The 144179-nt window shown below is 42.1% G+C and overlaps 2 protein-coding genes and 1 long non-coding RNA gene across 7 annotated transcripts; 1 reads left to right on the forward strand and 2 right to left on the reverse strand.

Moving 5' to 3' along the window:
- Positions 1-7142: 7142 nt before the first annotated feature.
- On the forward strand, positions 7143-78408 carry ENPP1 (ectonucleotide pyrophosphatase/phosphodiesterase 1). Of its 5 annotated transcripts, none has more exons than XM_073337335.2 (25): positions 7146-7630; positions 34505-34577; positions 35814-35930; positions 36740-36865; positions 37275-37335; positions 39860-39957; positions 44704-44783; positions 46493-46612; positions 48403-48530; positions 51388-51453; positions 52807-52879; positions 54942-55050; positions 56809-56940; positions 57843-57874; positions 60178-60305; positions 62134-62203; positions 64878-64965; positions 66829-67001; positions 67538-67589; positions 70374-70528; positions 72229-72364; positions 73879-73956; positions 74800-74932; positions 75767-75923; positions 76894-78408. In XM_073337335.2, the coding sequence occupies exons 1-25, from the start codon at positions 7457-7459 to the stop codon at positions 77059-77061; spliced, it is 2727 nt and encodes a 908-aa protein (XP_073193436.1). In that variant the 5' UTR covers positions 7146-7456; the 3' UTR covers positions 77062-78408. The 5 variants fall into 5 exon arrangements, with proteins under 5 accessions (XP_073193439.1, XP_073193441.1, XP_073193438.1 ...); XM_073337336.2 differs by having other exon boundaries at positions 48403-48512; XM_073337337.2 differs by lacking the exon at positions 46493-46612 and having other exon boundaries at positions 7145-7630.
- On the reverse strand, positions 24201-35256 carry LOC140909019 (uncharacterized). The gene is made up of 2 exons (XR_012158050.2): positions 34693-35256; positions 24201-24335 (listed from the first exon to the last, which is right to left on the reverse strand). It is a non-coding gene; the product is annotated as an uncharacterized LOC140909019 (long non-coding RNA).
- Positions 78409-97088: 18680 nt separating the features above from the next.
- On the reverse strand, positions 97089-100491 carry CCN2 (cellular communication network factor 2). Its single transcript, XM_073337341.2, has 5 exons — positions 100221-100491; positions 99874-100096; positions 99233-99484; positions 98777-98991; positions 97089-98414 (listed from the first exon to the last, which is right to left on the reverse strand). The coding sequence occupies exons 1-5, from the start codon at positions 100269-100271 to the stop codon at positions 98118-98120; spliced, it is 1038 nt and encodes a 345-aa protein (XP_073193442.1). The 5' UTR covers positions 100272-100491; the 3' UTR covers positions 97089-98117.
- Between the last annotated feature and the right edge of the window lie 43688 nt (positions 100492-144179).

Below are 144179 nucleotides of genomic sequence, written 5' to 3' on the forward strand. Positions count from 1 at the left end.
ACAATGTCTCAAATCTCTTAGCTTGGTGGTGTTATACCAATAAAATAAAAACCAGCAGGATCTTATTAAAGGGAAAAAGGCAAAATACCACATTTATTGTGAATACAGAAAGAATCATAGTAAGCAGTTAGTTATAGCTATAACATTCCATTCAATTTCATATTTATTCACACACACACACACACACAGGTTCTGCAAGGTTGTTATCATAGTTACCAGCCTTAGAGTTGCTCATGCCAAGCCACTGGCCAGGGCCTTGTCAGATGCTCAACTGATGCTCCTGGAAGTTGGTTTGCAGAATCAGACCCCAAAGTTCTCAGTTTCTAGAGTTTATTTTTATAGGAATTTCTTCCTATGCCAGTCTATGGGAATTGCTTCATCATGCTGTTGCTGAATCAATCAGCAGATAGCACATTCCTGACGGCTCCGTGCTGCTAGATGTTATCTTGTTCTTTGGTTCTCCCATTCTTGAGGCTGTTGGGTGGATTCCAGTCTGCCCTCCGGGGGGGGGGGGGGTGGTCCTCTGGTTATTACCACTTGACACCTTCTTCAGTTGATCAACACTGGATTCTTAGGCTGGCACCTCCCTGATCATTCATTTATTGTCCACACCAAGCATCCATCCACATACATCCTCTATCTCTATTTTAATCACAATTGTTAATACAACAAAAGGGCGGGGAGTCTCTGGGTGCTGTTTCTGTTGTTAGAGTATTGCTTTGAGTCTCTCTCTCTTGTGAATTGCTTTGAGAACAGACTCTGTCTTAGAATGTACTAACACAATTAGCAGCTTGCAAGTTTCACACATAGAGGGAGAGAAACAGTACCAAAAACCAAGAGACCTCTTAATTAGTAATACCCTGCAATTTAAACTCTGGGGAATCAAACTCATTTGTGATTTTAATACAGAACTTCTTTAATATGATCCAGCATAATCCCCCTTTTGACACTAAGATTTATAATCGTCAATGTCACTTTCTGTGTAGCCTATTCAAGAGAAGGTACTGTGAGGCAATTTGAGTTTGTGATTCCAGTTCATGCCATATACATGATCCTAGCGATGTATCTTTACTACAAGGTTCTGGGGCAACAGGCAAGGTGAGGCACACCCACTTTTGAGGAGTCCATTCGGTATAACCTCTAGTGTCCAATAGCTTCCCTCCCTCCCCAACCCACTGGCTTGAGGTCCAGGGTAGCCAGAAGGATCCCATGTGTAATATGGGGAGTGGGTTAACCTTCAATACCTTTGCCTCCAGGGACATTGGTGTGCAATTTTGACAACAATTTCTCCCATTAACAAGTCTGGTTATACAATACTGGAAATGTATTGCATCCATTCATATTGATAAGTATCAAACAATGATCTCTTTCTTTGTTTTAACAAATGCATCAAACCCTTAATATTTCCCAATATGATCCAGAACATTTTGTCTTCCAAAGTAGCTAGTGCAAGTATCTGCATTTCAGTGCATCCCATAGCTACGGCTGTGTAGTTTCCTATTTCTAAATTTTTTTTTTTCTTATGGATAAGCCATGTGGTAGTATTAAGCCATTACCAAAGATTCCATTGGCCTTTTAGGTTACCCAGACCAATTTGGACGAAGTCTACATTGGCATGTACTTGTTTTTGCATCAGGCTGTCCTGTAGCTGGGACAGAGAGCTTAATTTATTTTTAAGTACCTGCAGGTCTTCAGTATTTTTTTTTTAAACACACAACAGTGCTAGCAACAAGACAAAACACAAGACAAAACACAGAACACAAAACACAATTTCTATTGTGACCGTAGGTTCATGGTATTGGGTTGCTCTTCAGCTGGCATCAGCTTTTCCTGATTTTCTGAAAGACAAAAAGAACATGTTTCTACCCCTTTTGGGGTGGCAGATTATTGCTTAAAATATTTCTTTTACAAATACCCTTTCTGATTGTAGGCAAAACGGAGGAATTGCCCCCACATTTTCCTGTTTTTGTTCTATAGGCAGGCCAGGTTTCAATGGCTTCTATCTTTTAAGGGTTATGAGGAAATTATCCCACTGTTTAGTCATTAAATCCCTGAGGTGGAGTACCTCAGTTTCCCTTCTTATACAGTGGACCAAGTTTATAATGTTTTTCCTGCTGTGTTAAGCTTTAAGTTTATTTACAGGTAATAGCTGAGAAGCATCATTACTATACAACCTTAAAGGGTTTTTCCAAAAATCATACACACTGTACGTTGTTACAGGGGTACTTATCATTAAATTTATTAAAATTATCTTGTTATCCCATGCCTTTTATTTAGACAATTTGTTTGCTGACCAGGTATGTCCTTTATCTGCAGCTCCTTTGTGCTGCTAGTTCTTTCCTTCCTTTATCATTTAGGTAATTTGCATTTTCACAGACGCTTCCTGCTTTTGGATTTAAAGCCATCAGCAGCTCAGAGACTATCTTAAAAGGGACACAATCAACTTTCACCAGAGTTTTGATTACTTTTAACTTCTGCTTCCGAAACACACAGCAATCTGAAAAAGAAAACCCAACCTATTGTAAAAAGAAAAGGAGGACTTGTGGCACCTTAGAGACTAACCAATTTATTTGAGCATTTATTTGACCAACCTATTGTGGCTCCCTTTGAAACCCTAATAGCATTAAGTAGCCATTTTAAGGCTCAGTGTTTCTAACATTGCTTCTTTTTATTTTGTGCACCTCATCCCTGCTGTTGCTTCAGAGGGGCACTGTCTTTTTTTAATTTCTTATTTATTAATTTTTTTACTACAGCTCTCATCTGCTATTTTGTTACAAAAACAAACAAACAAACAAAAACCAACCAACCAAACAAAAAGAATCCAAATTTTTTTTTTCTATTCTCCTGATTTTGACTGCCCTGCTGCGGCCACAACTTAAAAACATTTTAAATTTTGTAAAGCATTGAGTTACCTTTTAAGGGTTAAATGCCAAATCCCAAAGCCAAACAACACTAATTACCTGTGTCTAGCAAAAAGGTCTGTCAGTTTTGCAACTTTGAATTAAAAAGTCAAATGAATTTTTAGTGGCATTATTTAAAACAAAACCAAAACCAATTGGTCCTTAGAACTTTACATATTTACACACACACAGATAGATACATACACATTTTCTTTTCCTTAACATCCCTTCCACACTGTGTGTTTTTTTTTTTTTTTTTTTACATCTTACATTCCCTTTATACATTTGAGGCAGCTAAGTTCCAATAGAACCCCCTTATGTTAGCAAAATTTGACTTTTAGCAAATTTGACTAAATTGTCCAGTCAAATGATTTTAATCAGATAGTTTATTTTTGCCTGGCTAATTTACAGACATTCCTTTGGAAAAGGGCCCATTTTTCCTTCAGAATAGTTGCAAAGAAACCAAGAATGCTCTTTCTCTAATACATTTCCTTTTAAACATTTTCACAAAGTTTAGCTGCTTAATTCCCTTAATTCAGCTGGCTTTGGGTATTTGTAGCCAGCACCTTTCAATTGTCTGCTCCCTTTTCCGTTTGTGCCTTTTCCTCTTTAGATGAGGACAAGCGGAGGTAAGAATCCTTACATGCCTCCCACAACAACCAAATTGCTGCTGCATCTCTTTTGGCAGCACTAGAAGGTTTGTATATGAGGATACACTGAGCCAATCTATCCTCCAGGTCCAAAACAGTGCAGACATCAGCTAGGGCTTGTTTAGTCCAAGGACTGTGCCCAAATTTTTGAAGGATTTGTTTAAAAGGTGTAATTTTTTTTTTTTTTAAACAAAAGGTGAGGTTGGAGTTCCTTCTGACTCCATTCCTCCCTCTGGTACTGGCTTACCCTGTTTTCTTTTAAACATTTTAACATGGATATTTCAATCTCTTTGTCACTCCTGGTATTACTTAGCAAGTGACACAGCCTAGATTCTGAAATCATAGCTTAATCTATGCGTTTTCCCCCTGCTACCTTCCCGGAGGCCAGCAGGTCCCCTGCTACCTTCCCGGAGGCCAGCAGGTCTGGTTAACCTAATAAAAATGCCTACCTCAACAGAGCTGGCGGTGTGCACACCAATATTTACAATAACTGAGTTTTTTTACCAATATTCCCCCTTTCGCAATTCTTCACTGAAATAGGCACAGAATTGAGCCTACAGTGAATAAGACGGGCCTGGGAAGGGGTAAGACCTTGCTAAATTAAGTCAGTACATCTTCCCAAAAAGCTTTGCTGTTCAACAAAGCTGCATAGTGGACAGTGGAACACAGCAAGGACATGGAACAGGCAAACAACTTCTCTCTATAGAACCTTCCATGGATCACAAGTGAGAGACCTCCTTTCTATTGATTCATAGTAGAATCATTAGACTAGTGTTGGATCATATTGAAGTTCTGTATTAAAATCACAAATGAGTTTGATTTTTCCATAGTTTAAATTCCAGGGTATTACTAATTAAGAGGGAAGTCTCTTGGTTTTTGGCTGCTAATTGTGTTAGTACATCATAAGACAGAGTCTGTTCTCAAAGCAATACTTTGTAACAACAGAAACAGCACACAGAGACTCCCCGCCCTTTTGTTGTATTTATCTCACTTTGTTAACAACTGTGATTAAAATAGAGATAGAGGATGTATGTGGATAGATGCTTGGTGTGGACAATAAATGAATGATCAGGGAGGTGCCAGCCTAAGAATCCAGTGTTGATCAGCAGAAAAAGGTGTCAAGTGGAAACAACCAGAGGACCTCCCCCCAAACCCCCCCCACTCCCGGAGGGCAGACTGGAATCCACCCAACAGCCTCAAGGATGGGAAAACCGAAGAACAAGATAACATTTGGCAGCAGGGAGCTGTCAGGAATGTGTCTGTTGATTTAGCAACAGCATGATGAAGCTATTCCCATAGACTGGTATAGGAATAAATTCCAATAAAAATGGACTCTAGAAACTGAGAACTTTGGGGTCTGATTCTGCAAACCAACTTCCAGGAGCATCAGATGAGCATCTGACAAGGCCCTGCTCCCTCCTTCTGTCCAGTCCACCTGGCCAGTGGCTTGGAACAAGCAACTCTAAGCTGGTAACTATGATAACAACCTTGCAGAACCTGTGTGTGTGTGTATGTATGAATGAATGAATGAATGTGTGAATAAATATGAGATTGAATGGAATGTTATAGCTATAACTAACTGCTTACTATGATTCTTTCTCTATTCACAATAAATGTGGCATTTTGCCTTTTCCCCTTTAATAAGATCCTGTTGGTTTTTATTTTATTGGTATAACACTAGGGCTGCCACTAGTCACCCTTAGTATTTTGCCAGGAGGCTGGTGAGGGGTACACGGAATTAGAAAGTGTTCTGGCAGGGATATAAGGATGAGAGTCACTGGCCTGTATTATGCAAGTCAAACACTAGGGGATCTAATGCCCCCTTTGGCCTTGAATCTTTCTATAAGTGGGAACTGTGTACAATGTGGAAAAATGGAGGGGGAAGGAATACAGGCAGAGATGGTGCTAGGAATGGAGAGAGAAGGGAAAAGAAATGGGAATTTTTAGGTAATAATACAGTGAAAGTGTCATTTAAATTATATTAATCTTGCTGAGGTCAGAATTAAGATTGTTCAATACAGTGTGACGGTGGAGAGTTGGATGTGTGTAACATTACTGGGTTTTAAAGGGAGTTTGTTGAGCAAATGATGAACATATGTGAGCGCATCTAGATGTAATGGTGTGTACCTGATAGGGTGTGTGGACTGTGATTGGCTTCGGTCCTAAATCCTATCTGGTGATTGCCATGCTTTTAGCAATCACATTTATGAAATGCGTTACCCTAGTATGCATTCACCATTTTATGTAGTGTGAATGTGTCTGTCTAGCCAAATAACAAAATATGATACAACTAAATACTAAAGTCAAGAGCGGCCTGACTTACGGTAAAGCTGTCCTATGCTATTGTTGAATATCTTCCTGGTTTTAAACACTTAATTAGAAAACTTCACCCAGCATTGCCAAGAAATGGAAAAGAAACTAAACAACAGACAGTGGAAAACGCATGCACTAAAGAAGCAGTTTGCAAACTTCTTGAGCTGAGTCCCCCTCTTTGAGTTACAATTTTTGGTTGTGTGTGCCCCCGCAGATAAAAATATAAACAGACACATACAAAGTATGCGTGATAGCCCATATCTTACCGATACCTGTAAGTTTCATATACACAGATACTCACAAATGGCACACCCAAAGTTTGCAGCACGCTGCTTCTACGTTGACTACCTGTCAAGGATCTCTGGGTTTTCAGGGTGGGGGAAGGTGCATGCAAAGGTCTCTGGGGGTAGAGCCAGTACTGGGCATGCAGATGTCCGGGAGCGGAAATTAGCATGGCCATGGCAGATGTTGACACTGACTCAGTGGTGTTGGAACAATTTGTACGGTGGGGGTGCTGAAAGCCATTGAACAAAACTGTAAACCCTATACATGATGGAAACCACTTCAAGCCAGGGGGTGCTTCTGCACCCCTAGTTCCAGCTCTAGGTTGCCCACTGAGGTGAGTTGGGGGTGGTAGTGGCACTCCTTCCCTACCCCCCCGGGGGCTAGCACAGGCCCTGCCATGCGGGGCTGGCATAAGCCGCCAGTGTTGCTGCTCGCCCCCCCCCCCCATGTTATTCCAGGCTCCCCTTGGAGTGTACACCCTGCAGCTTGAAAACCTCCGCACTAAAGCAGTATCTCGAGCTAGTACGCTCCCTTTGTTGGCACTGTAGGGAACTGTTGTTAGAAAATATCCCAGTAGAGGAGCTCCTGTGGAGGGTGGTGCTGCAGCTGAGAGCAAAGCAAGGCCAGCTTCCAAAGCCAGACCACGAGACAAGACTGGCACTGAAAACCTTCCTGGCCTCCTGCGGGGACTGAACCCAGGGAGTAAAGAGTTAACACTGTGGCAGGGGTCCCTTTACCAGTAAGGCAGGAGGAGCAGTTCCCATCCTCTTCAGCTTGACTGAACCCCCCCCCCCCATGTCTCTGCTTCACTGTGCCCAGAGCTGGGGGGCAGGGGCTGCGGGGGAAGCCTGGGCACGCCAGGGGGAAACGCTTTTCTAGGCGCACAGGAAAGCAGCGTGGATCTCCCTGCCAGCCACCCCCAGCCCCCCTTCCTCTTCCTCCCGCGTCTATTGGGAGCCACGTTATCTCACCCCCAGCCAGCAGGCGCGAGGCGTTTAGCCATTTGGGACGGGGGCTGGGGGCCAGAAGGGCGCGGAGAGAGGCGAGCAGAAAGCGGGGCCGCGTGAAGAGGCGCGGAGGGAAACGCCGCCTCATACCACCCCCCACAGTGCAGGGCAGCCGCGGGCCAGGAAGCGGCACTGGCTTCGCCCCGCGTTCCCGCTCCAGCCCTGAGCCGCGGGGGAAGGCGCCAGGCGTGCGCCTGGCCAGGAGGGAGGCGGGGCCGGCCCGGCCCGGCCCGGGGCTGCTCTGTCACCCTATTAATAGCGGCGGCCGGAGACGGCGCCGCAGGCTAGAGGCGCGGGGACGATGGAGGGAGACGGGAACGTCACGGGGAGCCTGCCCGGGCAGCGCAGCCTCAGCCACGGAGCGGAGCAGGCGGCGGCGCCCATGATCCCAGCCATGGAGCTCGCCCAGGAGCCGGAGAAGGCAGCGCCTAGAGGCAAAAGCAAGAACCCCAACACCTATACAGTGCTCTCCCTGGTAAGAGGCGAGCGAGGTGCTAGGGGCTCAGGGCAGGTGCCTCTAGGGCCGGGTCCAGCTGCTCTGCAGAGGGGGCCATGAATAGCCACCGGTAGGACCTTAGTCCCCAGCAGTGTTCCCTCTAATTTGTGACAGGCCCTGTGTGCGCAAAAAATGTCTTCTGTGCAAAATTTTGACAGGCCGCGTGGGCAAAAAAAAAAAATTCTTCTGTGCAAATTGTTGTGCTTGTGCGCAGGTTTTTGTGCGCGCGGTGTTCCGCCCTGTGCGCGGGGTTTGGGATCTGTGTGCCCGCACACAGGCGCGCAGCTTAGCGGGAACAGTGGTCCCCAGCTCCCTGGGGCTGCCCTGCTCCGCTGGCCGTAAGGAGCCGGGCAGCCCCCTTGATTGGTTCCAAAGGCACCCGGGTGAGTGCTGAAATGCTGCAGAGGAATGAAAAAGCCTGCTGCGGAGCAACCTCCGCTCCTCTGTCTTTGGCTCTGCACTTTTTTTTCCCCTCAAGAGGGAGTGTGAGGAACTAGCAATTGTACCATAACATTAAATAAAGCCTAACGGGGTGGCGCTTTAATGTGCATGGCTGATGTAGCCAGTGTGGGTATGTGAGATATACCCAGGCAGAAATGCCAAGTGCCTCACTTTATCTTGCATGAATTTGACTCTGGATTTAAAAACATCTTGTGCGAAGGGCTTTGCCATGTGCTTCAACAGGGCATTAAAAAAATACCTTCTGCGACGCGTTGAGATCCTTGTAGTCGGAGAACAGGAGAGTGAGCCGTGCACGGGCGTTCCACTCATTACTCTGCTCATTGCCTGGCTGTAGGCGAGCCAGTCACAGCTCTCGGGTCCAACCAGGAAATTGACCCATTTTTTTACCATGACAGGTTTCAGAGTAGCAGCCCTGTTAGTCTGTATTCGCAAAAAGAAAAGGAGGACTTGTGGCACCTTAGAGACTGACCAATTTATTTGCGCATAAGCTTTCATCAGATGAAGTGAGCTGTAGCTCAGGAAAGCTTATGCTCAAATAAATTGGTTAGTCTCTAAGGTGCCACTAGTACTCCATTTTTTACCATGGTTGTCTGCGGTGGGTCATCCTGTTCTGTAAATGGTTTAATTGTTAGGGAGGCACAGAACAGTTTTTAGCACTACCAACTCTTGAAGGGTTCTCTGAGTGGTAGGGCTGAACACACTTTCATCCTGCCTCCATTAGCAGCTCAGAGAGAGTGTTCCACAGTTCTGTCAGAAAGTATTTTATCTTCTACGTTTATAAGTAATATCCTATCTGAAAGAGACTAGAGGAGCGGGGATTCTCTTTTTCACCATCTAGTTTACTTTCTGCATTTAATAGCACTCATTTTCACTGCTTCCTCTCTTTGAAATCAATGGTGGTTTATTCCCTGTTGTGGGTATTTGGCACTGCAACCTCGGAGAAGAAAATAGACAAAAATGTGACTGAAAAATTTGTAGTGAACCAGAAGGACAGGTGCAGGACCAGAAACTACTTTACATTAATTTTTAAAGTTATGTCAATTAGAAGTTTATGGTGTCCCTTGAAACCATTTTCAGTCCTGTTTCAGGGAGACCCATTGCTGACAGTGGTTGTTAGTAATGGGTCAGTTTCCTAGTACAGCTGCATCTCCTCTGTTCTCATTGTTGCCATTTGTACATTGAAGATAATAATGTTCATGTCTCACAGGGATTTATGAGCCTAAAATGATTAATGTATATAAAGAGCTTTGGCATTCTTGGGAAGAAGACACTATAGAAATACAAAATATTGCTTTTGCTTGTGTGTGCATAAGCAGTAATTTTTAAGTACAGTATAGTAAAGCCTACAGCTTTGAGGTACCTTTTCAAATATATATGTGAACTTGCAACCTGCTTGATAATTAGGGCTAACACACAAACTCTGCTTACACTTTCAAATGAACTGTGCACCACCTCACAATTGCCTTTAAAAATCTTTAACTATTAGCTGTAAGTGTGAACTGTACATAATCACTTGTGAGTCTCTTTTAGTCTTGTTGTAGGTAGTGTAATTATATTACATGCTAAATTCACCCCAGAGTTTTTGGCAGATTTTTCTGCTGTAGAACTGACCGGCAGCCCCACTGGTGAAAAGCCTTCTGTGTGTGTGTGTGTGTGTGTGTGTGTGATGGAGGGGGGAAGGAGGTGTGGTGTTGGAAGGTGGTTACAGCCATACTCTGTATGTTATACTTAGCTACAGAACAGGGGTGGGCAAACTTTTTGGCCCAAGGGCCACATCTGAGTATGGAAATTATATGGCGGGCCATGAATGCTCATGAAATTGGGGTTTGGGGTATGGGAGGGGGTGAAGGCTCTGCCTGGGGGTGTGGGCTGTGGGGTGGGGCCATAAATGAGGAGTTCTGGGTGCGGGAGGGGGCTCCGGGCTGGGGCATGGGGTTGGGGTGCAGAGTGAGGGCTCCTGCTGGGGGTGCGGGCTCTGGGGTGGAGCTGAGGATGAGGGGTTGGAGGTGCAGGAGGGTGCTCTGGGCTGGGACTGAGGGGTTTGGCGGGTGGGAGGGGGATCAGGGGTGGGGCAAGGGGTCAGGGTGCAGGCTTTCGGGGGGGCGCTTACCTCAAGTAGCTCCCAGAAACAGCAGCAGCATGTCCCAGCAATGGGAACTGTGGGGGCGGCGCTTGGTGCAGGGGTAGCATGCAGAGCCCACTGACTACCCCTATGCGTAGGAGCTGGAGGGGGGACATGCTGCTGCTTCCAGGAGCCACGCAGCGTGGGGCAAGCCCCCGACTCCACTCCCTGGTGGGAGCTCGAGGACCCGATTAAAACATCTGGAGAGCCGGCTTTGGCCCCCGGGCCGTAGTTTGCCCACCCCTGCTATATAGGGTCAGCACAGCCCCAAAATTGCTTGGTGCTTGCTGGAAAGGGCTGATGGTGAAAACTTGGCTCACTTTTTCAAGGCACCTGATTTGAAGCAGGGACTTGAACCTAGCTCTCCCACATCCAACGTGCACATCCTAACCACCAGCCTGTCACATATGTTGAGGGGTGTGGGTGTCCTCTCACTCTGTCCTGACTCCTGTTCAATCTATTCCACTTTGCATTAATAATTAAATAGTCCCAGAGAACGAGACACTGACTGTGTACTCCAGTGGTTATGACATTCATCTTGGGAGACCAAGACAAAGACCCTGTTGTCAATCAGGTGTCTAACTTGTGTGATACTGGCTATTGTATTATCTATTTTTGTTTTTTTCATAGAAACATTTCATAATGTTTCTGTTCTGTCCTAATGCTGAAGGGAACATTTTTGATCTCTCAAAATTTTTCATGGAATGGGAAAACTTTCCCTCCCAGTTCTATGCTTAAGAGCTTTGCTGAACAAGGATGGACCTAAACATGCTTGAAGGTAACGGGTGTGCTTAAGTGCTCTGCTAAATCAGAGCCCTATTTGCTCAACCAGTGTTCTCCCTCAGACTTGTCACAGTATTCATCCCTCACTGAGGATTACATACACAGAGAGTCTGAAATTTTAAATGAAGCAATTTTTGAGTAATCCAAGCACAAATAAAGGTGGGTTTTTTAAAATCTCTTTAAAAATATGACTTGCCCTTCACTTTTGCTGTTGTTGCTGACACTCCGATAATGCAGAATGGTCACACGGAATTTACAAAACTTTCCAGAAAATTGGGGTGATGGTAGACTGAGAAAAAGTATGAGTATTTGTAGCCAAAGGGCCCTTAAAAGTGGGGTTAGAAATGAAAGTCTCTCCCTTAAACATGGCTATAATGGAGAGATTGTATCTCTCCAGTGCTTCTAGAGAGAATATTTCTAGTTGTAGATGTAACAATATGTGCAATGGTTTCATACCCAGCTGTGCTAGGATTTTTATAAATACTGAACAATGCATTTGATTCAGGGCTGATGATCAGAGAGCACTTGCATTAAGGTTTTCGCTTCTTCAGAAAGCAACAGGGCTCATTTACATTCTCCTCTCTCTAGCTACAGGTTAGTCCCACAGATGTCAATGGAAGTTGTGCATATATAGGGCATCATGTGGCTTGCCCTCAGTCACAAGGGTGCAAGACCCAAATTACAGAAGAACTTCATCGCTTCTGTGTGAAGGGGAACAGAGTATGGGGGCTCTACCTGTGGGGGTGGGGTTAGGGTGGTGGTTTCACAAGCCCTTATAAGCTGCAGAACAGTACTTAGCAAAGGCACTCCGCACAGGAACGTATAGTGGCTGATGGAGGTTTGTGGGCAGAACAAAAAGTGGTGTGGAGTTACACCTCCTTGCACTGGGACTGTATTTGGTTCATTGAGTATAAATGTGGGGAGTTCTGTGCTTTGGATGAAAACTATCTCACATGGACCATCCATATGAACCTGAGTCAGAAATGGTCTTTAGCATAAACAGAGGGCCAAATCCTTGGCTGGTGTGAATTGATATATTATATTGACTTCCATGGATGTATGTCAGTTTTCTCTAGTTGAAGATCTGGCCCAAAGAATGAAAAAGTTGTTGACTGGTAGCCAGATCATTCTCTCCACTAATGGACTCAGAGGACTCGGATCAGGGTGGAGGGGGAAAAAATGGGGAGAGACACACTTCTGTGGCATTGTTCCCCTTCCCACCCATTGGTAGGAATCAAGTCTCCACGCTGATTATTGATCTGTCACCTGCATTTGATACCATTGATCATGAGTTGTTGTTGACTTGCCTGCACACCCTGATAGGGGCTTCTCTTCAGTGGCTTCATTGTTTTCTTTCAGAGAGATCTCCATAGGTAATTGTGGGCAATTGCTCCTCTTCCCAAAAAACTCTCAAGTGTGGTGTGCTACAGGGTACCATTCTGCTGCCCTTCCTCCTGAATCCTGTACAACATGTATATGGGGCCATTAATAAGGTGTGACAGGGTCAGGCCAGATGGCTACAGGAGAGAGTTAGAAGGCAGATATATTAGTCCCAGATTAAGCAGGTCCATTTTCCCTGGATAAGGTAACGGGCAGTTCCAGAACAAGAAGGAACTTGCTGGAACAAATTCAGACAGGCAGGCTAATTAGGACACCTGGAGCTAATTAAGAAGCTGCTAGAATCAATTAGGGCAGGCTGGCTAATCAGGGCACCTGAGTTTAAAAAGGACCTCACTTCAGTTTGTGGTGTGTGTGTGAGGAGCTGGGAGCAAGAGGCACTAGGAGCTGAGAGTGAGAACACGGACTGTTGGAGGACTGAGGTGTACAAGCATTACCAGACACCAGGAGGAAGGTCCTGTAGTGAGGATAAAGAAGGTGTTGGGAGGAGGCCATGGGGAAGTAGCCCAGGGAGTTGTAGCTGTCGCACAGCTGTTCCAGGAGGCACTCTTGACAGCTGCATTTCACAGGGCCCTGGGCTGGAACCTGGAGTAGAGGGCGGGCCCGGGTTCCTCCCAAATCCTCCCAACTCCTGGTCAGACACAGGAGGAGCTGACCTGGACTGTGGGTTCCACCAGAGGGGAAGGTCTCCGGGCTGTTCCCCAACCCTCACGGTGGATCAGCAGAGACTGCGGGGATTGTTCTTCTTCCTTTTTCCCATGCTGGCCAGTGATGAGGTTAGCTGAGTGAACGGCAGGCTTGAGCCACTAGCAAAAGTGGCCAAACTGAGGGCTGCTATGAAGCTCCGAGGCGAGCAAATCCACCAATAAGTGCAGGACCCACCAACGCAGAGGAGGAACTTTGTCATAAAGGTTAATAAGAAGACATGAGGTTTGTGTCTTCAGTTTGCTGATGACACCCAACTGTATGTCTCAGTCTCCACCAACTCAGATGATGTGCCTCAATCAGTGTCCACCAGAGATCGGTGCATGGATGAGCGTGAGCTGGCTGAGGCTCAATCCTGACAAGAATTAAGTGATAATGGTGCTTTGAGGGAAACCGATTGAAGAGATGGCAGAAATAATAACAGCCTCTTTGAAGGAGTTTATCTACCACTAGTGTGCAGGGTTGGAAACTTAGTGTACTCTAGACCACTCGCAACTATTGGATGATCATACTGCAGCAGTAACCCAGCCAGCTTTTTGCTGCCTTTGTCTGGGTAGGCAGCTGCAGGCTTTCTTTCAGGGTGCCGACCTTGCCATTGTTACCTCAGAATTAAACTCTTGCAATAAAATATTGCTTTATGTGGGGCTGCATCTTAAAACCATTTGGCAATTGAAGCTAGTACAGACTCTGGTGGCTTGCTTACTAAGGGCGTCTTGCTGGGAGTACATGGCGTCAACTCTCCAAGATCTTTACTAGCTGCCTGTTGATCTCCGTGTCCTAAAACCTGCCAGCCTAAAGGGTTGCCTCTCTTCCAATACCATACTGCCACAGCTCCAGTCAGCATAGATGATAAAGTTGGATCTCTCTCATTAAAACAGAGTAGGTGGCAGCATGCTCTCTGTGAAGGACCTGGTACTCAGGAACTTGCTCCCTCCCCCTGTGGTCCAAAGTAGCTCAAATCTGGTGACCTTCCGGGCATGCTGCAAAACACAGCTGTTTGCTGGGGAATTTGGAGAGGGCCAAGGGTGTGCTTCCCAGGACGATGAAGGGTGGAAAGGAGGGGTAGGGAGTGTGTGTATTGCTGTTGGAGTTTTGTTGGAATACCAAATGTGTGAGGTTGCTTAGAATCTTGTATAGGCATCTTTTTATTATTATTTAAATCAAATTAAATATCACACAGAAGACCCTCCATGAGAGCCCTATGGGGAAGGGAAGGAGTTGGGGATTGCTAGGTCTTCCTTTAGAAACCCATGAAAAAACATATATAACCCAGTATTAAGATTATGCTGTCAGGTTGATTATTTTCTTTTCCCCCACTGCAATTGGGGATGCTCTGGGAGTCACAACCAATGGAGGTGTACATGGGAAGTTACTGGGACTGTTTGGGCCAGGAAGCAGTGCAGGGGCTCCAAAGAAATGTCCCTGGCCTCCCACAGAGCACCTGAGATTAGGTAGATTTTTGGACTGAGTTCTAGTTCTGTGGGGAAGCAACGCTGACCTTGCCTCTCTAAGGAGGATGATCACATGGAAACCGAAGTCCAAACTATGGATTTTCCAGTCCTGCACCTAAAACCAACCCACAGAATGTGTCTTGGTACTTAAAAATTTAGAAGTAAGAAAAAACACGATTGCAAGGATGTGATGTTCCCCTCTGGTGTTATCTGGACCAGTGATCTGCTAGGTCACTCCAATCCTTGACTCTGGGAGCCAGCTGTACCCTGCTCTGCTGTGAGAACCCCCCACTCCTGGGCTGTTCACACACAGCCTCTGGCGTGTAAGCTCCCAGCTACTTGCAACCGCATGATACTAGCTGGTATCTCCGGTCCCAGACACAACTCTAGGAACCTCCGTCTTGCAGTGTCCAGTTATGCCCAGTGGATGCTGCAAGCATATATGAGTTCATCAATTTAACAAAGAAATTGATATGTACCAGGCTTGTTCTCCCAAGGGGATCCTCTGACATGCTTCAAACCAAACGCATTGCTTCAGGTAGAATAAACAAATGTATTAACTATAAAGATATAATCACTTGGATTCTAAGACAAAGCATAACAAGTCAGATTTGGTCAAATGAAATAAAAGCAAAATGCATTCTAAGCTGATCTTAACACTTTCAATGTCCTTACAAACTTAGATGCTTCTCACCACAGGAAGAAAAGGAGTACTTGTGGCACCTTAGAGACTAACCAATTTATTTGAGCATAAGCTTTCGTGAGCTACAGCTCACTTCATCGGATGCTTATGAAAGCTTATGCTCAAATAAATTGGTTAGTCTCTAAGGTGCCACAAGTCCTCCTTTTCTTTTCACGAACGCGGCTGCTACTCTGAAACCTCTCACCACAGGCTGGCTGCTCCTCAGCCAGGTCTCCCCTTTGATCAGTGCTTCAGTCATGTGGTGGTGGTGTCTGTAGATGTAGGTGGAAGAGAGAGAGAGCATGGCAAATGTCTCTCCCTTTTATCATGTCCTTTCTTCCCTCTTGGCTTTGTTCCCCCTTTTCCCGCCCCCCCTCCCCCTTTCAGAGTCAGGTGAGCATTACTGAGTCTCTCCAAGCAAGGTTGAGCAATTCCCCTAGTGTGGCCTCATACAGGTGAGTCATTGCATTGTAGCTCCTTTGCTGGACAATGGCTGTTGATGGTTGTTTGAGACCCCTCCCCGGCATTGGTTACTTTCTTTGCTGTTGCCTCTGGGGAGCTAATTTCTGGCTGATTCCCCCAATTTACAGAACGTTTTAGTGACAACAATACTACACAATGCTCATAATGTATTAATGATATATACATATATGGATAGAGAAATGACTTTCAGCAGATCATAACCTTTCCCCTGATACCTTACAAAGCATGCTTTATACGTAAGAGCACGATGATATGACAATGAGGAATATGGGGGTTACAGCATGCTCCCCGAAGGTATAGAATGTCACAGAGGAGTCACATTGGGTTTGAGCCAAAAGTCTACTGAAATCATTGGGAATACTGCCATTGATTTCAGTGGGCTTTGAATTATGTCCATGTGGTATAATTATCAATTCTGCTCCAGTAGCTCTGATTAGAAGATTCAACAAAAGCAATCCAGAGGCAGTGTGATACAATGTTTAGAGGACAGGGCTGGGACTCAGGAGACCTGGATTCTATTCTTGGCTCTGCCACTGATGACCTGTGATCCGAGGAATGGAAAACCTACCTTATGAGAGGAGACTCGCATTACTTGGCTTGTTTAGCCTAACAAAAAGAAGACTGAGGGGAGATACGATTGCTCTATAAATATATCAGAGGGATAAATACCAGGGAGGGAGAGGAGTTATTTAAGTTAAACGCCAATATGGACACAAGAATAAATGGATATAAACTGGCCATCAACAAATTTAGGCTCCAGAGTAACAGCAGTGTTAGTCTATATTTGCAAAAAGAAAAGGAGTACTTGTGGCACCTTAGAGACTAACCAATTTATTTGAGCATAAGCTTTCGTGAGCTACAGCTCACTTCATCGGATGCATACTGTGGAAAGTACAGAAGACATTTTTATATACACAAATCATGAAAAAATGGGTGATTATCACTACAAAAGGTTTTCTCTCCCCTCTCCCCTCACCCCACTCTCCTGCTGGTAATAGCTTATGTAAAGTGATCGCTCTCCTTACAATGTGTATGATAATCAAGGTGGGCCATTTCCAGCACAAATCCAGGGTTTAACAAGAACATCTGGGGGGGGGGGGGAGAGGTTACCTTGCATAATGATTTAGCCACTCCCAGTCTCTATTCAAGCCTAAGTTAATTGTATCCAATTTGCAAATGAATTCCAATTCAGCAGTCTCCCGCTGGAGTCTGGATTGGAAGTTTTTCTGATAATATCGCAACTTTCATGTCTGTAATCGCGTGACCAGAGAGATTGAAGTGTTCTCCGACTCGTTTATGAATGTTATAATTCTTGACATTTGACTTGTGTCCATTTATTCTTTTGACAGTTTGACCATGTACATGGCAGAGGGGCATTGCTGGCACATGATGGCATATAACGCATTGGTAGATGTGCAGGTGAAGGAGCCTCTGATAGTGTGGCTGATTTGATTAGGCCCTGTGATGGTGTCCCCTGAATAGATATGTGGGCACAGTTGGCAACGGGCTTTGTTGCAAGGATAGGTTCCTGGGTTAGTGGTTCTGTTGTGTGGTATGTGGTTGCTGGTGAGTATTCGCTTCAGGTTGGGGGGCTGTCTGTAGGCAAGGACTGGCCTGTCTCCCAAGATTTGTGAGAGTGTTGGGTCATCCTTCAGGATAGGTTGTAGATCCTTGATAATGCGCGTTGGAGGGGTTTTAGTTGGGGGCTGAAGGTGACAGCTAGTGGCGTTCTGTTATTTTCTTTGTTAGGCCTGTCCTGTAGTAGGTGACTTCTGGGAACTCTTCTGGCTCTATTAATCTGTTTCTTCACTTCTGCAGGTGGGTATTGTAGTTGTAAGAATGCTTGATAGAGATCTTTTAGGTGTTTGTCTCTGTCTGAGGGGTTGGAGCAAATGCGGTTGTATCGCAGAGCTTGGCTGTAGACAATGGATCGTGTGGTGTGGTCAGGGTGAAAAGCTGGAGGCACGAAATTAGATGAAGGTTTCTAACCATCAGAGGAGTGAAGTTCTGGAACAGACTTCCAAGGGGAGCAGTGTGGGCAAAAAACCTAAAGGGCTTTAAGACTGAGCGTAATAAGTTGATGGAGGTGATGGTACGATAGGACTGCCTATGATGGCATGTGGCCCATCAGCGACTGCCAAGAGCAAAAATTCCCAGTTGCTGGAGACTGGATACTAGATGGGGAGAGCTCTGAGTTACTACAGAGAATTCTTTCCCAGGTATATACCTGATGGGTCTTGCCCACATGCTTAGAGTCTAACTGATTGCCATATTTGGTGTCGAGAAGGAATTTTCCCCCAGGTCAGATTGGCTGAAACCCTGGGGATTTTTCGCCTTCTTCTACAGCAAGCGTCACGGGTCACTTGCAAATTTAAACTAATGTAAATAGTGAATTCTAACTTGAAGTCTTTAAACCATGATTTGAAGACTTCAGTAACTCAGCCAGAGATTAGGTGTCTATTACAGGAGTGGATGAAGTTCTGTGGCCTGCAGTGTACAGGAGGTCACAATGATCCCTTCTGACTTTAAAGTCTATGAATCTTAGGCAAGTTACTTCCCCTCTGAGAATCTGTTTCCACTCCTGTCCTTTGTCTGTCTTGTCTTTTTTTTTTTTTTTTGACTATAAGTTCTTTGGGACAAGGACGCTCATACTATGGGTTTGTACAGTGCTTAGCACAATGGACCCTTGCTTTCCGGTGGGGCTTTCAGCTGCTACCTCAATACAATACATAATAATAATAATTAATAATAGTAATGTGGTTGATCGCCATAAAATTTCTAAAGGATGCCCCTGAAAAGTAATAAGTAGGCAAAACAAAAGATCAGAGTAACTATGCTGGGATACCAAATGGAGGTTTAATGGGTAGTCTGAAATAGCAATTTTAAACTCCATGATATGCTGAATTTTGAAATTCTATGTGCTCTTATTGGGGGATCTCGGTTTAAAAAATATTGCTGGTCTTCCTGAAGTATTCTTTTATTTTGCAATTAAGGTGAATAGCAATATGGGGGAACAAGGACATTATATAATATTTTTTTGTCTTTGTTTTTGCAACATTACAACTTTCCTGCTTCATCAATTTCATGTTTGAGTTTTAAAGGTGTTCATTTTAATTGTTAAATAAAAAGTACTAGTTTCAAATTGAATGGGTCCTCCGATTCCTTTTTTTATTATTATATTCCCCCAACATGTCTACATACAGTGTTACCCACTCTATTTCATAAAAATGAGAAAATCTTAACTTTTAGGAGTTTTAAGAACACAGTCACTTTTGATTTTGTTTTTCTGGTAATCTCATTTTCCAAAGATGGCTTTGAATGTAACACAGCCTATAGAATTTGTTTTAGCTCCTCATTAAGCTTATAGAAATCATGTGTGTGTTGTACAATTTCTATACCTTTGGATAAGAAGGTGTGTGTGTTTGTGTGGTGGATATTGGAGTTGGGTGTTGGAGACACAAGAAGTTAAAAAGGAATAATCTTTCTCCTCCAGAGCAGGGAAAATCTAGGAAAGCTAATTGTTCCTCTAAGTTATGACCCTTTTGTAGCGCTCTGTTTTTCAGTTTTTACTTGCTCAAATGAAATAGCTATCCCGCATATCTGATGATAGAGGGCAAGTGCTGATGCAAAGTTGAAACTTTATTTGAAGGAATACTGCTTGGAGCTGAGGCTTTGTTTATATTCAGAAAGTTCACTGGTTCATTGGATAGGATATTACTCTGGGTTCAGTTTCTTGCTCTGCCACAGCCATCATGTATGACTCTGGGAAAATTATGTCTTCACTGCAATAAAAGATTCATGGCACAGCGATGGCTGGCCCAGGTCAGCTGACCCAGGCTCATAGGGCTTTAAAATTCCAGTGTAGACATTCAGGCTTGGGCTGGTGCCCGGACTCTGACACCCTGTGAGGAAGGAGGGTATCAGACACCAGGCTCCAGCCCAAGCCTGAACGTTTACACTGACAGCTGACCTGGACTCTGAGACTTGGTGCCACTGTTTTTTTTTTTACTCGGTATAGACCTATCCACTGTGTCTCAGTTCCTTATCTGTAAAATGGGGGCAATAGACATTTTCTACCTCAAAGGGGTGTTGTGAGGCTCTCAGATAACCAGAGTAAATGGGTCCATATAACTATTTTGTTTTTGCTATACCTGCATTAGGGGTTATAATTAGATACACTGCTGCAACTTCTCTAATATAGATGAGGTCTGAAAGAGATAAATATCTAGTTCATGCAAGGCTTACTTCTGATTTATTGCTGAGTCCAATTCTTCCTTGGAGTAACTCTACTGACATCCGTGGAAACACACAAGGGGTGAATTGTTCCAGTTTCTTTTACCATGGAAGCTGGATATCTGCTGAATTAGGTAAAAATTACAGAGAATGACAATATAGTTGTGGGAGCAGACTCAAAATTCTTCCAGGTTTTTCAAAACTTTACTGTTGACTGGCTACTAGCCATCAGTATGTGCTCCAAATAAATAATATGGGTGAATTAAATGGGAGTATTAGCATTAACTTCAGTGGGGCTAGGACTTCTCTCCATATTTGTACAGAGGCTTTCCTAGCTAGATATAATGAATTAGGACATGAGGCTAGTTCTAAGTTAGTGTGTTTAACATTTTGAACATATAAAGCACTACATACGCATTATTATTATGGTTCCAAATAGGCTAGGTGAATCTTACAAAGTAACTTTTGTGAACATTAGTTCAAATAAAGAATGCAAAATTCAATGGCATTTCCAGTCTCTCTGTGAACATTCAGATGAGCTGCCAGACAAAATGTCACAAATATTAATGCAAATACATATTTACAATAACTCCTCGCTTAATATTGTAGTTACCTTCCTGAAAAATGCTACTTTAAGTGAAACAATGTTCAGCAAATCCAATTTCCCCACAAGAATTAACATAAATAGGCAGGGGTTAGGTTCCAGGGAAACTTTTTTTTTTCACCAGACAAAAGACTATATTTTATATGTACACAGTATACGTTTTGAACAAACAATACTTTACATAGCAATGATGATTGTGAAGCTTGGTTGAGGTGGTGAATGAAGGGGGTGGGATATTTCCCAGGGAATGCCTTGCTGCTAGATGATGAACTAGCATTCAGCTGAGCCCTCAAGGGTTAACACGTTGTTAATGTAGCCTCACACTCTACAAGGCAGCACAAATGGGGGGAGGGGAGACAGCATGGCAGAGAGAGACACACACACAACCTATGTGTGTGAGAGATGTGCATTGCCCCTTTAAGTACGCTGACCCCACTCTAAGTACATTGCCTTTTTAAGTAGATCAGCAAGTTGAGATAGCAGCTGCTGCCAGCAAACTCCCTCCGTCCTGAGCCCTTTCCTGTCTTCCTCCTCCCCGGCCCCCCACTCTGTGGAGATCGGTTAAAGGAGTGTGGGGGGGGGAAGGGCAGGAGGGGAGGGGGACACCCTGACATTAGTACCATTCTTCCCTCCCCACCCCCCGTACTCTCCCAGCAAGCAGGAGGCTCCCAGGAGCAGCTCCAAGGCAGAGGATAGGAGTAGCACATGGCAGTGACGGGAAGGACACCTGAACTGCCTGGCAATTGATAGCCTGCTGGGTGGCTGCCTCACAGGGAACTTAAGGGAGTGAGGCGCTGATAGGGGGGCTGCCGGCCCACCCTGGTTCCAAACCCACACCAGCTAGCTCCAACGGGCTGCTCTTTCTGCAAGCAGTGGACAAAGCAGGCGGCTGCCAAATGACATTATAAGGGAGCATTACGCAACTTTTAAATGAGCATGTTCCCTAATTGATCAGCAATGTAACAACGTTAACCTGGGTGATGTTAAGTGAGGAGTTACTGTAGATAATTTTATGCTGGAAATTCATGTAGCAATCTTAGAAACTGCTGGTGGATTTGAGTCATCCATTTAAGAAGCATAAGCAATATTTTTAGATGACCAGTCACACAGCATGAAAAGCTAACTATGTGTAGCAAATACTTGAAATAATAGTCACAGTTAGTTGTTGTTGAACAATCCAGAAGTGGAAGTGTGTTCTCATGCACCATTTGTCTAGGTGACAGTGATAAAATCTCCTGTGTGTTGTCCGTATTAAAACTCTTTTAATTCTTACTGACAGTGGAGCTGCACTGGTGTTAGAAATGGTGGGAAATTTTAGGAAAAAATGGCTAATGTAGAGAAGACTGTTTTGCCATAGAACACTGTTTTACCATCTGGGTCATTGGCCTGACTATAAACTCTTTGAGAGAGGCAAAATAGGTGAGGTAAAATTTTTCTTGGACCAGCTTCTGTTGGTGGAAAGTTCAAGCTTTTGAGATACACAGAGCTCTTATTCAGGTCTGGGGAAAGAAGCTGAGTATCTGAGCTAAAAACAAGTTGGGACAGATTCAGGGTGGATTTGATTTAAATCACAAGTCAGGAAAACTCGTTTTAATCATGGATTTCTACATAAAAGTGCATTCTTGTTGGTTGTTATAACCTTAATACATCACAACTCAGAGATAGATGTAGGTTTTGTTTTTAGAAGGTACACACTATACATTTTTTAAAGTGATTTATTTTGAAAACTTTTCAGATTAGTTTTACAGCTATATCAGAAAATGAATGATTGTTTGGTTATTTCATTTACCAAAGGTAAATGAAGCAGACAGTTTGCCTCCCAGTGACTTCATAAATAGCTCCAATTCAACAAGTTAATCATTAATATTTGGAGGATTTTCTTGCCATGCTGCATTAGGAGGAGAACATCACCAGACAGACATTTAAATTGTTTTATTTAACTAAAACAACAACGTTATGTATTCTGGATTTCTTTCTTCAACAGCAAACATATAATATTTTAACAAAACAAGCATATGAATTTTTGAATGTAAACATTCAAGTTTTTTAAAATCAGGTTTGTTTTTGTTAAAACTGCTAAATAGTTAAATGAAATACTAAAAAAATTAAATCTACTGTCAGCCAGGTCAACATGAGAAACTTAAAATATTGGCTTCTGCAGCTAACTGTCATCTTCACCTTCATTTTCCTGTTTTTCTTTTCCAGATTATGAACAAACAAGCTTTCCTGCTTTTTCAGGTCCCAAACAATTTCTTAATTTGGAATGAATTAGTCCAAAAGGAAGAAAATATTCTTTCTACACTGACAGAAGAAGCTCCTGCTGTTAAAAATGAGATTATCACTTCAACAGTCTCTGAGTCCAAGTAATTAAGTGACTTCCATCAGTTCACTGGTGGGACTTTCTTTAAAACATCATCCGCAAACATAAATTTCTTGAATGGTTTACCCTTAGCTCTGAAGTTTATTGTAATTGGCATTATGGAGGGATGACTGCTTGATGTCCATGTCATAGCCAACTCCTCTTCTTCAGCAGTTAAGGTTTGACTCTGGTACCGAGTATTGAGAATATTTGCGAGAAAATAAGCTGGAGATAGTGCTCGTCCCATTTGTTTTTTTTTTAATGCTTGAAATTTAACTCTGTCACTGCATATTTCTCTTTTTAAGATCTCACTCGGTTCCTTCCAGATTTCAACAGTGTCAGCAATAAAACAGTTATTTCCCTGCATTTTGTTCACGGCTACAGAAATAGGCTTCAGGGTACTCCTCATGTATTCAACATTTCTCTTAAGCCCCGTGTTGAGAACTTTGGCTGTGACAGTGCAATCTATTTTTTCACAATTTTGTTCACAAACTCTCATCAGATTAGGCCAGTTCTTGATATAGTGCTCAAAACAGTCCACTATTGAGTTCCATTGCATGTCTTGTGGGAGAGTTAGCTTGGTTCCTCCCACTTTTTTCAGAGCAGCTTCTGCAAAGTGGTTGTTATGGAAGTATTTTGCAATTTCAACAACATTAGCCTTTATTTCTGGAACACTGAAGTCTTTGGCTGCATTGTTTGAGCATTGCAACCGTATGTTATTAGCTTGGGACTCTCTTCACTCTCTTCTAAATTAATTTCTTCTCATCTTGGATACATTTGCAGCATTGTCTGTGACCAAGCTGCATACTAGACATTTGAATTTTTTTTTCACAGTTTATTATAGCTTTTACTGCTACTTCTTGTAAGTATTCTGCTGTGTGTGCATTTCTTGATGTATAAATTGTTTCTGTAAGGAAGACATTCCCATGTTCTGTTGTCACACAAGTGCATACAACAGGATCATTGTGGACATTGCTCCACCCATTGAGACTCAGGTTAACAATTTTACCCTCTAGACCAGGGTTTCCCAAACTTGGTTAGCGGCTTGTTCAGGGTAAATCCCTGGCAGGCCGTGAGATGCTTTGTTTACCTAAGCATCTGCCGGTACTGCCACTCGCAGCTCCCAGTGGCCATGGTTTGCCGTTGCTGGCCAATGGGAGCTGCGGGAAGCGGTGCGGGCGTCTTTTAGTAATCTGCTGGTTCTTATCACAAACTTATCTATGGTTGTTTCTGGATGATTTTTTTTTCTTTTTCTTTTTGCTACATATACTTTGGCTAGGTGACATATGATGTGACTGAAACACTGTCATTGGCAGATAATTCTGAAACTATAGAAAATGATGGTGATCTTGAAGGTGGATAGTCTTCAGAATCCTGTATGTTGACTCCTGTATGGAGTCTCCTAAACGAAATAAGTCAATTCAGTTATTTAATAATTATTATTACCATACTGCTCATTTAGTATTACTCATTGCATTCTCTGACACTCAGTACTACTTTAAAGGTGAAATTGTAAAAGGAAGATCTGCCTATTTTAGCATTTTTTTATCACAACTGCATCTAAAATGATAGTACCACAGAGTAACAGCTATATTTTTTTTGCTCCAACACGAGGATTCAAGAATAGTCCAGAAGGAAGACAGGCAGTCCTTAAAGAGCATGAAATAAAAAAGTTTTTATAATGTACCATAAACTCCTCATTTCTGGCCCCATTCCAGAGCCCACACCCCCAGTTAGAGACCTCACCCCCTCCCACACCCGAACCCCGTGCCCTAGCCCAGTGAAAGTGAGAGGGTGGGGGAGAGCGAGCCACTGAGGGAGGGGGAATGGAGTGAGTTGGGGGCAGAGCCAGGGGGAAGGAGCAGGGCAGGGCCTTGGAGAAAGGGGCAGGGTTAGGGTGCTCGGTTTTGTGTGGTTAGAAAGTTGGCAGCCCTGCTGGGATTAAGAATAGTCTTTGAAAAGGTCTATTGACCTTTTCTAACACACAAAGATCACTTTTCAACTCTGTTTTCGTTGACGTTTCAACAGAACTTCCCTCATGATTAAACATCAGCACCATTTGCTTCCTTTCCTTTTAAAAATTAGACAGGAAGTAAATCCTTTACTTTTCTGAATTTCCTCTCCATTTGCTAACAGTCTATATTTTATATTGGCAAGAAGTGAATGGACAATGTGGAAAAAAACCCAGCAGCTGTAATGGTACTGCAGGATATTATGATCTAGGTGGCAAACATTTTAAATCCTAAGTATTTAATCCTTCATTTTACCTTTTTTGTTTCTTTTTCTGCTGAAATCAGTTTGTCATCTCTCTGGCTGCCAAAGCAGTCTGTGATGTATTTGTGTTTAAGTATTTAGAAAGCTTTGTATGTCAGTGTCTCCCACAGGTAAATGTAAAGAAATGCCCCATCATATGAAAAAAGAAAAGGAGGACTTGTGGCACCTTAGAGACTAACCAATTTATTTGAGCATAAGCTTTTGTATCATATGAAAAAAGAAAAGGAGGACTTGTGCTGCAGCTACAGCTCACGAAATTTTCCACAGTATGCATCCGATGAAGTGAGCTGTAGCTCACGAAAGCTTATGCTCAAATAAATTGGTTAGTCTCTAAGGTGCCACAAGTCCTCCTTTTCTTTTTGTGAATACTGACTAACACAGCTGTTACTCTGAAAACTATCATATGAAAAGTTATCACTCCTTGGTAAACTCCCTACAGGCTGTTCATAATGGCTGACAATGACTTTGGCTACTTTTAAGGGTTCTTTCCCCTTGAATAATCTTAGGTGGAAATAGTGTGCAATAATAGTCTTGGAATGTTCAGTTTAGATGCTGTCATAAATATAAGGAAAGGGTAAACCCCTTTAAAATCCCTCCTGGTCAGAGGAAAAATCCTCTCACTTGTAAAGGGTTAAGAAGCTAGGATAACCTTGCTGGCACCTGACCAAAATGACCAATGGGGAGACAAGATACTTTCAAAAGCTGGGGGGAGGAAAAAAACAAAGGGTCTGTCTGTGTGATGCTTTTGCTGGGGACAGAACAGGAATGGAGTCTTAGAACTTAGTAAGTAATCTAGCTAGAGATGCGTTAGATTATGATTTCTTTAAATGGCTGAGAAATTAAGTTGCGCTGAATAGAATGAATATTCCTGTCTGTGTGTCTTTTTGTAACTTAAGGTTTTGCCTAGAGGGATTCTCTATGTTTTGAATCTAATTACTCTGTAAGGTATTTACCATCCTGATTTTACAGAGGTGATTCTTTTTACTATTTCTTCTATTAAAATGTTTCTTTTCAAGAACTGAATGCTTTTTTCATTGTTCTAAGATCCAAGGGTTTGGGTCTGTGGTCACCACCTATGCAAATTGGTGAGGATTTTTACCAAACCTTCCCCAGGAAGTGGGGTGCAAGGGTTGGGAGCATTTTGGGGGGAAAGATGTTTCCAAACAACGTTTTCCCAATAAACCCAGATAAACGTTTGGTGGTGGCCAAGGGCAAAGGGTAAAATAGTTTGTACCTTGGGGAAGTTTTAACCTAAGCTGGTAAAAGTAAGCTTAGGAGGTTTTCATGCAGGTCCCCACATCTGTACGCTAGAGTTCAGAGTGGGGAAGGAACCGTGACAGATGCTAATAATAGTTTGGAGAGTGTTTAGTTTAGATGCCACAACTAGTCCTTCTCCATGTTTCTTTTTGAAGCAGAACTAACAACTATGTACATCTGTTAAAAATAACCCTCCCTTTTCAGTTCAAAGGAGGTTGCAGACATGCAAACTTCAGCTTGCGCCTGATATTTTTGCATATAGCTGTAAGGATAATCCAGATACCTCAAATGCATTGCTTTAGGGTAACTAAGATCGCCAGATGTGCAGCTCCCACACCTCAGATTTGCAAGCGCTGTCTTGTGGTCAGACAGAATCAATGTGTTGACTTTAACACTTGACCTCCAACCTCACACTCTCTCCGTTCCCGAGATGATAGATTACAAGTAGACATTTAATATGGGCCAAGAGTGTGAAGTCAGGGCATATGTCTGAAGATGCATAAGAAAAATACTTAGAAACCTGAAATAAGTATAAAATATTACATTTACATCTGTTTGATACATTAATCCAGGGTTTCTCAAACTTCATTGTACCGCGACCCCCTTCTGACAACAGAAATTATTACAAGACCCCAGGAAAGGGGACCAAAGCCTGAGCCCCTCCTCCCCTGCGCCTTGGGAAGCGCTGAAGCTTGAGGGCTTCAGCCCTGGGTGGTGGGGCTTGGGCTTTGGCTTCAGCCCTGGGCCCCAGCAAGTTTAACAGCCCTGGCAACCCCATTCAAACGGGGTCATGACCCACTTTGGGGTTCCAATCCACAGTTTATCTAAAGACTGGGTGTTCAGTGAACTACCCAGCTCTGACACAATATGGGACTGCCCCTCCCTACACATCTCTGTGGCCATGTGCCTTTTCACTTAACTTCAGTTCAAGAAATTTGATTGGTATGATACAGATGTTGCCAAAGGAGAATACAGAACTATCAAGTATCTTCCTGTTTGCGATATAAAACTATTGAGCCATACATCACTGTAACTTCCAAAAAGAGATTGAATGGAAGACAGACAGACTTTGCTCTGTGTTAAACAGGTAACTCCCCAGCTTCCTCTATACAACATGATCATTAAAGACTACCTCTCTTCTATGGCAGGTTGCAGAACAGGTTTTCCTCTTTGACATGACTTATTTCTTATTCTTATTTGTTTCTTCTTTACGATTTCTATTGTGCTATGTTTGTATTTACATTTTACTGACAAATAAGACATGCTACGTTCCCCCAAAGATCTTACAATATTAAGTTCCACCTGATTGTGCTACTAGTAGATCTTCCTTTCTCAAGATTTCACAGGTGTTGGGGAATTCTCTAGGTGGTGTAGAGCTGGCATAGGAGAAAGAGTGAGACCCTCAGGACTAGCCCATACATAGAGATGGCATGACATCTGGAGACAGTAAACCATGGAAAACAAGGATTAAATAAATAAAACCATGAGGCTTTAGGGCTTTGTTAACTACACAGGTGCCTTGGTTGGCATTTTTTCCAAAATTTATTTAAGAAGGCTTGGGGTTGAACTGGGGAGAGGTTGAGTTTTGCTGGGGACAAAAACACCGTGAAAGAGGAAAGACTAGGGTAGAGAGTGAGAGAAGGACCACTAGGTGCATGTTAGGTACAGGAAGTAAGGAAAGACAATAGAGGGAGAGTGGGGAATTGGAAGGGGAGGGAAGGAGACATTTATTTCAAAATGATTCTAATTCTAATTAACTATGATTTTATCAGATTTCTTGGGATTGAAATCGGAATGGGGCATACTAGAGAGCTGTCAGTGCAAAAGAAGGGGTAGACAAGAAAAGTGGAGAGAGAGGAGGAAGGATGGAGGGGTAGCGCTAGGACAGGGCAAGAGAGTGAGATTCTGAATGAACAGGGAAGCAAAGGAAGCATGGCAGGGGGCAAGCAGTGGTGAGAAACTTCTCTGTAAATCACCCAGTAGGACACTGTCTGGAATTGGGACTTGCAGCTGAACCTGAGACCAGCTAGCTGACCTACAGCCAAACATCCTGATCAACCAGACTCCCTGAGAGGCATCACCAGGTCTGCTCTTAAGCCCAGCAGCCCAGGCTGGTGGCTGCTCAACATTTATGCCTGTAGCTGCAATCACCTCTGTGCCTGCCTTGTTCCTAGCCATACTCCTGCCCTGCCCCAGTCCACTCTAGCCCTGCTTGTTTCCTGACTTTGGCTCTGACCCTCAGCTCTGACTCCTGGTTCCTGACTCTGGCTTTCATCATTAGGCATGAGCACCCACAGCTTAGCCCATGATAGTGGTTCTCTGGTTCAGTATGGCTTAGCTCCTTGGAATTCCAGGGTGTCATAGCTGCAATATTTACATTATCCCTATCTTAGTCTCTGTTCCTACTTCTTTGGAGTCAATGGTGAAACGCCCATTGACTTCAATTCCACAGGATCAGGTCCTTAGTGAGTGACCTATGCAAACCTGCTGCCTAACCGTGGTGTCACTATGCCATCAGTCAAACTCAAAATAAGGATCTTTCCAAATGTCTTCTGGATTACAGCTTTTGCATCTCTTCAATCATCTGTTGACAACACCCATCATGTTTATAGGCTCAGGCTTTTCCTGTGTCCTCCCACATAGAGGAAGCAGTGAGATGACAGAGATTCATCTTTAGAGGAAATATTGTCTTGTTTTGTTCCGAAAAAAACACACACAAATGTCTTTTTAAGAAAAACAGCATATTTTTCTGTCGTTTTGTTTTGAAAACATTCTCAAATACTGTTTATCATAGCAACTCCCTCTGGCATTTCAGCTAAATTATATCTGGAAATTACAGGACATGACAAGGTCAAGGGGCACTTCTACTGATGCCAAGCTCTGATTTTTTTTAACTTTATTTACCTTCTGCTTTTGGACTAGATTCATATGATGCTTCTCCCCAACAACCAAGCACCCCCAGCTTTTTTTTTTTTTTTTTTTACATTTTCTTTATATTTTTGGCATGTTTACTTCTCATGAAAGGTGCTAATTTGACAACTTCTATACGCTGTTTATCCAGAGACCAGGCACAGGGAGCCATAGTGTCCTGGCAGTGAGCCTCAACTCTTGTCTGGAGGCAGCATCTTGATGAGTAAGATGGCTGTTCAGGGGCCTTGCCTATCGGGTCCTTGGCCTCTCTGCTGAGATTGCCCTAATGATGGCAGTTTTGTGGGTGTTATGAAACCTTTTCCTTAGGCCATGCAGTGGGGACTAAAACTTGGCCATAAGTAGTATACTGAGTAGCAATTGTAAATGTTGTGGAAATGAGGGCCTGATCCAAACCCCACTGAAGGGAAAGGCACCTGTTGACTTCAGTAGGTGCTGGGTCAGACCCTTAATTCAGATCCACATAAATTACTAAATGTTAGGCAGTAACAATTTTCTTTTGCTGTGTTGGAGTTGGTTGGCAGTTTGTGGGTGAAATGTCCCTTTACCAAGCTACTGAGACATCCATCCCTCTTCAGCAAACCTTACTTTTAAGTTACAGAAATAAAATACGATAGCCTTCAGATTCTGCAATAGAAACGATTGCTATACAACATCGCAGGAATGAAAAAGTGCTTTTTTTGTAATGGTGTAACTTAAAAAGATAATGAGACTAATTAAAAAAAGCCCAGTAAATGAATATCCAAGATAATGGGTGAATGCAAGTATGCAGATCCTCAGTTAGTATAAATCAGCATAGTTCACCAGCTGAGGATCTGTCCCAAGTTTTTTTTCCATGCTGTGTATTTACTGTGAGTTTCTGGCTTGTCTTAAACAGAAGACTATTTTTGTAATTTGTTTGTGGTTTGTGGTGCTGTGAAGCTGGCATTCATGAGGACCCCAGAACATGAATCAGTGCAACTCAACAGTAACATTACTATTTGAACCATTAAATCATCTAGTCTGACCTTTTGTATATAGAATATCAGGGTTGGAAGGGACCTCAGGAGGTCATCTAGTCCAACCCCCTGCTCAAAGCAGGGCCAATCCCCAATTTTTGCCCCAGATCCCTAAATGACCCCCTCAAGGATTGAACTTACAACCCTGGGTTTAGCAGGCCAATGCTCAAACCAGACTTCCTGACCACAGTGAAGGATTCATTTACTCTGGTGACCAGGATCATATTGTGGGTACTGCTTGTTAAGATGAGTTATAGTCCTATTATTTGGAGGTACAAGATGGGGTGGTTAGCTGCCAAAATAACACCAATGATTTATGGATGGTGTTGTGGTATTTATGTCTCATCCAGGTTTTATCTAAACATCTTCAGGTTGTTTTTTTACGCATTGTAATATTACCACTTTAGAGCTGGTGGTACTGCATTTACATTTGTTTTGTTGTATGGCTTTGATGCCACAGTTAAATGGATTGTTTCTAAATGTTTCTTTTAATTGAATATGAACTGTTATTGTCTGTTAAGTGTCGTTAGTCAGGGGCTGTGTAATTCTGACGTGTACTGTACCACATCCACGTATTACTTTTTTAATGTTTCTTAATAGATTGGAGATCATAAATCCAGAGTGATCTCTGAATTTTTGTAAAGGGAAATCATGCCTCCCCATTAACCTAGAATTCTTTGAGGGGGGTCAACAAGTATGTGGGCCAAGGGGATCCAGTGGATATAGTGTACTTAGATTTTCAGAAATCCTTTGCAAGGTCCCTCACTAAAGGCTCTTTAAGCAAAGTAAGCTGTCAGGAGATAAAAGGGAAAGTCCTCTCATGGATCAGTAACTCGTTAAAAGATAGGAAACAAAGGGTAGGAATATATGATCAGTTTTCAGAATGGAGAGAGGTAAATAGGGTGTCCCCCCAAGGGTCTATACTGGGACCAGTACTGTTCAATATATCCATAAATGATTTGGAAAAAGGGGTAAACAGTGAGGTGGCAAAATTTGCAGATGATACAAAACTACTTAAGATAGTTAAGTCCAAAGCAGACTGTGAAGAGCTACAAAGGCATCTCAAAAAACTGGGGGACTGGGCAACAAAATGGCAGATGAAATTCAGGGCTGCTAAATGCAAAGTAATGCACATTGGAAAACACAATCCCAACTATACATATAAAATGATGGGGTCTAAATTAGCTGTTACCACTCAAGAAAGAGATCTTGGAGTCATTGTGGATAGTTCTCTTAAAACATCTACTCACTGTGCAGTGGCAGTCAAAAAAGTTAACAGAATGTTGGGAATCATTAGGAAAGGGAATGATAAGACAGAAAATATCATATTGCCTCTATTTAAATCCATGGTACACCCACATCTTGAATAGTGCATGCAGATCTCGTCGCCCCATCTCAAAAAAGATATATTGGAATTGGAAAAGGTACAGAAAACGGCAACAAAAATGATTAGGGGTATGGTACAGCTTCTATATGAGGAGAGATTAATAAGACTGGGACTTTTTAGCTTGGAAAAGAGACGACTAAGGGGGGATATGATAGAGGTCTATAAAATCATGACTGCTGTGGAGAAAATAAAGAAGTGTTATTTACTAGAACACAAACACTAAGGATCACCAACTGAAGTTAATAGGTAGCATGTTTAAAACAAACAAAAGGAAGTGTTTCTTCACAAAATGCACAGTCAGCCTGTGGAACTTTGTCAGAGGATGTTGTGAAGGTGCAGACTATAACAGGGTTCAAAAAAGAACTAGATAAGTTCATGAAGGATAGGTCCATCAATGACTATTAGCCAGGACGGGCAGCAATGGTGTCCCTTGCGTCTGTTTACCAGAAGCTGGGAATGGGCAACAGGATGGACCACTTGATTACTTGTTCTGTTCATTCCCTCTGAAGCACCCGGCATTGACCACTGTTGGAAGACAGGATACTGGGCTAGATGGACCTTTGGTCTGACACAGTATGGCCGTTCTTATGCTACAAATTCAAGGGGTTGCCTTCATACTGTCTGTTACCTGTTTTGTGAACTCGAATATCTGTAGCGAACTATAAATATCTTTTTTCTTTAAAGAGCTCATAGTTAACTGAGCCATGAGCTCGTAAAGTATTGAAAATATTTTCACCACAGCATAATACATAATTAATCCATAACATTACAGTCAAAGGACTAATTCTGCAACTTGTTTCCTTGACGACTCCTCCCCTCCCCCAGAGCAAAGTTTCATCAAGTAGATAAAGGCTAGTCTTTCCAGGAAATATTTACCTGAAATCTGAAACTTTGTTTCCTAAAACTTTTTTTCCCCTTCTGTTTTCCACCTGCTCTTGCCACCTCAAAGCGGTGCGGGATGAGGGACATGCTAGCCACTGCTTCCCACAGCTCCCGTTGGCCGGGAAAAGTGAACCATGGCCAGTGGGAGCTGCAGGGCTCCATGCCTGCAGAGGCTCCAGATAAACTGGCCCGGCCCACCAGTGGCTTTACCCTGAGTGGCTGGGTGGCAAAGGTTGTGACCCCTGCTCTAACTTGTTTACTTGTATGGATAAGAATCAGAGTAGATACTAAGTGTATTTTTCTGAGGTTACCTACTTCCTTTTAGCATCCAAGCTAATTTAATTTCTTCTAAATCCCTTTCCTATCTTAATTGCCTTTATTTTATGCATGTGACTATGTCCAGTTAATCTGAAGATCAAAGATGTGAGGCACTGCAGGAAACTCATAATATTACCTATAGTGTCTTCAGCTTATCTATCCCTGTTATAATGAATGGCAGGCAGTTCCCATCAATAAATCAGTGTAACTAGATTACCTGTGTATGCATAGGAACTGGAATGTTAACTTCAAAGGATGGGTCAGTGTGTGCTGACAAAAAAGGAGCTGTGGTCACATGCTGTGCTCAAAACACTTGATCGCCTGTTTCAGCTACAAAAGAGAAACCTCTGGCCTGATTCTGCATCTCTAGTATGCTGATCTTTAAAGAGGTAAAGCTTAAGATGTGGGACTAAGGTTTGCCAAGAAGTTACTTGGAATACCCTGCAAAATCCATGGAATGACTCTAACAGACTCTACATATAAGCTGCCTTTGGATTCTGACCTGTTGAAATGATTCCAGAGAGACACTTGTGCAAACCAGAATATTCACCATCAATGCTACAATTCTGATCTGAGGATTTAGCAATCTCTTGTAACGTATATGATTCTTTAACCATTCAGTAACTTTTTTCTTTTATTAATACATCTTCAGTTAGTTACTAAGGATTGGCTGACAACAGGGGTGAAAGAAAATTTGAACTCTTACCGGTACGGGGGCCAGCTCTGGCCCCACCAGAACAGGGGGGGGCCTCAGGTGGAAGGGGTAGGGTAGGGGGTCAGCCTGCCCCAGCCAGCCCATCCGTGCTGCCTGGCTCATGCTGCCCGGGGCTCCAGTGGCAATTTAAAGGGCTCAGGGCTCCCGCCGATGCTGCAGCTCCAGGCCCTTTTAAATCGCTGGCCCTGGGGCAGTGGCCCGGGGTGTGTGTGTGTGAAAGGGGCAGCGAGGTCGCAGTGCTGCTGCAGCAGTGCTTTAAAGTCAGCTGTACGGGCTGGTACTGGCGGCCACTTTTTACTGGTGTGTGGTTCTACAGAACCTCTTTTGTTACTGGCTTGGTGAATCTAATTATAGAATAAATCACCAGTTTTTGGTGTGTTTCTGCCCTGTTTCTTGCAGTCTGCCCTGAGCGTGGCATTCTCAGTGTAGGCCGGTCTAGGCACCAGTCACAGAAGCATTGAAAATCAACTTTTTCATTTTGGGGAAGGAAAAGCGTTGTAAGCAATTGACATAGGACAGTATCTGGTGCTAATATTTTTGTAAGGAATGTGAAAGAAGTAAAGGCCCAGTCCTACAATCTTGATTTATGTGAATGGCCTCATTGAAATCAACAGGATTACTTGCACAAGTAAAGACTACTTGTGTGATTGGCTATGGGATTGGTCTCCTAATCTGTAAATTTATCAGCTTCTGCAAGCTTGCATGGCTTCATATAGACTGGATAACTAGATTTTCATTACCTAAAAGAGGGGTTTCAAAATGATCCTACAGTGACATTTAACTCAGTTTTTATTTTCTTTCCCATATTACAGGTACTGTCTGCCTGTGTGCTAACCATAATCCTAGGATGTATATTTGGACTGAAGCCTAGCTGTTCAAGAGATGGTAATTAATGCAATTCTCCAATATAAATAGTCTGAGCAATTCTTTTTTAAAATTGATCATGAAGTTATCAGAGTATCATCCTTATGTTGCAGGGAAAGACAGTTGTTTGCCTTACCTGAAGTAGTTTCAATTGCCAGCACATTCATCCGAGGACTTGCCTGTGGGAACTCTTCTAATTCATTGGTGTCTTCCGCCTCTTCTCTCTCTCTCTCTTCTCCCTCCCTCTCCCTCCCCCCCCCCCCCCCCCGCCCCGCCCCGCCCCGCACCATTATAAGGTTTGCCCAGACAGGAGACTGGGAGGTTGTATTCTAAGAACTGGAACAAATGAGGAAACAATTTGACTAGTGAAATGAGTAAATCCTCCATCAAAGAAATCCAAGCAGGAGTGGATTGTGACAGATTCTGACCAGACTCAGAACACAGAAATGCTGTTGAGTTGAGTGTAAGGCCTTTTCAAGCTCAGCCAATAATCCCGTGATGGTATTTACCCTGATACTCCAATTACTGTTAAATCCCCACTGGAATCCATTTGGTATTCTACCATTTTACTCAGGCTTTGCAGAGAGAACCAGGATTTTTTCGTGACCGATGAACTGATCAGCAGCAGGAGATGAGGTGGACTCTTGATTCAGTAGTTGACTTCCATCCTCTATTTGTTTTTCTCTAACTGTGAAATACTTACGTCAGACCTTGTAGATGGGGGCTAGTACATGTGATTTTATTTATCAGGAAATAAACCAGCTGCCTAGTATATATTTAATATGCCAGTCACCATGATATCTAACTTTAGGCAACCACAGAATATTAGAAAACTAGAATAAACACATCTGTCTAAACAGTGGTACAACATAGCTGTATCATTCCCTACAATGATCTTATTGATGTTCTAGGCATATTGACCAATTCAGTATCAATGTTTAGCCATTGACCTCTAAATTCCCACCTCGTATTCCCCAACAGCATCCTAATAGCTACACACTGCTCATTTGAAAGAAACAATGGAAAAGACATGAAGGAATGTTAATCATAATACTTTTAGTCTTTAATCATACCTCTAGCTGGAATAATTATAATGATACAAAGTCTGTGTCTAGAGCGGGTGCTAGTTTTCTGTCCTTTGCAGATATTTAGATCTTATTACCACTGTTGTTTGAGTTCTGCCCTACTTTTTGCTAACAACTGCTAAATTCCTAATACTGAGATTACTGAAAGTAATGACACTGTCCAATATTTCAGTCAAAACTTGCAAAGGCCGTTGCTTTGAAAGGACATTTGGAAACTGCCGTTGTGATAGAGATTGCGTCAAACTTGGAAATTGCTGCTTAGATTTCCAGGAAGCATGTATACAGCCAGGTAAGAGTGAAAACATTGGGGAGACAAAGGGAAACAGTTACATCATCTACCTTATAAGTTAGCGCCACCGGCGGGAGTGCTAGTGAAGACAGGTCATCAGCAGCTACTGCCGGTTTAAACACCGTGTTGCTTAGACCTGCTTTAAGAACATTGTGATTTAAAATGCCATTGATCTGTCTATGCTAGTGATTCCATTATTGCTTTCATTGATGAAGCTACAGTGATTACTATTATTAAGTCTAGATCAAATAGTCTTGATTTGTTCCATTTTAGGCAATATGTGTCACTGTTGCATTGTTTTAATCCATAGTCGATGATTTAGCATAAACAAAAAAGGAGACAGGATGCACCCCTGCCTTACACCTGTCTTGATCCTGAATGGCTTACTCAATCCATTTTAATGCAGCATTTTGAGTTGGCATAGAATGCCTTCATAATGTTAATTAATTTTTTTGGAATTCCACATTGTTCTACAATTTCCACAGTTTCTGTTTACACTATCAAATGCCTTTTGAGAGTCCACAAAATTGATGGCAAGACTGCCTTGGGAATTCAATTGTGTTCTCAATAATCCGTCTCAGGGTGAAATTAGCATCTATGCACAATCTCCCTTGTCTAAATCCAGATTGTTCATGTTGGATGGTTCCGGTCCCAAGCCTGGATCAAAAAGGAGGAGGGTTGGTCGATGGGGCGGCTTCCTGTCAACATAAAAAAAAAAAAAAATTTCTAGCTACAGAAACTACTCATATAAATCTGCATGTAGACAAGAACTAAAAATTGTACTTTTTGCATTTGATTTTTGATTGTAGCTCATATATGGACCTGCAATAAGTTCCGGTGCGGAGAGAAGAGGCGGCCAGAGAATCGTTGCTCCTGTTCAGATGATTGTGTGGAAAACAAAGATTGTTGTGTCAATTATTATATAGTTTGCCAAGGTAAATTCCCATTTTACCTTTCCAACCTCACCCTGCTTGTTTGAAAGGAACAATAGAAAAGTTACGAAGCAGGAATAATGATAACAGTACAAAACTTGTGTCTAGAGCATGCCCTAGTTTTCTCACTTTTTCAAATCTTTAGATCTTGTTACCATTGTTGCTTGATTTCTGGCCAACTTTTTGCTAATGGCTGCCAAGTTCTCACTACGAAGATTACTACAAGTAATGATGCTACCTGAGAACTCCTGGCCTTGTTCCTAACGGTGTGAAAACAGAAAGAAAAGTTTTATGCCCTTTTTTGTTTTGTTTTTTGTTTTGAGAAATTGTGCTGGACATTTAGCAGATCAGTTTTATTTAATTTAATATGAGAACTGTACAATATTTCTTAATGTGACTATACCTATTTTAGGAGCGAAAAGTTGGGTTGAAGAAAAATGTGAGGACATAAATGAACCCCAGTGCCCAGCAGGGTAAGGATAGTCTCTCTTTATTTGGAAGTTTGCATTTAGAACAATATTTTTAAGGGTAATGTTCTCTGTTTACAATCAAATAAACCACTCCTCACCTCAGCAGTCTCTGAATAGTAATTATATTCCATTATTCTTTATAGTGTATCAGTAATATTACAAATATAGGTGTTCTTATCCTGGTAAAAGGTTCAATGTACAAGCACCATTTTACAACAATCTCACATAAATGTCCAATCCTGCAAGGTGCTGGGTGCTCACTTCTTCCATCTCAGAGTCATGCAGCATTGGGTCTTTTAAGGTAACAAATTTTTGCTGTGGTATAAATGGTAGATATTCCAGACTTATGAACTAAAAATAATTGTGCTCTGTGCAACCAGCTAGAGAGGCGTGGAAGTCAATTGAAGTATTATTCAGGGCTATGAAGTGTCATGCCTCTTGCATGCCTTGTCATCCCTACCTGCAGCTCAGCCCAAATCTTACCTCTAGCTGACCTGTAAACTGAAGCAGCAGTGGGCCCTTTTGGTTGCTAGAGGCTACTGTGAAGCATGGGGACAGGAAGCCACGTGACCCATAGGACTCTCCTGTGGCTGCTTCCCCAGTGGGAGTTGAGCATGGAAGAGTCCAGCAGCAATGAGAGGAAATTAAGGGGTTGCAGCAGCAGCTAGTATCCCACTGGCAGGGCCAGAAGGTAAGGGGGCTCAGTACTGACCCCAGCCAGACACAGCTGCCCTCCCAGTCAGCACAACATTCAACTCCTACTACACACCTACCCCAGTGCCCCCTGAGCAGTACTCAGGCAACTTCCCAACTACCCTATACATGCTCCAGTACCCACCAACCCCAGCACCCTAGAATCCACCCACCTAATCCAGCAACCCCAGATGACGTCCTGATAAGCATTGGGTTTTGGGCAGCTCCATGGCCTACATACCACCACTGCTAGGTGGAAGGTGTATTGACCATACATGGAATTTTGTGATCATATGCAAATTATCTACAGTATGCAAATTAGTTCCTTAAAAATGTGTATAAAATGTCACCTATGGAACTGCCAAGATTTGTGTAGCTCCTATAGTTATTCTACTTTGTAGATTAAATCAGTTCCAGCTCTCAGAATTTTTGTTTGTTTTTTTTTTGGTTTGGTTTTTACCTTGGAGGACCAAGCCTCATCTAGCAATTTAGTAAAACTGGCTTTGAAACATAAGGATAGTTACACTAGCCAACAGCATATTATTTACTTGAGGTTTGGGGAATTTTGCCATTCAAGTCTTGTTTGGGATTCAGTCTGGGCTGTGAGCACTGGCTTCTGAAACCAAAACCGCTGTGTTATATTTACTATGGATATGCCACATGCATGGGTGTTTGGGACCACTGTGCAGATGTCTTCACAGTCCCTACTTAACTCCAAATGAAATAATTTTAAAAATATTTTTTGCCCATCTCTTCCTAATTTGTTTCCATTATGTGGATCAGTTGGGTTATTACGTATGAAATACTTAAATGAGCTAATAGAATTGCTCTCGGGTCTCTACAACAACTGGACTTTTTTGTATTTTGAGTGTATGTCAAAGTGTTTCCTAATGTAGCCTTACTTAAGAAACAACAATTGGTGTTTCCTTGTCATACTTGCATATATTGTGCTTTTAAATCACTCTTAATTCTTTATTTTGGGTTGCATTGGGTGGGTTCTGATGATCCAAAGTAGAATAAGGCTGTGATCCTATAAGTACTTAAGCTTAATTGTGCTTAACTTTATTCACCTGAGTAATCCCACAGACTTCAATGGGAATGTCACAAGCTTGCACTGAAGTCTCTGCAGGATCAGGATCTACACAATTTATGCAAAGGGATAAATTTATTTTCTTTTGAAAAGAAAAATCCTTGTCTTTTCCTGTGATGGTGGAGAAAGAATGTGTCAGACATCCTTAAGTTTCAGGTTAGGCTAGCTCAAGGGGGCAAGATATGTAGATTCCAATCATTTCTCTGGCTGATTCAGTGGAGGACTTTGAATCCACATCTCTTACCTCCAAGGTGAGTGCCTTAATCACCAGGCTGTGGAGTTATTCTTGCTATTTGGCTCAATTGACTTCTAAGCATTTATACAAAGTTGACCAGCTCCAACAGGAGTGAGAATGATCAATTAACTGCAGAACGACCTGTAGCCTGGCTGTTAGAGTGCTGGTCTGGAAGAGGGAAGTTCTGAGTTCAAGTCTCTGTCCCAGAGTGGGGCTTCAAACCCCCATCTCTCATGGCCCAGGCAAGTATGTTACGCATTGGGCTAAACCTTATAAAAGGGCTGAAAGGCAAACTTTGCTGACCTTGAAAAACTATCAGGTCAAATTTATGAATAGTTTCTGGTTGACTGAAACTGCATTTTTCAGCAAACAAACTTTGAAAAATTTCTGTCCAGCTCTAATTGTGAACATTAATGAGCATCTGTTTAGCTCTTTACACTGAAAAAACACTGTACAGATATTAAATTCCATGTTTTTTTTTTTTAACTCTCTTATTTCTAATTGCTCAGGTTTACGAAACCCCCAGTTTTGTTGTTTTCTTTGGATGGCTTCAGAGCAGAGTATTTGCACACATGGGGTGAACTTCTTCCTGTTGTTAGCAAATTACGTGAGTAGATTCTCTGTCTAGACAATAACGTGACGCTTAATTAGAAAAATCTAAGCTGTCCATTGTTTTAAGAGTACAAGGAGAACTCTTTTAAACACTTCACCAGGAGCTGGCCAAGTATTCTTTGGGCTCTCAGTGAGAGATTGAAAATGGTTGAGCAGCCCTTTCTGTGGTTAAGCAGTGCTAATTTTGCAATGAATTTACATTGTTGTGAAAAATAAACTAGTTTAATGTGATGTTTTGACTCCATACCAATTCTAAAGTATGATTCAGCCTGCAGAGTGACTTGTATTTAGGTGGGGAGGTGACAAAATAATGGAAAGAGGAGTAGAAAGCATTTCAGTATTTTGAAAAGGAAATTGAGGTGGAGAAAATATGAGAAATGAGTACTAAAATGTAAGACCTGATGCATGGAGTAGGAAAGTGATAACATTTGAGGGAGGAGTTTCATTTTGTTAAATGAATGAGTGACCAGAACCGGCTGTAGTCTTAGTGCATTTTCCCACAGGTTTTGGGGTGTTTTACAGAATATGAACTTTGTTGTTTTCTTTTTTAAAAAAAGCCCAAAGTTTTTATCCCTTATAACTATAAAGATAGTTTAAACATAAGGCATACAACCAAACTCTTGGCCACTTGTAAAAATCCCATGGTACTTCTTGCCTGAGTAGCAATGTCAGGCTTGCTGTGCTGTCCAAATTACAATCTGGAGGGACTACATTCTGTTTATCTAAAAATAACAATGAAAACATTCTCTGCTTATATGTTAAAAATGTGTACACTTGGATTGAGATGGAAATAGGAGACAGACTTGTTGAAAGTCTCTGGGTAATGATAAAAGGGGTAAAAAGCAAGGGTGATGTCATGCTAGGAGTCTATTACAGGCCACCTAACCAGGAAGAAGAGGTGGATGAGGCTTTTTTAACCAGCTAACAAAACCATCCAAAGCAGAGGAGTTGGTGGTGATGGGGGACTTCAGCTACCCAGACTTCTTTTTGGGAAAATAACACAGCAGGGCACAGATTATCCAATAAATTCTTGGAATGTTTGGGAGACAGTTTTTTATTTCAGAAGGTGGAGACAGCTACCAGGGGGAGAGGCTGTTCTAGATTTGATTTTGACAAATAAGGAGGAACTGGGAGAGAATTTGCAAGCGGAAAGCAGCTTGGGTGAAAGTGATCATGAAATGATCGAGTTCGTGATTCTAAGGAATGGTAGGAGGGAGAGCATCAAAATAAAGACAATGGATTTCAAGAAGGCAGACTTTAGCAAACTCAGGGAGTTGTAGATAAGGTCCCATGGGAAGCAAGTCTAAGGGGAAAAACAAGAAGACAGTTGACAGTTTTTCAAAGAGACATTATTAAGGGCCCAAGAGCAAACTATCCCACTGCGTAGGAAAGATAGGAAGTATGGCAAGAGACACCCTGTCTTAAGCAGGAGTTAGATCTTCAGTGATCTAAAAATCAAAAAAGAGTCCTACAAACAGTGGAAACTACTATGTGTGGAGCAGTGCTTTTCATCCCAGATAGAGCAGGCTTGAAGTTGGATCTCCCACATCCCAGGCCAGTGCCGTGCCATCAAGCTAGAGAGTGCAAGAGTTAGTCTCTCTCTGGTCACTTTGAACCAGAGAGCCCTGGGCCTAAAAAGCCTTACCAATGAAAACTTAAAACTGATAACGATTTGGCTTTGATGAAATTTCCTTGTGTTAGAAATGTTGTGACCAGCTGAAGTCACATCCTATTATGTAAAATGGTGGGGATATTGTTCAGCGTTTGACACCTTTTACCTTATTGGTGCCTGCATTTCATTTGCAGGTTAAATGATTTATGATATGTACATGCGAGTATGTGGAATATAGCTCAGTTTTGGCTGTCAATGCATGGAAGTACAAGGAGGATAGGATATGACGCAAGGAGCCTTAGCCTCTCCTACGTGCCTTGTGCAGGGGACCGCCACAGTATGGATAGGGGGTGCAAGCCCTGTGCTAGCCTGGAGCCAGCAATAGCCCTATCTTACCCAAAGTGAAGTTGGGGTACACAGACCTCACCTCTGCACTGACCAGCAGAGCTGGGCCAGCATGAGAGAGGAAATACATGATGGACCCTTTCAAAGTTTGGAGCTCCTGATGTAGTGTACACAACCGTGGGCCCTTGGAGGAATTCTGGCAGAGAGTCTTCAGCTACTGCTGTTACAGCACAATGACGCTGCCGCCTCCTCCCCATGATTTTGTCAAAGGTTTGAAACCTGATGAAAGCCATTGATGTCAATGGAAAGAATCCTATTGATTTAAGTGGTCTTTGATTTTGGCCTGTAGTTTGTAATGAAACATTCTGGAATGGTAGGTGCTGTATGTAAGTTATTGTCATTTAATATTGTAAATCAATGTGTTGCTAACTTATTTTCATAGCACACTGAGTAAATTAATAGTACCACATAGCCTCTGACCTGGCAAATAGTTACACACAGGAGTAACTATGCAGGTCAGTAGTACTATTGGAACTACTCATGCATATGTATTTGCAGGACTAGGGCCCATGGATATAAACTTCCCGTTCATTCCACTTAACAGTTAGGATTTAAGAAGCCAAACTGAGGCAGGCTCCAGGGACAATTTAAAGGGCCCGGAGCAGTAGTGGCGGCCGGAGCCCCGTCCCCAGAGTCCTGCTGCTGGAGCCCTGGGGAAGCGGCGGCGGGGCTCCGGGGACGATATAAAGGGCCCAGGGCTCCGGCCGCTGTTACCCACACAGGGCCCTTTAAACCGCTGCCAGAGCCCCCAGCTGCCGCTGTTACCTCGGGGAGGGGGAAGGAGGCACTTGCCAGTACAGGGTGGGCCGGGGCTGGCTTTGACCTCCCCCAGCTCCACCCCTTCCGGGGGCCAGAGCTGGCCCCGGCCCCAGCCCCGCCTGTACCGGTAAATCCCTAGACTTACTTTCACTCCTGATCTATACTATACTGAATATATGGGAGAGAATGATCCAAAGTGCATGCATAGATTACGGAGCAGAACATCAATCTGATGACTCATTAACTTTACGCTTATCTATATCCTTTTACACAAAACTTGTGGTCTGTGTGTGATTTTTTTTTTTTTTTGTACTTTAGTGAGGATTATTGTCCTAATTTTCAGAAGAAGAAAACACCTATTTAGGTGCTTGTGTATAGATTTAGGCACCTTGCTTTAGGAAGCCAAATTTGACAATTTTGGCCTAACATGAATGATTTTTCATTCTAATATGTATTGGCAATGACGGTGATTTTTTTTTTAAGAGACCTGCAATTTTATGGCAAGAACATAAGTTTGAGCTTATGCCTAGAGAACATGATGATGAACACTCCTTTTTATGGGATGTGTATATAAACTGAAAGCAAAGTAAATAGCAATTTGTCAGATGATGTTGGATCATATTAAAGAAGTTCTGTATTAAAATCACAAATGAGTTTGATTCCCCATAGTTTAAATTCCAGGGTATTACTAATTAAGAGGTCTTTTGGTTTTTGGTACTGTTTCTCTCCCTCTATGTGTGAAACTTGCAAGCTGCTAATTGTGTTAGTACATTCTAAGACAGAGTCTGTTCTCCAAGCAATTCACAGAGAGAGAGAGACTCAAAGCAATACTCTAACAACAGAAACAGCACCCAGAGACTCCCTGCCCTTTTGTTGTATTAACAATTGTGATTAAAATAGACATAGAGGATGTATGTGGATGGATGCTTGGTGTGGATAATAACTGAATGATCAGGGAGGTGCCAGCCTAAGAATCCAGTGTCCATTGGCTGAAGAAGGCGTCAAGTGGAAATAACCAGAGGACCCCCGGAGGGCAGACTGGAATCCACCCAACAGCCTCAAGAATGGGAGAACCAAAGAACAAGATAACATCTTGGAGCCGTCAGGAATGTGCTATCTGCTGATTGATTCAGCAACAGCATGATGAAGCAATTCCCATAGACTAGCCTAGGAAGAAATTCCTACAAAAATAGACTCTAAAAAGTGAGAACTTTGGGGTCTGATTCTGCAAACTAACTTCCAGGAGTGTCAAGTATCTGACAAGGACCTGCTCCCTCCTCATGTCCAGGCCACCTGGCCAGTGGCTTGGCATGAGCAACTCTAAGGCTGGTAACTATGATAACAATCTTGCAGAACCTGTGTGTATGAATGAATGTGTGAATAAATATGAGATTGAATGGAATGTTACAGCTGTAACTAACTGCTTACTATGATTCTTTCTGTATTCACAATAAATGTGGTATTTTGCCTTTTTCCCTTTAATAAGATCCGGCTGGTTTTTATTTTATTGGTATAACAATGATGGTTCAGAGAACTGGGGCAAGACAGCATTTATAGCCCTCAGTCAAAAGCTACTTTGCTTCTGGGAACTCCCAGACTGAAATCATTACTAGAGCTCACCCTGCACAGCACTCTCACTAGCTGCCAGGTCTGTGTTCTAACTGGAACAGCGTGACTTCTTTGATCATTCCTATATACATCTGCACCAGGTATTGTTTAAAAGGCCTGATTCTGTGACCGCTGACTTCAGTAGTCAAAGATTGGCCCCATAAGGGGTATCTAGAATGTGTTTCTACCACTAGCTATTAAGTCAATTGTGACATAGTCATTTCCGACATAAGTATGAATTCTAGAATGTTGTAGAGTGCAACTCTACAGGGGTGTGATTTTTGAAACTGAATGTATACATAGTTGAGTCTTGTGAAATTTTTTTCATTTTTGTAACTTTACATTTTTCCTCCCTAGAAAAATGTGGAACATACACTCCCAACATGAGACCAGTGTATCCAACAAAAACGTTCCCCAATCACTACACCATTGTCACAGTAAGAACTTCTGTGTTTTTCTCTCTAGAAGATACATTGTTCTGAATTTAATCAATTCCAGGGGAAACGGAATTTGTGGATTATTAAATCCAGCAAGAACAATACTTAAGATTTCCCACAGGGCCATGAAAATGTAGATTCCACACTATTCTTCTTTTCTTTTCATGCTAAGATCTGGCTTAATGTGTGACAATCACTATATAAAGACTACTTATGCCTGGTTAGATGAACTTGATCCAGATAATTCATAAAAACTATCCAATACCAGGTGTAGGAATTCCTGTGGCATTATAAATTGGTATCCTTCCTCACTTTGTGGATTGGTATGAATCTGGCATAATTTGCTGAATCACAGTTTTGGCCAGTGGAGTAGAAGCAAGCTAGGTTCTTCTCATTCCTTTTCTTTGGGAAGATATGTGCCTTATGCCCTGCCCATGGAACAGAAAGTGTGGCATTATGTAGATATAGATGAGGTCTGAAATGGAACCAGCAATCTGAATATCTCATGAGTTTTGAAGGTGTGAGGAGATCTAAGGCTGGCTGAGATTCAAATCTGGCTTAGAGGCAGCCCAAGGGTGGAAGGTGTCACAAACAACTGATCTCTAAGGTTTCTCCCATCTTGAATATATACAGGAGAAAATAAACCAATTTTAAAAAAAAAAGCTTCCAAAACTGGATTGTGTCTTACTGTCTTCTAGGATATATCAGCTTGAGCTTGACGGTCAAAGAGTTTAGAACTCAAATTAAGACTGATGGAATCACAGCCTCACTGCCTTCTGCTCCTGACTCATCAGTGCTGTTGTCTCTTTGGGTGGCGTGGCAGTGGATGCTGTTATGTGCACAGTCTCTGGATCTCTACTTATTTTTTTAAAAAAGTTGTTTAATGCCCCCCTCCCCTCAAGACACACACTCCCAAATTTGAAGAGTTGGCCTGGTAGAGAGAGTTTTGCTCTGCCACCATGTAATGGGGTTTCCCCTAACCTGGCATCAGACCCTCCTCTGCCTCAGTTCTCCCACTCTTATGAAAGTTGGGGGACTAACTTCTCCAGATAGTGTAAATAAAGCTCCCCACTATCACCTATTCCATTCCTTTCTCTGAGGCATATGTTTATTCAATCACAAACACAGTTCAACATCAATCAAAATAGGTAAACCAGGCACACAGCAGGTATCCCCAGCCTGGCCTTTCACCTAGCTGGAGTAGTAAGCACCCTTCTGGCTCCTTTCCCTGTCACATGGTCTCCTCAGGAGCCTCCCTACTCTTGCCGCTCCCCACCAGTGAGCTACTTGTTGGTTCGTTATCTTACGGAGGCATCTAGTCACAGGTGGGGATCCGCCCAACTGCTTCATGAAGGCCATCCTGTTCTGTGACAAACCAGCTGTGCTATCCTTAAGATGTCAGAAAGGCTAAAGTTATTCCATCCATTTAGGCTCTGTTTTGCCTAAATGTCTCTAAAAGAGCATAAGCGAAAACTATAGCAAGTAGGCTGTAAACTCAGCCTGAAGAGGTCAAGCCAAATTCAGACTTTGTAAGTCAATAGACTTGCATCCACTTACACAAAGTCTGAAAAATGCTGCATTACTTTTGAGAAGCATCAATCTGTATTTGATCTTTGTAGCAGTGAAATGTGACACGGTTGTGACATGTACATAAGGATTTATATAAAAAGGATTTTCTTTTTTATACAATGGCACAATCTTCATTGTAGGGGCTGTATCCAGAATCCCATGGTATAATTGATAACAAGATATACGACCCCCATAGAAATGCTTCCTTCTCACTTAAAAATGCAGAGAAGTTTAATCCACAGTGGTACCAAGGACAGCCTGTAAGTATTAATAACTAATATACTGCTATGAGTCACACAAGAGAGAGTGGTTATGTTGTTTAGTTATTTCTCAGGAAAATGGTGATACTGAGAAACAATGTTACAGAGAGCATTTCCAAGGCAGCCAAGAAGCTGTCACTCAGCATAACTACATGATTACATTGTTGCAGCTGTAAAATGGATTTTGAAATAGCTTACATGTAAACTGCAATAATGAAAAAATTAGGTGGCAGGATTTGTTAATGATCTTATTTATATTACCCCCGTTTGGAACATTTTCGTTATTCATTTTCAGCCTCCTCTCCAGCCCCACTCCAAAAAGTATAATTCTGTAGAATGGTTCTAGTCCAAGGTCCCTGCAGATGCTAATTGGGAAAGGCATCTTGGTACAGTCCCAACTCCTTGGATACCCAGAGCTCAAAGTCATCTAACTCTCTCTCCATACTCCAGCTGCAGTGACCCAAAGATTCCCACCCTTCCGCCTCCTCTCTTTTCTGCCTGGGAAATAATGCCTTAGAAAGAACTAAAACTAAAAGTTTGTGTGTGTTTTTTGCCTTTCTTTTTTCCATTTCTCTGGCTTTTAGGTCTCTTACTCTCCATCTTCTGTCTCTTGCCATTTCTTCCTCTCCTCCAGCCTATGCTACTCATCTTCCCTTCACTAGGTCTCCCACTTATCCTCTCCCAACTTAGTTTCAGCTTCCTCTTTTCCCCCAACTTGCCATAATATTGCCAACCTGACCATTCAAAAATCATGTTAGGCCTCAAAAAATCATGATCTTGGCTAAAAATCATGAGGTTTTTCAAAAAATACGTTTTTGGTTCTTATTTGCCTTTTGGGTTTTGAATCTTTAGGCTATTCTCAACTCACCTTTTTAAGCTTTTCTCCCAAACATGAATGCTAGAACTTGTTTTTTAAAATGAAAGTGGAAATTCTCATGAAATAGCAGGACTCCAGGAGCTGGGCCTTTATGACAAACACTAAGGGCATGGCTACACTTGTGAGTTCGAGCGCATTAAAGCAACCCCGGGCGCCCTAACTCACGACCCAACCACACTGGCAAGGCACTTAGAGCACCTGGACTCTGCAGCTGGAGTGCTCCTGGTAATCCACCTCCACAAGAAGCATAACGCTTGCTGCGCCTCGGCTGAAATGAACACCCGAGCGTCAGTATGAACGAGGTGTTGCATTGCTGCACTCTGATCGGCCTCTGGAAACATCCCATAATCCCCTTAAGTCAAGTGGCCACTCTTGTCATTGTTTTGGAATTGGCTGCAGGAATGCAGACATGCCCTTTCAAAGCTCCGTTTCTGACAGCCAGCTGCTTATCTGCTCTGGGACAAAGCAACCATTAGTGTAGAATGTTGCTTGATGTGTGTGTGTGAGGGAGAGAGAGAGGGGCAGGGGGATGGAGGTCTGCTGCTGTCTGAACTTAAAAGACAGCATGCTGACATGCTCTCAGCCCCCACAAACCCACTCTCTCCCCCCCTACATACACACAACACATTCCCTGTCACACTCCCCTCCACCCCCACCCCACCCCATCTGAAAAGCATGTTGCAGCCACTTGCATGCTGGGATAGTTACCACAATGCATTGCTCTCTGTGGCCGTTGGAAGAGTTGCTAATGTGGCCACGCCAGTGCACTTGAATCTGACAGTGTGGACACACTGTAGCGCTTTCCCTACTGCGCTTTCCCTACTGCGCTTTCCGAGGGTGATTTAACTGACTGCGCTCTATATCTGCAAGTGTAGCCATGCCTTAAGTAATTATACTTGTCCTCATCCCACAGATCTGGCTGACAGCTATGCATCAAGGTCTAAAAGCTGGTACATTCTTCTGGCCTGGATCAGATGTGAGAATTAATGGAACTTTTCCAGACTTATATAAAACATACAATCGGTATGTAAACATCATGTGGTATGTGTGTGTTTTCCTTTGGTAGAGCAATAAATTAGGGGAGAGGGAGTCAGTTATTTTTTGTCAAGGTCCAAATGTCTTGGTCACGGTCTAATCATGGTCTAGACTCCAGAGAAAATAATACAAAAATAATAACGATAATGATAATAAGTAAATAAAAAGATTTTGCAGTCTGTTCAAAAGCATCTGATGGTCCGGATTTGGCTCGTGGTCTGCCCATTGACTACCCTTGAATAAGGGTGTGTGTGAGAGAGAGAAAATGATATGTAGGCTTTGTTCTGCTTCCTTTCCTGGTTTGGATCAGCTTTCACAAAATGATAGATGATAGAAGATAAATATCTTCTTGCTTACTAATATAGTCCTGCTGTGACGGTGCTGCCTGTGCGAGCCAGCTGAGGTCACTCAATCAGGGTGAACTGCAAACAGAACGGAGCAAACAAACCCCAAATGCTGGTGGATATTCCAATACTTAGATTTACCAAGCCAGCACAAAACAACTTCTATAGTACCTCACTGGTTACTCAGAAGTCCAAATAATGCAGTTCCCTGAAAGTACCCAGCCTCAGGCCTCCATCCAGTCACACATGTCAAACACATGATGATAAATTCTGAAAATCTTATTTCATCATATAAAAGAAAAGGTTCTCCTGATCCCAAGCCCCAGACCCAGGTCAAATATTGGGGGGAGGAGGGGAGGGATAGCTCAGTGGTTTGAGCATTGGCCTGCTAAACCCAGGGTTGTGATCTCAATCCTTGAGGGGGCCATTTAGGGATCTGGGGAAAAAATTGGGGATTGGTCCTGCTTTGAGCAGGGGGTGGGGTCCTGAGGTCCCTTCCAACCCTGATATTCTATAACTCGGATTTTACCCAAAATACACGCTTACAGTCAATTAACTAAACTAAAATTTATGAAAAAAGAAAAGAGTTGGTTAAAAGGTCAACATACATACAGACTTGAATTCAATTCTTGAGGTTCAGATACATAGCAGAGATGAGCTTGTAGTTGCCAAAAGTCCTTTAGAAATCGTCCATAGGTTATAGTCCAATGTCCATATTCAAGGTGACTCCAGTCAGTGACTGGGGATCTCAATCCTTATGGCTTAAGGTTTCCCCCTCTTGAAACCCAAAGCAGATCTGAGATGAAGAAAGATCATGTCCCAAGGTTTTCATACATTTCCTGCAGCCTTTTGGCGTGAGAAAACTATAGGCTTAACTTTCCTTCTTCCAAACATCATGGCAATTACACAGGATAATGTATCCATTAAACAGTTCAGATACAGGTTATATCAACCTTCAAAGAGACATAGACAATAATACTTTCACTCAAGTATATGTTAATATTCCTTTTTTGATCTTCGAATCAAAGCTATAGCCATAGACAAGACTGGTTTGCTTACATCACAAGACCTGAGCAAACATCTACTCTTCTATCCCTAACAATACAGGCTTGCATTTCAAAACTCTATTCATTTACATATCTTCCTAACCAGTTTCTAAAGTTCGGCCATGGGTCAGGTCAGTCTGTGAGTTAATTAACTGTTTCTGGCCCTGTCACCTTTCAATGAGATATTCTATACACTCATAACATCACACCTGCACATTGTGAAAAAGCAGAATCCCACTAGCCAGAGCCTGCATTTTCCATTATGCATGATGTATAACTGACTGAAGAACCTATTATGTTATAATATGCTTAGGAGAGGTATGCAAAAGATTTGCCATCTGAATCTGGTGATGCGTTGCTGTCTTATATTTACATTTGGTGCAAATATTTCATAAATACCTACATTCTAACACTGATCACTCAATCTGAGCTCTTCCCTTACATGAAGTGGGAAAATCTTTACATGATATTGTCTATGTAGTTGAAAAACTCTATGTAATGAGGTAGTTATGGGAAACATTTCACTGTCAAATTGATCTTATTGCAAGTTTTCAAGGTATTTCACAGTAAGGCAGTAGCCTTTATGGTCAACTGTTGTTCCTACCTATGAATAAACATTTCTCTGCAGTGGAAAAAATATGTGCATTTGAGGATCATCATTAATAATATAAAAATCTTCCCTGAGTTCCTCAATCTTCTTCTCAGGTCCTATTTTTCTTGTCACGTAGATTCTGACTGTTGGTTGCTTGTGGGACATTCTACACTTTTCTCCAGTTAGTTGAACAGGGTCACTTGCATTGTGTCGTTCAAGCTACCGCAGTCATCAGCAACAAGTGGTGCTGTCTCAGTAACATATAGGCTGTTTTTAGTGGGTGTATACTAATCTATGATTGCCAGTCTACTTCAGAGTTTTGATCCCAGATTTTATCCATGTGTGGTCATTAGAAACTTGGCAACTGGGTTCACATTATAAACACCAGAATGGTGTTAAAAATACAGTATATGGAACAAATCCTTCTCACCTTATGTGAGCATGCCTGGTGAAATCAGTTGGACTGCTTGTATGAGGAAGGCAAGCAAGATTTAGGGCCTTATCCAAAGCCCATGGAAGCTAGAGACTCCTGTTGACTTCAGTGGGCTTTAGATCAGGCTCTTAGCCTTTTATTTGTAAAATTTCCCATCATTGTAGTACTCCAAAATATTGATCTAGATATATTTAATGAACAGGAGTACTTGTGGCACCTTAGAGACTAATTTGTTAGCCTCTAAGGTGCCACAAGTACTCCTGTTCTTTTTGCAGATACAGACTAACACGGCTGCTACTCTGAAACCTGTCATATATTTAATGGATATCCAACCTTATTGTTGCCAAGTGATTTCAATGATCTTGAAATGAAGACAGGTTTCGTAACTCATGTGAACATAATTTTCAGTTCTTTGAAATACAGTTGCTATTGTATTGTTCTGATACAGTTCAATCCCATTTGAAGAAAGGGTGATAGCTATTCTTCATTGGCTGCAGTTACCTAAAGATGAAAGGTAGGTATTAAATTTCAAATGTAAAGCTTCTGTTTACAGTGTTAGAATAATGAAATAATAATGATTAATAAACACATTGCAATGTAAATGTTGTTTATATTTAATACCCTGTGTGCATTATTTCAATAACTTCATAAGAACATAAGAGTGGCCATACTAGGTCAGACCAATGGTTCATCTAGCCCAGTATCTTGTTTTCTGACAGTGGCCAATGCCAGATGCTTCTGAGGGAATGAACAGAACAGGGCAATTATTAAGTGATCCATCCCCTCTCGTCCAGTCCCAGAATCTGAAAGTCCCTGGTTTATGGGATTGCATCCTGGACTATTTTGGCTAATAGCCATTGATGGATCTACCTAATTCTAATGATCTAATTCTTTTCTGAACCCAGTTATACTTTTTGTCTTCACAACATCCCTGGCTATGATTTCCATAGGTTGACTGCGCATTGTGTGAAGAAATAGCTCCTTTTTGTTTGCTTTAAACCTGTTGCTTATTAATTTCATTGTGTTGTGTGAGGGGGTAAATAACACTTCCTTATTCACTTTCTCCACATCAGTCATGATTTTATAGTCATATAATTCTGTCATATCCCCCCTTAGTCATCTCTTTTCCAAGCTGAAGAGTCCCAGTGTTTTTAATTTCTCCTCACATGGAAGCTGATCCATACCCTTAATCATTTTTGGTGCCCTTCTTGGAACTTTTCCCATTTCTAACATATCCTTTTTGAAAGGGGGTGACCAGAACCGCACACAGTGTTCGAAGTGTAGGCATACCATGAATTTATGTAGTGGCATTGTGATATTTTCTGTCTTACTATCTATCCCTTGCGTAATGGTTCCGAACATTCTGTTAACTGTTTGGCCTGCCACTGCATAGTGCGGATGTTTTCAGAGATCTGTCTACAATGACTCCAAGATCTTTCTTGTGTGGTAACAGCAAATTTAGATCCCATCATTTTTGTATAAATAATTGGGATTATGTTTTCCCATGTGCATTAATTTGCATTTATCAACATTGAATTTCATCTGCCATTTTGTTGCCCAGTCACCCAGTTTTGAGATCCCTCTGTAACTCTCGGCAGTCTACTTTGGACTTAATTATCTTGAGTAATTTTGTATTGTTGGCCAATTTTACCACCTTTTCCCAGATCATTTATGATCACCAAATTAGTTGTTTCAAGCCTGTTTCTAAGCAAATTGTCTATACCTTTCTCTTCTTTTAAAATGTTTCCTCACTAAGTGATGCATGGTTGTTTCTATTACTTGATATCCATTGTTGAATTATAATTTTTTCCAGACTATTTTTCAATGTGTATATAAAATATTACATTTTTGGTGCTGTTTGATATAGACCACACTTTTACACTCTGTATTTAGAAGAACCAGATTCCTCAGGCCATAACTTTGGACCAGTCAGCAGTGGAGTAAGTAGGTGTTTTTTTTGTTTTGTTTTTCTTTTCAAACTATGTACTGAGTTAGTGATGAAGCTTTGTAAAGCATGTTAATTTAACAGCCATAAACTGGACCACTCATCTGCAGTGTATTTATTAGAACAACGACTTTGTGGGAGGGTGGACATGACCTAACATACCTAGTAAAAGGGCATTTAATAAATGTGCTGTTTTCAATGCTAACAAATTAGGTACTAACTTTAATTATAATGTAAAATAGCAAATGCGGATGAGGTTGTAAATGGTGTATATTTAGTCTCCCTCTCCCCTTCCCCCCCACTCATCATACACTAGTTCTCCCTTTTGACACAAAATACTAGAAATTTTTGGAAAGAAAAAATTGTTTTCATGAACATTATCAGTTGAGGGGGGAAAAAAACTGTTCACTTAAGGGTGGGTCGGAAGAGGTGGGGTGAATGAAACCTTTTAACCAGCTCTAATCCCAGTCCACTTCTGTGGATGGCTATTCACATTGTAACTGGCATGGTTGCTGGCTGTCTCAGACCACAGTTAGGTGGATATGAATCATATCTCCTTCCATGTCAGACTTCGGCATAGGGCAGGGGTTCTCAACCTATTTCTTTCTGAGGCCCCGCCCCCAACATGCTGTAAAAAGTCCATGGCTCCACCTGTGCCACAACTGTTTTTCTGCATATAAAAGCCAAAGTTGGCACTAGGGGGTACCAAGCAGGACAACTGCCTGTGGGACCATGCCACAGGGTCCCCCACAAAGCTACATTGCTCAAGCTTTGGCTTCCGCCCTGGGTGGTGGAGCTCAGGGCCTTGGGCTTCAGCTCCATGCAGTGGGGCTTCGACTTTCTGCCCTGGGCCCCAGCAAGTTTAATGCTGGCCCTGCTTGGCGGACCCTCTGAAGCATGCTCACAGCCTGCAATGGGCCCTGGACCTCTGGTTGAGAACCACTGGCATAGGGGAGAAAGATACTACCACTGTCTATGCTGTAAATAAAGAGAAGCCTTCATTTTCCACCACGGGTCAGTGTTACATCCTTCAGTAAATGCACTTACAAAAACAAGAAGAGGTGGAAGGGGGAAAAACTATTCAGTGATTTGGGAATATTAGAGAATGCTACTATCTTGAACTCAGGAAAAGTTTTGGCATCTATAACTGACTTTTCCAAATTTCACTGGAGCCATCAACAGCAAGAAGCTTTCAATTTCTCTTGTGGAGCGCTTTCACAAACTGAACACTGTTTCTGTGATAATACTGAAAGATCAATGTAGTTCTTTAGTTGATTAACTGCCAATGAGAGCTTGATAGTGGTGTTTCTGTCTCCCCCCTCCTCTTCCCAGGTAATATAAAACTCAGTTATTCTTATCTTTGGTTAGTAAATAAAATGTAGGTTACGTATGTCAGAAACACTTTGAAGAATAAAAACCACTGTAAAGACATCTGACTAGCTCTGTAAGAGCATGATTCTGCAACCCTTACTCACACTGAGTAGAATTACTTATGCAAGTAGTCCCATCAAATGTAACTAGCTTATTATAAATATTAATTGCTTGTATTGATTACTTATGCATCTAAATTATTCTTGCAAGTAGTCCCACAGAGTCCACTGTCAATAAGTACTAAACATGAAAAAGGGTGAAGAATTGAGCTATAGGATGGCATTTCTTTTGGTTTAAAATTAAATTTTCAACCAATGATTAAGACCCCAAGTCACTAGTCCATCCCTATGTTCCCAGTTAAAATGACCCAAATGACAGAAGTCTATAATTTATGTGAAAATGAAACTGATTGGACTATCTTTTTATAAGAATTTCTCCTTTTAAACAAATAGCTCATACTTAACCTGAAGTGAAAACTTGGGTCTGACCATGCAATTCTTATTCACATGAATAGTTCAACTGAAACCTCTGGGAATACTTATGTGAATAGAGTCTGCCGGAAGAGGTCTTTTATTTGAATATGGTCCATACTGTGTCTTACGTTTTACATTCACCAAATACAGATATATGAATTAGTTTCTAAATGCTTAACATCTATTTTACATCACCACATTTCTATTCTGCAGGTCATTCTCGCACTACAGAGAGTGGACAACATAGTTGGGATGCTGATGGATGGTCTCAAACAAATGAACTTGCACAAATGCCTAAACATTATTCTTCTATCTGATCATGGTAAATTGATATGTAAACAGTGGCAAAATGAGGACACATGCATGGAATTAAGTGGCAGGCTGCAACTTTTATTAACCTTTAGCACAGGGAAGGGACAGTACCTGCCCACACTCTTCTATACCAGATATTTAATTGGTTCCAGTTTGGGGTTACAGGGCTCATTACCAATAGAAACTCAGTGTGGGGTAGGCTCTCCTCAGCCTACCCCCCAGGAATCAGTCTTAGCCCCCCTTCCCCCCCCCGCTGCAAGAGGAACAGAGGATGCAGAAGGGCACGGACCAAAGGTGTGAAGGCCACTAAGTCTGACCTTGGCCCACAGAGGCCGCAAGGTCTCACTTGATTCCCATGAGCCCAAGGCCCATCACCAAAATGCCATTTTTTAAATTTATTTATTTTTACCTCTGGGAACCATTCATTTTATCCTGTTAACTGCACTGGAAACCTGCCACAAATTGTGATGAATTAACAACTCAACCAAAGTACCTCAGTTATGTATTAATCACATTGCTACCTAACCCGCTGTGGTTTGAAGGTGCCTCTAGGAAGGTGAAAATTCCCTGGTCCTCTGCCAACTGGCCCATGGGAGAGAAAATTCCTTCCTGACCCCTAAATGGTCAATAAGTTGGACCCACAGACTCTGTAAGTCTGGGTTCCCATTCCTAGTTTAAGGAGAGTAGGCTGGGGCTGATGGAATGGAGCCAAAAGAGGGTCCACATGGTCCCCACTCCAGGTTAAATCCTGCAAGCTAGGGAATGCTGGCCAATCAGCACCTCTACCTTCCCAGCTGGCCAATGGCTGCAAGAGACAAATATGAGGAGAAGCTACTTGGTGTCCTTCAGCAAGTGTTTCCCTCTCTCCCTGCTGGAACTGTCCATTTTCACCACTGGCCTCCTCAAGTTCCCTCACCCATTGAAGCAGGTGGTGGCATTTTGTTTCCATAGTAGACATGCTTAAAGTCAGATGTCTTCTTTTGTCCAGAAGAATATTCTGGAGCTGATTCTTATTTACACCGCAGCCCCTCTACAGCTCTCTGGAGGTGTAAGTGGGCCTTGATGTAAATTACATTTTACAGTGCCAGATCGGTGTAAAGGGTCCGCATTGTACCTGAGAATCAGTCCTTTTATTGTTAATTTGTAGTGTTGGTGGGGGGAATGATAGTTCATTTCTTTTCACATGCTGCACCCAGCTCTCTCTTCCCCCCCATTCCACCTTAAGTGACTTCAAAGCAATAGATTCAATTTTAAGACTGTAATTAGTTTTTATTTATTATTAACATCCTGTGTTTGTTTTTCTTTAGTAGACACTGTGGTGTGCGTATACACACTGCACAAATGAAGCTGAAAGCCACAGCCATGACCTGTTATTTCTACTAGCTTCCTTTGACCTGTCATTTACTGCAGGGCTGTGTGTATAAAACTAAAGATTTCTGACCACAGCCCAGAAGTGAAACATTATCCACTCTACCAGTCCAGCTCCCACAGCATCCTTTATTTTTCTCCTTCAGTAGTGAAAATCTATTTCCGTTTTCTTGTGAGAACTGTCATGAGGGAGTGTTACTGGGCTGCTGAAAGGGTAGATGTTTATGTACAGTATGAGTTTACAGTTCCTTTCTGCTGTTCAGATTATATTGTGCTTGGTGATAATTTAACCAGGGAAGCTACATTTCCCCTTTGTACAAAACAGCTATACACTCTGTTATCAGGAGTACTGCAGATTTGTACTACCTCTTTTAAAAATAACATTTTTTCCCTTTTGCAGGCATGGAAACAGCTAGCTGTAGCAAAACAGCATATCTGAGCACATATATGGAGAATGTTCAAGATATCACAATAATTCCTGGCCCTGCAGCTCGCTTAAGACCCCAAAACATTCCAGATGAGTATTTCTCTTGTATGTAGTTGCTAATTTGTGTTACTTGATTATCTATTTCTAAACTTTTTAAAATTAAGTGAGGATTAATATGTACAGAATATACTGATATTCCTCAGATTCGGTACAAATTTTCAGAGAAATGAACCATAAGGGTTAGGGAAACTGTTATGACCTAGAAGCATAAATCTTCTGCTCTTAAAGGCATTTAAAAACATGGTTCACTTACATGTGTAGCTGGGGCCCTTAATCTCTATATGGTTTAGCCAAACACAGGTTATTGGATTCAATACAGGGGTAACTAGGAGAAATTTAATGACCTGTGATATACAGGAGGTCAAACTAGATAACTTAGTCCCTTCTGGCCTTAAGTTCTATGAAGGAAGGTTGCTGGATTAAATTTATTTTGTTTCTTTTGGTGGGATTTTTCCTTGGAAGTTTATTAGAAACATGTTTATAAACACTGTACGAAGATCAAGTTTTATATCAAGAAAGCTCCAAGTTATTAGACTAGCACAACAGTTACTGCTTCTTATGTGCACATTGCAATAAAATCTGGAATGTCAGATTCTAGTTGGCAACATCCATTTCTGTCAACACCATTTCTGCCAACAAACTATAAATATCTGAACATTACAAGTAAATAACCAAAGTGACTGGAGAGAAGAAAATGTGAAGGGAAACCTCTCCTAAAAAGGCTAGTTAAAAGTATAGCTTGAAGATTTTCTTACTGATTTTGTTTTTACTATTGGCTGCTTGGTTTTCATGCAGGAAAAACAAGTTGATTACATTTAGAAATTTATTTTTAACCTAGATGACTGCTTTATATGGTATTGAATCAGCATTCCATAGTTGGACGCCTTTTATTTTGCATCTTTTTGTTTAAACTTTAGGTGACTAATTTTTACATCTGACTCTTCCAGTTGATTACCAGCACATTACCAGACAACTTACAGTAAGTGTAGTCTTTAATGTCGCTCATGCTTCTTGATTCATTTTGACATTTATTATTTTACAGCAGCAGTGTGCTAGGTTCTTTACATAACATATAAAAAGAGAAGGACGCTGCCCCAAACAGGTTACTACCCAAGTCTAGATATGACACAATGACAGGTAGAGAAACAACAGGGAGAAAAGTGGACAAGGGTTATAGTAATAAGGGTTATAAGAAATAGCCAGCGGGATTTGTCAAGAACAACTCATGCCAAACCTACCTAATTTCCTTCTTTGATGGGGGTCTAGTGGATAGGGAGAAAAGAGTAGCCATGATGTGCCTTGATTTCAGTAAGGCTTTTGATACAGTCCCACCTGACATTCTCATAAGCAAACTAGGGAAATGTGGTCTAGATTAAATTACAATAAGGTGTGTGCACAACTGGTTGAAAAACTGTACTCAAAGAGAAGCAGTGGTTTGCTATGAAAGTGGAAGGGCATATCTAGTGGGATGCCACAGAGGTCAGTCCTAAGTCCAGTACTACTCAATAATCAATATTTTCACTAATGATTTGGAAAATGGAGTGGAGAGTATTCTTATAAAATTAGTGGATGACACCAAGCTGGGAAGGGTCACAAGCAAATTGGAGGGTAGGATTAGACTTCAGAATGACCTTGACAAATTAGAGAATTGAAATCAACAAGATTAAATTCGTTAAAGACAAGTGCGAAGTATTACACTTGAAGAAAAAATCAAATGCACAACTACAAAATAGGGAATAACTGGCTAGGTGGTAGTACTGCTGAAAAGGATTTGGGGGTTATAATAGTCAACAATGTTATGCAGTTGAGGAAAAAGGAAAATATGATTCTGAGATGCATTAACAGTAATGGTGTATGTAAGACATGGGATGTAATGATCCTGCTCTACTCAGCAATGGTGAGGCCTCAGCTGGGGTACTGTGTCTAATTCTTGGTGCCACACTTCAGGAAAGATGTGGACAAATTGAAGATATACCAGAGGAGAGCAACAAACATGATAAAAAGGTTTCAAAAACCTGACCTATGAGGAAGGTTAAAAATACTGGGCATGTCTAGTCTTGAGAAAAGAAAACTGAAGGGGGACCTGGTAACAGTCTTCAAATATGTTAAGGGCCCTTCTAAAGAGGATGCTGATCCATTGTTCTCCATGTCCACTGAAGGTAGGACAAGAAGTAATGGGCTTAATCTGCAGCAAAAGGTGATTTTTGGGTAGATATTAGGGAAAGGTTTCTAAATATAAGGATAGTTAGGGACTGGAATAAGCTTCCAAGGGAGGTTGTGAAACCCTGGAGGCTTTTAAGAACAGGTTGGAGAAACATCTGTCAGGGATGATCTAGGTTTACTTGGGTCTGCCTCAGTGGAGGGGGCCGAAGTTTATGACCCTTTGAATTCCCTTCCAGCTCTACATTTCTATGATTGTGACCTCTGTGACTCACTTTTGGCTGATACATGACTTAAGTTTTGTTTGTCGGTCATTAGACTTTTCTGTTTTTAACTCCTCTCTCAGCTGACATTGCATGATACTCACTGTCCAGATCAGCCCATGCAGAAACCTCCTTATTGGCCTCATCAGGATTTTCTAGCCCCTTCTGTTCCCACCTCTGACTCCAAGCATGGTCGGAAATGGTGTCAGCGGGCTCTGGTAGCTATTATTGTTGTAGTTTGTAGGATAGGACCCCCTAAGTGGCTCAGTCTGGTGTTCCAGGAGCTGGCAAACTCCAAGTGGGGATTACATAAAGGAAAAGGGAATGTTGGTGGGTGAGAATATTAAATATCCATGGGTGACCAATATATTAAAACCTTTGTATGTGTATGATTTTCCATAATAGAGTGTTGCAGCATTCTCAAACTGGACAATGCAACACCACTAGACTTTGACATCCTGTTCATGTGATGTCTCTTACCTAAGAGAGACCTCAATTAATAAAGGTCTTAATACCAGCCAGTGTTCTCAAGTCCAATGTGGTCAGAAGCTCATCAGAAAAAGGAGCAAAAAATTAGATAATTAAAAAAAATTAGTTGACTGCATCCCTTAAATATAAGCGTTAAAATACAGATTGACCGATTCTCAAATGTAAGTAACTGATATTTATGCACCATCCAATAGGTCTTTGAGGGTGATGGAAAGACTCCCATTGACTTTAACAGGAGTTGAACAAGACCCTTTGTCGTTAAAGCACTATTAAGCACTTAGTTTCTGATGTTCATAAGAATTTATGCATGATGGTCATGACTAGTTTTTTCACACATTATTAAATGTATATCTTAATTTAAAAATTTCAGTGCATAGACCCAGATCAGCATTTCAAAGCATTTATGAAAGAGTTCTTACCCAAGCGTTTTCACTACGTCAGCAACGACCGAATTGAACAAGTACATTTTTATTTAGACCCCCAGTGGCAACTCGCTCGGTAAGTTACCATTCATCAGTACTTGATTGTACAGTAAAGAGTTTCTTGACTTGTTTTAATTTTTCTCCTCCAAAGCAAAAGAACAAGTGAATGGTTCTAGATTGACAGCCATTGGAGACTGAGGTCTCCGTTTGTCCACAGAATAGTTGTAGCACAAAGTAAGCTTTTTCGTACACTGCCCTTGTCCCTGACTTTGTGGGATCACCTTAGTCTATATGAATTTCTCCTTGCTAAATATGCCTGAGGTGTTGGTGGGTTTTGTGATGTGGCACTGGTCAATTAAGACCCTATTTCTGGAAAGCACTTAAGTACCTGCTTAATTCCCAAAGCATGTGCTTAAAGTTAAGCGTATAAGTGCTTTGCTGAATCAGTGTCCACCTGTGAACTGCAGTGAATCAACTCACTTCTCACAAGCTATTGAATGACCCTGTTGTACTTCTAGCAGCCCAGGCAGAAACTTTGCTGGGGACCGAGAGGTGAAATTTCCTGAGCCATCCCCCATTATGTCTTGTTTTTCTTATTTCACTGTCAGAAATTGCATTGTTTCTTCTGACCTATACATTTATCATTGCCAGAATAGTAGTGTATATTGTGTAGTGGTAATAAGGGTTTAATTTAGGAGTGGGACAGTGGTCCATATATAGCAAGTTGACATTTGATGAGAGAACCTGTCTGGTGTATGTTTTACGACTTTTAAAATAAACAAGCAAATATAAAGCTAACTAATTTTAGTAAATTCCCTAAAACACTAAACAGTAAAATAATTGAACTGAGGTTACAATGGAGATCACAGGAATTAATCAAGAAATTAACAATAGTATACATTGGAATCAATAAATCAACAAGAAGATAGAACTGAGATAAACAACTGATCAAATTATTGCATGAACACAATCAGAATCAAATCATGAAACCAGCACTTACCCATGACACTTACTTCTCTGTTGCTGCTGGCAGCAACAACTGCCTTCAGAGCTGGGCACCTGGCCAGCAGCAGTTGCCACTTTCTGGCCACCCACTTCTGAAGGCAGCGCAGCCGCCAGCAGCCGCACAGAAGTAAGCCTGGGCAGAGTGCTAGGATGCCTGAGAACAGCCGCTGGCATGTGTCCCCGCCCACCAGGGAATGCTTCCCAGGACAGGTGGAGGATCTGGGGCTCCCCACAGTGGCCTGGACTGACCTGCTACAGCCACACTCCTGGGCACAACCCCTTGCAGTCACTACTCCCAGAAGACTCTGCCGGCCCCAGAGGCAGGTCCCCCCACATAGGCTGCGAGCATCGAAGCGTGGTGGGGAGCTGAGGAGCAGCCGCAGCCCCAGGGTCCTGAGTAGCAGCAGGAGTAGAGGGGGGAGCTCCGTGGCTGCCCACACCATGGCACCAGCCAGTGCAGCAGCCACCCCACGCTGCCCAGCTCTGGCTTCCAGCCTCCGACTGGGTCAGGGCCTCGGGGGAAGAGGCAGGGCTGGAACTTAACTGAGGAGGAGCAGGGGGCAAGACTAAGGAGAGGGGTGGGGCCTCATGGCAAGGGAGGGCACAGCCACCCCCCATCTTCTGTGTAGCCCACCTCAGCCCACCCACTGGGAAGAGGCTGGTGTTGCCCATGACTTGCAGAGATTATAACTGGAGATGGCAGCCTCTATTCTTCAAAATTTAAAGGTTTAACTCCTCCAGAGCTTACAGACTCTGTAGGCCCCTGGGGTATAGATTTCACTTTAGTTAATGTCCCCTTTTATATGCAGACAAACAAAGCTACTGAATATATTTTAACATAAATACATTTTGTAAAGTAAGTATTATTGGTTACATACCCTGTGACTTCTTTTAAATAGGAAACCATCTGAAGTCAAATATTGCAGTGGTGGATTCCATGGCTCAGACAATCGCTTCATGAGCATGCAGGTAAGATTCAGAAGATGGTAATGCTTATGATAGCTTAATTCACCTTATTCACAGGTTGCAAAGGATGATTTTCATGCATATGTTTGTTTAATCCAGGACACACCCTGTGACGGGGTATACCAGGGCCCCCTGCTGCAGGCCATGCTGTTCTGCTATACCCTGCCCCAGGAAGCAGTGAGGTGGGAGAAAAAGAGAAGCAAAGATGGATGGTTTTTGCCTGCTTAGAGAGGCCTCAATGGAGCAGCCATCTTGGAAGCCATAGCCAATCTCAGCCCAACAGACTGAGAGAAAAGGATCTATAGGGCCTTAGCGGGTCAGTTCCTGGCTGGGATGAGAGGAGTGAAGAAGGGGGATGGAGCTAGAGAACCTGTGGATGTTGGCCCTGAGATAAGGATGGAGATAAAGGGCATGGTAGGAAGAGGCCCGGGGAAGTAGCAACTATGGATTAGAGTAAATAGTACAGTATGTGGTTGCAGTTTATAGGGTCCCTGGGTTGGAACCCAAAATTCCCCTACTAGCCATAGGTGAAGTGTTATAAACCCCAAGAAGGGGACAGGTCTTATTTGGGAGCCCAAATAAAGGGCCCAGAGCTAGGACTGATGACTCTAGCAAGGGCAAATATGCTATATAGTTATTGGACTCTTTGAACCCCATCTGGGGTATTATTTGGACTTTGTGTCTTGGCTGGAAGGCCAAGTTGCTGAAGACTCATCAAGGTCAGCTGGTAGCTTAGAGTAGTCAGGAAGGCATTAAACTTATAACAAAAGGGGAGGGTAAAACGATGAAAGATATGAGCACTCAGCACAAAATCAAGATGCTGAGAATAAAATTAATCAAGGATAAAGTTTGCAGATGACACACATATTAGGGGAACGGTAAATAATGAAGAGGACAGGTCACTAATATAGAGTAATCTGGTTTACTTGGTGTAAACTTGGCAGAAGCAAACAATATACATTTTAATACAGCTAGGTACAAAGAATGTAGACCATTCTCAGATGATAGGGGCTCAATTCTGGGAGCAGTGACTCTGAAAAAGATTTGGGGATCGTAGCAGATAATCAGTTGAACATGAGCTCCTGATGTTGTGGCCAAAAGAGCTAATGCAATTCTTGAATGTATAACCAGGTCTCTTGAATAGAAATACAGAGGTTATTTTACATCAGTGTTTGGCACTGATGTGACCACTGCTGGAGTACTGTGTCCAGTTCTGGTGCCTACAGTTCAAGAAGGATGTTGATGATAAATTGGAGAGGGTTCAGAGAATGATTAGAGGATTAGAAAACATGTCCTATAGTGAAAAGAAGAGAAGGTTAATGGGTGACTTCATTAGTTTATAAGTATGGGAAAGAAATATTTAATAATTAAAATATTTATTTGTAACTTGAAGCTAGACAAATTCAGATGGAAAACAAGGTATAAATATGTAATGGTGAAAGTAATTAACCACTGGAACATTGTCAGGGTTTGTGGTGAATTCTCCATCACAGACAATTTTTAAATTAAGATTGGCTATTTTTCTAAAAGCTATGCTCTAGGAATTACTTGAGGAAGTTCTATAGCCAATGTTATACAGGAGGTCAGACTAGATGATCACAATTGTCCCTTCTGCCTTGGAATGTATGAATATTTCTGTTCATTTCTGTGCTCCTTCTATAGAGCTGGAGTTAGTAAATACAATGGAAATTTGACTCTTACTACAGAAACCTGTACATGCCTTCAACAATTATGTATTGTTGAGATCAAACAGTCTTAAAAGTCATAGTTAAACACATGTAATTGACTTTACCCCATATTTGTATTATTCACCTAATCTAGCCAGTTAGCCTTTCCAACCCTCCCTTCCCCCAAGAGGAAGGATTGTTTTATGGTTAATTCAAAGGGACTGAAAGCTACACCTGGGGTCTTTTCTCAGCTCTGCCCCCAAGCTTGTGTGACCTTGAGAAAGTGACTGAATCTGAGATTGTGATCATTGTTTGCAAAGAGCTTTTAGATCTTGCCAAGGAAGGTGATATAGAAGGGAAACAGTATTATATCGCTTCTGGAAAGATGGGTGTGATCTACTGGGTGTGCAGTTTTCATCCAGAAAGGGAAAACCAATGAGTGCCTCAGACTAAAGGCTTGCAAATAAGCTGTTCAGGTGACGTATGCCAGTCATGTTGGGACAACCGTTATACTAAGTTCCTTTTAAGTGATTTTATTTAAGTAAGCATATGGAAGCTGAAATAATTTGCTCAAAAGGAGGGAAGAGAGCAGGGACTTTCATATATCACAAGGTTTACATTTGCTGAAGATAACTTTTAAAGCCAGCTGTGAATCAAACTCAGATTTGCTCAGACTTGTCCACCTCTCCCATCTTCTGGAAATGCTTCTTCTACCTCTTCAGATTTCTTCCATGATTAGCCCTGTGTTGTCATGTGAAAATATATATCTATCTTTAAAAAAAAAAAAAAAAGAAAAAGAAATCTGCAGCTAGTTCAGTGTATATGTATATGTTTATCGTCAAAGATGTAATCTGCAGCTAGTTCAGTGTATATGTATATGTTTATCGTCAAAGATGTGGTGATAAACTGAAACCACTTTTATCCATTTACATTTTAATGTAATATGTGTACTTTTTTACTGTAATATTCCTTAAAGACAAAAGTAAATTGGAGTTTTGTTTAAACTGTAGGCTCTCTTTATTGGCTTTGGACCCGGATTCAAGTTCAAGACTCAAGTTGACCCATTTGAAAATATTGAAATATATAATTTGATATGTGGTAAGAATAAGCAATCTTTTTTTTTTTTTTAACCTCATAAGCCTGTGAAAACCTTTTGGGCATAAAAATAAAAATCTTAATAAACACGTGTTTAAATCTCTGATGAAGCTTCTCTCTTAGAGCCCAATGCATTTCATAAATTTGAAGCCATGTTTATTCCTGAGAAAAATCACACCCCTAGAGTAAAAGATTAATATGAACTCTCTGATTGGAACAATTTGACTTTTGACATAAAAGAATTAAACTAATCTGTCCTGCCCCTGCCAAAAAGTAGCCTGTCTAGATTACTTGATTTATGTGTTTCCTGCTTTCCTTGCGTGCCTGTGTGCTCACTGACAGCACATCCTCATACAATTTATTCAGGACCCTTGTTACTTTATTTCCTGTAACGTTACCATTTATTGCAACAGCAACATCAACCTAAGATCTCTTTCTGAAAACTGAATGCCTCGTTGGCTCCTTTGCTCTCCCCTCATATTATGTTGTCTCTTCTTCCCTTTTACTTTTCTCTGTTCTTGGTTTTCTTAGCTCACCACTGTCTTCCATTGTTTGTCTATAATCCTCCACATCTCTCTCTCCACCTGCTAGTTCCCTCTGTGTGCCCGGGGGTCTCCACCTGTTTTTCCACCCTCTGAAGCACAGTTGCCAACTTTCATGCAGTAAATAAGCACCCCAACTTTCACAATAAGCCAAAAATCAAGCTAATCCCATTTCAAAATAAGGCCAAAACAGGCCAATCCCTAAGAACCGCATCACTCTGTGACTAGATCCCCTTGGCGTGCAGTCTGGGACTGGGGTGGGCCTGCTGTGCACCCCCGACTCTCTGCCCCCTTTGCCCCTCCTTGCCAGGAGTTGATTCCCCCCCCCCCCAAAAAGCAACAAGCTACAAGCCAAAAACTAGCCAACAAGCAACTCACAAGCCAATTAAGCCAAAAACAAGCCCAATTTCTTCATTTCTCTCTCCCACCCCCCCCCACCCCCACACACGGATTTGGCTTGTCTGCTCTAAAGCCTCCCCTGGAAACTCCTCCTTCCCCTTTTTTCACTGGAATTCACCCTTGCACTAGGTCCTCCTCAAGGGAGATTCTATTACCAAAGGCCTTGATCCACAAAAACACATAAGCCTGTGAATAGGCATACTGAAGTCAGTGGGAAAGCTCTAGTGCCTAAATGTTTTAGTGGATCAGGGCCATCAGCAGGAAGCAGTGTCCCTTTTTCTCTTATTTGTACATACATTGTTGCTTCCTTCTGGGACTGTTGCTACTATCATTGATGAAGAATATAGTAGATTAGTCACCAGTTAATCTCCACAGGCAAGCTTCTCCCTTGAGCTATCACTTCTTATGGGGAGAGGCAAGAGTGGAGGTCTGTATTGGCAGCTCAGAGGAGCCAGTTCAGCTGTAGGCCCTAGTGCCTTCAACAGGTACCCATGCCAGCATCTCAACTTTCAGAAGATAACAATTGATCAGGAGTTCCCCCAAAACTGTGTGCTCAACTTTGTGCACCAATTATTAGAGTTCTAGCCACTATTTCAGATTTGGAAGCTACAAGTTCAACTCCCACAAGGTACAAGTGTGTGTTTGTTTTTTAGCATAGGGGGGTGTTGTCCCTTCCCTCTCCACTATCAGGAGGCAGGTGGATGAGAAATGGTGTCTCCCTCCTTCACTACAAGTGACAGTCACAAGTGGTAGCTGGCTGTGAAAGCAGCTACATTAATCTGCCACCTGACTTAGTTTGACTGTAAGGAATACTAAAACAGAAACAGGCAATGCTGCAGTCATGGCACCCACATGAGTATAGTCACAGCCAAACTGCCATTATTTTTTTCAATCCCCCTTAATATTCAGTTTGAACTGTTTGTAGATTTGCTTGGTATAACACCAGCCTACAACAATGGAACTCATGGAAGCCTAAACCACCTTTTAAAGAATCCTGTTTATGTTCCAAGACATCCAGAGGAAGAAAGTCATCCTTCTGTTTATCCACTCCTGAAAACCACCTCTTCATTGGACATTGGTTGCTCATGTGATTTGGCAGTAAGTAATTCAGATGGATAAAACTGCTGAGCCAAAATAATTTGTTTTGTAATTGTGTCTGAAACTGCATACTCCTGAGTGTGATCACGACATTCATAATTTTGCCATCTATAGGCCTGATAGAGTGCCCATTGACATCAAAGGAAAGATTTCTGTTGATTTTAATGAGCAATAGGTATAGAGGGCCTGATCTATCTTTTCGCGTAGGACCAAATGCTGCCATTGGAAGGCAAGGTTTGACAGAGAAGCATTGAACTCTTGCCTTCTTGACTTTATCATATGGGAATTTTCCTCCCGTGGACTATAGTTGTACATAAAATTGAAGACTTTATTTTCTTAATTTTAAACCTTGATCATGCACGCTGTTGATGGGCAGCCCTCCAGTTAACTTCACTGGGAGTTCCTGTGTGGAAGGCTTGTGGAACAGAGGGCTTGAATTTGTTAACAAAGCGTTTTTTATTTTATTGTTGAGAACTGTTGGCAGGGAAATGTGCTCTATATAACAAATAGTAGCATCCCTGTGTTTTGTTTTATAGGGCTTGCCCATAAGAGATTTTCAGCAACAGTTAAATCACACTACATCAGAAGGTAAGCATTTTATTTTATAGGAGCAAATGGTGTTTTTGTTTTGTTTCAAATAAAATAAAAAGGTTTTACTTTAAAAACAGTTTGACCAATACCTAGATGTATCCTGAGTCCTACTCAAGTACATGGGCTGAACAAAGAATCTCATCTTTTACTGGTATTCACCTGAACTATTCATCTTTACAAATAGATCCCTCTGTCTTGTAAACTGCCATTCTTTAAAATACTATTACTATGCAGTATATTTTTATAGAAATGTAGTCTGTGTTTGGGCCCATTACCTCATGGTTGCTCTGTTAAATACAGAACTGATATGGCATATATGCCATCTATTTCTTGATTATCTAGATATTCTTGAATTCTCCTATAGTAGCTTTTGAATTTTACAACATGGGATACATAAGAATTTAACGAGGAAAAATTAGCTAGGAAAACCCCGCAAATGTTAATGCCTTGAAGCCTGCATATATGATGAAACACAGAAGATCTTTACTTTAGACAGTCTAGAGTATTAGTCATAAGAATAAAATAGGTTATTTACATGGTTAACAGTATATCTGCATCACTGTGATTTGTAATAGAATGTATTCTGTTATGACCACACTGAAGCTGTTCTTTTCCTCTTAAATGAGCCTTTGACCAATAGCCAGTGACTAAGTCATCATAACTAAAATCTAACTAATGGTCATGTGAACTGTATCTGCTGGCATTAATAATATAAAAAATGGATTCAGGTTGATTAGAATGTCAGAAAGATCAATAAGTTGGTATGGACCTTCTTCTGTGTTTGTATACAAGACAGAGGTGACATCACCACCTCTCATGAAAATAAATTCTGTACCCATGAGGAACTCCCATTAATATCTATAAGGTTATGTCCCCATTGAAGGCAGGATTAGACATTTTTTGTCCACTCATGAATAACCTGATGCTTTTGGCAGGTATGTGTAGACTGATGTGGTGTAGGCAGTGGGATAAGAGTTTTTCATTAGTCTACTCAACAATAACAGCAGATACTTTAAAAACATACCCCAGAACCTCTTAAAATTCTTGCTTTCTGTACTTTGTAGCACTCAATGCAGATGATCAATAAAATGGGATCCACTTAGTAACTTTTTAGGCCTGATCCTGGGAATTTTGCTTGAGTTCCCAATTCAGCAAGATACTGAGTGGGTAGTCCCATTGAAGTTAGTTGGACTACTGACTTGCTTAAAGTTAAGCACATACTTAAGTACCTTGCTGAATCAGGGCCTAAGTAAAGACTGTAGGATCAGGCCCAGAATTCCAATTAACTCACTTTTGTAAAGATGTAAGTCTAAGGGCCTGGTCCTGCACCCACTGATGTTAATGTCATTGTCTTCAGTGGAAGCAGGACCGTTCTGCACATTTAACAGTTTAGATAACAATACTCCAGTAATTCAGATCTTGATATTAAAATTTATAGTGACTACACTTACCAAATACAGTAGAACCTCAGAGTTACGAACACCAGAATTACAAACTGACAGGTCAACCTCTCATTTGGAATCAGAAGTACACAGAGCAGAGACCAAAAAGAAGGCAAATACAGTATAGTACTATGTTAAATGTAAACTACTAAAAACAAAAAGGAAAGTTTAAAAAAATAATTAACAAGGTAAGGAAACCTTTTCTGTGCTTGTTTCATTTAAATTAAGATTGTTAAAAGCAGCATTTTTCTTCTGCATACTAAAGGTTCAAGGCTGTATTAAGTCAATGTTCAGTTGTAAACTTTTAAAAGAACAACCATAATGTTTTGTTCTGAGTTATGAACATTTCAGAGTTGCAAATAACCTCCAATCCCGAGGTGTTCATAACTCTGGGATTCTACAGCACAAGTGAAAGGAGTCACTACAGATTTAAAAAGAAAAACCAGTGACTATCCTGTAATACTTTTGGGGGGGAAAGTAAATAGATAAATCCCTTCTGGATTCTAAAGAAAAGAATAGTTCATAGCCACACAGGGAAAGGAGCCACACACAATTACAGAGGTGCAAAAACATTGAAATGTTCCCTGTCCTGAATTATTCTGCATTGTATGGAGAAATTAGGCACACTTTTTATTAGAGTGACTGTAATTACACTGTCGTGTAGTTTCATTCCAATAGTGTAATTATATTGTAATGGCATTTTTTTTTTTCTGCTTTCTCAGGTCAGTTGGTAGAAAAAGGGTGTAAGGCACAGTCTCTGGCTATGACAGTAATTCATTGTGGAACTAAGTGCACACCCTCATGAAGGACTAACCAACATTTCACTAAGTCATTGATTAATTAAAGGACTTCAAAGAAATACATTGAAATCAAAGTCAATTATATGACTTACTATTTAGTTGCATTGCTTCAGTAAAACTGAAGTCTGCCCCAAACCTATCAACTAGTCATGGTCTCTCCCTAAGCACTAAGAGTGGTGGGTTCCAGAAGAAACACTTGAACTGAAACACCCACCCAGATTTTTGGGAAATTTAGAACCATCTCTAATTTTAAATGATTACTCTGTACTGGCAAAATGCATTACTTCCTCTTTGAGTTTAATTCTACTATATATTTAAATATCTGATACTAGTTATTTACCAATCTGTTGCATGATCATGGAGGTGCTCTGCAGGCTAGTACCTTTCTCTTACTCTTGTCTTAATCATAATTTTCTGTGTCGTAGTTGGAAATTGTGGCAAATTCTTGCCATCACAAGAAATATGAGGGTGCACTGCAGAAAATCTCAACAAATATGCAAAGTGTATAGAACTTGTAATAAACCCTGTTTCTGCTTTAGTAAAGAAGATTGAGAAATACAGTTTGCCTTATGGGAGGCCCAGGGTTCTACAGAAGAGAAGCACATATTACCTCCTTTACCATCACCAGTATGTGAATGGATACAGCCAGGATCTCAATATGACTTTGTGGAGTGCCTACACTGTTAGCAAATACGTAAGTATTTGCTGGCTTCTGTAATGCTTTGTTCTTCCTACTGTTACCCTTTTTGGTCAGAGGTTGTTTTTTTTGTTTGTTTTTTGTTTTTTGTAAACTGGAATTTCAGGGCTGGAAGCAGCTCTGCTTTTGAATATTTGTTGCCCCAAAATTCACATAATAGCTGCCCATAGCATCTGTCCCATGAAAACACCCACAGGAGAGGGAATGTAGGGAGGAAAACATACAATGGATGGATAGTGGCTCCTCTTCCTTCCCTGAAGTGAGCTCCAGTTCTGCCTCCAGAAACCAGCAGATCCCCAGGAGCTGTGGCAATCTCCAGTAGGCAAAAGCCATTGGTGGAGAGGCCCTGTGAATCCACTCTGGCTTTGAGTCTCTGGATAGGCACACTCCTTTGCAGTCTGGGTCCATAGCCTCCATGGTAGTGGCTGCATCTGGAACCCCCACGTTAAGAATGGTTTCATAGTACGAGGGGGCCCTTTTCTAAAGGGCATCCTATGTAGTTTCTTGTGTGGCTAGTGTATGATGAGAAACCAGGCAGGTCCTTGACCTGTGCCTTCCCTTTCTCAAGGCAGGAAGCCCATCTATGTAGTCTGAGGAAGGGAGAAATGGAGGTGAAGTGAAGGCTGACAACCAGTGTTCACTATTCATACATGAACATGCTTTCCATGCAGAACAGGGGAGGTCTACTTGGGAATCTTGTGGTTGCAACTAGCCCAGGCTTTTCAGAATTGTCCATTTTTGTTTCTGAGAATATTTAAAAATCAAAAATACCCACCTTCTTTCCTGTATGCCACCTGGTAAATGGATAGATGCATATTCATAGACTAAAAGGCTAGAAGGGGCCATTAGATCACCTAGTCTGACCTCCACTATAAAACAGGCCATTAAATTTCACCCCGTTACCTCTGTATTGAGCCCAATAACCTATGTTTGACTTGAGATACTGACAGTAACTGATGACAAGAACCAAATCCAATTCTTAAATATTGGAAGAGGCTAACAATAACTTGTTGCCAAATACACTGATCCCCGATGTCACCTTCTAAATACTCATCACTGAAATTATAATAAATATTCACATGATTCCAGGGCAAGTATCTTTAAAGTAAAATAGAGTGAAACACACATGATGGTATAGAAAATAAATATTCCTATGACATAAAGTATTCTTAGAGTGGCCTTAGATTAAAAACACTTTAGAATCAGCAGAGAATGTTATTCAGTCTGATTACTTGGCGAAATTGCAGGATTTTCAATAAATGTGTTTTTTGTTTGGTTGTTTTTTAAATAACGCATCATACAAAACTATACTTAAGAATAAGCTACAGGCAAACAAATACTTCACAAAAAATAAAATGCAGGACTGCTAAATCACTTCACCACCACAACACCTCCAGAAGGCTCTCAGGCACCTCTAACGTGCACATCTAGGTTTTCTTTTTGATAAAGGAATTTCCCATAGCACATGGAATGCCTAAGTTCGGTTGTTTTATTTATAAGATACTCATGAAGCAATTTTTGCCTCATCAAAATAAGCATGCAAGAACATTTAATCCTTCTGAAACTTAGTCTCCTCACACAACCAAGAGCAATTGCAGATAATTTTTTAGGGTTTTGTAAACCCAAGTATTGAAGTGAACCATAATGGTGACTCAGCTGTTTGTACAGCAAATTATTATTCTGTTTGTGTTCAATAGGATAACTGGACTGCCTCTGTGGAAAACGTGTCCAGCTGTTTACATGTGGACATTCGTATCCCTTCTAGTTCTAGCAAGACTTGTTCATTTTACAAAAGTCACCATCAACTGAACTACGGATTCCTTTTCCCTCCAAGTAAATTCACTGTCTTCTTCACACAACTTGTCTGAGTTCTGTCATCCCTTTCTTTTGTTCATGCAATAGTGGAAGGGGGCACCCTTTGTAATAAAACGATCCAGGGAATTAACTGAAGGCATCAGGTTGCTACTCCTAAACCATTTGCAGTGTAGTCCATTTCAATCTGCAATTTATGCTAACATGCAAGACGTAGGAATCTCCAAACTTTACTTTGGTGGTTGGCAGGATGCCCAAGATGTTCTTACTCCCTCTGTCACCAAAGACAATTCAGGGTGTCTTGAATAAAGCAAAGGAGGAAAATCACTTGCAAAAATTTTACAGCTAGACCAATACTGGGTGAAAGGAAATTTTGCCATTGACTTTAGTGAGGCCTGGATTTCACCAGCTGTGAAAAGTGTAACTGGCTAGGCCTGCCCTCTTAGTTACAGTGTATTGGTTCACTAGATGGAAAAACCTTGCGTCAGAACATTCTTCATCCCTTTAAACAGCATGGAATTATTTCCACCATCCCTCTGGAGGTTTGCGAGGTTATTATTTCCACCATCCCTCTGGAGGTTTCTAACATGGCACCTCACACAGGAAGGGGGGAAAGAGTTTATGAACTCTGAATCAAGTCTTGTGAACTGGGAAAATACAAGTAGCTCAAATTTCAACCTTTCTTCCTAAGTGGTTGTTACTATTTCAAAAAACCCATATGTTTTGTGGACAAGAATGCTCATGTCAAATACTGGGGTATAACGTTCAGTGGGAAACTTCCTTCAATCAACTAGGATGGAACTCATTTTATAGCTGAAATACAGTATTATCCCACATCAGGTCTTCAGTAAAATAATTAATTGTTTGCACTTAAATATTTTGGGCCTGATTCTCTAACACTTTGTGTAGCTATTTATACCTGTGCAAAGTGAATGTGAAACACTGCTATTTTGCTCCAGTAGCATTTTACCCCTACTTTGCACAGATGTAAATGGCTACACAAGGTGCTGGGCAGTGGAGAATCAGTTATTATTGGTATTATTTGGTATTATTTCTTTTTGATTATTTGAGCATTCACACTAAGTTTTGGGTGCTAGGGCAGAATCTTCTAGGGTTAGATAGCGCTGGGCCCTTCTACTTTTTTTCATCTATTCTGCAGGCAGAATGAGTTGGTAGCAGTCCCTAAAACTCATGCAGTGATCCAGAGGTGACCAGTGAAATCTAAAAGTGTGCACAGATTTTAATATTTTCAGGAATGTGTCCACTTTATATTTGACAACTGCACTTACTGGAGCTGCTGCCTAGATTGCTTCATTCTCTATGCACCTGATCTAATACCCATTTAAAAGAATGAACAGACCTCCCCATTGACTTCAGTGAGAGCAGAATCAGGCCCCAAGTGCATTTACTCTTTTGAAACAGGTCAGACACACTGTAACGTTTTTAAGTTGATCTATTTAACCTCCATGTAGCTGGCATCTCATGGCTTTCCAAGTGACCCTACAAAGTAATGAATCATCATTCATTTCTTTTAGATCTAAGAAAAGACACAAAGAGTTCCTATGAAGCACTATTTAACAGCAACATTGTGCCAATGTATCATGAGTTTAAAGGTAATTATGTGCATCTGTTTACATGCAAAAACATTGCTGATTTGCTTGTTTCCAAATCATTGCAAAAGTTCCCTGGCTCAGCTGCCTCTGTAAATTAAGTCCCAGCCAAGATAATTGGTAACAATTGGGCCAGACTGAACTCCTTGCTTACATAGACAAGGAGTTACTCTTGGAATAGTTTCACGAAAGTCAGTGGAATTGCTCATGTGAATAACTGCTCACCACAACGATTTTGGGGTTCCCAGTCTCTGGTCCTATGTAAACAAAGGCCCAGAACTCATTTCTTAATTTGACATTTTACAATGTTTTATTGCTTATTTTTCCTCCTGTCTGAATTTCACCTGCGTGTATTTTGGGCCGAGTTTCTTTAATGGACGCAGGTGCAGTTAAATAATCAACACCAGTTCCCAGTTTAGGAGTGCTTTCTAGGCTCAAAGATGGTCTTGTACCTGAGTTTCTTATCTGATATCTGGTCTGCTGTAGTAATAAGGGCAACAATCTCACATCTAGCAGAGAAGGGATGTGCAAGCTAGACATGCATGAGTGCACGTAGGACACAGGGATTGAGTTGGTATCTGAGAAACTAGATACAGAACTACTCCCCCTGCTAAGCCGGTCTGCATCAGCCTAATACAGTTATATTTCACATGGGGAACATAAGGTGGCTCACTCTTAACTGGGACATCAGTCTCTCAGAGGCATGAGGAGAACCTTGGAGACTAACAATAAACATCTTTCTTCTATCTTCATCATAGCTGTCTGTATACTGATAAATACACGGTGCAATTATTTTCAAAAATTCTCCCCCGACATAACATTTTCCACTAACATATTGTATTCCAGTGTTATGGAACTATTTCTATGATGTCCTGCTGCCAAAATACACTCTGGCAAGAAATGGTGTCAATGTAGTCAGTGGCCCTGTGTTCGATTATGACTCCAATGGGCTGTACGATACTCCAGAAAAAGTGAAGAGGTGGGAATTTTCTCCTTTCTAATGCTGATTTTTTTCTTTCCTTTTTTTTTTAATCATTTCATAATAACTATGACACTAGTTGCCAAAAAAAATTATCTCCCAAGAGGGGCTCCTGGCAGGATACATCAGCTAATGTGTAGCCAGTCACGTAGCTTTAAAGTGATGTGTTTGGAGCCCAACAAAAGAGAAGGTAAAAAGAAAAAAACACCCCAGAAGTATGGAATCACAAACCCTGTACGTTAGGTCCACCTGGGAACTGTGGCAGCTGTAAGAATGGGATTATACCTAAAACTCCACGAGGCTGCTTCCAGTACTGGAGGAAACAGGAGCAATGGAAGGAGCCCATTGTCCTTGGTAGTCTGATTCCTTCCTGATTCAGAGTAACGGGCTAAGTTCTATTGATAGACTTCTCTGTAAAGATTTGCTATTTTCTTATAGTTGGCAAGATTGGTTCAAAACAACAGATGAGCTGGGCGTTCCTTTAAATGAGCCAGAGCTCTGAACTCTGCCAGTAATCTACTTTAGATTCTCGCCTATTTTTATGATGAATCATGGTTTTCCCTTTTTGAGACCATCACTAGACCTACTCTTCAGACCATCAAGCCAGCCAAACTCTGCTTGTGTGACAGCAATCTAGAATGCTCCTCAAAGCTCAAAGTATTCTAATGGCATATTCTAGTGCTAAGCTTCTGAAGGTTTCTCTTGGGCCAAGGAGGTTAATAAAACCGTTTGCTAAAGTACACCAGGTGTCATTGTGCCATGTGTCCTTTGCGCTACTTTAATTTGATAGTTTTAGAGGAAGTAGATCTAAAACGCCACCTCTTTGCATTTCAGATTAACCCGTGACCCAGAAGTTCTGGTTCCAACTCACTACTTCATTGTGCTGACAAGTTGTAAAAATATTTCCCAGACCCCCTTGCAGTGTGAAGGGGCTTTAGATGCCTTATCTTTCATTGTACCACACAGGCCAGACAACAGTGAAAGCTGTGCAGTAAGTAACCTTTGTTCAGCTCCATGTATATATCTGAAGCCAGGCTTGGCTCGCACTGCAGACAGAGCAGTGGGAAATTAGTTAATGGCTATAAAGTCTTTTGAAGTATTTTATCATGGTGTCCTAGAGTGAGATTAAACAATTTAATTTACATAGAAGTGTGGTATATCCATTTATGTGTGAAAGTAGCTGTGTTGTGTGCTTTGCTCTTTTGAACTGTAAAGAGTGGTTGGGTTAGAGCTGTGGGTTTGAAACACAATAAAGTGAGAGAATCATCATGACACTTAAACAGAGACCGCTATAGTATCAACACCAAATCACAATAGTTGACACACAAATCCATTGCTGTTGACCTGATTACCTCCCCTGCCACTGGATTCCACATTTTTATAACTCAATAGGTTAAAATCAGTTGCATTTTGAGTTTACAGGATCACTTTGCTAAATTAATATTGCCTTTTATATAAGACAGCCAATTTTAACTTTTATTTTTAATATTTGATAACGGGCTCTTCAGTCTGGCTGAGAAAGGTATAACATGATCCAATGGCTGAAAGTTGAAGCTAGACAAATACAGACTGGAAATAAGGCATACATTTTTAACTGGTGGATTCTCTATGATTGACAACTTTTAAATCAAGATTGGATGTTCTTCTAAAAGAGCTGCTCTAGGAATTATTTTGGGGAAGTCCTATGGCCTTAGTTATTCAGGAGGTCAGACCAGATCACAATGGTCCCTTCTGGCCTTGGAATCTATGAAATTGTGAAAACAAGATCAGGTGCTATGTTTAGTTATATTTGTAAATGCTTAATATCCACTGATCTCTTCAACTTCTTGGTTATGTTTTGTGAAAATTTGTTGCCTTAACTTCTACAAAACAGCTTTCCACTAGCATATTGTATGTGTAAACCTTGAAACAGAATTCTTCAGAAGATCCCTAATTTTTCTCTCGTTTCTCTACCCCAACAGAGACACAAACATGACTTTTTGTGGGTTGAAGAGCGAATGAGGTTTCATACAGCCCGGGTCAGAGATGTAGAACTTCTCACTGGACTCAGCTTCTACCAAGACAGAAAACAGCCAGTGTCTGATATTTTACAGTTAAAAACATATTTACCAACTTTTCCCATGGAGTGAAATTTGTCTATTTCACAAATAATTTTGTAAATACACTATTTTATCTACAGGAAAAAAGTCTTTAAATGAGCTGGAACACTTACTGAGAGCATTTTTCCAATTCTCAGAATGGTCAGAATCTGTGCCACATTCGTATCTCAGGGATATTTGATGGACTAAGTATAACACAGGAAGACAGCTTCTGTTGGTCTTACTCCCACTTGAATGCGGTAGAATTGTGTCTGTTATTAAAGCTGATCTGCTGGCATTTGAACTTTATATACAGAAACACTGAGGAGAAAATGAATGGAACCTTCTAAATCTTTTTAATTACATTGGAGTGGAAGAAGTTTATAAGGGAGGGATAACTATCAATATTTTGATCAAAAATAGAGATAATTGGCAAGTATGTAAACGTCCTGGAAAGCCATTAAAATCCTGATTAATGTAACGTACACAATGGTTCCTTTTAATTCTGGCTTCTTGGGGGGTGGGGGCAGTGAAATAGTGAGTGAATTAGACATTCACATCTAGTGAATTAGATTTTGAGCATTGTGCTATTAAAATATCATGCAATATGCCGCATAAAGCTATATTGCATGGGTAATGGCATCCACCCCCAAATGGGTCATCAGTAGGGGAAGACTTTCAGCACCATGGCACAGGCCTCTAGCTAAAACAATATCTTTTATAACTGGTTGCAGTAGTAGGTTATTATCCTGTAGTGGACCAGGAACTAAAGAGAAATGTGCATGTTACACACGTGTTCTGTGACTGCAGGGATGTGGTGCTTCAGAGTATATGTATAATAAGACATTAAATAATATCTTAGGACAATTTTGGAGAATTATCTCACTCCAGATGAACTTAGATTTGATTAATACATTTTGCTTTCTTAAAAGTTCAAGGTGTTTTTTCGATTTGGTGGAATGAATTTGTCCTTTTGAAGAACTGACATTTTTTGGGGGGAAAATACCATTGCTCAGAAGACCATTGCTTTCATTTTCATTAATAATGAAAGATGATCTTCCCCCACACTAACATGCAAGGCTGATTTTTTTTTTTCCTGAACCCCTTTTCAGCATGGCATAGCTATGTTTAGCTTAGAAATGTAGGGGGGCTTGAGCCAAAGCCCATTGAAGTCAATGAAAGCTTTTCCAGTGACTTCAGTAGAACTGGATCAGGCCCCTAAACTGTTTCTCCTTTCACTGTGTGTATTTTCTTGATCTCTTCTGTCACAAGCATAACATTCTCTTAAAGTAGTTTCACTGTGTGAAGTGCAAGTGTGTTGCAGCAACATTGCATCATGACCATGATAGTATTATTTAGCGTAACATCAACTTCGACAAATAAAAAGCATAGGCTGTTGCAGTTTGTTTCCTTTTTTTATGCCAGATACCTTGGGCACTCAAATAGAAACTCCAATATATGGATCTACTCCTTGACAGGGTCAGATTACAGCAGAGTCTGAGTCTATTTAAAAAAGTGGTATCTAGTCTTTATGGGGCATAGCCACACTAGGATAAAATATACCTTATATCCTAGTATAGACAATTTTATGACCAAGAATTTCTCCATAAACATATAACCAGAGTATAAACAAGCCTGTTTCTCTTCAGCTTCTATCTGTAGTTTATCAACTTCTGTCCTCTCCTCTTTACTAGAACATAGAAAATCCCTATTAATAGATCTTCCCCTAAGGGCTGTCTCTGAACCGTGGGCAACTCCACACCTGTCAGCTTTCCTGCAGCTCTGGGAGAGGAGATGGGAGAGGAGGCTGGGCTGGGAAGCTGAGGAAGGAGAGGAGATTGGAACTGGTTGGGCAAGGAACCTGAACCAGAGTGGAGGGTGGGAGAAATGTGTGGGAGGAATACTGAGATCAGACAAAGAGCTGTGTGGAGTGGGAGAGATTGGGACTAGGTGTAGGAGGGGAAAGAAACTGGGAGTGGGTAGGGGACTGGGACTCAGCAAGCCTCTTGGGAGAGTCTAGAACTGGCTGGGGAAAGAGACAAGGACTAGGATGAGAAGTCTGGGGAATGGAAACTGGGATTAGGGCAAGTAGGTAGGCTGGGGAAGAGACAGGACTGGGACAGGTTGGAGTGGCAAATGGGGGTCAAGTTTGGGGGGAGGGGGAAATGGATAGGAGAATCCGTCCACTAGACAGGGGTTCTCAACCTTTTTCTTTCTGAGGCCCTCTCCCACCCCAACCTGCAATAAAAGCTCCACGGCCCACCTCTGCCACAACTGTTTTTCTGCATGTAAACGCCAGGGCTGACGTTAGGGAATAGCAAGCAGGGTAACTGGGGCCCCACCCCACAGGGGGCACTGCAAAGCTAAGTTACTCAGGCTTTGGCTTTGATCCTGGGTGGTGGGGCTCTGGGCTGCAGTCCCATGCAGTGGGGTTTGGCTTTCTGCCCTGGGCCCTGGAGAGTAGAATGCTAGCCATTCTCAGTGGCCCCCCTGAAACCTGCTCGTGGCCTTGCAAGAGACCCTGGACTCCTGGTTGAGAACCACTGCACTAGAGGACACACTCCTTTAGAGCCTGGAATGGAACCTAGGATTTCTGAATCTCACCATGCCTCTGACATCAGCAAATGTGTGACATCAGGTGAAACGTGTGTCATCCCTTTCCAGAGCAGGTCCACACAGAGCAGTGGTGGGCAACCTGTGGCCCGATAGGGCAGGCCATCGGCGGGCCACCAGACCATTTGTTTACATTTGCACGGCTGCCTGCAGCTCCCAGTGGCCGCGGTTCACCATTCCTGGCCAATGGGAGTTGGGGGAAGTGGCATGGACCTGGCCCCTGCTCTACCTCAGTGCTCCAGCTATAAAATGGGGATAATAACACCCCTAAGCTTCCAAGGGAGGTGTGAAAATAAATTCCTTAATGACCATGAAGCACTTGAATACTGTAGTAATGAGTGCTGTAGAAAAACACATGGGGAAATGAATAATTCTGTCTTCAGAGCAGGGTTTAGAAGTACACTGGATAAAACATAGGACCATGCATTGAACCAGGAGAAAACAAAATCTTGAACAGCTGTCTTCATTAAATGAGCACTGTCCATTCTGTGCTCTGAATGGTTCTGTGGAAAATAGTTGTATGTGATCATGTAATGAAAGAGTGCATCGTACTGCAGACGCCCAAGGGGGCTGAATTAACCTTGAGAATTTGATTGCTTGACTTGGCAACTTTTAACAATATTCTTTTAATTTAGGTTTTTGTGTGAAATATTTTACAGCAGGGGTGGGCCTCCATTCCTGTAACCAGGAAAATGGAAATGAGACAATGTGTGCAACTTGCCAAATTAGTATTTACTTGAACTATGCAAACGTAACTGCATAAATACAGGGTTTTTTGCACTGAGAAGTTTCCTACAGCTGCTGAATTCTGAAATAGGAATTTGATGCAACAGTCAGTGCTCCTCTAGTACTCCCTAGCCTAAATTTTCCTCAGCAACTTTCTAGTTTTATCATCTTAGGTTTTGCACTTAAATAGCAGAACATTTTATGGGTTCTTGGAATTATGACAGGACAAGAATAACTATAGTGAGCATCATCAAAACTTCCATTTGTCTACACGAGACTAATAAAATTAGTTTTGTTGCTGCAAAGGATGCTGGGGTACGAAAAAGCCTCCATGAAGACTTTGCCAATAAACTCAAAATAAAACCAGTTTCAGTTCTTCTCTTGCTACTCAAAGTGTTAAATAAAACATGACTATTGCCTTAATACCATACTACCACAAACTGAATTTTTTAAAGATGGCCTGTAAGGGGAAAAATTGCTTCTTTACAAAGTATGAGAAGACCTGAAAGTCTGCTTGTTTTTAAGTCGCTTAGTATTAGCAAATTAAGTCTGGTTGCTGTCAGATGCAATTCTTTAGACACACCATCTTCCTTCTCTTTCCTGTACAAGAGATTTAGCTTTGGGGCATGGGGTAAATCAAGGGTCTTCTCCTGGGAGTGGATCACTGTCCCCTACCCACTCTTTCAAGTCATGCACCAAATTTCTGTGGAGGAGCAGTGTGAAAATGTGAACTACCTATCAGACCCCTTAACTCTCTCCATGACATCCCAGAATTCCCCTTCAGGGGCAGATGAGGGGATATGGATCAAGGACTGGGAAAGTCCCTTTCTAAATAGAATTTTTCACAGGTAGTAAAAAAAAATTGAATTATAAAGGAAAAAATCATCTAAATAAACACATTGGGTGAGATTTTCAAAGATGCCTAGTGGATTTGGACACCAAGCTTCAATGGATTTGTCAACCCAGCCCCTCCAGGTGGCTTTGAAAGTCTCACCTGTAATACAAAGCAGACATTAGCAAGAGGTTGCTTCCTAAAATGGTCATATTACCCAAGGGCTGTTTAGCCTCAGACCCCTCAACTTCATACAGGAGCTATGAGCTAATGAGGGAATACAAATGATCAGTACAGGGAATTGTTTTATTTGACAATTTAATATGGCAACTTTAGTGGCTAACTTTTCTAATGTGGTTGTTTTAATAATATGTATCACATTGGACCCTGAGGAAAAAATATATGATAAAACTTTAAAACTAAACAGCTCCCAACAGAATGTGAGCATCCTACTTTTGAATGTCAATGGCAAGTGCTTTAGCAACCAGACTGAAATATGTTGGCTAACAGACTTGATAATCCTGAGTAACAGAGATATACTTTTCATCTGGGAATGTCACTGTCAGTAGTATGGAAAAATACAAATTGTATTAAAATTCTTTAAAATTCAAATGAATAAATGTAATCATAGAATCATAGAATATCAGGGTTGGAAGGGACCCCAGAAGGTCATCTAGTCCAACCCCCTGCTCGAAGCAGGACCAATTCCCAGTTAAATCATCCCAGCCAAGGCTTTGTCAAGCCTGACCTTAAAAACCTCTAAGGAAGGAGATTCTACCACCTCCCTAGGTAACGCATTCCAGTGTTTCACCACCCTCTTAGTGAAAAAGTTTTTCCTAATATCCAATCTAAACCTCCCCCACTGCAACTTGAGACCATTACTCCTCATTCTGTCATCTGCTACCATTGAGAACAGTCTAGAGCCATCCTCTTTGGAACCCCCTTTCAGGTAGTTAAAAGCAGCTATCAAATCCCCCCTCATTCTTCTCTTCTGCAGGCTAAACAATCCCAGCTCCCTCAGCCTCTCCTCATAACTCATGTGTTCCAGTCCCCTAATCATTTTTGTTGCCCTTCGCTGGACTCTCTCCAATTTATCCACATCCTTCTTGAAGTGTGGGGCCCAAAACTGGACACAGTACTCCAGATGAGGCCTCACCAATGTCGAATAGAGGGGAACGATCACGTCCCTCGATCTGCTCGCTATGCCCCTACTTATACATCCCAAAATGCCGTTGGCCTTCTTGGCAACAAGGGCACACTGCTGACTCATATCCAGCTTCTCGTCCACTGTCACCCCTAGGTCCTTTTCCGCAGAACTGCTGCCTAGCCATTCGGTCCCTAGTCTGTAGCTGTGCATTGGGTTCTTCCGTCCTAAGTGCAGGACCCTGCACTTATCCTTATTGAACCTCATCAGATTTCTTTTGGCCCAATCCTCCAATTTGTCTAGGTCTTTCTGTATCCTATCCCTGCCCTCCAGCGTATCTACCACTCCTCCCAGTTTAGTATCATCCGCAAATTTGCTGAGAGTGCAATCCACACCATCCTCCAGATCATTTATGAAGATATTGAACAAAACCGGCCCCAGGACCGACCCTTGGGGTACTCCACTTGATACCGGCTGCCAACTAGATATGGAGCCATTGATCACTACCCGTTGAGCCCGACAATCTAGCCAGCTTTCTACCCACCTTGTAGTGCATTCATCCAGCCCATACTTCCTTAACTTGCTGACAAGAATACTGTGGGAGACCGTGTCAAAAGCTTTGCTAAAGTCAAGAAACAATACATCCACTGCTTTCCCTTCATCCACAGAACCAGTAATCTCATCATAAAAGGCGATTAGATTAGTCAGGCATGACCTTCCCTTGGTGAATCCATGCTGGCTGTTCCTGATCACTTTCCTCTCATGCAAGTGCTTCAGGATTGATTCTTTGAGGACCTGCTCCATGATTTTTCCAGGGACTGAAGTGAGGCTGACTGGCCTCTAGTTCCCAGGATCCTCCTTCTTCCCTTTTTTAAAGATTGGCACTACATTAGCCTTTTTCCAGTCATCCGGGACTTCCCCGGTTCGCCACGAGTTTTCAAAGATAATGGCCAATGGCTCTGCAATCACAGCCGCCAATTCCTTCAGCACTCTCGGATGCAACTCGTCCGGCCCCATGGACTTGTGCACGTCCAGCTTTTCTAAATAGTCCCTAACCACCTCTATCTCCACAGAGGGCTGGCCATCTCTTCCCCATTTTGTGATGCCCAGCGCAGCAGTCTGGGAGCTGACCTTGTTAGTGAAAACAGAGGCAAAAAAAGCATTGAGTACATTAGCTTTTTCCACATCCTCTGTCACTAGGTTGCCTCCCTCATTCAGTAAGGGGCCCACACAGTAATGGATTGTCAAGATCAACATGGATCTAACATTTCATTACAACAAAATTTGGATGACAAAGTTTTAAAAGAAAAGAAAATTCTCTACTGTTTGTCTGTAAATTTCTCCCTCAACAGGGCACAAATTACAATAAATGTAACCCCCTTTTGTGACTGTGAAGTCGGCCCACAAGAGCTACAGAACTGTGCTCCAGAATCGTAGCTTTCTTTTAAAAAAGAGTTTCAAGTCCTTCTAATTGTGAAGAGAACCTTCCCAATGTGATCTGAATGTAAACAACACAGCAATATTGTCTGTAGACTGCAAATAGCCAGAAACATTAGCCCTTTTATCTTAGTGGGCCATTAACCCTGAAACCTAAAGATGACAGTTTAAAATGATTGACTTTTTCACTGGTGATCATTTTAGCAGAACCTAGCATAACTGGCTTCCTGAGGATTCCTCGGACCTAAGGGGGAATCCCTAGGGACCTCACCAGACTGCTAAAATAATGCACTACGTTTCCCATCATGCTTTAATGCCTGGGTCAAAGTTCAAGGATCACAGCATCCTTCTCCAGATATATAAAGCTCAGTTTGCTGCTGTTTTCCCTTCTATGTAGGATGCTCTAAGGGCAAAGATACCCAGGTGAGTAAAATGGTTCCTAGTTTTAGCTTGTGATGTAAAATATAAACAGTTTAAAATTAACAGAATAAGAAAAGTGCCTTCTTGAAACAGAGGGCATTCATGGTGTGCTTACACAGTACTGGTAACCCCAAGATTTTTTTAAATCTCCTTTTTGAATCTACGTATCTATGTACTCATCCACTACCATCAAAGAGCATGTTATCATTTCAGGGCTTAAGCTCTACCTTAAATGCATGCAGACAAATGTGGTCCACTCCACTAAGCATTTGTAGTGGAGCTTCGCTTATCATGTAACTAGAACTGGGCGAATAATGGATTTTTTTTGGTTCAGTAGCTAAGCCAAAAAACAAACAAGATCGGGTCAAATGAAACATTTAATTTGACTAGAAACAAAACAACTTTGTTTCACTGTGAGTGGTTATTTTACCCTTTTCATTTTTAGCTAAATCTAGCTAAATTTCCAAATGTCATTTTTGAAACAAAAAACTGAAACACATTGTTTTGAAAATATCAAAACAAAATGTTTTGACTTTTTCCATCCCCCCTTCTTTTGAGCAAAACTATTGGCCAAACAGCTACTCACACCCCAACCCATCAATTAATTATGGATCTCCTAAACCCCACAAAAATTCTTTCCTCCAGCCCCACATCCAATCTGCTCCTTCTGCAACTTCCCAGAGTAGGAAACAGGACACCAAGCTTCGGGAGCTCTTCCTGAAGGCCAACTTTGTCTGAATCATATTTATAGCTCCATTTATAGCTTGGTAATTCAAAACAAGGTTTTAAATATAGTGAGCCTCCTTTTGTTCTTTCCTCCTTTCTTTCCCTTCAGTTTCTCCTCCTTTTTCACTCTCCTGTTTTTTCTTTCCATATTTAGAGGCTACTAGTGAATTACTCTGACCTTTGTAAATGTGAGTTTTGTATATCTGTGCTGGCACCTCATAACTCAAGAGCTCTCCTGTAGTATTCCCTCTGAAAGAGATACGTAACTCTAAAATTATACTACTTACAATTAAATAAACTTTGTTCGACTTTGACATCCTTCTCATTTTAACTACAATCCACTTGCCCAATTTGAACTCTGACATGTATGACTTGAAATAAGAAAAGTGTAGGGTTTTTTCCTCTGCTCCCATAATTGAAAAATCTCTGGCTTGGTTCTTGTGAAAATACCCCAGAAATTTCTCACCTCTGGTTTCACCATTTCTTTTGTGCTCCATGTAAATTCTTGTGCCATTCTAGTGCCATCTCTCAAATTTTTCTCACTGCCAGAGATACTGTACCCCAGGCAACAGAGAGAATGATGCTGATTAAGGCACTGTGCAAGTGCATGGTAGTAGTCATCTTTGAGCACTGATGTGTCATTTAATAGGTAAAATCCTGCCCTCTCCTCCCCAAACAAACAGTATTTTTTGCCACTGACTTCAGTCTGGCCAGGATTTAATTGAAAGGTACCATCATTGCTTTTGACCAGAAGGGCCAGCAACCTCTCTAGAAGCATATAGCAACTGGAAGCAGAAAAGGAAAAGACTGGAAGAGGTTATGTTGGTATGGTGTTATTTACTCCTTCTCATAACACAAGAACTAGAGGTCACCAAATGAAATGTATAGGCAGCAGGTTTAAAACAAATAAAAGGAAGTATTTCTTCACACAACACAAAGTCACAAAGTCTGTGGAACTCTTTGTCAGTGGATGTTGTGAAGGCCCAGACTATAATAGGGTTCAAAAAAGAACTAGATAAATTCACAGAGGGTAGGTCCATCGATAGCTATTAGCCAGGGTGGGCAGGGATGGTGTCTCTAGCCTCTATTTGCCAGAAGCTGGGAATGGGCGACAGGGGATGGATCACTTGATGGTTACCTGTTCTGTTCATTCCTTCTGGGGCACCTGGCATTGGCCACTGTTGGAAGACAGGATACTGGGCTGGATGGACCTTTGGTCTGACCCATTATGGCCGTTCTTATGTACTAATGTTCTAAGCCTTTTTCAGATGAGAGATGTGCTTTGAGAGACAGAGGAGCCTCATTTTTTTTTTAAAGTAACACTGTATATAACATTACATACTCCATGGTACTAGGCATATCCAAGGAACAGCATTACAATCCATTTATTAGCAATTCTGTGTTGTAGTATAGAGGATCTAAGTGTGTCCCTAATTTATGTTATAGGCTTGAACAGATCAGGGATATATGATTTAAGAACACTCGACAAAGGAATATTTTTAATCATTGGATCATAACTGTTCTGTAACCTAGTCTCCCAGCCCTGATGCTATGCTAGTGCAGATGTGTCTTTAGTGTCAAAGTTTAGGCAATGTAAACTGGAGCACAGATGTCCTTAGTTTTCAGCCACAATGACTGTAAGAGGTGTGAACTCCTCACATATCATAACAGGAGACAAATTCTAGCCAGAATCGTTGGCTTTAAATTTAAAGAATTAATAATTTTGACTATTAACACTTCTGGCTACTAAGGAAGCTGAGATAATATTGCAGGCAGACAGGCATGTTTTGAATAGGATGAGCCTCTGTCAAGAAGTCTGGATGGGGATCTAAATAAAAGTTCAAGGTGGTAGAGGGGTGTTGGATTGGGGTGTAACCCATATGCAAGAAAGGGAGAGAAGCAGTGGGGCGGAGATAGGAATGTTAGTTAACTCTTGCATCGCTGTACAGTGCACACCTGCAAAGACCAGGGTAGGTAATTGAGGGCAGGTCTACACTATGGGGTAAGTTGACCTAAGTTATGCAAATCCAGCTACGTAAATAACGTAACTAGAGTTGATGTAGCTTAGGTCCACTTATTGTGGTGTCTACACCATGCTGGATCAACAGGAGAAACTCTCCTGTTGACTTACCTTATGCTTCTCATTCCAGTAGAGTACCGGAGTTGATGGGAGAGTGATCTGCGGTCGATTTAGCGGGTCTTCGCTAGACCCATTAAAACGACCCTGGTAGATCGATCGCCGCAATGTGGATCCATGATAAGTGTAGACATATCCTTAGTTAGAAGGATTGAGAGACACCTAGGGGAGGGGTGTAGTAATTATTACTGTACATGCTCAGGTTTCAGAGTAACAGCCGTGTTAGTCTGTATTCGCAAAAAGAAAAGGAGTACTTGTGTGCTGTAGCTCACGAAAGCTTATGCTAGTCTCTAAGGTGCCACAAGTACTCCTTTTCTTTTTGCGTATACATTCTCACTGGCTGTTGGAGTCTTCTTCACTGAAAGGTTCTATTAAAAGCAAGCAGACTTGCAGACTCAATACCTTCACTCTCTGACAGCTGAGACAATCCGAGCTCAGGGGGAAATGGTTACAAATATGGAAGTGGGAGACAGACCTGTGGACTCAGCAGCTGATTGATGGCAAGATCAAGAGATGTGTTCTGTGAAAGATTATGCCACAGCGCTTGGACTACCTGAGCCTGAGAAGGAGCCAGAATTTACCAATGTACATAGCCAAAGAGCCACAGTAATATGTCAGCAGCCCCTCATTAGCTCCCCCCCAGCTCCCAGGACCTCCTGCCCACTGGCAGCCCCGCCAATCAGCGCTTCTCACACCTCCCAATCACCTGTTTTGTGGCATGCAGGAGACTCTGGTGGTGGGGAGGGAGAGGACCAAGGCCACTGCAGGTCAGGGGAGAGTGTGGAGTGTGGGCAGGGCCTGTGGCAGAGCCAGGGGTTGAGCAGTGAGCACCCCCCGGCACATTGGAAAGTTGGCACCTGTAGCTCCAGCCCTGGAGTCGGTGCCTATACAAGGAGCCGCATATTAATTTCTGAAGAGCCGCATGTGGCTCTGGAGCCACAGGTTGGCCACCCCTGATTTAGGGAATCTGTAGCCTGTCACCAGTCTCGCTAGTGAGACAGTCAACTATTCGCTCAGGTCCTGGAATTGCTGCTGGCTGTCAGGATGTTCAGACTGTTTTGCTCAGGCAATTCTAATGTGTTTGGAGGGGAGCTGAGGCTGATGTTCTCCTCAGGATCTCACCACAGAGACTGAGAAATCATCTGTGGAGGTCTGTGTGTACTAAAAATTGCAACAGCAACAAAGTGGGGGAGACTATAGAGAACACACAGGTCTACCATCTTGTAGTTTTTTAAAGTTATTCAAAAATATGCCAAATACTGTTTGTGTAAGAATTAAATGTTTGTTCAATAAGAAATTGTATGAATATGACTAGCAGCTTACTAACACCTGTATTCAGGGTTTTGCATACTGTATCCTTGAGGAATCCTTAAAAAAAACAACCCCAAACCCTGCAAAGATAGAACTCTGGCCTGTGCTGCCTCAGAAGTAAACTGAGGTGCAGGAACATAATGGTTATGTATTTTCTCAGCACCAGTCTTTGCCCATTACAGATGCATAAGTTCATACTCATTTCAGAGAGATGGACCCAAGCAAGAAGTTGGTATCTTAATTTTCCCAAAGTTAGAGAGGATTTTGGAACTGGTGCCCAGGGTCAGGAGTAGCTCTGGTTTTAGAAGGCAATAAATACATACATACATAAAAAAAGTAAGGGCTATACAAAGGAGACATGAATTGTGATCTATGTATCTAGAGGAAACCCAGAGAGAAATAAATTTCCCAGTAAGTGGTTTACTCAGAAGTTCATTTGAAGTTGTAAACTAGCCAATAAGAAAGAGGTGTGACTTACATTAATCGAGGACACTGTTGCAATGCCAGATGCTGAGGTATCACACCCATGGAGGGGACAGTGTCCAAACGTGTATCTTCTCTCTTGCAGAAAGTTGGGGGAAGAACTGTTTGCAGAGATGTTGAAGGTACTGTTTAAAGCTTTTATTTCAGACCTTTCTTAGCCTTAGTGTTACCAACTTTGGTTGGAAAAATTCCTGGAGATTTCCTCACATTACATAATCTAATTAAAGATTAATCTTTAATTCCTGGAGACTCCAGGACAATCCTGGAGGCTTGGCAACCCTAACATCTGGTGAGCTAAACTCTCGCAAAATTTGCAGACACAGCCAGGCTGCCTCTCTTTAAATTCTCTTTACTCTGGTTGTCTCTTTATTTTCTTTGGTAAATAAACACTACTTTATTTAAGATGAGTTTTATGCATATTCACGGGGGGGAAATTGCTGCGAGCTATTGCCAAAGAAGAAAAGGTGTGTGTGTGCATTCAAAGATATAGGACATAGGGGAGGGCCTAAGAGGTGCAACTGCTGCTATTTACGCTGTAGGGAGCTTGGAACACCAGAGAAGTCTAGAAAATAGGGGATCTGATGTAACAACCTCTATTAATGACCAACAATTGGTTTCTGAAGATTCCTTAAGTGGACAATTTTTTGAAATTTGCAGGTTCTGTATTTTCTGCAGCTCTAAAATAGATACAGCAGTGAAATATAAAGTACATGTCACAAAACAATGCATTCTGGTTTATCATAACCAATGCAGCTAGCACTCATAATAAATAGTATGTGATAACTCCATTAGAAAGTGTTTTCTAATAACTATACATTTAATTTATGCCATTCGTGTAATTCTCATATATTTCAGTCCACAATTTTCCACCCGTGGTTTCACCTTGAAGAATAAGCAACGTATTACACTTAGATGTCTTTTAAAAAACCCAAGAAACAGCAACTTAGAAATGTGTTTTGGAACACAATAGCGCAAGTGTAACTGAAGACAACAGAAATAGTCTTGAGCTGTTTTCAGCTACCTTCGTGCAACCATTGCACTAAACATGGTTCAGCCCTTTTGCAAATATGCCATAGTGACCACAAGGTGTCAGTGTAATCTAAGGTTTCAGTGTAGCAGCCGTGTTAATCTGTATCCGCAAAAAGAACAGGAGGACTTGTGGCACCTTAGAGACTAACCAATTTATTTGAGCATAGGCTTGTAGTCTCTAAGGTGCCACAAGTCCTCCTTTTCTTTGTGTGTAATCTAAGAAGACAAGCCGCTGTTGTAGTATTTGAAAAACTGCTGAACTGTAACCTCTCGAATCATAGGAAAAGATTTGAATGAGAGGTCACTGAAAAGAGATATATAACATGTGATAGGTACGTAGTATGTGTTAGTTTAAGGATTTGGGGAGTTATTGCTTTAACCTTGAATCAAGGTGCTAATATGAAAATAAGTAAAAACTAGGTTAGAGTATAGTGTACTTCTATTACCCAGGATATAGAACAACATTGTATATCAGAAGTGCTCAAATATTGACCCACCAAGGGCTGCAGTAAGCTACCTAAATACTCACATCAAATAAAACAGAGCAGATTGCACTTGCCCTCATCTTTAACAGGGAAGGGCAGCCAAGTGACACTTCAGGTTCCAGCATGTAATTCTTCATTCTCTTGGGCGGAGCTGGATCTTCTTGTAGTAATATGCAGTTGTGCTAGTCCCACAGGTCAGACTTTGGCTGCCTCCGGTGAACAAAACACAAATTCCAGAATCTGTATAATGGGTTCTGACGAATCTAAGGTATATTTTAAAAAACTTTGTGGAGAACAAACAGTGAGTGAGGTAATATCTTTTATTGGACCAAATTCAGTTAGTGAGAGAGACAAGCTTTTGAGCTACACAGAGCTCTTCAGGTCTGTTTAAGCCTGAAAGCTTGTCTCTCACCAACTGAAGTTGGTCCAACAAAAGATATTACCTCACCAACCTTGTCTCTGTAATATTCAGTGACCAGCACAGCTGCAACACTGCCTCCATTAGCTCTTGGCATATCAGATGTCACAAATATAGGTGCAGATAGCTATTTCACCTTGGCACAAATCTAGCCTTAGAAGAATGTGTGCAAATGAACAAAGGGCAGGTGCTACTTTCCCCCCTGTAAATGGCTCACATTTCCATTGCACTGTGTCTTCTCACATATATGGTACCCAGGAGAATATACATTTGGGAGAGAAGTCAAAACAATGGTACTTTGCCACTGAAAACAAGGAACTGCACGGCTGAAATAGCTTTTGGGGAAAATTCAAGAGTAGAATGTTTAGTGAGATGAAAATAAAGCAAGAAAGGCTTTGGTTGTGCTGCGTATGTGCAGAGCATCATAAAGGGAGGCATGGAACTGCATTGTGCCAGAGAAGCCTTAGCTGTACCCTATTCTGGGGTGCAGCTCCTACCTCCACACTATGAGGATGACTGTCAGAGGGGTAGACCTATGAGGCTGCCTCTTCCACTGTCCTATCTTTACCCTCATTGGGATGCTGTGGATGGAGACCTAGGAGAGCAGAGACAGAACAGTCCATGTGTTCTCTCAAAAAAAGGGGCTGCAATTCTATCTGACTTTAATGTGGTGGGTTGGGGGAGGCTGTTCATGATCTTATTTGCCCTCCTTTCTGTCCTCCTCTGCCCTGCAGGTAAGGCCATGCACAATCTGTCCCAAAGTTCTCAGGGTGTTTAATGCTGGCTTAAAATGCTATGGCTCTTCAGTAAAAAAAAAACAAAACTACACCACTCCACTCAGCAGTACCTGGTAACACATTTGGAAGAAAGGCCAAGAAATGAACTGTCATGTAGATTGAACACCCTCTCACTCCTAGCCTCTCTTGCTCAGCAAGGCACTCTGGTGAGCAGAGTGAGGAAGCTTGCTCCATGCATGGCTGTGACCTACCTGTTCTCTGTTAATAAGCAAAGGACTTCCATCTCTGTGGTGGTCAGTCTGGAACCCGTCACCAACACTAAACTAACTAATAAATCATTGAGCATAGAGTCTATCAGGGTTCAAAAAAAGACTGGCCATTTATATAGATATCAGAAACAGCCGTAGTTGTAATATAAGGGATTTAAACAGAAAAACCCAAAACAAACTGTAAGAGTTCTGAAAGGCATCTGAACTACTTGTGCTTCAAGGCATGAATCAAAGTTATAACTTATTCCATAACTAAAACCCTGTCTCTGTCTGAAACAGCTGGTACTGGCCACTGTCAGACAGGATTTTGGACTAGATGGACCACCGGGCTGGTCTAGGCTGGCAATTCCTATGTTCCTAAATGAAAAATAAACACAGGGTTTGGTTTGGGGAGAACAAATGACTTTATCCTAGTACATCTTCTAGTACATTATATTGGGACAAATCCTGAAGTCCTTACTCGGTTAAACGTGAAGCCATTAGGTGCCTTGTCTAATGAAGGATTGAGTAAAGACTTCAGGATTTTTCACACTGTAACTTGAGAAATAAAGGGATATCTAGCACTGTAGCATATTACAGTATCATTCTTTAATAATATGTCTAACATCTTTCTGGATATCACATATCTCTAGGGTTAAAGCTTGAGTAGCATATTAATATTTCAGAGGCTTATTTTCTGAATTCTATACAACTACCTTTTGCTTATCAGCCACAACAACTTCTCAGTTGCCTAGTAGGTTATAATTTTAGCCATTCACAATGTGTTTTCCTATGTAATTCAGCTAAATCTCCAAATTCTTGTGTTCATCTCAATAACGTATTACCCTGCTTGTCCACTAGATGCCAGTCTCTGTCTTTTCCTGCTGTGGAAGTACAGTATTAGATGATGCGGAGAAGAATATCTCTGTTATAGTCAAATAAAAACAGGACCTTGGGCCAGCTGGTGTGAACTGATGAAGCTCAACTGACTTCATTGGAACTATGGTAGTCTAATCCATCTAAGGATCTGGCCCCTGTTGTATAAATCAGTTACACTTTTTTTCTGAAAAGGAAAAAGTTCGCGTTAGGTGCTGAAAACTAGTAAAAATCTTTCTTTACCTTTCATAGGATTAACTTTAAAAGACAAGCAAATGTCTGGAGTGCCTTTCTCTCTCTGACCCAGCCAGTTTTGCCTGAGTGATAAATGCGGGCACATCTAAATCTAAAATCTTGTCTACACCAGAGAAATGCACAGTGCTATGAATCTTTTGGTTCTTCTAGAATGATTATAAAATGCCTTGCATCCCTACACACAAGTGTTTCTAGTAGCATATATACCATACCAGATTAAACTTGCTTTTGGCAAATCTAAATACCATTTCAGTGCTAATGGAGATAGCACAAACAGTTAAATATTCCTCTTCCTTCTGTCTTGCAGTGCACCTGAAGCTATTCAAAATCTTCCAGAATTCACTGCCTCTGGCATATATTCTGGGAACTATGGAGGAAGTACCCAGAGGGCACTGTGACTGAAATGGCTTAGAACACACCAGTGTTGATGAGGGACAAAACTGCAACAATGCAGAACACAAGTCAGCATGATGAGTGTGAGCATACTCCAACTATGTTTCAATTTGGGAATGGTTTGACTTCGTATTGTAGACATGGCCAAAGTGTAATTAGCATCTGAAAGGCCAGATCCTATAATTTTGCTCCTAAATTCCTACAATCTGCTTCTGCTCACCTAATGGGCAATCCACAATACAATTACAGCTGTATCGAAATCCAATTGCCAAGAGTTATCTTCTGATACAGGAAAAATACAGTTTCATTCTTTTAGTGCAGATGTAACATTAATCATGTTCCTGAATTCTGTTAAAGCGTTGAATGTGTCAAGAGCTTTAGCACACTTTGGGACCAGGTTCTCTCAAGAAATTTCTGGTATTTCCTGGTTCCGGTCAGACTGAAAATACTGTAAGAATGCGGTAGGTTTTGGTACTTCCATCTATGGGCATATGTGAATTAGAAGGAGGGGAAAAAGTGGAAAATGGGATCAGAAAAAGTTAACTGAGCTATTTTTCTCAGATTCTCCTTGGTTTTGGGGCAAAGCCTTGCATTGGTATTTCATCCTAACTGGCTGGACATTTTTTGGGGGGTAATTATATGCCTCCATATGGAAGTAAAGTATAGTACCTTATGAATGAGTTAAAACCACATTTTAGCTTTGTTTCTAAAGAAGCTGGGGATTCAGGGATAGGGTACAAAGTCAGGAAGGTGGGATCAAGTTACATGGTGGGATGGAATATTCCTGTTCTTTTACTTGTTTTGTGACCTTAATATTTAGCATAACAGCTAGGGTGCTTTCTTTCAGCACAGTGTTTGGTAAAGATGTTACACTACAAGAAGGAATGCAAATGATCTAACTGCTGTTTGCTATTTCTAGCTGCGTGTCCAAAAACCAGTTTTCTGAATTGACTCCCTTTCTTTGTGATTCAAACAACTGGATTCTGTTCAAAAAGCTTATTTGTTCCTATGTGGTTACAGATCATTAAAAGTGGCTCATTCTTAAAGAGTTTCTTAATGGACGTCTTTTTTATGTTTGTTAGTTATGAGGAATCTGACAAAATTCCATCTGGAGAACAATGCTTGCCTCATATGATGGGGATGTAATCCATGTCTGTAGTTCGCATCTGTATTGTGTTAGAATGCTGAGCTGCAAACCATGCAAATGCATCGTGGTTGCCCATGGTACAAAATACTGAAATGGGGAAAGGAGCTCATGCTTTTTGACAAGTCAGTTGACACTCTGGTCTGCAGCCAGGTAGATTGCTTCTTCTAATGGCTAACTGAGTAGTGTTCATTAAATCAGTGTCAGATATGTGGTGGCATTCTAATTACTATAGTATTAATGTAGCAGAACATTCATTTGAATGAATATACTTAAATACAGTAAACAAGTTTTTTAAAAATGCTGTCACAGCAAATCCGTGTGGTAGAGCTTTCTGAAGAAGCAAACTAGATGGAAACTGATTTTTTTTAAATTATTTCCTTTTTACTGCCCCATTCCTAGAACATGATTCCTGTTATGGTCACTTTCTGATTTTACTGATCTCTAAATCATAAGCACGAGGGCAGAAAGCAGGGAACAATATTAAGGTTGAGAGGCCTACATTTTTACCTATGTGTACTCTTATGATTCCATATCTTTTAAACATGGACTTCTTGATACCAGAAAATGTGTGTGTCTTTGGAAGGAAGTGCTACAACCATACAATACATAATTACATTCCCATAAGGCCCTGCAACAACGTATTCAGGATACTGGGTTTCTCTACTAATGTGGCTGCACCCATCTATGTTACAAAATGGCAGTCATGACTGGTCTTGGGGTGAGAGAAATGAAGATCTTAGTGTATTACAGTTACACATGAAGTTGTTGACTTCTTACATAATACTTCAAAGAAGAGCCACAACTTGTCAAGCAACTTATAAGCAGCATCACTTTTGGCAGTTATGACCTCGAGTGACAATATTAAGTGTTCATTAGAAATGAAACAACATAGGGAATTTTCATCCATGTACAGTATTTTATATCAATTTTTACCTAATTTGAACTTTATTAGGAACACTAACAATGTCAAACACCAAACCTCTGTGGTCACTACTTCCATCACCCTGCCTGTTAGACAGTGATTATCTTTTCAAGTGTCTAATTCACAGAGCATTTACAGTGATAACTGTGGCTGAAGTCCAGGTATGTTTTTGTTTTTTCAGGTAGAAATGACAGCTCTGCTATTATTGGGGGAGGTGGGGTGGAGCTAAGGCAGTGGTTGCCGAAACAGTCCTTCTGGTTATGTGAATATAGAGTGTTTCCAGAGTGAACAGAGAGCTGCTACACCATATTCATAACCTGCAAGGAAAATACTGGAGAACAAGAGGAACTATTAGAGGCAGAGGATACCTAAAATATTTCAGATGGGCACAGAAAACAACTTCCTCAAGCCAGCTGAATTCCTCACATTTTGGGGAGGAAGCAGAAATGCTTCAGGGGCCCTATCCAGTGTCTACTGACTCACTGGAAAGAGGCTCATTGACTTCAACAGGCTTTGGATAACCCCAGTTAGACTGTCATTAATGCAGACTTGGTGCAGTGTCCGTTGACCCAAGTTCCAACTGAAATCAGTGGGCATTTGAAGGTGCTCAGCATGATGCAGGCTCAAACTTTTTTTCAGCTGACAGTCTTGTCTATCTTTCCCAGGGAAATGCTGGACTAAACTTGGCTTCCTGAAAGTGATTCTTATTGGAGAATACCTAGATATCTGAAACACAAGAAAATACTTCAAATGCTGAAGTTGGTTTTAAAGTTCCTACTCTTAGACAAGAGTATAAATGTATGTTACTTTGATGAAGGAATTAATACAGGGTTGAAGTTCCTAGCTAGTATTTGGGGTACAGATGGCCCAACTCTTGACTTACTCGGTTTTGCTTACCTAAGATGGGTTTTAAGATATTATCATGCACCTTTTAATACCTGGCTCCCTTCATCAGTTGATCTCACAGTGCTTTACCAAGGAGATCAGTATCCCCATTTTACCAATGGGGAAAATGGAGGCACAACAATGAAGTAACCTGCCCAAGGCCACCCAGCAGACCAGAGGTAGGACCAGGAATAGAATCAAGGTCTCCTGAATCTCAGTGCAGGGCTCTATCCACATAAGCCACATTATAGTCCTCACAAACAGAAATCCCCCTGGTTCTTCAATAGAAGTTTTACCAGAGTAAAGACTTCTAGATTTGACCCCAAAAATTAGACAGTTTCAATTTAATGATGCTTTTAAAAATATTTGCTATAATTTAGCTCAGAAGGAATCTAGGTGCTTAACTATTAAAAAAGTCCAGTAACACTGAACAGCTTACATAGATGGTATCTCAGCACCTGCTATGCAACGTTATGACAAGCATGGCATAAAAACCTAGAGAGCTGAAGTCTAAAGCTACTTAGTGCTATATACATGCCCTAGTTACTGATGAACCAGCTGTGCCTTAACAGTGTTGGGTTCAACATTCCAGGACCCCTATTTAAAGTTTGAAAGACTAAATGGCCTCCCATCTTTCACTGACCTACCAATGATTATGAGCTGGCAAGTTTGTGTTGGAATAGATATGAAGTTTTAAGTCTCAGTGTATTGATTTCTGGGGAACAAAAAAACCACACAAAAACCCCCACTAACAAAAACATTGATTTTTTTATATATCACAAAATAAACCCTTGTTTTGATGAATATGTAGGAAGAGAGTAGGGGTAGTGTTGGGCAAATGAAATTCCAAGTCATTTATATAAAAAATATAATACTTTATTTTCAACTAGAAAGGTGCAAACATGTAACTTTTGGTCACACTTCTCAACAAATAACAAACTGTTCAAACAGCCACGGTCAAAGAAAGAAACAAATGCTCCCAGGTGGAAAAACTGATCAGCTACAGAAAAGCCATTCATTTTACTTAAAGCCATTTGTTCACTAAAGCCGAGGCAACCATATTTTAACTACACAAATGGATGCTTCCCAAGGATGCAGGCACCTCATCTTTCGCAAACAATCTCTGTCTTGAGTTTGATTCACTGGTCACCCTAACTGAACAATTTCCATTAGAGGATCTATTTCATGCTTTGAATGCATTGTCAGACAAGCTTTACGTCCTACCTATTTCTTTCAAAACAGACAAAAAAAGCTAACATTAAAGTATCAAAGCATTAACAAAGGCACAAAACTTTAAATTAATTTAGATAACTGTACATATATATACACACACAGTATTTACAATATTAATAAAATCTAGCTTGTTACAGGCAAATTAACTGCCACAAGCTGTCCAGTCAAATAGACATGATTCTGATTCTTCTTGAACAAGTCATTTGAATCAGTGTCAAAGCTGAAACATTACAGTCCTGACCACCAGAACACATTTTACTTAGCACCTTGCTGGGTAATTTACATTCCAGCCATTGCTGTCACTCAACCAGTGTCAGCAAACATGCTAAGGGTCTCTTCTTCAATTGCACTACTAGGTGGAACACACGTTACCATACTAAAGGGAACATTGATCTTCCTGCATATGCCCCCTAGTACTCCCTAAACACCACTCCATGAACAGTGTCCTCTGAAGCTGTGCTTTGCTGTGGTCCCATGAGCCATTTTACTTTCTTCTTCAAACCAATGTTTGGGGTTGGAAGACAGTTTGTCTTAGTCACATGGAGCAGTCTGAACTTTTTGGAAACAGATTTAAATACTTTGTGCTATCGAATCATGGTTACAAAATGAGATGCCAATCAGGTCAAGTTGAGAGCCTAGTGTCTCCTGCTTTATGCCATGTCTCCATACATCTTTCTGTAGTACAGAGACTCAAAGATGTCATTGTCTCCAGGGCAGTTGTAGTGGCATGCACAGGTCTTGATGAACATCATTCTCCTCTTCATGACCTCACCATCGGGGCATTTGAACTCCACAGGAAGAGTGGCTGTTCTGTGGGGGGTGCAGCAACGTCCATCAGTGCAGACCCCACAGAATTTAGCTCGATAGGTCTTCACACTGGTACAGCCAGAGAGCTCAAACTTGATGGGCTTGGAGATTCTGGGGGTGCGAATACACTTTTTGCCTTTCTGTGGGGCAACAAATGAAAGAAGTTTAGAAGCCTTTTTTTAAAGATTGTACAATTCCCATTCATATTTCTATCCATTAATTTCATCCTGTCGTATGCAAAGAGGTTAATACTCTGATCCTCATGAAGGTTTCACATGCAAACAAGATAGTTTAAATAGTGTTCAAATGGCATTATATTTATCGAATAGCTAAAATAGGTGCATTTATTTATAACTTAATTCTTAAATATTCACTACTGGGATGAGACCTTGTATAATATTTACTTGGTTCTGAAAGTGGCTAAGTTAGAGCTATACATCTTCTGTAAAACTGGATCTATGCTGAAACATCCTTAGAAGTGTATATTAGATGGGATATTTACCTTGATGTTTTCCTCCAGGTCTGCCTCACAAGGTCTGACCATGCAGAGTCTGCTTTGCTTCTCCAGTCTGCAGAAGGCATTGTCATTGGTGACTCTGGTGGAGATGCCCATTCCACAGGTCTTTGAGCAAGCACTCCATTCCGTGGTCTGGACCAGGCAGTTGGCACGCATCATCATTGCTTGATCTGGTCCATAAGTGTCTTCTGGTCTGTAAGCTGTGGAGCACAGATCAACAGGATGAGATTGTGGCAGACAGCAATAGTGCAGCTGCTATCCTTTTAGTGTATTAATGCTGCATAGAGGTAGGGCATCATATTTGTCTTTGGTGTGATTCCACTGAAGGCACTGGAGTCACATCAGGGCTGAATCTGGTCCATGAGGATCATCATCACTGCACTGTGTATTTCAATCTATTGCACTGGGAGGCCAACAAAATTCATTAAGATCTCAACTCACCAGCTAGAGCAGGTCCAACTGCCGTCTGTTCTCGGAGCTCATTGCACACCCATTCCTCGCAGCACTTCCCGGGGAGCTTGACTCTTCGGGGGGAAGGGCAGTCTGGGCTGGGCAGCCGGACATCCATGCTGCACAGGGGCACGCACCCCACTGCCCCGTCCAGGCAAGTGCACTGGTACTTGCAGCTGCTCTGGAAGGACTCCCCGCTCCTGTACACCATCCCTCCGAACACACAAGGGGCGCCGTCCCGAGCTGCAGGCAGGGAGAGAGGGACAGCCCGGCATAAGCACTCCAGAATAGGCAGCAGCCCAGCGACTCACGCTGCCACTGTGGGGAGGGCAGGCAGCAGGACCTGGTGGAGCCAGTAGTCTCCATGGCTCCTGCTGGGGGGGGGGGGAGGGGGGAGAGGCTGGACGACAAGATCACCCGAGTGCAATGGAGCTGGGCCCTGTAGAGAGGGCCCACTCTCCTGTGGAAGGCAGCCAGAGGGGGGGTGGGCATGAACTGGGCTCTTAAACGGGGCAACATGAGGGGACTCTCGCACCCCAGATCTCGGCTTGCCCGTGCTGCGCCCCCTCCCCGCTCAGTGCCGCCCCCCCCCCCCAGCGGGGAGAAGCCGGGGCCCCCCGGACTCCACTTACCGGTGCACACGCCGATCTTGCGGTTGGCCGGCGAGCCGAAGTCGCAGAAGAGCCCCTTGTGGTGGTCGCAGGGGTCCCGCTCGGTGCACAGCTCGCCCAGCTGCTTGGCGCACACCCTGCAGCAGCCGCAGCCGTCCTGCACCAGGCTCACCCCGGCCGGGCACGCGGGGGGCGGCCCCGCCCCGCATTGGCACTGCCCGCTGCAGTCCTGGCCGGACACCTCCTGCAGGGAGAAGGAGACGGGGGGAAGGGGGGGTCAGGGGAGCCCCCGGCTGGCAGCGCTTCGGCTCCCCGCGTCCCCCGCCTGAACCTCCCTCCAGTCCTGCCCTGGGCGGGGGGCCACTTACCCAGCAGAGGAGCGCGGCGAGCAGCGCCACGGCGAAGCTGCTGGGTCCCATCCGTGCGGCCAAGCTCGGCAATAGGCGGCGCAAAGGCTCCTCAGCTGCTCTGTCCTGCGGGCGGAGGGAGTCCGAGTCCGAGCCCGAGCCCGAGCCCCTGGGCCGCGCTGTGGCGCTGGGTTTCCTGCCCGCTGGCCAAGGCCGCCTGCTGTGTCCGAGCGCCTCGGCTCCGCGCCTCGCGACAGGCCCGTCTCTCTGGCAGGCGAGTTGTTCTATGGGTCTGAAGCAGGGAGCCTGGCTGCTTTTATACCCTCCAGGCGCCCCGGGCTCGCCAATCGGCTGAATGGAGTCCTACACAAACAGCGACATTCCTGACATTCCTCCCCACCTTCCTGCCTCATCAGCTCGCACCGGATTGATCCTGACCCCTTGACACGCAGCATTCCGCCTGTCTGCAAAAGCTGGCACACTTCAGCACACAAAAAAGGCGCTGTATTTCCATCCCCAAATGGCATTTCCCCCCCTTCCAGCCTCCTACTCCTGATTTGAGGTGATGTAAAATACTGTTTAAAATGATTTTTTTAGATGACAAACCTCTGTTTCAAACGGCTTTTGCTTTGCCCACCCTACCTCCAAATTACATACATCATATTAACAGGCACTTCACTACAAGATACAAACTCCTGGGAATTCTGAACCAGCTGAGACGTCTTAAATATCTATATCTAGGATACATTTGAACCACCACCAGCAGCCCTGGTAACAAGAAAGGAGCTGTTTTAAAACCCACAGGCGTTCAAAAGAAACTGCATGTAAAATCTGTTATGAACTCAGCATTCTTCATTAGGGAAGGAGAAACTTTTTCATACTAACTATTGCTGCTGCTGCTTATAATATTATCGGAGAGGGTGTAATTTAGAGGGAAAGGAATTAATGGATACTGTTAATCAAGTTTATTGGCCTATAATAGCTGAGACTAATTTGCTATAATTAAAAATTAACCTTTTATTTGGAGGGGAGGTTCCATTATTCTGTCTTTCAAGGAAGCACATTCTTTGATATTAAATTATTCCAGAGAAAAATACTCATCAATAGTAGATAAGAACCTGTTGTTCCATTCAACACAAGCGATTAATGCTGTGACAGGCAGCTAGTTCAAGTGGGGGGGGGGGGGAAAGCAGGGAGAAAGGTTGTGGGGATGGTTGCTAGGAACAACCATGGGAATTCTTTTTCTTTCTTTTTTTTTTCTTGGCTAGAAAATACAAGACACTACTAATTTTAAAAAGTGGATTGCTCTCTGCTGACTTATTTGGAGAGTGGGTGACTAGCCTTCCCTGGATACACACTTTTTCAATTTTGGCAACCAGTTTTGGAGCACTGAACACTCTGGGCATTTTGTTACTACCAAAAAAAGTCATAATTATATCATGAGGACTGGTTATAAATTGAGTCTGTGTGCTACTGAATCATACTGAATATTTGAAATGTGTTCCTTCCCCAATAGATGTTCTCTATGAATAGAGAGAGTGCCTATTTACCCTGAAATACTTGGCACAATGAAGTGCGGCTGAAGCATGGAAGAAGTGTCTCTTATTTCCCACTGCCTGCTTGCAGCTGTCATTTGTGAGTAACACATTCCTAGGGCATCTCTGCTTCCCTCTTGCTGATTATGCCTCATAAGATTAAAAATCAGTTTGGCTTGTCACCAAAACCTGTGGCTCCTAAGTATCTTGGTCCTTATTAAATAATCCTGGACCACGTCTGTTCTTATTTATTTCAGCAGGAAGGATGGCTTCCCAATTCTGCATCATTTGTCTGCGCTGTGCTGTCATGTTGATTGACCCCAGCTTTAACACAATGAATGCCAGCATGTTGACTTTTGACCTGTTTAAGTATGCTTGTGTTTAATGAGACAGACAGAGTTAATGCACTTTGTTAGTCAAATTGAAGTCTAGATGATGGATATTTTTAAAAAGATGTTTGCATATAACCACTCCCTCCTCCCACACTTTCACACTTGTGATACAACAACATGGATTTACGCAGTTTTACAGCCTATCTAAATTAACTAAATTCAGAAAGTGATCTCATCTCTTCTACTGAATTTTAACAAACTGAATCAGTCCAATTCCATTATAAATAATATCACTTGCAAATGGTTATTTATGTTATCAACAATTCACACTCTGGGCCTAATTTTCAAATATGTGGCCTTTATGAGAAACCGAAATCCTACTTTTGGATGCTCAGATTGGTACCTGTGCTAAATTCTGTCCTCAGATAAATACATCACTGGCTTGTTGCTTTTCTGAGGGCAACATTTGACCTTTAGGCATGTTAATGGCCATTCTATAGACCCTATCCAGCTTTTATGGAAACTAATGGTAATCTTTCATTCAACTTTAATGGAAGTTAGACTGGGCTGTAGTACTGAGGTGCTGATCTGAATGTCCAAATGCAAGATTTGATTGGCCTGTTCAGATATTTGCATATGAAATTTGGGTCAGTTATATGGTAGCTGATCTGTGAAGATGATAATCATAATCTCTCCTGTGTGTGTGTGTGTGTGTTTGTAACTTCCATTAATGTCATTGGGGAGACTGAGTATGTGTGGAGTGGAGAATGTACCTCAAAATCTCTCTCATTTAAAAACCCAATATTCTATATTGTACTGCAAAAGTGTATTTATCTTCTTGCACTTCTCTTTGCCTTCAAGTTAAGGTTCTTCTTGGCATTCCTCTTTGCCTTCAAGTTAAGGTTCTTGACTCACTTCTGCTAAAAATCCCAATTTTTCATAAAAAAATTATATCTTTGCTATTTAAAAAAATCTGGAGGAACAGTTATGGTAAATAATACATTTCCAAACTTCTGAAGCTTTCCAAAATCCATATTTACCTAAAGACTGTGATGACCCCAGTACTGGGTAAATAATATGCATACCAAACTATGTATAACATGCATACCAAAATGCAAATGTAACCAGGTAAACAGACTGCCTTTTAAAATGCCTAAATATGGTAGGAGATCGCCAGAGAGAGGCTCTAGACATGTTTCATAGCTTTCTGTGTAAGAATTTTTTTCAGAGAAATAATTTTTTTATTAAACAAAAACTTAAGAAGTCCATTGACAGAAAAAGTATGTTTAAAAGTAACAAACCACCAGAAAGCCAGGAAATCCAAAGTGAAGGGCCAAGTCTGTTCTTAACTCAAATTGCATAATGGGCCAAATACAGCAGTCCTCATCCATCATTGTCTTCAGTAAGAGTTTGTCTGCAGGACTAATTCTGTGCTCGCTTACCCTGCTGTAAATTGGGAGTAACCTCACTGGAATCTAAGGTGTTTCACCAGTGTAAATATGCCCAGAATCCAACCCTGGAGAATTTGGCTTCATGTTGTTTTATTTCTTTCACTGTTTATAAATGACTCATCAAGTCTTCTCTAGCCTATTCTTATTGATGAGCAGCATGTCATGGTTTGAAGAAATACATCTTAGGGTTGATTCATAAAAGGTTAAAATGCACTAATATTGAGTTATATAAGGTGATTATACAGCAAATGCTTTTTAGCCAGTATATTTTTTCTGGTGAAATTAAGAATTCACTATGTTGGCAGCACAGCCCTATTGACACAGCTCTACCCGGTATGTGTGTGCCTGCATCAGCTTCAGTTGGTACAGTTCCTTTGGTTAAGTCTTGTAAAATGTACAGGTGTGGATATGCTACATTCCTTCCCTTATGTTTTTCCTTCTTTTTTTTTTTCCTTCTCCCCAAAAAGTTCACTTGATCAAGTATCAGACGTACTGAAAACCTGGCAGAACTACAGGAAAGTGGCTAGACTTGGAGTGTTTGTGTACTTAAAGAAGGAATCTTGCACATTTTCAACTTTCAGTCTCAGATATTTTCTTATAAGAGCAATTGGAAGTCTGAGCCAGCCCTCAAAGCGGAAATCAAAAGCTCCCAGAGAAACATACCCAAGGAATGTGAATCTGATCCAGGAGCCATACGCAATGCACATACAGTCCCGTCTTCCTTATAGGAAGTCTGGCCGTATATGGACATGTGTACCCTGAGCTATTTTTCATCATGATGGTCTTGTAGTGGGCTACAGACATTTCTAGTTTGCCTCAGGTTTAACGATGTACATGAATTTCCCTCCCCAAAAGCTCTCCAGAATATTTCTTAAATTGTAATAAATATTATCCTAAAATCCTAAGGGATCCAGTTAAACGTACATCAACATGTATTTGTTTAAAATAGAGACTCCAAGCAAGATTTGCTGTGCTAGCGCAGAAATGGAAATAAAGTAAAAATAAAAAGCTGAACTCTGTCTTGAATTTGCTGCCTTTCTGTTTGGCTTTCGTAGAATTCATGTGATGACTCATTCTGTATATCCACAGGTATAGAAAGTGCTCAGGTACAATAACTGCTACAGATTTACTAACTTTTTGGGGTGGGGGGTTCATGAGCTAGTGAATCTGCGAAGGCAGAGAAAAATGGAGAGAAAACACTTCTTTTTCCTAAGAACTGTCAAGCAGCTTTTCCATATTTTCCATCTAGTTTATTCGATCTGTATAACTATAAAACTGTGGGCTAGATCCTCAGCTGGTGTACATTTTCTTAAATGAAACTTCACCAATTTATACTCGCTAATCCTGCCAATGAGATTTTACTTGTTAATGTCATTAACTCTTCTTAGAAGCATACAGGCAAAGAGAGACTGGGTGGTGTGAGGGATGGCTTCTGACCTACAAAGCTGTTTATTACTAGATTGCTGGTTCAAATCCAATACTAAAGACACAGAGGTAGATTCTATGTTGGTGGAGCTTCTTTTGGAAATCAAAATCACCAGCAGAGAATTTGGCCTCAAATTGTTACCCCAGAGACCACTTGTGGAATTAAGTACTGTTCAGCAGCATGAGTAAGGCTATGCCATAATATGTAACTCCCTATTCATAGTCCTGAGTTCATTCTTATTCCTTAATCATAGATATTGTCACTTAAATATGTGATATTTTGTTACTTGAAAATGTCACTAGAAGGGTTGCTTTAAACTTCTGGCTTAATTCTCTGAAAAGTCACCATAGTTTTTCATGGACATGTGTGGTCTTAAAGTGGTAAAGTGATTACTGGAAATAAAATAATCTTAATCATGAGAGTATTCCAAACATATATAAAACTGTCTACATTAAGTCAAGATTACCTTTAAAGTGAACTGAAAGGCATTTGGACCTGGCATTTGGACCTCTGGACCTGGGTCTTGGCATCTGGATTTCCCCTGAAGCATCTGATGGCACCATTAACAGTGCAGGGAGCTGCGTTCATTGCACTAATGTAGTTGTCAGCAGTGTCATCAGTATTTGCCAGGAAAAACAGAGCCTGTAACACAGGTCATGGCATGTGAGTGAAGAGGGAATTGACTCTCAATTATCAGGCTCTGTTTATTCCCAGGTTTTGCTAGAGGGTATAGGATTTCCAGCCATGGTAAGTCCAACTAGTGTGGGATTGGAATGACTCAAAACAATCACTCCTCACCCTGCTTTGACAACGGCTTGAACAGTCCAAAAAAGTGAGTGGAGGTGGCTGGAGCTGGGACATGCTATACCCGGTATGTGTGTGCCTGCATCAGCTTCAGTTGATACAGTTCCTTTGGTTAAGCCTCTGGATTCAGTTCATTCCCCTAGGCAACCTTTGAGGCCCTCTCCTGGAGGAACCCCTTGGGAGAGTGGTGATGGAAACATTGCCTGCCCTCTCCTGAAGGCTAATGTCCCTTGGTGGCACAGCAGGAGCGTGCCCCTCCCTCCTGATCTCCTACATCAGCAAATCAATCCCATTTTGTTTTAAAATGCATTTGCTCAGATTTTCTAAAGTTTGCAATACATTCTATTGGGGCCAAATCAAGGATACTTTGCTGAGTTAGGAGAGTAGGATGGTCCCCTTGTTGATGTAAGATCTTAGGAATACTTATTTCATGTACAATATTATTTTTAGTTCATTTTTAAACTTTAATGTTGTCTTCTATTTGTAATATAAAGGATGTCGTGGTATGCATGAATTTCTCCTGCCTCTGTACTTGTATGCTTCTTCCTGGTCCTGAATCACCCATTCTGGTATTACTGGAAGTCCTAGCATGTTCTCATAAAAATAGTGAGACTTGGTCACATCCCAAGGGAGGTCTGAAATCCACTGTGATCGTTTTACTGCTCTGCATGCCAAAGCCATTATGAATTTCTCTCTCTTACCCTTGCTGCAGGGGTGCAATTAGGGCCATCCCATTCATATTTGAGCAATATGCTCATCTGACAGAATGTTGAAAATAAAGGCCAAAATGTTTGAATGTGTATCTACACCTGGACACCTCAGTCCCTACTTAGACACTTAGGGAAAAGTGGCTAAACTTCCAGAAAATTTTGCCCAATCAATAAACTTTTTGGGGTGTCCCATTTGTATTGAGCCACAGAATGACAGAAAGTCATTGAGTCACCCAGCAGGTCTCTGTCATTGAAAAAGAACAAGAAAAAGAAGAAAAAGTGTTGCAAGAACTGATGGTTTGACAGTTTGATGCACAACGACAGTTCTGTTGCATCAGTCAGACAGGGATGTCTGTTTTCAGGAGCTCTATCTGTGAGTATCAAATTAACATACAGCAGTAACTTCTGTTGTAACTATAGAATGTATGAGCATATGTAAAGGCGGGAAAGTCTCATATGGACAATATTCTTATTTCTAGTGTTTGAACAATTTTGTTGATTGAAAACGATTGTGCCACACCCTCATCACTCTGGATCCTTTTTTTCTTTCTCTGTCTTTATGATAGAGACAAAATAAAAGTATATGGTGTCCCTTTAGGTCAAGTGATAGAAGCCCATCCCTTTGGAGGAAGGACACTTGAACTCCATCCATAGAGTCATAGATTCCAAGGCCAGCTCAGAAGGGACCATTGGGATGATCTATTTTGTGTAACTAGACTTGGAAGGATTAGGATATTTTTATTTGTAAATATCAGTAAACATCAATTTCACTATACACACACAAACCCAGGGAAACATATGTCCATCACTAATAGCAGAAATTTACAGATAGGCAAAGTAAGAAAAATGCTTCTTGAGAACTTATTAGAATTTGATTTAAGGATATTTACTTTGTATATTTTGACATGTGATGTTGACAGTTTATATTAGTAGATCCTTGTAGACTGCTGCAGTTTTAATCCTGGTCATAAAGCTTTTAACTTTTTGAAAACGTCTACTGTCGTTAAAAAAATATTTTTTGCTGTGTTGTTGTAGCCATAGTGGTCCCAGGATATTAGAGAGAGAACATGGATGAAGTGATATCTTTTATTGGACCAAATGGTGATAGAGACAAGCTTTGGAGTATAAACAGAAGAACAACTCCGTGTAAGCTTGAAAGCTGGTCTCTTTTTACCAACAGAAGTTGGTCCAATAAAAGATACTACCTCACCTACCTTGTCTCTCTTGTTAAATAATTTGTTGACCTGCCCTGGTGTCTGATCCTCCTCCCCATCCCCCATAATTTCCTGTAACTGTGAAATTTAAATTGGTAAAAATTGCAGATAATACTTAAAAATAAACATCTAAATTTTCCATCAAAATTATAAAAAAATAAAAATAGAATTCTGCCAAGCCTATTTATAACACAGGCCATAGAATTCCTCCAGAATAATTCCTGTTGTAACTAGAGCATATCTTTTGGAAAAATATCCAGTCTTGACTTAAACATTGTCAGTGATGGAGAGTCCTCCACAAGCTTTCGTAAATTGTTCCAATAGTTAATTACCCGCACTGTTACAAAAGTATGCCTTATATCCAGTCTGAATTTATCTAGCTTCAACTTCTAGCCCTACTTGCTCTATGCAGTTCAGAGTGGCCAGAAGAGTAACAAATAATAAGTCCTGGAGTCCTCGGTTTGTTTACTCTGTCTCCCCTAGCTATTACTAGCATACTCACTGACTCCCTGGGAGCTCTGGGGCTGAGGCACCCACCAGCCACCTGCTGATCAGCTGTTCAGTGGCCCCTGCTGATCAGCTCTTCTGTGGCAGGCAGGAGGTGCTGGGGGGAGGGGGCAATGTGGGGGGGGAAAAGGTGGAGTGAGGTGGGGCACTGGGGGAGGGGGTGAAGCAAGGGCGGGAAGAGTCAGAGTGAGGGTGGTGCACACTCAGGAAGGGGAGGAGCAGAGCAGGGGAGGGAAGAGAGAGCAAGGGCGGGGCATGCTTGGGGGGGCGGAGCAGGGGAGGTAAGTGGAGGAGCGAGGGTGGGGCATGGGGAGAATGGGGAGAGCAGGGTGGGAAGAGACGGAGTGAAGGTGGGGCCTTGGGGGAAGGGGTGGAGTGGGGGCGGGGCCTTGGGGCAGATCGGGGATGGAGCACCCATCCAGAAAAATGAAAGTCAGCACCTGTGATTAGTAGTTTAGGGTTTATGACTCACAGCTGAATAGTTCTGATTTTGTCTAGCAGAGGGGCAGTAGTGCATCCACACTATTACCAAACTTTGTAATGTTGCAGCCAAGGCTAGATTACAGCAATGTGCGCTACTTGGGGCTATGTCTGAGACACTCTCAGAAACAAAGGCTTCAGCTAGTGAAAAATACAGCAGCTTGCTGCTTTTGGAAAGGAGCGACTCTGCTCGGGTGTTGCGTGTTGGTGTATTGTTTGCTTCTGAGTGTAGTTTAAAGTATTGATACCTATTAAGAACTGATGTTGTGCTCAGGGCTGTATAAGAAACAACACTTCCTGCTCTGAAGATTTTAAAGAAAATGCAGATTGGCTGGGATTGCATTCAGACAGTCCTAAAATGTTCTGGTACCAAGTAATCGGATGCTCTACCTTTTTTTGTTCCTGACTCTTCCTGGTAACTTCAGTCTGAATCCCCCGTACTGTTTGATTACTTAAACTGAGCTCTCTGAAACTGGCTTGGTCTCTTCACTGCAGAGCCCACAGTTTTGCAGTCTGTTTGTTCCCTCTGGTAATCCACAGAGACCAAATTTGAGAGCTTCAGGGTATACTTAGGGCCTGGCCAAATTATCTTGCAATTAACAAATGGAATTAAAACTGCAACAGTCTAAGAAGATATTAATTTATGTTGTTGTGAAGTGGGGAGATGCCAAGGAAAATGGCAGTGTCTATGATCAGTGTGTGTAATATATATTACATGTATATGAGTATATTTTCTTAAAATTTCTTGTTCATTTGGTTTTAAAAAAACAACTGCTTATGGTGATCCTTGTGAATGACAGCTCTATTAGTATATTAGTGGCATCCAAATTGGTTGTCCACCATCACATAGAACCTTATGAAACTCATTGACACTGCATTATTTTCAATGCCTTTGTAGTGGGCCTTAGCAGTAGTGTAGATGAATTGTTTTCATGAATCTTTTATAACTAGGAATGTCTTGGTTGGGAAAGCCCTCTGTGGTCCGGGTCCTGGTTTTCTTTGAGATTCCTTCTCTCCTTGTGCTCTTCCCTGACAGCTGAGGTGCTTGAGCTGGCATTTCCCTGATTTATACATTTGGGGTCTGGGTGTTTTCAGTGATGGGTCCTTGTCTCAGGAATTCACTTCCCTCCTTGGTCTGACACAGCCTGAGCGAGTTGACCTTGTTGTAACATGACAGGGCTGTTGTGTTTACTCAGGCTTTACTGAGGTGGTGGTGGAGTTGGATTATTGTATGTGCCTTTAAATTGTATTTGCATGTAGAGACATTGATAGGAAAACTATATAAATTGACAAAAGAACATAGTGACTGCAACACACTAGCTTCTTATTAGAATTGTTTAATTTTTGGGAGAATGATTCCAGATGATTTAGCTGCCAGCATGGTTGGCTAGTTTTGCAGCTAGTGTTCTGTGATATGCACACTATGTAAATAGATCTCTGCAAGTGACGCAGATGGGGAACCTAGGATGTAGCTTAGGACATCCAAGGTTATGTTGATGGGGCTTCCTTGTTGACCTGCGGATGTATGGGAAATTTAACAACTAAAGGATCAGGTCTCAAAACCATCTTATAACCATAATCTCACCAGTGTCTGTGGGGAATTCATTCTCAGACAGTTTGTCACATACAGACGAGGAAAGTAGAGTGTGGGAGAAATATGCAAGGGGAGGAGGGGAAACATGAGGTACATTTCTAAGAGATCTTGATTTCCTACTGGAACTCAACCAGAAAAAAGAGTTGTCTTCGATACCCATTGGGTTTCCCCTCCAACTGTATTTTACAGTAATGGTGCAGAAGACTACAGTTTACACTACTGTTACTACAGACACAATGGTGATGGGTGCCCTTTAATTAATAAACATAGAATATTTAGAAATAATGTAACAATAACACCAAAGTGTTTTTGACCAGTATTGCTACTTTTTTAAAAAAAAGTTGTATAAGAAATATAAATATAAATTCCAACTTCACAGGTTAGAATCTAGACTTTCACAATATTTGGAGTTGTTTGTATTTGGCATTTTGGTTTAACCTGTATGGAAAGTGGATTCAGTTGTGAAGTTCAATTTTTAGCAAAGAGGTGCCCTCTGATGAAAGAGCATGTTGAATACAGTACAGAAAAAAAACATGTTAATTCAATGGTGCAGTTAATATTTGTGATTATTTTGGATTAAATTGTGGTTGCTCTGGGATTTTCATTTATTGCCTTCTATTGTTTTATTACCTTGCACTTACATAGTTCTTGAATTTTTCAGATCAAGACAGACACTAATTAATTCTCACAATATTCCTCTGAGCTAGGGACACAATGACACAAACTGCTTTTACAAATTTCAAGTGAGTTGTAAAATCCTCTGTAAACTAACTGCCTCTGTGTTAAGATCATTCTTAAGGAAAAGGTGTCATGTAGGTGTGGAATTCTTGGGAACAGCTATTTTCTCATTTCTCTGGCCTACACTTCCTGAGACTCTATACAGGCATTTGTCTAATTCTTTCCTTGTAAATAGTGATGGTGCTGTACGTGACTCACTAAGTGTGCCTTGGATTTCTTTTCCTTTTTCTTCTTTTTTTTTTCTTTTTTTGCCATCAAGCTGCCACAGGGGGGAGTATAAGTTTGGAAAGGGCCATGCTAGTGTGTTCCAATCTGGTATTTCACCAACTGTAATGCATTCCACTTTAATATTATGCACCAGAGAATGAGTTATATGAAGGAAATTAGATATAACTCTGACATTAATGCAGGATGATTGGTCTAACATGAGAAATGACCAACAATGCCTGCTACAAGCACCAGTACAGAATATTGTGTCTAAGTTGCTGAAGATGCCTGTCAAGAATACAAAAAAATTATGGTAAGGAAGTCCTTGCCCTTAACTTGGACACCGAAAATAAACTCGGAAAAATGAGTGAACTCTTCACATACAATCTGTCTACACTTATGATGGAGGAGTGTGCAGCACGCTATTCAAATGTTTTTGAGAAAGTAGCAACACATTCATAAAGCACATTGAGAAATTTAAAAACTCTTTCACAACCACCATCAGCCTAATGGTTGACTTTAAAAGAGAATTGAGGGTTTGGCTTCCAAAGGACACTTGAAAGACTTTTCAGAAGATAGTGTTTCCATGTTTGAATTTAGCCAGTATATTGAAATTCTCATGGAGCGCAAGGATATCTTTGATCAAATCATAGCAAACATTTTACACAACAAGGAAATCTAGAGAGGCAGCAAATTTACAAAAAAAATGAAGGCATTTTTACAGGGACTTGACACTATTTCAGAGTCTCACTGCAGGTCTGGCTTGAGCTAATTCAAGTTAAAACTGGAAGCACAAAGACAAAATAAGAAAATAATTCAGAGCAGCTATGTAATCTTTCCACTACCCAACCCAATTGATACCAAATACAAAGATCTTTGAGTGAACTCAGAACTGAAAGAGAATGAAATGCATCTACTAGAATATTGTCTTCTGTTCTTCCCTTTTCTCATAGAATTTTAAATTGAAGATCCTATTTCTTCTTTAAATCTTTATTTGCAAAGGAGATTGTGTCACAATCTGTTGCACCAAAGTGGTAGAAAACAACAGAAATAAAAACTTGGAAGACAAGATAGTTTAATTCAGAGTTTTCAAGATTCTTGTGCTCCTGTCCAGCTAGCTCATTATCATGCATGTACTTTTTTAAAGCACATTTCAATTTAGTTTATCCAGAAGTTCACAATTGGCCAGGTGCTGAAAAGGCAAATAAGTTGGTAACAAGGAGGTAACGTCTTTTATTGAACCAAGTTCTGTTGGTGAAAGAGACAATCTTTCGAGCTTCACAGAACTCTTCTTCAGGTTTGTGAAACTTAAAGCTTGTCTCTTTCACCAACAGAAGTTGGCCCAAAAAAAGATGTTACCTCACCCATCTTGTCTCTCTCATATCCTGGGATTAACATAGCTACAACAACTCTGTATGTAAGGGCAGATATTAAAGAGCGATGGCTCTAACTAGTTAGGAGCCTCGAGACCTGATTATTGTGTTGTCGTGTCTTACAAAATTGCAAGTTTTTATCCATTCTGGACAATGTGTGGCTTTTGAATGTTTGAGGAATAAATATGCTTACAAAGTGAACAAATTCTGTGTTTTGGATTTCATTTCATAAACTTTTCATGAGTATTTCAGGTTTCATCACTTTATTTTTTTCAGAAAAAAAGGTGTTCATTGTTGGGCAGTTAGTTGGTTGTTTGATGGAGAAAATCACAGTAATCCTATTTCTGGGTTTTGCTTCTGAGAAAGTATTGTATAGTAGAGCACAAGAATGGAATCAGGATTTCTGGTTCTATCACTGACTTATTGCTTAACCTTGAGCAAATCATTTAGCCTTCTGTATCTCAGTTTTCTCCATCTGTAAAATGGGGATAAATAAGGCCTACGTAGCATTCTGGCTAAATGTGTTTATGCCCCCACTGCCGCTAGTCCACACAGAAGAGAAGAGTCTACTATTTCTATAATGTAATAGATACTCTTTTAGCTCAAGTGGTGGTGATATGTGCTTCTGGTTCTAAAAGTCACAGGCTCAATTTCTTCAGAGAGTCTATCGTATACCTCTTTCATGGAGGCGAGTCATAATTTTGGTAACATATTAAAATGTGTTATTCATTTTATTATGATAAATTCCAGTAATAAAAACATATGCACTGTGTTTGGAGTCTGAACTCGTTGATGAATGGATGAGGTGTCTGATTTTCTTCCTGGAAGGCCTGTTGATGCAAATCCTGTCAAAGCTGTGTTTTTTGTTCAAAATTCATTTCGGAGCCCGGCTTTTCTCTAGGAATAACATGTAGTCCTAAATTCTCACTATTTAATTATTAAAAATATTTTAATATGCACAAATAAAAAGCCAAGTTAACAAAAAGGTCTGTCATATACAGGCATGGTATTGCCAAGAGCCCAAGTTACAACAAGGTTAGCCCTTTAAATAGCCAAGTTAAACAAGACTCACAGCATACCCAACACTCCCAGAATTAATGAACTCATGCTTGGGAGCTGTTGGGGGAACCAGGATGGGAATAGCAAGGAAGAAGAAGAGGCAAATTAATTCTGAAAAGTTAGAGTAGTATTACTCCTTGCTATATTTGCACAGTATGGTGCTGAACTGACACCACTGAAGCTAATGGGACCTTTTCCATTTGACTTACATGAGAGTAGGGCCAGGCACAATGCGGCACTCAAATAACGATTTCTCTTCCTTGTGACAAAAATTGTTAATGAGAAAAGGAAAGGTGTACATAGTGGAATCAATTTTGTGTTATGATTATTCAACTTATGATGTTGCGACTTTAAGTTGTTGTTTTTTTAAAGTCTCACTGTCGGCCATAATTTCAAGATAATTGGTTTAGTATTTCTTGGTTCTGGACTGTAACAAAGGGTCCTAAACAGGGATGATAACAAAACTTCTCTAAAAAAGGAAAGACATTTTTTACTGTTGATATATGAAAATGGCAACTTTAAACAGTCTATTTTTAGCTATTTTAGCTAGTTAGCTATTTTTGAGTTGTGAGTATAAACTTTGCAGGAAAAACATTTGGTAAAGAGTTTTATTTATCACCCTTGCATAGTTACAGAAATAACTGAATATATTTTGCTCAAAGATTCTAAACAAATTCAATTTTGAGCTGAGACTAAGCACAAAGATACTTCAGCCCTAAAGAAATGTTTTTATGGAAGTGAGGAGCAGCTGAAGAAAGTGGGTGTAGGCGTTTATACAATCAGAAATACATAAACTAAATCTAGATATAACTAATCAATCGGATTGAACCCAAAAAGCAAATTACAGGACAATAAATTCCCCTTTGCCTAATTCATAACCCTCAGCCCAACTTCTTACCAGAAGTATGAGAAAATAGGTGCACCTTAAAATATGGCACTGCAATAATACAAGTGCCCTGAACGTCCACTGATTCTACCAGAACAAGTGGAGGAATTTGTTCCATGGCTGAAAATCCCTCACAGAAAAACACCCTGCCACCAGGGAGTAGTTAACTTGAGCACCTGTTCCCGTCACTATTGCGATGGCATAGTTAAAGACTCAGAAGCAGTCTCTGAGCCAGTGGTGTGCTGCCAAAATTTCAATTAATCAATGATCCATGCAACATTTTTGGACAGAATATTCTTCCTCTCACCCCTGCCAAAACATTCAGTTCACTCCATATGATTTCTGTCCCACCCCCATTAATTTTACAAACTCTTCTCTATTAATTTTTTACCCCTGCCACCACAACCAGCCTTCTGGGCCAGTATCTCTCCACACACTGTGCTTCCCCCTCCCCAGTACCTTCCTGAGGTTCCTCTAAGCTGCTCCTGCGGTTCCTTGTGGTTATAACAGATACATCTGCATTTAAGGAAAGGAAGGAAGGAAAGAGTTGCACCTTTCTCACCACGCAGAAAGGTAAAAATAGCAGATGTTCCCCAGGGTTCGGTCACCCTGGTTTCTGATGAGTCTCCTTTTTTGTCTCCAGAGCAGCATCCCTTTCTTTCAAGGTATTAAACCTAAGGAGATGCCCCCCCGGGCTGCATCTGATCCCTGGCTGACAATTAATTCCTGAAATTCCAGGTCATTTTTTGGCCCTGTGCAGCTACTTCCAAAGGACGCCACTGGGGCGGGGTGCAGCAGGGCTCTGGGTCCACCTCCTTGAAGCACTGCAGACCTGTTCCTCCTGTCACAGGAAGGTACAGTAACTGAGGAAACTGTGCTTGCCAAGCAGGAGAACCAGGATGGGAATAGCAATTCTTCGTCTTCTTCTTCTTTTTTTTTTTTAATAATCTTTGGAGACTCTTGTGGTCTGTCAGTTGGACAAAGTAGTGATATCTTAAAACAGAAGTGAAAATTATGAGGGGAGATTTTCAAAGGCACAAAGGGCAATTAATTGCCCAACTCTTACTGATAGCCAATAAGGAGTTGGATGCCTAAATGCCCTTTGTGTATCTGAACATCTCCCGCTCACAATAATCTTTTTAAAAATTGAATTTAGGGATCATATAAACATGATTTTTCTCACTGACAGAAGCAGGCCTATAGAAGCCATTATGGTCTGTCAAGTTAATTTTTCTTTTACAGGTTATACCCCTAGATTAATAATTTGTTCTGAGCCAGTAAAGGCTGTTATGTAAAAACATACTTGGAAAAACATTTTTATTGCTTTCCATTACTGTGGGTGTTTGCAACCCTAAGCCTATTATTATGAATGATTTACTCTGTGAAGCCTGGGTGGGTTAAGTAGTGTAAAAATCCAATTCCTGGATACAAGGGCTGGGAGTCCAGAAATCTGGGCTTCTATTAATAGAATCATAGGACTAAAAGGGACCTTGAGAGGTCATCTAGTCCAGTCCCCTGCACTCATGGCAGGACTAAGTATTATCTAGACTATCTAGATTATCTAATATTATCTATTACTGACTCTGCCACTAACATGTTTGGCGACTTTGAGCAAATCATAGAATCATAGAATCATAGAATCATAGAATATCAGGGTTGGAAGGGACCCCAGAAGGTCATCTAGTCCAACCCCCTGCTCAAAGCAGGACCAATTCCCAGTTAAATCATCCCAGCCAGGGCTTTGTCAAGCCTGACCTTAAAAACCTCTAAGGAAGGAGATTCTACCACCTCCCTAGGTAACGCATTCCAGTGTTTCACCACCCTCTTAGTGAAAAAGTTTTTCCTAATATCCAATCTAAACCTCCCCCACTGCAACTTGAGACCATTACTCCTCGTTCTGTCATCTGCTACCATTGAGAACAGTCTAGAGCCATCCTCTTTGGAACCCCCTTTCAGGTAGTTGAAAGCAGCTATCAAATCCCCCCTCATTCTTCTCTTCTGCAGGCTAAACAATCCCAGCTCCCTCAGCCTCTCCTCATAACTCATGTGTTCCAGTCCCCTAATCATTTTTGTTGCCCTTCGCTGGACTCTCTCCAATTTATCCACATCCTTCTTGAAATGTGGGGCCCAAAACTGGACACAGTACTCCAGATGAGGCCTCACCAATGTCGAATAGAGGGGAACGATCACGTCCCTCGATCTGCTCGCTATGCCCCTACTTATACATCCCAAAATGCCATTGGCCTTCTTGGCAACAAGGGCACACTGCTGACTCATATCCAGCTTCTCATCCACTGTCACCCCTAGGTCCTTTTCCGCAGAACTGCTGCCTAGCCATTCGGTCCCTAGTCTGTAGCTGTGCATTGGGTTCTTCCGTCCTAAGTGCAGGACCCTGCACTTATCCTTATTGAACCTCATCAGATTCCTTTTGGCCCAATCCTCCAATTTGTCTAGGTCCTTCTGTATCCTATCCCTCCCCTCCAGCGTATCTACCACTCCTCCCAGTTTAGTATCATCCGCAAATTTGCTGAGAGTGCAATCCACACCATCCTCCAGATCATTTATGAAGATATTGAATAAAACCGGCCCCAGGACCGACCCTTGGGGCACTCCACTTGATACCGGCTGCCAACTAGACATGGAGCCATTGATCACTACCCGTTGAGCCCGACAATCTAGCCAGCTTTCTACCCACCTTATAGTGCATTCATCCAGCCCATACTTCCTTAACTTGCTGACAAGAATACTGTGGGAGACCGTGTCAAAAGCTTTGCTAAAGTCAAGAAACAATACATCCACTGCTTTCCCTTCATCCACAGAACCAGTAATCTCATCATAAAAGGCGATTAGATTAGTCAGGCATGACCTTCCCTTGGTGAATCCATGCTGGCTGTTCCTGATCACTTTCCTCTCATGCAAGTGCTTCAGGATTGATTCTTTGAGGACCTGCTCCATGATTTTTCCAGGGACTGAGGTGAGGCTGACTGGCCTGTGGTTCCCAGGATCCTCCTTCTTCCCTTTTTTAAAGATTGGCACTACATTAGCCTTTTTCCAGTCATCCGGGACTTCCCCGGTTCGCCACGAGTTTTACTCAGTATAGGGACAGAGACATAGAATCATAGAATATCAGGGTTGGAAGGGACCTCAGGAGATCATCTAAGTCCAACCCCCTGCTCAAAGCAGGCAAGATAATGGCCAATGGCTCTGCAATCACAGCCGCCAATTCCTTCAGCACTCTCGGATGCAACTCGTCCGGCCCCATGGACTTGTGCACGTCCAGCTTTTCTAAATAGTCCCTAACCACCTCTATCTCCACAGAGGGCTGGCCATCTCTTCCCCATTTTGTGATGCCCAGCACAGCAGTCTGGGAGCTGACCTTGTTAGTGAAAACAGAGGCAAAAAAAGCATTGAGTACATTAGCTTTTTCCACATCCTCTGTCACTAGGTTGCCTCCCTCATTCAGTAAGGGGCCCACACATTCCTTGGCTTTCTTCTTGTTGCCAACATACCTGAAGAAACCCTTCTTGTTACTCTTGACATCTCTGGCTAGCTGCAGCTCCAGGTGCGATTTGGCCCTCCTGATATCATTCCTACATGCCCGAGCAATATTTTTATACTCTTCCCTGGTCATATGTCCAACCTTCCACTTCTTGTAAGCTTCTTTTTTATGTTTAAGATCCGCTAGGATTTCACCATTAAGCCAAGCTGGTCGCCTGCCATATTTACTATTCTTTCGACTCATCGGGATGGTTTGTCCCTGTAACCTCAACAGGGATTCCTTGAAATACAGCCAGCTCTCCTGGACTCCTTTCCCCTTCAAGTTAGTCCCCCAGGGGATCCTGGCCATCCGTTCCCTGAGGGAGTCGAAGTCTGCTTTCCTGAAGTCCAGGGTCCGTATCCTGCTGCTTACCTTTCTTCCCTGCGTCAGGATCCTGAACTCAACCAACTCATGGTCACTGCCTCCCAGATTCCCATCCACTTTTGCTTCCCCCACTAATTCTACCCGGTTTGTGAGCAGTAGGTCAAGAAAAGCGCCCCCCCTAGTTGGCTCCTCTAGCACTTGCGCCAGGAAATTGTCCCCTACGCTTTCCAAAAACTTCCTGGATTGTCTATGCACCGCTGTATAGCTCTCCCAGCAGATATCAGGAAAATTAAAGTCACCCATGAGAATCAGGGCATGCGATCTAGTAGCTTCCGCGAGCTGCTGGAAGAAAGCCTCATCTACCTCATCCCCCTGGTCCGGTGGTCTATAGCAGACTCCTACCACTACATCACTCTTGTTGCACACACTTCTAAACTTAATTCAGAGACACTCAGGTTTTTCTGCAGTTTCGTACCAGAGCTCTGAGCAATCATACTGCTCCCTTACATACAGTGCTACTCCCCCACCTTTTCTGCCCTGCCTGTCCTTCCTGAACAGTTTATAACCATCCATGACAGTACTCCAGTCATGTGAGTTATCCCACCAAGTCTCTGTTATTCCGATCATGTCATAGTTCCTTGACATCACCAGGACCTCCAGTTCTCCCTGCTTGTTTCCAAGGCTTTGTGCATTTGTATATAAGCACTTGAGATAACCTGTTGATTGCCCCTCATTCCCAGTATGAGGCAGGAGCCCTCCCCTCACAGACATTCCTGCCTGTGCTTCCTCCCGGTATCCCGCTTTCCCACTTACCTCAGGGCTTTGGTCTCCTTCCCCCCGGTGAACCTAGTTTAAAGCCCTCCTCACTAGGTTAGCCAGCCTGCTGGCAAAGATGCTCTTCCCTCTCTTCGTAAGATGGAGCCCGTCTCTGCCCAGCACTCCTCCTTCATGGAACACCATCCCATGGTCAAAGAAACGAAAGCCTTCTCTCCGACACCACCTGCATAGCCATTCGTTGACTTCCACAAGTCAAATGACTGAGTGGCCAATACTGTGAGGTGCTACCTACCCTCAGCTCCCATTGACTGTTACCTCAACTTAGTACAAGTTTCCCAGACTCCACCTACAGGATTCCATTGCTCTTCATATCAACTGGAGGAGAGTGACATTTGAAAGTGTAATGTATTTTTTAAAATTTTTTTGCTGAAGCTTCCGCATCCCTAAATAATACTTTGCATTATATGTAGCACTTTTTCTTCCTTAGGTTTACAGATGAGTTTACTGAGGTAAAGAGAGCTTAGGACCCAGTCCTACAGGATCTCACAATGAGAGGCTGGGAGTGCTCTGCATTTCTCAGGAGGGGCTTTACATCTTGCAGAGTTGGCATTAACCTGCCTGGGCCTGATTCACCATCTCCAAAATATCAATATAAAGCTGACCTAACTGGCCCTGTGGAACTTACTCGTCATAGGAAGCATTCCCAGTAGTCTGAGCTGGCTATATGTCATGCCTCCTCAGGAGCCCCAAGCACAGGGGACATAGCAGTGGCATTTCCAGGGAAGTGGGAGTGTGGCTAAAGGTTCTAACACGTCATTTCCTCACAGCTACCAGTACAGCCCATAAAAGGTGTTGATAGCCAGGTGCAAGATAGGGCAGCTCACAAGTGAACCATTCTTGTTCACTCCCTGCCCCTGTGTCAGACTCTGCTTGGGAGTACGGATGAATATGATCCTCTGTGCCTCAGTGATCCCATCTGTGAAATGGGGATATTAATGCTTACCCAGCCTTTGAAATCACTTTGAAACCTTTGGATGGAAAAGTGCTCTGTATAATGCAAAATATTATCTTGAGATAAGAGAGCTGCTATCAAACACTTCACACTACCCATGCTTTCCCGCCTATTGAGAACAAAGGGCAATAGAATCCCACAAGGGAAGGCCTGTGAAGCATGGACAGGATAAGAGTTCAGATCAGCTGCTGTTTCAGAATCACCATGACAGATTCCCACCAAGAAAAGTTGAAGTGGGAGCAACCCATGGCACCTGATCTGCCTAGAATCTTCCTAGTGGTTTATAAATTATTGATTCCCCCCCCCAACCTTTTCCATTTATGTTTTTAAATGAAGCTTTGGCTATTTGTACTTGTCTTAAATCCCATCTTTGTCAAAAGGACCTTATCTGCAAGCCACAGAAAATACACAGGGTGCTGCGTGACAGCAGGACCTGTTTTGTATTTAGTATTTTTTTTAAAGTGAAACAATAAAAAAATAATCATGTGAATATGTTTCAGCTTTCCATTTTTTAATTCTTTTTTTTTTTATCCCAGTTTTCATTTTCAAAACCATTTGGATCTGAAAAGACATTTTTTTAAATCTGTTGTTGGAACGCTGTCTTCTCACCCTATTTGGATGTTAAGAATCTCTCTCATTTTCCATTTCTGGAACAGCCATGCAGGGATCAGTGTTCCTTGTTCAAACCTTTGTGATTTAGGGTGCGTTTATTGGTCTTTCACCAACTGGTTGTTTTTTGTTTTGTTTCCGAGATACTTTCCAGGCACTAATATGTAGATGTTGTTCACAGACAAATGTGGGGGGGGGGGGAAGAGGGAGGGAGGGTTAGTGGAGGAATTAGTGACATTGTTAAATCTTTCCAATATATCTAAATAGTCAAACAATTAAAATAAGGTATTTTACACCATTTATTGAGCTAGGGAAGGATTGTGATCCTAGGCCATACTTTCAGGGTGTGTGTGATTTATCTATATTAGGCTAGTGCCTAGAACCTCTGATCAGGATTGGGGCTCAGTTGTGTAAGTTGCTGCAAAAAGCACATAGTAAGATACTGTCCCTGAACTGAAGAGCTTACAGTCAAAGGCTCTGATCCTGCAGGTTGTTCTGCACAGATGAAGGGATGTAAGACACAGCATGCAGGAGAAGGAGGTGAACAAGAAGGTGCCATGGTTACTAGGTATTAGTCATATACTGAAACATGAGGTTCCTCATTATCCACCTTCAAATCCCTCTTCAACACTCTCCTTTGCCTCGATTCCTACAACAAACCTGACAATGGTTGGGCTGCTGGTGTGCTGTGACTTCTGCCTATCGTCAATGTTGTCTCATTGTTTCCACGTACTCCCAGGTCTGTCTGTATCCAGCTGTTGTTTCTTGTCATATTCTTACACTGTAAACTGTTTGAGATAGGGACAGTCTTTTTGTTCTATGTTTGTACAGCACCTAGCACAGTGTGGTCTTGGTCTGTGACTAGGGCTCATAGGGGATATGGTAATTCAACAATAACAATTTTAACATCACAGGTCAGTTATTTTGAGTTTAGGGGAGAAACTGAAGTTGAAATGGAGCAGGAGAATGGGTGGATAGGGTTGAAGATTGTAGGAGGAAGCTAACAGTAAAGGGAGGGAGAGGAGAGAATTATTGGAGGGGTGGCTACAAGGGAGAAAAGGAGAACATGGGTGAAGACGGTTGGTGTAGTAAATAATGTCCCTAATAAATTTATTAAGGTTTACCATGACTTAATTTCCACACAAGCATTCCTTTGTTAGTTCAAAGGCCACTTGGTACTGATTACATCCAAAATATCAGGGTATGCACATACATCCTCATATTTTCTATCCTAGTAACAATATAGTTATAAGCATTGGCCAACATACTTACAAGAGGTTCAGGCCTGGGATACATCTTCCCTCCATGGTGTGACTCCAGAGGGGTGAGGAAAAGCTCTGACAACGAACCCCTAGAAGACCTTGCTTTTTATATGCCATAAAAAACAAGTGGTGTTATTGGACTTTAGCCAAAGAGAGAGAGAGAGAGAGACACACACACACACACAAAGTCTTAGGGCTAAACACTGCACCTGGTCCCCAGTTAACCATGTTTACTTTATTTCCATTACTGCAGCCCAGACCTTCAATCAATCAATTTTACACTGGTATTTCCAAGATCACTACAAATTTAACACAAACATCTTTTCTTTCTCATGCACCCATTCTTTTTAGTCACATACTTTTGGCCTATCACACATACTAACATCCAAACTTAATTTAAAATCATAGTTCACTCCGGTCTAATGTAGGTCTATATTTATACAGTTGGGGAACTAAGGAGTAGTGGTGGTAATAGAGAGGGGAATGCTGAGAAGAGGAACATCCACAATGGTGGAACATAAGGCCAGATTTTCAAATGAACACTATACCCAGCAACTCCTGTTGTGACACTTGTGACTTAATGTGTGGCGTAAGTAGCTGGACACTTATTTTGGTGCCTAAATGTAAGCTTTTGTAAAGTCTGGTCAATAGCGTCCAAGTTTTAAAGGTCAGTGATTGTAATAATGTCAGGAAGGCTATGGGGTAGAGAGCATGCATGGCCCTGGTGGAGCTGCTGCTGTCTGTGATGGGAGATCTCCTGGGCCAGGGCTTGTTTGTTTCTGTTCCATGGGGGTTCTGTGCATCTAGGTAACTCGCCTTTGTACTAGAGCCCATCACCATAGTTATCTGAATGTCTCACAGGTTAGTTATATTTGCACAGTGAGATTCCCCAATGGATTTCATGGTCTTCAATTCTTCTTTCTACAGGTCTGGTGGTTGAAATGTGGACGAAGACTGTAGAAATAGACAGAAAGGAGGTGAAAGGGGACGTGTGTACGTGAAGGGGATTTTTGGCTCAGTGTGAACAGTGAGCAGTGCAACAGTAGCAGATAGAAACTAGTATTGTGATCCCAGGAGGTACCTTGTTGTGGTGCAGTAAAATAAAATAAGCATTTGTAGTAAGATATACTGGCATTTTAAGCCTACAGGGGACATGCAGTGAGGCGGTGTGGTTCCCTGCTGCCCTGGAGGGAGACGAGTCCTTTTGGACACCAGAGTGGGCAGAGCCAGGGAGCTCTGAGCCCATCCCCCAGAGGATCAGGCGTTGCACTGGAAGTATAAAGGCCCGACCCCAGAGCTTACTGGGAGAGCAGCCACCGGGGAGGCCTGACGCCTCCAGCCTAGCTCGTGATTGGGAAACCCCAGCGGCCTGCGGTAAACCCGAGGACTGGCCCAACCTGCCCCTCGCCAGCTACCCGGAGGAGTTGATGAGTCTGCCCTGCGCCAGCTATCCTGAGGAACCCATGGTACTGGATCCCCCGGAGGACACCACCCCGACCCAGGTACCTCAGGAGGGGGAGTCTGGAAGTAGCCTAGGGGCAGCCGACCTTAGTCTGGCTGCAGCACTGCCAGAACCCAAGTCAGTGTGTTGCGGCCAGGATCCCCACTGACACAGCAGCGTGTCTTCTGCCTCTGCTAGGGCCCTGGGCTGGGACGCAGTGGAGTGGGAGGGCCTGCATCCCCCCTGCCACCCAACTCGTGGGTGGCTATCTCCCCCTCTCCCAGGCCTTTTGAAACCTAGGGCCTGGGCTTGTGATTATACACTGTTAAGGCTCAGCCCCTGCCTGAGGGCCTGAGCACCCGACTCACCATTGCCCCACCCTGACCTAGGGCCTCGGCTTACCGTGTTTATTTCTGTCCTCACGAAGGCCGCAGAGGAAGACTTCCACGACCGAACTAATTCCCCACAAGACAGCTTCCCGTGTCTAGTGAGGCGGTGTGGTTCCCCGCCGCCCTGGATAGAGACGAGCCCCAGCTAACCTCTTTACACAGCCAGAAGACCTTGTTCCAGAAATATTGGAATGAATAAAAGTGCAGGAAATGGTGGAATCTGGAAAAGAGAAAGGGATCCCAGAGAATTAGTAGTTGGATGGGAAAAACCCAGGACACTGTTCTTTTAAGGGTCCTTTTGTATAGAGTGGACACGGGTCCCCTCTCTCCCAGCCAATCAGCATGAGCTCTCTGAAGGAGGGCAGTATATACGCTGCCTTCTACTTCAGAACAGGAGAGATGCCAAAAAGAGAAGGAAGCCTGAGCCAGAAAGTTGAGCTCCAGATAGAAAGTGCTGGGAATGTTGGCTCCAGGAAGAGCAGATTGGGACAGAAGAAAAGTTCCATGTCTGGCAGAAGAGCCAGAACTGAGTGTGAATCTTTGTGTTGTGATAATGGGTTTTATTTGTGGGACTTTGAGAATTATTTTTGAACTGTTCCATGATTTCCAGCTGAATTTTTCAGGTTTGATTGTTGTGGATCGTTTAAGTGAGCACACAAAATTTGGATGCTTATCTGAACTGATTTCAAACTTCTTGAGGTTGCTCATCACTGATGACCACTGTAACACAACAATAACAAAATGACTAAAACTAATACAAATTCTATTGTTTTTTTGCAGACTATTATTTTGTAAATGGCCAAGTTGGCTTTCAGTTCTAAATTGAAAGCATGCATTCCATATTTCAGCCCCAACTTAATACATCTAGTCAAAAGATATTCTTCTGAAAAATGGATTTATAATGAAAATGCTGGCAAACTCTGAACTCTTCTAGTGCTAGTGGGAGCCCAATAACTATCATTAATGGTTTTCTTTAATATTTTTCCATCAAATGGTCCAAGAAGTAGTTCCTCCTTTGGTGCAAACATCAAAAACATGGGCAATTTTACTTTTTTAAGCTTAGACAACATCTGTGTTTCCATAATTTCTGTGGGAATGCAATCCACCCTTTCCCAGTTTTATAAAAACCACCTTCTTGGCTACAGTGCAGGCCATTACAAGCACTTTCATTATGTCCCATATATCTAGTTTAGGGAACCAGGAGTCCACATATTTCATTTCTCAAATGTTACTGTAAGTGAGGAGCATATTTCAGACCTGTGTTTTTGCTTTGATAATGCCTTCAAGTTGATTCCCTTTTCAACCTAGAAATCGTAAGTGTTTCCATATAATTCATTTACTGTCCAATGATAATGTTTTACTGGTATCTATGCTGTTTATTGTCCCCAAACAGAGCTGATTTAGAGACGGTTCAGTTGGCCTTGAAAACCATTGTGGCATCTGGAAAAGCTTATGTTGACTACTGGCTGCAGTTTAGTTCTTTACCTATTAGAAATGCATCCTGAATTTGTACGGAGGTGGGAATACCCCAAATAAACTTTGCACTTTATTTGGAATATGTGTGTGTGGAAAATGAGGATGTATTTAAAACATCATTGTTTCTATTGTTAGCAGAGTCCATAAAACATAAGTTGGAGCTAAGGGACCAATATAATATCATTGTAAAAGCCTGAGAAGGCTTGACTGTGTAAGGTAACTTTTCCATATTAAAACATATTTCCATATTCTATTGGAAAGTAATTTGTGCATAAAGCAATCTCCCTTAGAGGAACACTGAGGAAAGACTTGGATTGACTCATGGAATCTAATACACAGATGGAACCTAAGGACTTAGTTTTCCAAAAGAAGGAACTAGATTTTCCCTGAGTAAAAAGAATGTAAATGCTATTTACACCCCTCTTAGTTCTGCTTGATAGTTTGGAAAAAGGACAGACCAATGTACTTAAGAGCCTGTCTTCACAAATGAGAGCAGGCAGGCCCTCAGAAGGAGCGGCCTTATTTACATGGAAACTCCTGTTTTACACGATGAGAGGAGGCTGGTTCAAGGAAGGGGTGGTATTTTTATTTACAGCTAGTTCTTTCCTTACTGTTAGGAGGATGTTTGGAAGGTGTGGTCTCATTTGCATGGTGCCTCGACTGGCGATTGCACAGCTAACTCCAGTGTTGCCTGCAACTGTAATTTTTTTATCCCTGCTAACAGTAGAAGGAATTGTTGTGAGCAGAATAAAACCAAATGTATGGAAAATGTTACTGTTAATGTTGTCTTGTTCCATTTTTTACAATGTACATTCCTGCTGGTATACACTTGAAAAGAGACAGACAAATTCCTTGTTTTGTGTGTGGGGAGGAGGTTTTATATGTGTGTGTTTGCTGCCAAGACAAACAGAGTGTTTTGTTTGCTACTCAGTCTGAGGCGACTAGAGCTGTTTCTGGGGTAATAAAAAAAAAAAAGGAACTAAAAAAACCTTGTAAGTGAATTTACAGCCTGTGAAAGGTGCTGGATTGACAGCTCTGGTTGAAGGCCTCTCTTTATTCATGGTTTCCCGCACCGTGCCAAGTCACTCACACCAGTGCAAAATGAGTGTAAAATATTACCTTTCTAACTCGGTAGCAACATTTTTACACTCACTGTTTGAATTAGAGTAAGTGATTCCATAAGATGCAGAGCAATGGCAAATTAGGCCCAGAACAGGTACAGTGCAGGCTGCCCTACCCCATCAACCCTCCCTGCAATCTATCATATTCTTGACTTTACAGGCCACCTCTAGGAGTTAGACAGTGATCCAGTTTCCAGACCCTTTCCATCACTGGTTTCTGCCAGTCCTGCAAACCAGGTTACAGACCCCAGTGGTGATGGTTCAGGGATGTGGACGCTTCTTGATTAGGAGCTGGACTGAAGCTACCATGCCAAGGTCACCAAAAGAGTGATCAAATAGAAAAGCTTTAGTCACTACTGACTGGGGATGAATTTGAAGCAGTAAACTTAGGGTATGTCTACACTGCAGTTAGACACCTGTGGCTGGCCTCTGCCAGCTGACTTGGCTCGCAGGGCTCAGGCTAAAGGGCTGTTTAATTGCAGTGTAGGCATTCAGGTTCAGGCTGGAGCCCAGACTCTAGGACCCTTCCGCCTTGCAGAGTCCTAGAGCCATGGCTCCAGCCTGAGCCTGAATGTTTGCACCACAATTAAGTAGCCCCTTAGCCTCAGGCTCATGAGCCTGAGTCAGCTGGCATGGGCCAGCCACGGGTGTCCAATTGCAGTGTAGACATAATCTTAGAAAGTCTTATGAAAGGCTCCCTATTCCAATGAGTTCTGTCACCCAGTTCCCCATCACTCCTGACCCAGCCCCTGTCTCTCTTTTATTGGCCATTGTTAATTTGATGCCATCCTGCCATTTCCCAAGCAATGAAAGAGCTGAAGGAGACCTATCCTATGACTTATAAATTGTACAGTGCTAGCTCTTTTAAACAGAGGATGGAAATACCTGAGTCTCTCAAGCAGGTTGATGGTTGGTCCAAATGCATGTAAATAAAGATCACCACAATCTCCAGAGAGAACAGACCTAGTTCTACTCTGGCCACCAGTGGCAGATTAAGGTAAACTCCTTTTTAGCATGGGGCTCTGGGCTCTGAGTATAAAGGTAGACGTCATATTTGGGACCATTGAGGTCCAAGGAATTGCCACCAGCAGTGTAGAAGCAGCTGCTCACACCATGGCCTTGATTCTTTGTTACACTCTTCCCCTCCTCAGCATAAGGATAAGAGGATTAGGAGAGAATTATAGTATCATAGAAATGTAGGGCCTTGAGAAATTATCAAATCCAGCCCCCTATGCTGAGGCAGGACCAGGTAGACCTACACCATTCCTGACAGGTGTTTTTCTAATCTGTTCTTAAAAACTTCCAATAATGGGGATTCCATGGCCTCCTATGGAAACCTATTCCCTTGTAGTTAGAAAGATTTTCCTAACATCTAACCTTGCTGCAGATTCAGCCCATTATTTCCTGCCCTACCTTCAACTGACATGGAGAACAATTGATCACCATCCTCTTTAGAACAGCCCTTAACATATTTGAAGACTGTTACCAGGTGCCTTCTCAGTCCTCTTTTCTCAAGACTAAATATTCCTGATATTTTTTAAACATCCTCCCAGGTCAGCTTTTCTAAACCATTTATCATTTTTGTTGCTCACTTCTGGAATCTCTCTCTCTCCAATTTGTTCACATCTTTCCTAAAGTGTGGCACCCAGTATTGGACACCATACTTCAGCTGAGGCCTCACCAGTGCCGAATAGAGCAGGACAATTACCGCCCGTTCCTTGTGTACAACACTCATGCTAATACACACCAAAGTGGTAGCAACCCCTCCCTGCGGGGTGTCATCCTCTAATTTTATAAGCATACTCTCTGTTATCCAGGTAATTAATGAAAATATTGAATAGTACTGAACCCAGGACTGACTCCTGTGGGACCCCACTAACTACTCCCTCCATTTTAACAGCAAACCATTGATAACCCCTCTCTGAGTACCGTCTTTCAACCAGTTGTGCACCCAACTTATAGTAATTTCATCTAGACCACATTTCCCTAGTTTGTCTACAAGACTGTCAGGTCAGACTGGGTCAAAAGCCTTACTAAAATCAAGATATGTCACATCAACTTCTTTCCCCTCATTCACTAGGCCAGTAAAACTGTAACAGAAGGAAATGAGGTTGGTCAGGCATTATTTGTTTTCGACAAATCTGTGCTGGCTATTTCTTATAACCCCTATTATCCTCTAGGTCAGTGGTCTACAAACTGGGGTGCGCACACCGAGATGATCCCAGGGGGTCCGCGGCCACAGTAGCGCCACTGGACAGCACTCCACCATTTTTTTTCTTCGGCGGCAGCTCTGCACGTCCATGGCTGGTCTTCCCCTTCGGCGGCGCGCCTGCAGCAGGTCTTCTAGTCTTCTTCTGTCGGTGGTGCGCCTGCGGCAGGTCACCCTCAGGGTGCGTGAGCCAAAAAGTTTGGAGACCACTGCTCTAGGTGCTTAAAAATTTGATCATTTAACAATTTGTTCTAGTATCTTTCCAGATATCAAAGTTAGGCTGACGGGTCTATAATTCTCTGGGTCCTATTTGTGCTTCCCTTTAAAGACAGGTACTATGTTTGCCCTTCTCCAGTACTCTGGGACCTTACCTTTCTTCCATGACACCTTGAAGATAATTGCTAATGGTTCTGAGATTGCTTTCAGCTAGTTCCTCAAGTACTCTAGGATGAATTTCATAAAGCCCTGCCAACTTGAATATATCTAACATATCTCAATATTCTTTAACCTGTTCTTTCCCTATTTTGGCTTCCGTTCCTTCCCCCTTGTTGTTAATATTAAATGTGTTGAGTATCTGGTCACCATTAATCTTTTTAGTGAAGAGTGAAGCAAAATAGGCATTAAACACCTCAGTCTTCTTATGTCATCAGTTATTAGCTCTCCTTCCCCCTAAATAGAGGATCTGCACTTTCTTTCATCTATCTCTTGCTTCTTATTGCCTTTTATTGCCCTTGTTAGGTGTAACTCATTTTGTACTTTAGCCTTTCTGATTTTGTTCCTACATGCTTGTGCTATTCTTTTGTACTCTTCTTTAGCAATGTGTTCATGTTTCCACTTTTTGTAGGGTTCCTTTCTGACTTTTGAGATCATTAAAGAACTCCTGAAGGAGCATATTGGCTTCCTACTATTCTTCCTATCTCTCTTTTGCATTGGGATAGTTTGTAGTTGTGCCTTTAATATTGTCTCATTGAGAAACTGCCAGCTTTCCTGAACTCCTTAGGATGTTTTTTTTCCACGGGACCTTACTTACCTGTTCTCTGAGTTTGTTAAAATCTGCTTTTTTGAAAATCATTGTTCTTACTCTGCTACTCTTATTCCTTCCTTTTCTTACAATCATGAAATCTATCATTTAAGTCACCTTTGTGCTCACTATATTTTGGACTCATCTGGGGGCTTCCAGGCCTCCTGGGACATGGGAAGCAGAGAAGAGCTGGAGCACTGAGTTTTGGCTATGCACATTTCCTCTCCCAGCCCACCGTCTCATACCTGCTACACTGGGGACTGGGAGGAGCAAAAAACTACTTTGACAGCTCTGTGCAAGCCAGTGCATTCCCTTTAAGGCCCCTTTATACCAGCAGAATGGCAAAAAGAAGCAGGGCTCAACTGTGACTCTCTCCTATATGTCTGTTTCCTTCATCATTGAGCCTGATCTACGCTATGATGTTAGGTCAAAATACATTGCCTAGTGTCGACCTATTTGTGCCTGTGTCTACACTCAAATTTGTCTTCTGCTGACATAAGTGCCCTGTTATGGTGACGCTGTAAAACCATCTCCCAAAAAGCTGTGGAATCATGGTCGACCTACTGAAGTCGACACAGTCCACATGTCGATAACTGCACATGTATTAACCCTAACAGTGCTCTAGCAGCTGTCCCACAATGCCCCATTCCCTGTGACAGTGACTGCTCTGGTCACAGTTGTGAACTTCACTGCCCATACACCACAGAGACTGGAAGCATCTCCCTACCCCCTTACAACCTCTCACATATTTTTGCAATGCCTTTTCCTGATTGCCCACCTTGACAAACACACCTAGCAGCATTCTCTTGTTATGTGCAACTGCCCAACCAGCCATGCTGGCTCCACGCACTAGACACACTCCTGCCTTGATAAACAGGAGGTATTGGATCTCCTGAGCCTGTGGGGAGAAAAGGGTGTGCAGGCAGAGCTACAGACCAGCTGTAGAAATGTGGACATTTACAAAAAGATTGCGGGCAAAGGGCACTATAGGGATCAGCAGCAGTGCCATGGGAAAGAGAAGGAACTGTGGCAGACATACCACAGGATCAGGGAGGCCAACAATTGATCTGGTGCTGAGCTGCAGACTACTCTTAGAATGAGCTGCATGCCATAGCTGGCAGAAATCCTGCAGCATCCTGCAGACCACTCTGGATTCCTTGGAGGAGCCTGAGACAGAGGACCCCTGCTGTGGACAGAGAGGAGGAGGAGGAAGAGGAGGGGGGAGATGCGGCTGACAGGGTCCAGCCATGCCACAAGCCAGGACCTGTTCAAGACACCACCACACTCTAGCCAGTCTCAGCAGTTGAGCATGGGCAAGCCCAATGAAAGGGAAGGGATCTCAGGTAATGGTGTGCAGGTATTTTGTCTTGCAATGTTTAAATTTAAAGAAGGTGCCTGGCCCATCCCCAAGGTATCAGGACACAGGTATTGACATTTCATTGTTTTACTTGTACAAGAAGAGGTAGCAATACAACAAACAGAGGTAGGGTTATCTGCTTTTCATTCCCCTCTAGGGTTAGGCTGTTTCTGTACGAGGGCTATCCCTTGTATCCTCCTGAGATCTCGATGAAACTTTCATTGAGATATTCTCCAATCCATTCCTGAAGGTTTCTAGGGATGGCTGCCTTATTTCTTCCTCCACAGAAGGACACTTTCCCATGCTACTCCACAACAAACTCACAGGCACCATTGCAGTACACAGGCTAGTGGCATAAGGGCCTGAGCAGTTTCAGGATGCCAGTAGCCTCTGGGATTTCTGTGTCTTTGTTAACCCTCAGGAGTGAGATATCGGCTAAAATCACCACCACATGTGGAAAATACTGCCTACATTCAGTTCCATTGCCCTAAAGCTGTATCTGTGGAATAAGGACCCAAATATTATTGTCTTGTGCAACCAGCATTCCTCCCCATCTAACATTCCTGCTGGGCCATACTCATCATGCTTGGGGCTGGAGAGTTGGGCTGTGAAGAAGTGCTTTAAAGCTGGAGTCTCAATAAACATGTCTTACTGAAAGTTATGGCAATAAGAGAAGGGAGTTTTGAAATTTATCTTTCCCTTTCTGTTGTGATTGTAAACCCAATGATACATCTGTCTGTTTTATCTGCCATTGTAGACTTGAGAGGTAACCCCTCCACACCAACAGAATGCCTGACCCTGATGAGGAGAAAGAAGAGGATGAGGGAGAACGTGTTCAGCAAAATCCTGCAAGCCAATGATGTGTTGGATTGCAAACAAAGGGCCTGGAGGGCCAACATCGCAGACAGCATGGAGAAGGAGAGAACAGAGAGGGAAAAAGAATCATAGAATATCAGGCTTGGAAGGGACCTCAGAAGGTCATCTAGTCCAACCCCCCTGCTCAAAGCAGGACCAATCTCCCATTTTTGTTCCAGATCCCTAAATGGCCCCCTCAAGGATTGAACTCACAACCCTGGGTTTAGCAGGCCAATGCTCAAACCACTGAGCTATCCCTCCCCCCTCCCATCTCCAGGAGAGGGAGATGCACCAGGACATAGTGGGCCTTTTCAGGCAGCAAATACCAATGCTGCAAAAAATGCTGCTTGACCTACAGGTCCAAAAATCTTAGCATCCCCATCCTTTGCAGTCCTTGGAGAATTCCATACCAGCAGCTCCCTACACCCCTCAACATTCCATGTGGCTTCACAGGCCACATCCATACCCTCACCACTCCATGCCCAGGGACAGCCAGGAAAACCACAGCTTCACACACACAGACCTGTGAGAATCACAATTGGTGTATGTGCAACCACCACAGACTCTTTGTGCACTGAAATGGATAGAAATGTTTGCTGCCTCTCCAGTTTTAAAGTTCCATCATGTTAATTTACCTTTATAGATTGCGTCGCGTTGTCTGTTGTTTTTTTGCACTGTTTTTGTCACTCAATACATTTCTATTTTTTGAAAATAAAATCACCTTTATTAATTCACAACACATATTGCAGAATGCCTAATGGTCCTCAGCATCCAGTGTAGAGCATCACAGAACTCATAGGTTCAAGAAAACACCTGGTCATATTTATGAATGTATAGTAAACACTGCATGATTCCTAGCTTCAGTAAAATACACGGTCCCAGTTATACATGTAGAGCAAGCACTACACAATTCCCACCAACACCCAAAGCTCCAGGCCAAGAACACTACAGTGATGGCCTGTTAAAGTGCTCTTCCCAAGCCTCCCTCAACCACATAGCTCGACACTGGGCTCTTGTAATGGCCCTTGTGTCTGGCTGTTCAAACTCAGCAAACAGCCACTCCACCTCCACTCTGGTGGCAACTTTTCCCACTCTGCCTCACAGACGTGATGCAGAAGTCAAGACCCAGCAGGCAGCGATAACCACTGGGACCGTTTTCTCACTGAGATCTAGTGTAGTGACTAAATACCAGTGCCCCTTCATTCTACCAAAAGCACATTTAACTGTCATTCCACACCTGCTGAGTCGGTAGTTGAATCTTTCCTTGGTGCTGTCAAGAGGACAGTGTATGACTGGCAGAGAAGCAAGGGATAGGCTGGGTCCAGAATCACTCCTGGCATTTCAATAGCACCAATGGTAATCTGCCCATCAGGAACAAATGTCCCTGCTTGCAGCTTTCTGAATAGTCCTGTGTTCTTAGAGAGGTTAGTGTCATGCACCTTCCCTCACCAGCCTACGCTCATGTCAATGAAGCATCCCTGGTGACCAACCAATGCTTGCATAACCATAGAAAAGTACGCTTTCTGTTGATGTACCAATGGCAAGGTGGGCTGGTGCCCAAATAGGAATGTGTGCGCAATCTATCACTCCACTGCAGTTCAGGAACTCCGTTGTTGCAAATCTATCCACTATGTCTTGCATTACCAAAAGTCACAGGCCTGCATAGCAGGAGATGCTTAATGGCCCTACATATTTGTGTGACAATGCCCCCCACTGTGACTTGTCCAGCTCCAAAGTGATTTCCCAGTGACCGGTAGCCATCTGGTGTTGGAATCTCCTTCCTTAGAAGTTTTTAAGGTCAGGCTTGACAAAGCCCTGGCTGGGATGATTTAATTGGGGATTGGTCCTGCTTTGAGCAGGGGGTTGAACTAGATGACCTCCTTGGGTCCCTTTCAACCCTGATATTCTATGATTCTATGATTCTATAATCTTCTGGAGGGCAATCAACAGACACTTCTCCACTGTCAGTGAAGCTTTCATTCTGGTGCCCCTACGCAGGAGGGCTGGGCTGAGCTGGGCACACAGATCCATGAGTGTGGCCTTTTGCATCCAGTCTGCAACTGCTCCATGAATGCCACCACCTAAACCTTGAATTGTTTTTTGCTATATCCTTCAGCAATCTGTCATCAAAGAAATTGTCAAGTTCCATCATTGTTGCGGTTCCTCCTGTGGGCCTGCAAGTACAGAAATATTTTGCATCCTTTATTTGTAAAGTCCATGAGAATAGTGCAGAACTCTACAGGCTCCATGCTTCTGTCAGAGATGGCACACACCGAAAAGTGCCATGTCGGTTGTGGTATTTAAAAGCATAAGTGTGAAAATTATGGGCTATGGATGGCATTATGGGATGGAGACAATTGCATGTTGGGGACTTGACACCCTAGCTCACAGAGATCCCTGTGTAACTCAGTTCTACCCCCACCAGCACATAGTGAAACTTTACCAAAAGGCATTGCAGCAAATGGTGGCATGTGGCACATGGGGATACATACCCGTGGTGCACCACACTTTGCATTGACACGAGCACTCCTGGTGGGTACAGGCAGCGCAGATACAAGCAGCCAAGTATTCATGTGTACAAACGATGTACACACTTTAGTATCTGTATGATGGCATAACTTGTGTTAATGAAAGTTTATAGTATAGATGTGGCCTGAGTGAATTCGCCAGTATATAACACTCTCTGCATGAAAGCTGGTGGAAGGAGCTGGCACTAATTACTGAGATCAACACATAGACCTGGTGGAATTATGAGCTGCTTTGGCTCCTCCTTCCCATGTAAAATTGCAGGAAGGTGCTATAGCGCACAAGCAGGGGAGAATAAGTTGCCGGGCCCTCCCCACACACTTCCAGAAAGGGGTTGTGCTGGGGTTAAGAAAGCCCACCTCAGGCCTTGGGCTAAGGGAGAGTATCATTCTATTCTTCTCCCTGCCACTCTGAGGCAAAGAATATGAGGAGCTGGGAGGAAAAGCTGGGGGGAAGGAGGAAGGTATTTGGAGGAACACGGAAGTTCTGGTGGATCGATGCTTCTCCTCTAGCCTTAATTCTAGCAGGATTTTCAAAATCACCGTAAGCACCTCTCGGCATCTTTAGGCACTTAAATGCCTTTAACAATTTGGCCCTGAGCCCCTATCACCACATGCACATAGACGTGGTGAAACTAGAATCCTAACAATAACACAACACTCTCTCTCCTCCCCCTGCACTGGTCACTGGAGGAAAGTTAATAAAATAGTTCCTTTCTTTCTCCGTCCTCCTAACCAGCATGTTGCACTGTGCCTTTGTAACCTCTTCCTTAGCTGAGGTATAAAATAATAATTTCAGGCCATTTCACTACAGTGGGAAAGATGCTTGGGATCATGTCTCTGAAATCTTGTTATCTGGAAGCTGCTGCCTGTACTCTGGGATTGCCAGGGTCATGAGACATTCATCAGGTAAGTGTTTTTCTTTTAAGCAAACCACACTTTTAAAGTTACTAATTCAGATTGCAAAACAATTTAACTTCTGGGGTCAGATCCTTCAGCTAGTATAAACTGTGTGACAGTGGAAATCAATGATGTTATGCCCATGCACCCAAAGGTGCCAAAGTCCCATTTTCAAAAGTGACTTAGGGGCCTACTGGGACTTCGGCTCCTTAAACACTTAGGTGCTTTAGAAAATGTTACCGCTGCTCCCTGATCTTAGTTTCCTTCTTAAAAATTCTTCCTCGGCTCTGCCCCCTACCCTCTTTCTATGAGCTCTTTTGCTGTGGCTGTACCCAGGTGGGCAGGTGAAGGTGCCTGCCCTTAATGGTAGCTCCCTTACTGACTTCAAACAGCAATTCAGCATGTTCTTTAACACACCTGACTCCCTCAGCCCAGCTAGCACAGGCATAAATAGCAGTGTAGATGGTGAGGCATGGCTTAGGAGTGTAGAGTGCCCTGCACACCTGAACCCCTAGAATATGTGGCCTACACGGCTCTTTACACACCCAAGGAGTGCCCCTCATGTTGGCATTGCTGCTTTTAGCAGTGTAGTGTCATGCTGCCGGAGCCTTTCCCTGCTGCCTCCTCCTTCCAAAGCCACATGTAGCTACACACCACAGTGACAAGTGTGGTCGCAGCCTGCCTTTCACTGCGGTGTGTAGCTACATGTATCCTAAATGCCACTGCAAGTGTCAATGAGGCTTTTGTCTGGCTAGCTGTAAAATATTCACCTTCCTCACAGATGAATTATGGTACAGGGGCATGGTTTTAAAAATAGAATTCTGAAGTGAGGCTCCTAAATCCACATGTAGTCACCTAAATAGGTGGCCTGACTTTTCCAAAGCACCGAACCCTCAACTGCTAGCTCCTAATGAGGTCAGTGAGAGCCACTGGGTGTTCAACACTTTGGAAAATGAGGCCCTAGAAGTGCAAAGCAAACTTCTGCACATGCACGGAGTCCCACTGAATGGTGCTCACTCTGCCGGGCAGCATGCAGGTATAGCGGTCCATCCCCAAACCCCGTACAGTGCAAGATCAGGGCCCAAGTGTGTGATTTGATGGCCTGTTCGATTAATCAGCATATGTCACGGAGCTAGCTAGCTATAGCTATAGATAGCACTGAAACCACATCACAACCAAAAGGAATTTATTTGAAAAAGGTGGAGATAGTAGGATGTTGAAATGGAAACTACATTTAAGTCTTAATTATATTAAACTGCTTTGGTCTGGGGGGAACATTGGTTCAGTTTGATTTTGAAAATTAGGTCCGCATAAACATAATTAACTCTTCTCACTGGAGATTTTAGTTTTTCTGCAGAATATTTAATATTAAAATATTTAAAGAGGAAAATTAATTTTCCCATGAGACTCTCAGGCTTTGAATATGACAGCTAAAATGGATTGTTCTTAAGTGCACAGAAAATCCATAGGAGAAATAAAAAAGTTGACATGCTCCCTAAGGAGGACCCATGACAAGCAGACAATTAACCAAATCCCCATGATCATTAGCTTAAAGATCCACATAATGGCTTAATTGCTTTGAGTTGCTGAGAGTGTGGCACTGCAGCCAGATGCTTGCTGTGAAGTGTGTGATTCCCAGAGACATCCATCAGGCTTCAGTGAATTGACTTTCCATGCTAATTGACCTAGATGTGCTTGATTTTTAGCTCACTATCTCCACTTCATTCAATCACCAGTGTGGAGGAGGGAATGGGGAACAGGACTGTTTATCTCTCATCCTATATTAAAAAGGAAGCTTTTCCTAAAACATTATGTTGTGGTGCTGTGTGAACTGCTCAACTTGAACTGCAACAGCAATTATTCTGCCTTGGTTTGTTCTTTATCATCCATCGATCTGTATCAGACTCATCCTTCCTGTAAGCAGAATATTATATCTTCTCTGGTACTCCTACCCTCTGCTCAGCCAACCAGGGAATAGATCAGATGATGTTGTTTCTATCTCACCAATCAGAACTAAGAAACACAGCTGGAAGTTCCAATGTTCCAATGTTTTACTCTATAGAGTGTGTGTTATGTACTTCCCCAGGGTGCAACCTGGAACTGGGGTACCGCTGAACCCTCTGTCTTACCAGCCTTGGCTCCCTCTCATATTGTGATGCTGTGACAAGCTGCAGACCCCTCCAGGTTCTGCGCTTACACAGCCATTTACAGACAGGGACACACCCAGCTGAGTTAAATGAATGCTTTCGCCAGCCATTCATGAACCAAAAATAGAGGGGTTCAAACCATTCCCCACAGCTCCCCAGCCTAGGACCCCAGAGCTGTACCATCTTGCCTTGGTCAGAAGCCTGACCAGTGTAAGTTTATTACCCAGTCTGCCCCTCCCTCAGTGTGAAGAGGACAATGCACCAGCCCTTGTTCCTGAGCAGATTTCCCTTTGCACTTCAACCAACACACCATTTGAGGTAAAAAAATAGAAACCAGATTTATTAACTACAGAAAGATAGATTTTAAATGATGATAAGTAATAAGTGTATAAATCAAAGTAGATTACCTAAGAAATAAAACAAAATTGCAATCTAAGTTCTATAAACTAGACAGGATTTGAATCAAGCAGTGTCTCACCCTGATGGCACAAACAGTTCACAGTTCCATACACAAGCTGGGATTCCTCCTTTCCTACCTGGGATCACCTCCCCAGTTCAGACTTTGTACCTAAGGTGTTTCCAGGTGTTGAGCTGTGAGGGAAGTGAGGCCAAGTGATGATGTCACTTCCCCCTTTTATAGCTTCTTTTATGTCAAGGAAACGTTTTTGTTCAAAACAAAGTCCCTAGCCCAGTTTGTGGAAAAGTACTGGCACAAGATGGAGTCCAGTATCACATGATCTAGTCACATGCCCTTGCATGCTTTGATGAGCCATAGCAGTTATTATTCATGAAATAATGTCCATAGGAAAACCCATCAGGTGTGTATAAGCTTCTTCTATGGCCTATAGTGTTTCTTAATTGGCCATCACCTTGAATGGTTCATTCACAATGTGCTAGGTAGATTGGATGTAAACTGCCTTCTGGGTGTCACCCCAGGAGCAGACACATTTGAAATACTGGTACATAGTCAATATTCAGAACTTCAGATACAATGACAGCACATATCATCCAAGAGGATATTAATGTTCAATAGATCAAGACTTTTAGAATGATACCTTTCAAGGCATACTTTGTACAAAACATATCATAATTATATCATCATGGTAAATATGGGGGTGTTGCTTTAGGGTAAAGAGTGTCACAGCGTGATAGAGAAAAGAATCTAATAAATTTTAACAATTAATAAATTGAAAGGAATCATGATATGGTAACTGAATAGCCACAAATAGAAAAAAGGGTTACATTGCTGAATAAATTTTTAGGGGAGTGGGAAAGTCCATTACGGCGTTAACTACACAGTGTGTGGGTATATGTAAAAATACAATATTTTGGTTTTTTACTATTGAGATCTAGAAATTCATTGTCAAATTACATATTTTTGTTTTTCAAACATAAGGGACTAAATTCTGCTACATTCCTGCAATCCCAGTGAAGTCTTTCTTTTATTATGACGTGTTCTCCCTGGCTGTATGGAGAATTCCAAAGTCTACCATAAGGAGCACTTTATGATTCCAGAAAAAACAGGCAGAAAAGCTGGTATATATATGTACATTAAAGTCACAGTGGAACAAATTCTGTGCTCATTGAAGAAAATGGACTTAGTTTGGATTTACACTGTTGTCACTGAGAGTAGAAATGTTGCCAGTTAGCTATATTGTGTAGTAACCACCAGAATAATGTCATGTTCAGTGGAGTTCACTGACTTCATTAAAGATTGTATTCCATATATGGTCAGGTTTCATTGTTTTATATAAAGGATCCCTTCCAAATTGCTGATTCATGCTGCTGAAATATGTCTGGTGATTTCTCTGAACTGGAATGACTGTCGAGATCCGTGGAGATCAAACTGTGGAGCCACACATGGACTCAGCAATTTGGCAACCACAGACTAAAACTTTGGCAGTATCATATTCACAACCCAGATGTTGGAGGGTTCGACCACAGCATGCAACCTATTAGAGTTGAAGACGGGCTAAACGTTGTAATTTACTCTTCTGAATTTAGATACTAAAGGCTGGTAATGTCTTTAATGATTTTATCCAATCATTAAGGGCCAGATTATTTGCTATACATACAACCCTGAACTCTACCTGAAGAGGAGATCTGAGAGGTGAAATCCCTCCTTAAACAGCCCACTTAGACACAGTGTGTCACCTTTAGGATACATGCTCCTTTTGCCCGTCCCCACTTTCCCCATCACATATGTACGTAAGATCCAGTCCCAATTTGTTCTGAAAGGGAATTACATGTACAGATGTGTATAGTATTAACAAAAGTGATACCAGGGACCCTCTTGCTGAGTGCCACCACTGAGCAGTAGGACTTTGTGGAGTCTCATAAACTAGAGATGGAAAGGTCAGTGGTGTCTGGTCTTAAATTGAATTAGTTCATCCTTATATTAAGGTCCTTTTTATAAAGGTTCATATTCTCACTAGATGTTTTTAATAAAGAGCTAATCAGTTATTATTGAGGCTCTGCTTAACTTGTGTTATTGTGGAAATTGAAGATTCTGCAATATTAGGCTTCCACCGCAATTTTGACAGAAGGAGCCCGCTGTGCGTGGGGCTGAAAGTGGGAACTGCGGCTGCCCCAGGGCTAAGAGCAGAAGTGCCTACTGTCAGTCCTGAGCTGCTTTCAGCTCCAGGCAGCTGACAGAGGGAGCCCCCACTATCAGCCCCAGGCCCATGGTCTGATCCAGGCTTCCCCCACTCTCCGCCCTGGGTGGACGACAGTGGAAAATTGCTGAAAAGTAATGGACTTTATTACCGCACATAATAAGGTCCATTATTACTTTTCCACAATTTTCCATGGATTGTACACAACTCAGCTGCAATTTGTTTTAGAATCATCCTGCCATTCAAGTAAGGCCTTGATTATTATGGGTTGTTATAGAGTCCAGTAGATCAACAGGTTGCTTATAACAATGGCTTATATCCATATATAACCACTGGTACTGATGTGCTCATAAGCATCTATAGCACATATTACTCATGTCTGTAACATACTTATTGCCTCTATTAATCCTTTATTGACCATTTATAAGTAGAAACATGGCCCTTAATTCTCTTGCTTTTTCCTTCCTTCTCAAAGGTCAGGTTGTTGGAGTTCCAGATCACTTCTGCGGATGTATCAGATTAACTCATCTAGGACCAGATTTTCCTCTCAGTTACTCAGTGTAGCCCAGTGAAGTCAGTGGGGCTAGTCTCCTCTCCATGGTCAACTTTGGGGAATTGTCCCACAATTGCATTAGCATAGCTCCACCTGTTCTAGCCATGATGGGAGCACGAGTGTAAACCAGCCCCTGGTACTTTTGCCGCCATGTTGTCTAAGTCTGCTCAAAGTCAATCTATACAATACTGTGTTACACTTACTGGTACTAGTGCAACAATGAGATGTTTCTCAAAAACTGCTAGTGTAAGCACAATCTTTGAGCCCAAAATTCTGCCCCTTGTGGATACCCTTGGTGCTTAGGTACGACAGTGATTAGTACCTTAGAAATATTTATAATATATAGAGACAATTTCCATCATATCTAGATTCTCATCTTCATTACCATGTCTCAGAATAGCCATGTCCTCAAGTCTGATCAGTTATGCATCCACTACATCCACAATAGCCTGCATCCGCTACCTATTAAATGACATCCCTTTTGTTCTGTATTCAGAAAATGTTTTGCACAAATAGTATAACTTCCAAAACATGGTACAGAATAAGAGGTAATAGTCTTGAGAGTTCATTCTTCTTCATGACTATATTATTTAATTAGTCTTTGCAGATTATTTGCTTACATCTACAGAAAATACGATGACCATTTTTGTTTGGAGAATGATAGAATGAGCAACACAGTACTAAACTAATACCTGTAATTGAATTAATCTAATTTATTTAATCTAAATTCCAAGATGAAAACCTGGACAGAAAAAAAAGCAGAATGCACACATAAAAACCATTTGCTAAGTACCAAGGAGACAAGCTTTCAAACTTCACAGAGCATTGCTTTAGTGCCTAGGAGTTCATTTTGAGAATTTGGACATTGTGGGTTCAACATTTCTGACAGAACTGCTTATTTTCCTGTTCACATTATGTTTAAGGACTATCCCTTTAAACCTATCTGAGGGAAGAGAATTTATGTGATGGTTTCCTTCCTCTGCCAACCAATCAGTCCGAGCAGTTGTGTGTGGAAAAGGAGGAGGGGAAGAAGCAAAGCTGAACAGAAATTACACTGGGAACTTTTATGTGACAAGCTCATTGTCAGGTAGCAAGAAAGGAGCCTGAAAGAGGAATGGGGCTTGGCTAAGACAGAAAGAGAGGACTATAGAAGAAGAAGTTGCCTTCTAAAGGTCCCAGCCTAGAAACAAGAAAGGTTCTGTAGCACTGGAGCAGTTAGAGTGGTCTTGAAGGCAGGAGGGGTGTAGCAAAAGAAGCTTGAAAGAACCAAGGGGGGATGGAGTCTCTTTGTGTCTGTCTCTTTGTGTGGCCTACTGTGTGAGTCTCTGGTTGTGATATGGTTGAGTTCTTAGTAAGAACAGACTAGACTAACCAGACAGACCAAGCTTTGGAAACAGAATGAGATGACTGGCAGAGGAAAGAGCCACAGACAAAGAACTTCACAAAGGAATTCAACCCTGGCATATTGAATTGGCCAAGGAATCTATAAATATAACTATCTGTTGGGGTTTTTTTTAAGTCACAGATGTGTAGAAAGAAATAAGTTTTACGCCATTCAAGATAGGGCTATCTTCCCATGCAGAGGACATATACTGCATGTTGTACTAGGTTGTTCATAAAGACTGTAATTTCCCTATTGTTATTTGGGGTGAGTTTTAAGGTGTTAGTACAAATTAATCCAGCAGAAAGGGAAATAGCTTCAAAACCCCCTTTATATCCAGAGGCTATCAATGAGGGACCTGTTGTGTCATAGTAACCAGATCAGAAGACAGCATGCTTGAATTGCAGTGGTTTTCAGCTCATTTGGGCCTCACTGTTTTCTCTGCACACAGTACTCTCACAGCAGCTCAAATAAAAAGCAGATGTTTTCCTTGCCATGGTCCAGAGTCTGTGAAAAAGAGAGTCCTTGCATAAGAACAGTGCTACAGAACACCAAATACTTATACCAGCTTCTGTTTGAAGCTACAAGGCTGCCGGAAAATCCAGCCACGGGACACCATAGGTAGCAGTTTAAACTTTGTCAGTGAAATTGACCCAGTGTAGGAGCATACTGTTGCAAGGTCATGAGTAAGCCTACATACTGTAATATATGAAAGGATTTCTGTACAATCTTATTGCCAGCAAAAGGGTTTTTCAGGCAGCTAGAAAGATAGACAATGCAAGAACCTTTCTCTAGCAGAGAGACTTGGAAGTGGGGATGTTTAACAGACCATGGAGAAATTAAAAGGAAGGATTAGGCAGCTGGTGGGGTCAACTGCACTTTAATAGTCACAAGTGGATGGGGTAGTTCTGTAATTAAAAATACTCCTTTACTCAGTCTCTTGGGCTCAGCATCAGAACCATGCCTGGCACAGCTCCACGGCATTCTTCAGTTGGGCAAGTCATAAGAAGGCTTTAAAAATACTTCTACAAATGGTTAAATTTAAAGGGGCTGACCACTGAGGGAAAAAGCCTTAATTACTGAGGCCATTTTGAATAAATATACTTGATAAATATAATCCTCATAATGAGGACTATGAACAGCGAATATCTAGGGCTGGTTGGAAAAAAAGTTGCAAATGATTTCAAAATTCTTTCCATTGTATAATGTTAGAAATGGCCTCACTTTCTTTAATGTGTTTTTAATTGACATTTTAGTCTATAATGTTATCAAAACCATGGTTTCAATAATGTTTCCAATCATTCTGGTACAAAATGTTAATAATGTGAATATTTTTAAAAAAAACCCACAAGTTTTTTTGTGATTATTTTTAAATAAAAGGCCATTTTTTGGTGGATTTTTTTTAAAATGTTGTCTGTCTCTAGTACAGTGGTGGGCAACCTGTGGCCCATCAGGGTAATCCGCTGGCAGGCCACCAGACAGTTTGTTTACATTTTTACGTCCGACGCAGCTTCCAGTGGCCACGATTCGCTGTTCCCAGCCAATGGGAGCTGCGGGAAGCAGCGGCCAGCACATCCCTGCAGCCTGCACCGCTTCCCACAGCTCCCCTTGGCCAGGAATGGCGAACTACGGTCACTGGAAGCTGTGGGCGGCCGTGGAAATTTAAACAAACTGTCTGGCAGTCCACCAGTGGATTACCCTGATGGGCCACATGTGGCCTGTGGGCTGCAGGCTGCCCACTACTGTTGTACAGGGATCCAGCCAATGGTAGCTGGTCATGAGAGGACGGACAGCAGAGTAACTAATGTTCTTACAGGAAGTACTTGGCTTGGGAAGGAGGGTACTTCCCAACTCCATGATGGAAATCTTGTGGCATTTACTTTTCTCACCTGGCCCACTCCTGTGGATTTTTTCCATAATAGGGCGAGATCTAGCCCTTTAATTTAAGTGCTCTCTTTTTCAATAGAATGAGGTGCAAGAAGGAAGAGTGAAAGTGGCCCTTCAAAAGCACTAAATAAAAAGCAGCAGAAGTGAAAGCACCCTATGTTTGGTAATGAAAGGATCCTTCAGAGTTTTATCATGTTACTACTTTTCTTTCCCTCCTTTGGCATTTATCAGTCCAGCTAGAAGCTCACCACCCTGGCAATGAAAG

This window comes from Lepidochelys kempii, chromosome 3 (assembly GCF_965140285.1).
Source record: "Lepidochelys kempii isolate rLepKem1 chromosome 3, rLepKem1.hap1, whole genome shotgun sequence".
In the NCBI taxonomy this organism is placed as follows: Eukaryota; Metazoa; Chordata; order Testudines; family Cheloniidae; genus Lepidochelys; species Lepidochelys kempii.

What these genes read in the sequence shown, in the direction of transcription:
- ENPP1 (XM_073337335.2), top strand. Translation starts at nt 7,457, where the DNA reads ATGGAGGGAGACGGGAACGTCACGGGGAGCCTGCCCGGGCAGCGCAGC. An exon ending in ATCACTACACCATTGTCACA is followed by an intron (nt 44,784 to 46,492) that starts GTAAGAACTTCT and finishes TCTTCATTGTAG; the next exon opens with GGGCTGTATCCAGAATCCCA. An exon ending in TATTCTTCTATCTGATCATG is followed by an intron (nt 55,051 to 56,808) that starts GTAAATTGATAT and finishes TCCCTTTTGCAG; the next exon opens with GCATGGAAACAGCTAGCTGT.
- CCN2 (XM_073337341.2), bottom strand. Translation starts at nt 100,271, where the DNA reads ATGGGACCCAGCAGCTTCGCCGTGGCGCTGCTCGCCGCGCTCCTCTGC. An exon ending in TCGCCGCGCTCCTCTGCTGG is followed by an intron (nt 100,097 to 100,220) that starts GTAAGTGGCCCC and finishes TTCTCCCTGCAG; the next exon opens with GAGGTGTCCGGCCAGGACTG. An exon ending in ACCTGGAGGAAAACATCAAG is followed by an intron (nt 98,415 to 98,776) that starts GTAAATATCCCA and finishes GTTGCCCCACAG; the next exon opens with AAAGGCAAAAAGTGTATTCG.